Raw genomic sequence first — 144,179 nt, forward strand, 5'->3', positions numbered from 1 at the left:
GGAGGGGCATGGTGGGGGGTGCTAAAAACTGGAGTAGGGATAATTGAAGGTAAGTAAACAATTAAATCAATAAAACGAATTTTGTAGCGCACCCTGCATCGCATTTTGCAATGCAGGGCGTGCTACGAAATTCATTTTATTAATTAAATTGTTTACTTACCTTCAATTATCCATACTCCAGTTTTTAGCACCCACCACCCTGCCCGTCCCCCGCACCGCCTCTCCGCCTCACCGAAACTCCCTCCACGGGCCGTGGCTGGACAGGGGTGCCCCGGTTCTCCGCTATTGTTTGCGGTTTACATCGATCCCTTAATCAGGAAAATAGAGAAGAACCAAAAGATTCAGGCTATACATACTACTGGAGGAGACACCAAGACTTTAGCCTACACAGATGAATTGGCAATAGTTACAACTAAACCGCGAGTGGCCCTTATCGAGATAGAAAAGGAAGCAAGTAATTTTGGCAAGATCTTGGGGTATTCACCTTAATGAAAGTAAAACGTTAATCGTTAAGAATGGGAAAATAGACCTGGATGATGCTCAAGTAGTAAAGAATGCTAGATATTTAGGGGTCGAGATCAGTGCTAATATAGATGAAATTGTCAATATTAATTTGGAGCCTCTGATACAGAAATCTAAGGCAGATCTTGATAGGATGAACAATCTACATTTCACACTGTTAGGTAGGAGCAATGCAATTAAAATGCTACTTCTACCAAAAGTACTTTTTTTAAGAGCGATTCCAGTGGAAATAAATAAATAAATCGTGGTTCTTAGTGCTGAATCAACTGTCCTCTAGATTCCTGTGGGCTGGGCAATGCCCTTGAAGAGCTTTAAAATATATGACTCTGCCTAGAGATAGCGGGGTCTGGTCAGTTCCGAATTTTACAATATACTATAGGGCAACAGCATTACTACAGATGGTTGATCTATTAGGAACAGATAGCGGCGCAACAAGGGAAGTAGCAAATGTTTCCATATACAAGCTAAAATTTAGGGGCAGAGGCTAAAGGCTGTCTCATGCGACATATTGATTTTGCCTACTATAAGAGAGTTAAATTCAAGCTATTACTGGGAGCATTCAGAGTTTGGACTGCAGTCCGAAAAAAGCTGAACATTGGAAGAATCCATGGATATTCCCCTTTGGTCAATAATGATTTACTTCCAGCTATATTCCATGATTGATACATGAAAATTTGGGCTGAAAGTGGTGTGAGGCATATCAGAGATGTAATGGAAGACAAGGATATATTTTTGTTTGACACAATTAAGGGAACGTTTGGGAAAGGGAGCAATCACTTCTTTAAATACTTAGAATTAAGGGATTTCTAGACTAAGAAGGCAGCTAGCTGTAGTAAAATCCCTTTACTGGACACTGTGCTGGGGGCTTCTCCAACATTATCTACAACATATAAATTACTCAATAAAGAAATGAGGGACGATTTAACTAAACATACAAACCGCTGGCAGGACCTGTTACAAGCAGGGCTAGGGGAATGTGAGGATTCCCTTTTGTTAATACAGACAGCATTTATTTCGGCAAATCTCCAAATACAGTGTTTTAAAATCTGGGTCAATTCATATGTCACACCAGCACGGATTTTTAGATGGGGGGGGGGCTTCAGGTACACACTGCTCTCGCTGCGGAACTCTAGTCGCTGACAGCGTACATATGATTCCCACCTGCCCTAAACTTGTTCCTTTGGTAACCAAGATGGGTAATTACCTTAGAAATATGCTGGGATTTGAAGTGGATCTTACACCCCAAGTGATAGTTTTGGGGTTAAGCAATCAGGAAATGGCATGACTTACTTCTGGCTTCTGCTTTGCCCTGTTGGTTTCCTGTAGCTGTTGCAGCCTGAACAGTCCCAGGAGGGCCTGCACCGAAATCTCCGCCGCCACATCTGTACCCGTGACCACGGGAATGAGGACTACACTTCCCAGTGTCCTCCACCGTTCCTCCCTCGGCGCCTAACATTACGTCACCACCAAAGCACCAGGAGGTGCCTCAAAATCACTCGAGGGCTCCCGCAGCGCGGGTCCCTCGCTTACTTCTGGCTTCTGCTTTGCCCTGTTGGTTTCCTGTAGCTGTTGCGGCCTGAACAGTCCCACATCATAGATAATTGCCACTCGACACTGTAAGCACATACGTATTTAGTTATAACCATCCAGTGTATTGTTTGTTACCTGTCTAGTACAGTGGCTATTTAACTATGAGTAAATGAAAGATGGGGGAAGGGGTTGTGGGTACACTCAATGCTTTCCTAACTCTAGCAGAATCGGTGCTGATGCATGAAATCCGGATTACTGAGCGTAGACTCTCAATGGAGCCAGTGTCCACCCAGGGCAGTTGTATGCTTTTAGCACAGCCATCCCAAACATTTTCAGAAACTGTTCTTGATCCTGGTAGTCGTAGAACATCACCGCTTCCGGCATGCAATATGATAGTCCCCGCAACTCCTGGATCTACCCAAAACTTGGGAAGCCCATTAAGTCCCGTAATGGTAAAAACCAGGGGTATGAAAGTCACAGGGGACCCTCCATGTGCACCCCCCACCCCTCCTTCACCCAGGGGGCCCGCAACGGGCCCCGCAGTGAAGTTACACATACTTTTCCACAGCGGAAAACCCGCCGCAGAAAAGCATTTGAAACAGCCCGTCCTAATATGGCTGACGGTGTCTGAGAGACACTGTTCACCATATTAGAGCTTTTCCGCCGCGGTTGTAAGCCAACCGCGGCGGAAAAGCTGGAGACGGAAACCAGGACCCACCAGCCATCCTAATGTGGCGGTGGGTCTTTGGTGGGTCCGCTGCGATTTTTCCGCATCCTCTGGGCCAGCGGTGGCTTCCGCCGGCCCGGAGGATACGGAAAAACCGCAATCGTAAAAGGCCCCTTGGTCTGGCATTTGGCTTTGATGTTTTGTGTCCCAGATTGGATGCTACAAGTACTGTTCACATACTTGACTGTTTTTACTGCTTAGTATTTTGAACGCTTGGTATTTATGTAGTTCGAGTTCACATTCTTGTGGCGCATAGAAGTGCTTGTTCTTTTTCTTGAGCTCCATGCTCAACCAGTATATTAATTTTAAGGCAATAGGTTCCCGCTGGTTTGTGAGTTTGTCTCTCTTGAGGCAAAGTTGCTTGTGGTTTGCCATCTTTCTGCTTTCATCACTATTATCATTTACAGTCAGTTTCTTGTGTGAGTTGGTGATTACAGGTGCTGATATGCCTTAATTTGGTTTGAGAATATTTTCCTCTGCCACATGCCCTACTCTTCCGTTCTAGCACGCTTAAAGAGTCCTCTTTTATTTAGATGTTCATTTGTGCTGTATCTGTGCACTGTTATTTCCCAATTATCTTTATAGTTGGCGTTATAGCCATGAATTACCCTCCCTTTCATCCCAAGAATGTTTGAGATGATGGGCCCCCTCTGCAGCATGTAGTATTGTCTATTATTTGATACTAGTGTGTTACAAGCCAGTACTATTTTCATTAACCCTCTTGGGTGTGATAGCATTGTCAGGCTTTTATTGGTTTTCAGTTACTCAATACAGTTCAATTAGCCAATCATAATGAACATGCAATACCCTAGTCCATCCCCGTTGAGAGACTAAATTCATTCTGTAATGCTTACTTCAGATGTTCATGGAGTATTTAGACCCAGTTGTTTCGATCCCCATGCTCTTATTCTGAATCCACTTCTTGTTTTTGGGGGATGATGTCATAAATGATCTTAAATGTACATATACTAGGGGGCGTGATTAACAGACAAGCAAAATTACCGCTGCCTAGAGCCGCTCCGAACCCACACAGACATCCAAGCATATCCGTGCACTGATCCGTGACTCAATTACCCATGTAAGCAGTGAAATAGACGTCGGAAAGACCCTGTGTTGGACCTGGCCCTTTTTGGCAGGTTCACCTTGAAACTTTTTGCTTTTTCCTAGCCTGTTTCTGTGACCTGGTGTTGGTGATTTTAGGCCTCTGCGCACTTTTTCACTGTGGTACAGTGTAAAGTGCGTGAGCTCTCTGTGTGTGTGGTGAGAATGACCTGCCCTCCCATAGGAATGCATGGGGAATATGTGTGACCATGGTAGTTCCTGATGTGTGGGGAGTGCAGGGTCGAGTTTGGTATGTGTGAACTCGTGAGATTGAATGCTGCGCAATGATATATGCGGCATGATTGTGTCTAGTGTGGAAGTGCCACTTCTAGAAGTTGGCATATTTGTGTAATTTGTGTCCGGCGTGTGATTGGCTGAAGCTCGCTGGTGAGCCTGGCTCCAAGAGTCTGGGTGGGTCTGCCCCGGTGGTGAATGGAGTGATTAGCATGCTGATGTGAGGGGAGGGGTGCACCTGGGCCTGAATAGGGCTGGGCTTTCCCCACACAATGCTGGCTCCACCCCCTGTGGTGCGACTGATGTTCCTAGCCTGGCCAGTGAAAGGCGTTCCCTTTAACCAGTCGTAGCTGGTTCTCACATTGCCTGCACCCTGTCAGACAAAGGATTTTACTGTATAAAAAGGGGCTATGTCCCCTTACAAAATGTTCTTGTTTCTGATTTGAATCCTGCCAGGGAAAGGCTTGCCTCCCTGGGCCCTGCGCAGCCCCTGGATACCTGTTGGGCCTGGACTCCTGAAAGGGCTTTTTCTGACCTTTTAATGGACTTTTTGTTCTCTGTTTCGCTTGGGAGCACTCTGCCTTGGCCCTAGCGCTGGGAGAGCGTTTGCTTTCACCCCTAGTGCCTGGGAAGCGCTTTTTATTGTCCTTCAGCACTTGAGAGCGCTGTATTTTACTTATAGCTCTGGGAGCGCTTTATTTTACCCCCAAGCGCTTAGTAGCACTTTTATTTTTATTCTCGAGGGTGGCCACCCCTCATGTTGCCACTGTGAATTCACCACCGCAGCCCCGGATTGTGCGTAGCCCCCGCCAGGCCACCACGCTGCCTGCGGCGACCCAGAAGTGGTTGGCCATCCAGCAAATCACTGTGCTGCCTGGCCGGAAGTCCCGCCCGCCGCCGCCGAGAAGGGGAAGCTGCCCGGGTGAGGAAGTGCGGCCGGGAGAGAGAGCCCCGGGTCCCAGGAGGGGGCCCGGGTGAAGCAGGAAAAGTGTTGCGGTGATCTGCGGGGCTCCCATGTGCAAGGGAGAGCCCCGCCTTCTGCCCGCAGGTCCTGAATGGCTGACGCGGGGCTCTCATGAGGAGAGAGAGCTCCGCATGGAGGGCGCCGCTCCGGAGCCACGAGAAGCAGAGTGCTGCCTTTGCCCCAGCCGGTGAGTTGTGCGAGGGAACCCGGGTGGGGAGGAGCAGACTTAGAGCGGCCCCGTCTGGCCGCTCCAACGGTTCCTCATGTGTTGTTGGGCCCTCGAGGGGGTCCAAAGGCCCCATGTGCCCATATCGCCCCTGATGGGCATTGTTCTTCAGCTGCCCCACTCTGGCAGGGGTCAGCTGCAACGTAAGGGGGCATGTTCGAATTTCTAGAGCCTGTGTCTCTAACCTTAAGCCCCCTTTTGTCCTAAGGGCTATGGAAGCCCATGCTTGGTTATTGATGGGGCATGCTTCGTGTTCCAGAGCGCTAGTGCGCTCCCCCAGGGGCATAGTCGATTTCAGAGCCTGTGTGGCTCCAACGGGCGCAGAGTTCCAGAGCCTGTGTGGCTCCAACATGTGGCTCAGTTTTATTCCCAGAGGGTCATTGAGTGCCCTTGCCAGCTGTGGGCGCAGTTTGCTCCTAAGGGTCAGTGAGGGCCCTGTCGCAGTTATGTTGTCTCTCAGCTGCCCATCAATTAGTGGGCAGCTGCACCATTTAGGCGCAATGGAGAGAGTCCCTGTGTGGGACAGAGATGGCACAGAGGTGCAAGGCCTTCTACAGCTGCGCAGCACTTAGTGCCAGCTGCAACGTTTAGGCCTTGTGACTGTTCCTAGCTGCCCAGCAATTAGTGGGCAGCTGCAACGTTTAGGTTTGCGCCGGTAGCGCACCCCTGACTGGCGCTGCATTGGCAGCGCGCCCTGACATTCTGGACGCAGGGCTTTTTGAGTCCCCTTGTTGGATGGCCAGTTGGCCAGGGGGCTGGTATGTGATTTCTGCGCAATGTGATTTCTATGTTTTTGATAGTAATTGCTAAGGTGATGTTTGCACAATGTGATTATGAGGTTAGTTTACCTATGAGGTTTATGCTAGTGAGAGTTTATTTCACTATGTGATTTACGCCCCTAAATGTGAGTTATGATTAGGGGGAGAGTCTAATGTGTTTAGACTAGTGAGAGATTGCCTACTGTAGTTTTTACCGGTTAGGCCCAAATGTGAGTTATGCGTAATGTGCTATGCCATTATGCCTGTGACAACCGCTGAATTTTTTTATGCATCATGTGTTTTCCTGTGCTGCACCTCTGAATGTGTTTTGATGCGTCATATGTCTTTCCTACACCTCTGAATGTTCTATGCATCATGTGTGAAACTTCTGATTGTTCTATGATCTACAAAGTGCTATTTCTAACAGTATTTCTAGTTCTAAAAGTGTTGATTCTGACAGTGGCCCATGTGGCCTTGTCCTGTAAATAATCCCTTGTGAATATTGCCCGTGCCAGTTGGCACAATGTATATTGTGTGATTACTATCTGATGTGTTTTGACAATACAAAAGTTATTTTTATATAACCTTGTGTGGAGTGCCTAGGATGTTGCTGTTGTGTGCGTGCGCAAATGCTTTACACATTGCCTCCGGGATAAGCCTGTCTGCTCGTGCCAAGCTACCAAGGGGGTGAGCAGGGGTTATCTTGGCGTGTGACTCCCTTGCCCAGACTAAAATGGTGGTGTCTGCCTGGCTTTGGCGTCAGCCCTAGCCAGCCAGAAATAGCCAGTTCTAACACCCAGGAATGTGAAAAGCGACCCGCATTGTGAAACGAGCACCTATAAATGTGGACGCCTCAAGGAAGGTGATTGTGGCCTATGCACTGACGAAAATCCGGGACCTGGAGTGAACCTGAGACACGCAGCCTCGCTCATAGAAGGCCCTCCCCCTACAGCCGGAACAGTGGTAACTGGGAACTCTCCTGCAGTGCCGCAGTGTAGCAGGCCACAACACTACACAGGTGAGTCTGGCGGCTTAGACCAACGATCCCCCCTGACCTGAGCTGATCTGACTCGCGGCACTCCACATGGAAGTCACAGCCTCGGCGCAGAGAAATGGAACTACACAATGGCGATCTGACATGGACGGCCCGCAGGCACGGACGGCCATCTTACAACCATCTGAGGCAAGAGATGTGTCCCGAACCAGCACGACACAAGACGGGGATATTGCAGTCCCGCATTATTTTTCATGAGTCTGGCGGCTTACAACAATGGTTCCCCTGACCTAAGCTGATGTGATCCACGCTCCACACGGGAATCACAGCCTCGGCGCAGCGCACTGACCCCACACAATGCCGATCCAATACAAGAATGGCCCCGTAGGCATGGACTGCCATCTTACAACCATCTGAGGCAAGAGACGTGTCAAATCCCAGCACGACAAAGACAGGAGCTATTGCAGTCCAGCTTTATTTATGTATTTTGTGTGTTTTGTATAGCGCACAGCTACCTTAACGGGGTGTCCCGGCGCTTCTGTGTGCATACTGGGTCTCACTCATGGGGAATTTAGCAGAAGAGGAATGTTTTCAGTGCCTTGCGAAAGGGCAACTCCTCCTGAATCAACTTAATGGAGTTAGGGAGTTTATTCCATTGAGAGGAGGCACATACCTGGAAGGTTTTTCCCCCAGAGCGTGCTTTTTAAAATCTGGGGGTACACAGCAATTTTTTTGAGCTGGATTTGAGATGTCTCGCATTGCTGTAGGGGCGGAGGCAGGCAGAGAGATATGCAGAACCCTTTCCCTTGATTGCACGATGTGCCAAGGTGAGTGCTTTGAATTCTGCCCTTTTTGAACTGGCAACCAAAGAAGCCTTTGTCGATGTGGAGAGATGTGCTCTCGAAGGGAGATGCAACAGACTGCAGCCTTCTGGACTGTCTGTAACCGGTGTCAAAGGCCAGAAGCAAGTCCGATATAAAGACTGTTGGCATAGTCAAAATGGGAATTTATTAATGCCTAGACAATGGTTTTCCTGGTATTGCTAGGAAGGAAATTAATACATTTTTTGATCATCCTAATTTTTGAGAAGCATGCAGCAGTCACCGTCTGGACTTGGTTTTGGAAGGAGAGGCTAGAATCCCATCTAACCCCCAGGTTTTTAACTGATTTCTTGGGGGAAGGAGGCATGCTCAAGTCAAGAGGTCACCATGGAGAGGATTGGTGAAAAAAGAGGACCTCAGTTTTCGCAGCGTTTAGTCGAAGGAAGTTATTGTCCATCCAGCGGGCGATGTTGTGGAGACAATCTTTTAATGGGTCAAAAGTGATCTGAGTAGGAGTGTCGTAAGAAAATAAAAGCTGAATATCATCAGCATACGAGGTTGCCTTAATTCCTGACTGGGCAATGAGCTCAGCCAGGGGGGAAAAATAAACATTAAACAAAAGAGGGCTCAGTGAGGAGCCCTGTGGGACTCCCCATTTTAACGGACGACTATCGGAGGTGTAGGGGGGGTAAACACCGCCTGTGTCCGATTGGATAAGAACGAGGACAGCCAGTCCAAGGCTTTGCCTTGGATACCTTTAGCCCGGAGGCGGTTAAGTAGGACGGGGTGAGAGACGGTGTCGAAAGCTGCCGACAAATCAAGCAGTACCAACACTGCTCTCGAAACCCCGTCCAACTTCCAACGCACGGAATCAGCCATCTCTATTAAGGCTGACTCGGTGCTATGACCTGGTCTAAACCCGTGTTGTGAATCGTGGAGTAAACCATGGGTTTCAAAGAAGCCCGCTAGTTGCTGGTGCACTAGCTTTTCAAGGACCTTAGCTGGAGCGGGCAGTAAAGAGATGGGCCTGTAGTTAGCTGGTTCATCTGGGTCTGCATTGTTTTTTTTGAGAATAGGAACTAACTGGGCATGTTTCCATGCATCCGGGAATGTGCCTGTCTTAAGGGAGTCGTTCCAAATGCAGTTGAGTATGGGGTTTAGTAGAGGGGCCAGTACTTTGTATTGTTTGGCCGGCAAGGGGTCGATTGGCGAACCTGATCTGCATTTTAATAGTTCTGCCAGAGAACGTTCTAAGGTGATCTCCTCAAAGTCTGAGAAAACAGGAGCGGATTCTGGGTGATCTACGGGTTTACCATCAGTATTGGGGCTGCTATTGGGGCTGCTATTATAAGGGAAGGAGTCATAGATGGTGGCAATTTTTTCCATGAAATAGTCAGAGAGGCGAGTGCAGAGGGATTGTGATACCGGGGATTGGAGTTTGAGGGCCATAGGATTAGTGAAAGTTCTAACTGTGTTGAAGATTTCCCTGGTGGATCCTTGTGCTCTATTTATTTTCTCCTCCAGAGAGGTCTTTTTATGGTCGATTATCTTCTTCCGATAGTCTTTGAGAGCTATTTTATATTTCAATTTACTGTCTGGGAGTACGAATATCTCCAACGGTGCTCCAGGAGTTTACAAGCGGATTTACACTTATGAAGTTCGACGGAGTACCACGGTGACGAGGGGGCAGATCGAAAAGTTTTAATGGGCCTGATAGGAGCGATAGAGTCGATGGCGGCGAAAATCCAGTTGTTAAAATTAGTCAGCCTGGAGTCCAAGTCAGGGGCATCCATAGGGGCAGTTGTGGAAAGATGTGCAGCAAGGCTGTCTGGGGAGATCTTACTCCAGTTATGACCGACCAGCTTGGCCGGAACCCTAGGTTTGTCTTGGTGACTTAGGGGGAATAAAAAAATGGTCTGACCAGATCACTGGGTATTCCCCCCTCCCATCTCTATCTGCCACTTGGGAACTGGTGAGGCGGCACAATAGTCAGGCAGTGGAGCAGTGATTGAACATACGTCCAAGCTGCACGCAACCAAGTATTGCACAATGGTCGGGTGAAGGGGCCCAGACTGCATCCATGAACTGCCGACTGCGACGGGGCTCAGGGACTCCCACACCCGGGGGGAGGAAACTACGGCCAAGGAAATGCATTTGAAGGGTTTAAAATAATGCAGAACAGTCACTCCCACTAAAGAAAACACAAAATTACCCACACCTGCAATCAAGCCTCCCGAAAGGCCTGTGTGCGACATCCCTGCAATCCTCAGCCTACTGTGCACACACAACTGCGCCTCTTCCTAGTGGTAGGAAGCCCAAAAGGCCGCGTGTGATGGTGTGTTACACAGGCAGGCAGCAGTGAGTACCACCACCCAAGTATTTATCACAGTGCGACGTGGCTTGAGAAGCACGGTGATGGGAGGACGGGGCCAACGTGCGGCGCACCAGACAAAATTGGACAAGTACATTTGTGCCAAAACCCAACAAGAAATGGTCAGTCAACCTGCCACACACGCATCAGATGATGCCTCACCAGAAGGGTCAGAGGTTACATTGCAAGATATAATGTCTACCGTAAATAAGGTACACAGCCCTCGATTCACAGATTGGTACAATATCGGTGGAACTCTCACTGATCCGGGCCGACTTCAAGAAAATGAGTGCGAGAGTAGCAGAAGTAGAAACAACAACAGGGACTTTGTGCGACGGTACCACTGAACTCAAACGTCAAGTGCGCCAGCTAGAAACCGAAAGCAAAGCTATGGCTGCAAAATTGGATGATTATGGAGGCAGATCGAGGCGCAACAACGTCCAATATAGTTGGTGTGCCAGAGGGGTTGGGAGGAACTAAGCATGGGCGGAAAATCCGTTCCGCTCGCGGGTTTTGCAGATTTTCAGTAAATTCGCAATCCGCGAACTCTCGCGAATTTACCGAAAATCCGCAAATTTGCACGCAGCGGATTTTTTTTCTTGGTGATACAATATTGCGGCGTGCGGCGTTCACTTACCGTCATTCAGCGTTTGCCGAGTTGTTTTTCTCGATATTTTGCGAGTGCTGCGCCATTTTGGATCTTGCTGCGGGATCCCGCGGGAGTTTGGCGACGCATCGCGAGAGTTCGCAATTGCGAACATGTAGGTGTGGCGGGCAGCAACAATCTCGCACTCGCGAAATAACAAAATTTGCAATTCTGCACCAGAAATCCACTAGCAAGCAGCATAGACCTTCTGAAAATGATGATTTTTATCAGAATAACTCATCAGGTTGACATTTGCCTGCACTTTTTTGGATTTGAGGCCTTTTGACTTTCTTTGGATCACTTTTGGATTAGAAATCAACTTTCACAAGTAAGTTTGTTTGGGGCATTACAGTTGCTGTTCTGCAGAAAAACGAGTTTTGCAAAACTGAAAGCACTCAGCAGGTGCAAAAGTTCACTCATCATTAGTAACCATTCCCTGTATTACTTCCTGAGGGGCCCCTCCAGAGTTCAGTTGCCTATGTTTGTTTGGGGCATTACAGTTGCTGTTCTGCAGAAAAACGAGTTTTGCAAAACTGAAAGCACTCAGCAGGTGCAAAAGTTCAAACTCATCATCAGTAACCATTCCCTGTAGTGCTTCCTGACTGGGGCCCCTCCAGAGTTCAGTTGCTAGTTGCAACAATTCTATGACCCTGCTCTGACCCTCACAGCAGGCTCATAGAATAGCTACAAGTAGGCCACAAAGGTCCTGGAAAAAAAAATTGCACAGCAACAGAAAGCAAATTACAGATAAGGAAGCAGGTGCCAGACTGGAATTTTAAAACAGTGACACATTAATAAATCAACCCCAAATTAATTCATGTCAGTTGAAGCAGGGCAGGTGTGCTTCCTTTTCCCCCCCATAATCTACAGTGATGAACCAGAGGGTGGCATTGATTTACCAGAGGGTGGTATGGGTGAAACAGGGTGGCAGTGGTGAAACAGAGGGTGCTGTGAACCTGTGATGATGAACCAGACATAGAAACAACATAGTCGCGACCGTTGCGAGCCGACAAGTAAGTTCGCAATTGCGAACTGGTACAAAACCCTCGCGAACTGGCAGAAACCCTTGCGAACACAAAAAAAATACAAAATCCGCAAATTCGTGAGAATTCGACGATTTTGCGGATTGCGAGTTCGCAAATATGCAAATTCGCGAACGCCAGATTCGCAAAATTCGCCCATGCTTAGGAGGAACGGCAATGGACCTATTCGTAGAAGATCTTAAAAAGCAACATCTACAGCCTAGAGGCCTATTCCATCACTTCACAGTGGAAAGAGCACACCGTGTCCCAGGGTCGCAGGCCCTGACCAGGTGCCCCCACCCCAGACCCATTCTGGCTTGCATTTTTAACTTCCGAGATCGTGATATCATTCTACAAGCGGCTAGAGTGGCACCACCAGTGCGTTTTGAACACACCACTATAACTTTCTTTCCTGACTACACAGCAGGAGTGACAAAGCAGAGGCGCGGCTTCTTGGATGTCAAAAAAGAACTGAGGAATAGAGAATTGAAATTCTCCATGGTCTTCCCAGCTAAGTTGAGGGTAGAGGCGGAAGGGAAAGCATGGTTCTTTAATAGATCTGAGGAGGCCCAGGAGTGGCTCGAAAGCTGGCACCTAGTCGCTAAACCCGGGAAGGCGGGCCACAAACAGATTTGCCACCCGCCAAATATCACACAATTTGCACCGGAAGAAGCAACCTCCACCAACGGTGAATCGCTTGAGAAACGCTGAGAAAGGTAGAATGTTTGCCTTCCAAGAGACTAGAAGCTGCATTATTGACTCTCTAGTATACTAAATTGTGATGCGTGTGTGCTCCACAGGTTACACATCTAAGTAGAGATCTCTGTAGATATTAATGAGCATGTACTTGAAGGATAAGCTACACCTGTTACTGTTCCCATACAAACAAGAGACACCTAATGACTCTATGTCCGATGTCAAATAATTCACAGCCACTGTAAGCATGTTCACTTATGTACCATATTGAAAACTACTATTCATATACTACAATTACGTTCTGGTGGGGATACTGGAGGCAGATATTTATTTATTTATGTGAAGGTTTTATATAGCGCGGGTATCAGAGCGCTTTACAAGGAAGATGCTGGACACCAGTACATGCATAGAAAAATAGAATTATAGGTGAACCCCTGAAGCACCCCATGCATACTCCACAGTTACCACTCATCTCGTGGTATGTGAATAGATTAAGGGACAAGTTAAAGAGAGGGCTTGTGCTGCAATATCTTAAGCGTAGGGCACCAGTAGTAGCCATGATACAAGAAACACACTGGGTGAGATCAATGTACAAGGCCTTAGGCAGGTGGGGTTTCAAATAAGCGGTTCACTCAGAGTTCACATCTGGTTCCCGAGGTGTGGGGATTCGAATCAGTAAGCAATTCCTACTGATCATAACACACACCTACACGGATGACCAGGGTCGCTTTGCAGCCATCTCTTGCCAATGGGAGGGGCGCACACATAATTTAGTTATGGTGTATATTTTCCCCTGCACTCCACTCACTGGCCTTCCCAGCGTTGGGTGAATTCCTACTAACGCTCCGAGAGGGAGAATTATTAATAGGAGGCGATTTCAACACTACTCTTGACGATACTCTTGATCGAATGCCCCCGAGACAGCAACGCCGTACACAGTCTAACTTTGCAGACTTCCTGGAAGCCTTAGGCTTGATAGACGTTTGGCACTTCAAATCCTCACAGGCGTGCCAATACATATACCACTCTGGCACACACAATAGTCTCCAGAATCGACTACATGCTTGCATCAGCAGATAGTGTGGGAAGATTCCAAGAGGTGACCCACTTACCCAGAAGCATCTAAAGACCACTCCCGTGTTTCTGCTCAATATGCCTTATATGCCCGACACGCCGCCGCATATTCCCGATACATCCTGGATATTTACAGAGCCCCAAGATCTGGAACGGATTACTCACTACCACAAAACACTACTCTACAGAAAATGAACTCTCTGTATCCTCCTGATCCTATGGGAAGCATATAAACTAGTTCTTCGAGGACAGGCCATAAAAAGGAGAAAGGAAAAATAGTAGCAACTCTAGAACAAAAAGTGAGCCAACTGGAGCCACTACATTCCCAAGACCCAACTGACACAAACACACATCAATTGCGTGTAAAGCAACAAGAATACAAAGAGTATTTATGGGAAGACACCAGAACTAGACTCTGCCACAGAGTATACGAGGCTGGGGACAAGGCTGGCAAGCTACAGGCCTGGCTAGACGACCTAATACGAGTGGACAGATGGGTGAAAGAACTCCGACTAGACAATGGGGAAATCACGACAGACCTGCAAGAAATAGTGGACACACTAGTGCTTCACTACGAACGTGTTTATGCCCCGACAACCACAGTAGAGCTGCAGGATGCAACAGCGTTCCTTAGAGATATACACCTACCAACACTCACACAGGACGAGGCCCAACTATTAGAAACAGACCTAACAACAGACAAATTACTACTAGCCATTAAAAATATACAGTCAGGCAAAGCTTTGGGCCCCAATGGCATACCCATTGAACTCTACAACTGAGCAGCCTCCAAACTTGACCCCCACTTGCTAAAAATGTGCGAATCCAGTCTGGAGGAGGGAGAACTCCCCAAAGACCAGCACATAGCGACTATAGTAGCCATTCACAAACCTGGTAAACCGACCCAAGATAGTGCCTCCTACCGGCCCATCTCTTTGAATAATGCAGAGGACAAGATACTGACCAAAACACTAGCTAACAGACTAACACCCCATCTATTGAAGCTGGTTCATTCGGCTCAATCTGGATTCATGCCGGGTAGAAATACAGCGCTAAATCTCAGACGCCTGCATAACGTCCTGAGCCGTAAACACACCATCCAAGAAGAGGCTGTTATTTTGTCACTTGACGCACACATAGCCTTCAACTCGGTTGAATGGCCCTTCCTTTTTGCAGTCCTCAAACATCTGGGGTTAGGCAAAAATTCTGCTCCTGGGTTCAGCTACTATACACCAAACCACTAGCACATGTAGTAGCTAACGGGCATACCTCCAATGAATTTCCCCAGGGACGTGGAACATGGCAGGGTTGCCCCCTATCGCCACTCTTCTTTGCACAAATACTAGAGCCATTGGCAGCCTGGATAAGGAAAGACCCAATTATCCGAGGGCTTTGCTGGACAGAGGGATGGGAGGACCGCATATCTTTATGTGCATACAATATTCTGCTATACACGTCATCCCCAAAATGCTCTCTGCACAGACTTCTAAACATATGCGAAATATGCGGGAAGGGTTCTGGTTACACCATCAATTGGGGTAAATCGGTACTTTATATCCTGAACGGCCCCCCTCCAGCGCTACCTAGAGGTTGTGATGTGAAGATAGTAACAAACAGCTTCAAATACCTGGGGATTTACCTCACACCAGACCCGCACGAGTTTATGACCAAAATTCTTCTGGGACCTCTACAAAGACTGCGCCGGAAAGCCAAGCATTTGCAGTCACTGCCCCTCGCCCTGCTGGGAAGAGCAACGCTCTTCAAAATCATGACATTCCCCAGATTTCTCTATGCCCTCCATTACACCCCCTTCTTGGTTCCTGCATCAAATTTTAGAGCAATAGACTTGGAGGTGAATAATCTCCTTTGGGATGGCAACCTTGGTTCCTCTTTGTATCTCACTTGCTCTTGCGACACATGCAGCCTGCAGCCAGCGCATGTTTACCAGTGGTGGACCACTTCTTCAGGGCAGGGATGGCGTGAATGTTTGCTTTCCAGGGCAATGCCTGAGTCTCCATTCAGTGTCGGGCTGGTTCGCTGGTGGACCTCGCGCTGCTGGCCTCATGGAGGAACACAATTACCCATTTGATTCACTTGTATCATCCTAAAAGAGTTGGTGGACTGTGTTGGTAAAGGTGGATTTTTACGTGATCAGGAAATAACACAAGAATATTTGATTGGACATCACAGAAAGTCTTTATTTTTCAACATTGATCTGTCATAATGGAAGATCTCTGAGTGGATTACTTTCTTTGCAATTCCCTGGATAAACAATGTTTTATGCATGTACTTTTGTATAAACTATTGAAGATGTTAATAGTACGCTAACTAATAAAATTAGAAATATATAAAAAACAATTGACTCGTAAAATGAGTTTGGCACATTGGAAATCAACATTTTGTCACCACAAATCCTGTGATTTTGCGAATCACAGTTTGTGACTGCAAAATTGCTTGCTTCATCTCGTCCATAGTTACAACAGGCACAAAAAAAATCAAATTAAGAGCATCGCTCAATGCAAAAATCTGAATCAACAGCATTATACAATCAAAGGATTATGTCAGAAATATGAGGTTGCGTGTCCAACTAGACTTATAAAGAATCCAATAGAGGACATCCTACCTTGAAGCACTAGAAGAAGTTAGACCTCCAGCTGGTCGTTTCTACATGTCATAAATGTGCATTCAAAAAACCTGAACCTTGTCATAGTCTGGGTCAAGGTATGTAGAACTATTCAAGCACAGCACTAAAACGTTACTTTATGTTTGAAATGAATGAAACTATCCATTGTTCAAATTATATCACAACAGATAAAGGATATATGGGCACTCCCCTAACACACATTGCTATACTGAAGATTCATCCATCTTTAAATTAATGTCTTTTAGGAGACTATCTAAGACCATCTTCAAAAATGGACAAACAATCACTTGCTCTGAAAGCTCTGTTTTACTTACACGAGAGAAATAGGAGGAAGGGAAGACAGAAGGTGCCAGAAAGGCTCAGGATGCAAAACACATTCAACGTCTACATATCACAATAGAACAGCAATTATAGTTTCTTCAGTCTGTTTCAGTTAGTGTTTAGTCCTACAGTGTCACATTTTAGTACGTTCAAATCTTAACAAACCCTCTTCTTCCACAGTTAAGTAGGTAGAAAGCAAATGGTCATTGTATGTATTTTTGAGGGAAGAGTAACCTTTAACCACCTGCAAACGTAAAACAAGCATTTGCAATACAATAGGTCTCGCATTATTAAAGGTTGAGCTATTGGCATTGCTAAAGAATGCAACACCAATAGCTCAAACTTTAATAATGCGAGACATATTGCATGTTTTAGAAGGGGGGAGTGTAATACTTGTCCTGAGCTATCAGGGGCCAGTGTAATGGAGGGAAGCAGAGGCACTCCGTTTCTTATCACTTCAAGTGCTTAAGAGAAACTATGATTCGGAGGCTGGTTTTTTGATAGGCCTGGGAGAAATGTAATTACGCTGGAGTAATCGGACTGATTTTGGCAATTTTGCCTTACTCTTTTGATGCAGAATTACCGAAAATCACACAATTACGCCCATTCACATAATTATGAGTAATTTGGCACAAAAATCCTCCTGCAGGACCACAGGAGCAACAAAGTTAGTGAGCACGAGCAGCTGCTGGCTGTTTCTGTTCATGATCTGTTGCATTCAGCATTATTTTCTTTTAGCAAACTTCCTTTTTATGGATGCGTGGGTGCGTTTTGCTCTTAGAAAATAGCGCTAAATGCTGAGTAACGCTCCTCGTTTTATTTATCTGTAACTGCGTATTTAATCTACAGCAAATTGCGCTAGTTGCATTCCCCTCAAGTTTTGTACTTTTTTCAACTCCGGTGTGTGAGAGATATGCATGCACTGTAACAGTATAGATATATCTGTATGACTAATTACACTAGTTACAAACTAAATAGCACTCATGTTTATTTAATTGCTTTTATAGCGCTCCTTGTCCCAATGCAGTGTGTGAGTGCTTTTCATTGTACACACACATTATACGCAGACAGTGAATTATACAATTTGATAAATTAATGTACAAGACATGTTTAATCGAACAAAGGGAGGGTTACAAGGTGTTGGAGTCACATATCTTTGGGCATTGTGGCCTGCTAAATTGGGCGCAGTACGGACCCCCAGACGGTCTGTGAAAAATGTTGGTGTTGAAATGGACCCAGCTAAGAGAGAGCAGATTTTGGCTACGACTGGATTGTGCCATGCGCCTACTACGAAGAGTCTTTCCCTATCTTCCAATATCTGCCAGAAGAACGTTAGTCCAGGCCCTTGCAGACTGGATTAAGGCAACGGTCTACTGGCCGCAGCAAACAAGACGCTTATGACTAAATTGCAAGTGGTGCAAAACATTGCAGCCAGGCTTGTTCTCCACCTTCCATCAGGCGTGCCTTTGGCCTCTTCGCTGTAAGTTTTACATTGCCTGCCGGTAAGGCAGGGAAGTATTTTTAACCACATCGCTGCTGTGCATTTTCCCCCACTGTGCTGACTTTTCATTTACTCCATTGTTCATGACGAGCTCAGCTCGTCATCAGCACAGCTCCACTGTGCCTCATGACGATCTGAGCTCGTCATGAGCATCGAAGGGGTTAAAATCTGCTGCATCGCCTATAATGCCTTACAGGGCAAAAGCCCCAGATATCTCCAAAAGAAACTCAAATGCTACCTACCTAGTAGAAGCCTAACATACCGGGATACAGCCTGTATCCCTCTGTCCCCATGCGGCGGCAGAGCCTTTTCTTACCTGGCTTTGCTTTACTGGAACTTACCTCTTCACATTCGACTCTGTACTAATTACTGTCAATTTAGGAAACTGCTGAAAGCTTCCTTAATTTAAATGATGTTCTCCTGTGTGTGCTTGCTTGTAGCTTTAGGCAGTGCTGAGACACCCTTGGGTGAGTCATGTTCTATACTAAATTTAATTAACATAACATAACATTGTGTTAAGCGTGCATGGTCTGGAACACCAAGTCAGCATTTAAAATTAGCCCAGTGGTTGGGGGTTTGTGTACCGATATGACTTTATCACCATCCAATGGAGCTCATTTTAGCAACCTTAGAATGTTAAAAGATTGAGAAAAAAGTTTAATGAGCTGTTTGCATACAGCTCATAGATCACTGTGCTCCATTAGAAGTAATAACTTATGAATTACAAGTAAGAAAGGGATCTCTGCGACAAAAGCAGTAGCCCACTGAGCTATCTGCATAAAATACAAGTCTGTCATTTGCATATTACATGTTGTCCTTCACAGCAGGTACATTAGCCCGGTACGCTACTTCACTGAATCGAAATTGTGACCTGACAAGGCACAAATTTCTTTTAGCAAGTGGCAATCGCCACCCACCAGATCTATCCTCCCATTAATAATATCCTCTGGAAATATCTGGGCACCAGAAGATCTCGGCAGTATGTGCTTTAACCCAGTCAGCTATTTTAAGATGTAGCCTGTTGATAGCGAATTAAGAAGAGATTTAGTGTCAGTCACGTTTGTCCTCGTCGCCAATTTGTTTGCAGTAAGATGTTCAAAAGAATTAATGTAGAAGATACTTGTCAGACTTCGCTTTTCGAGGCTCAGCCCATCATGACTGCACCTCTTACCACGGCTTCCCATGGTCTCCCGATTTGTGGGTCCCTGGGGTCATTGTTTTCGAATTCTAGCACTGGGTCTTCAAGAATGCTGGTTAATTTACTAGTATTGTGTTTGACAATCCACATCCCTTAAGCAACCCCCTCCCCCACCGTGCCCTCCTGTCTTATAATCTATTCAAGTGTCATTGTTGGACTCTTACACCCCCCCAAAACAAAAATGTCAGTGACCAGGGCAGGCCTCTGGTTTGTGCTGTCATTGGTGCCCCTGAAATGCTCTTCTGACTGGGCCCTTGGCTCACTGAAGACCCCCTGCGCCCCCACCGTGCTCTTGCAGCCCTGGATGCCAGGGCCTGTCGGGCATGCGCTACACACCCGTGCCCCGCACGTCCTTTGTGACGTCGCCATCCGTCGTCGGGAGCGCGCCCCCTGAGGGAGCCACCGCCCTGCTGACCACCACCGCCGCTGGCATTGTGTCTGCGCAGCACGCTACACAGCAACTTAATTCCTTTTGTAATTAGTGGAGATAAAAGGCGGAGGAAAGAGCGGCCCTCGTCTTTCCAGGAACAGCCCCCGCGTCACGGGATGAAATGGGGTGACTCCTCCCCGCTGCCACCCTTAATGAGCCCCTGGGCTACGTGCTGGCATCCAGACAATATACTGAGCGCATGGCCTGATAATGCCACTGTCTGTGTCATCAACATAACAGAGAATGCTGTCTCTTGCCACTGCCGGTGGCACGTACGCCGGAAAGGGTGGCACGGGTGTGGGCGACCTAGAGCACTGGACGGGCTGGCGTTGTTGACGCTGGGCAATAAAAGGGGTGGTGTGGGCTACACAAGGCGCTAGGAGGAGTGACACTGGGGGCTTGCAACAGAGGGCCCTGGGAGGGGTTGTGTGGGCGAAACAGCACTGGGAGGGGTGGCATGGGTGTCGCTGGGCACTAGCAAGGTGGCACTGGTGTGGCCGACACAGGGCACTGGGAGGGGTGGCATGGGTGTCGTTAGGCACTGGGAAGAGTGGCACGGGTGTGGGCGATGCAGGGCACTAGGTGTGGTGTCATGGGTGAAGCTGGGCACTAGAAAGCATGGTGTGTGCGACGTAGGGCACTTAAAGGTGTGAGACTAGTATGGGCAAAGCAGGTCACTGGGCAAGTGGTATGGGCAACGTAAAGGCACTAGCAGGGCAGGAATGGGAGGCGGAGCATGGCCGACGCAGGACACTGGTGGAGCTGGCATGGACCATACATCTCAATGGTAAGGGTGCCCAAGGGCACTGGAGCGGTGGCACTGGTGGCAAGACCTAGGAAACTGGGAGGGGTGGAACTGGAGTGGGATATGCAGGGCACTCGGAGGGCTGGCACAGGTGGCATGCAAATTTTGTAGCTCAAACGGTTCAAAAGGTACTAAGATCACAGTAACGCATGTTCCCGCGCCCATTTCCAAAGTTTGACTGGTAATATTTCTGTTGCTTATTGCTTGTTAAACTGGCACTAACGAGGTGGATCATATGCCCAGACAATGTTAACAAGTGTAACAAGAATTGTTTACGCAAGGCAGACTACTGTAAAAAAAGACTTTCCAAAAAACACCGGCTGACACACAACGTGCCTTCCCCTCACCAACAATCAGAATAAAGCAGCAGCATGCCGACCACAGAAGTAAACAAGCCTGCGAGTGGTGCGTGCGTGCGCCACTATGAGCCATGGCCTAATTGTGTCTATTACGCGCACCAAACGCGTAATAGACACCAATAGGCCATAGGCAGAGCAATGCGCCCCCCCTTTGGCCAATAACGTGCAGTCTTTTATAAAAAGACGCATGCAAAGGCCAATCGCGTACCACAAAAGAAATCGCACACGCACAAGAGTGTGCGATTTCTTGGTCAACTCCAATACCCCGTTTTTCACCCACTAAATGTCTCGGCTGCGCGAACACTGCTGCGCAGTGCAATGCTAGGCAGGAGACCTAAACATAAAAGCAGCAACAATTCAATTTATATGTTTTATTGTGTAAAAGAAGGCGAGTAGTGTAGTGTGTTTTGATAATTATGCAAGCAACCAGGATAACCTAAAATCAATTCTAATGTCTAACATGATGAATTTGAAAACAGGCACCGGATTTACTCAGTGATTTGTAAAGCCGCACACCCCGTTTTACACCTTTGCATGGGTGGGTATTACAGATAGCATATTTTAACAGATTTTTCCTGAAGCACCCACAGAAACATAAAACATTTAGAGATTACCAGTAATCCTAGAAACGTTTTTCTAAATTTCTAATTACGTGTATGCGAATGCCTTTGCATAACTGCAGACACTCTATACGATCCACACAGGAAAATGCCACTAGGTTTTTGAAGTTGCATTTTTTTTCATCTCTTTTTTGTATCCGAAAGGAAAATATTTTTTGTCTGTGAAGAAGCCCCTTCCCTATACTCTGACAAACTTCGTGAGCGTTCTGTTGGTAGTTTAGCTGTGGAAAGGGATATAATCCTGTTCTGGACAATTGTAAATCTTTAACTGAGTATAGGGGTGGAATGAGTCAGAAACAAGTAATCGAATACACAGAAGCTCTCAAGTTGGAGGTTGGTGCCAAACTTTTCAAAGCATTCCAGCTCTATAGCAAGATTTAGCAAAATATAATATTCCTCCATTGTGGGCACTGGGCAGCATTGTTAGGCATGTGTAAATCAATACACCAGTGCAAGTTCACTTTCTGTCAGTTCCTTCCCATCAAAATGGCTTTGGGAAACGGTTCATGAAATTTAATTTAGATTGTTTCCTTGAGCATACACAAACAACTGGCATTCTCATGTACCATTGGCTTCCTTTTTCAAGCTCTCTAACTCGGAAACGGCACATGCCACTACACTGCAGTTTTGCAAATCGTCTTTATCCACGTGTGTTCCATATTCCACAGCCGTCATGTCTTTGCCATTCTTCATGCATATTTCGTGGTCTTTCAAAGAACTGACTTCTTCCTTTTCAATCATACGATAGTTGTAGTAATTCATGATGCAAAGAAATATCCCAGCAAGAAACATGGCAGCTCCACATTTATAGTACATGTACTTGTACTCGCCAAAGGTATCCACAAGGGCCCCTGTAAATTAAATATGCAACATTTAGTTTCAAAATGCAAGACTAGGTAAAGACAAAACAATCCGTGCACTGTTATGACTACAAGAGTCATGAGAAAAGATCATTTTTTACACCTGTGCTCAAATACATAGATATGCAATGGTAATTTATCAAGTTTCGTTCTTTTTTTCCTAAGTGTGTAAAAGGCACTTTCTGGAGCTACTGGGCTATCAAAGTGACTCCTAAAAAAAAATACTAATTTGTTCACAAGCTCAGCAGCAGCACACTGGAGTTGGACTCAGTTGATAGGCCAGATTTACAAGCGACCGGTGCCAATCATATTATCGACACTTCGGATCAACCCTTTTCTCCAACTAGAAATGGAACACAAGTTCCGGCTGTTCACAGTATTATTCAACTGAAAAAAGTCAAACATGGTGTTTGGTTTGTAGGGAAGTAATGCTAAAGTGTATGACATATGAGTACTGGGCAAAGCGCACAAGTTCACTATACACACACGCAAAATCTGCCTTGGGTTCCCAGACAAAGATTCCAGGGACGTGTGTATAAGGCACCATCGCGATAGTGATTCTTTTTTTTTCTATTAAGTTTGCAAACGGCTGAAGAACAGGGTGACAGACCCCTCCTCCCCTTCCAACCCTCCCATGGGAACCCGAGTCATTTAATTCCTAAGCCCTCGTGCACATGACTATTTGTTTAACACATTTGTTAAATATGCCTGACTCAACTAATTTACTAAACATATAGACATTGATATTAAGGTGATGATGCTGGGTCCATTCTCGTTCATGAAGCACGTGGTTTGCTGCCTTCTGTTGTGATTTATTTGTTTGCAGTCTCAGCAATCACTGAAATTTCGGTTTGTTACTGCACTTGCGGGGTCTGACTGTCCTATAGGGCAAACTGGCAGTGAGCTAAGGTCTGGACTGACAGGTAAGTGTTTTGGCTGTTGTTATTGGGCCAGCTTTATGGTCTGGTGGGTCGGTTTTTACAGTTTTTGTAAGATTATTAGTTTTTTAGTTACTAAAAACCATAAACATACACAGTACAAAAAAAACCGCCTTACATCATCAGTTTAATCAGAAAGCTAAAGCACTTTAAAATCAAAAAATCCCTGTTCTAGCCTGACTAAACACAAATAAATCCTACAAAAAGAGTATTGTGCAAGCATCAAAAGACATATTGTGCAAGGGAACCTAAACTATTTGAAATCATACACCATATTATATTGATGGAGCAGGGTTTCGCGAAAAATGAAACCTGCTCGAATCGAGTACCCCTATAATAAGTACTAACTATAAGTAGAAATAGTACACTAATGTGCACCACACACAAACATGAGGGAATTTGCTTTGTGCATGTCTACACTAATGTAGATTAATATTAACTCTGGGCGTAGTTCGCGAAGTAGCGCTACGCGTAGCTACGCGAAGTGCACTTTGCACTATGCGAGCTAAGCGTAGCACTACGCGAACTGTGTAGTACCCTATTCGCACTGTGCAAATTGCTGTTTTCAATTATTGAACAGTGCGGACAAACATCTGGCACTGTGTAATCATTAAAAAGGGCATCTTGCACAGTGCGAGCTGTAGTTTCCTGCAGCTCGAGTAGATTTTTACTCGAGCTGCAGCTTTCAGAACACGGAATGGTAGTTTCTCATCGCAAGCATACGCGGCCACTCGCAATGAGAAACCTGACCTCCCCGGGTTTAGAATCTCGCCGGGAGGTTTATTTTCCACGCTCCCGATCGGCAACTTGATGTTGCTGATCGCGAACGAGGAAAAAGTCTCGCCGGGATGTCATTTTGCTTGCTCTAGGTCGCCAACTTGACGTTGAGGACCGCGAGCAAGCAAAAATGACCGCTGCACTACGCTACGCTATGCGTGTTTGCACTGTGCTACGTGCAATTCGCATAGTGGAAAGTAGCAGAAACTTCACAAACTTTGCGATCGTAGCGTAGTGCTTTGCCCAGGGTTAATTAATATACAAAAGAACTAAACCCTATTTGCAGTCTGCTTTAAAAGAAACAAGAGATACAGCATGAATAGGCCGCATGGGCATTAGTAGTTGCATGCTGCATCTTGCTTTGAAACAATAAATAATGCAGCTTTTGTTCAATACTTATGCTAGGTAACACTAATGGGGAATCATATACAGGCGGATGGTAAACAGTGAGGGATGCAGTGTCATATAATTAATAAATGTCTACATTTCATTCGTTTTAGTGGAGTGGATGAAGAACCATATCTCACTAAGTTGGCATTTGTAAATGGAAGGCCCTGAATGGGAGTGAGACTGTCATGCCAAGGCAGTCAGAGGAGCTGAACACAGCAGAAGATGCCTAAAAGTTGAAGGTCATGATGCCGGTGTGTTTTACGTCAGCGGGCTACTGGACTGCAACATCCTTCCTATTGCTTTACCTTTGTTTCAATCACGGAACCCCACTTTAAAGCATAGGGGCCACAATTGCCAAAAAAGATTTAAAAAATCTGAAAAAAGTGTTAGCAATTCAATAGGTTTCGCCTTACTTAAAGTTAGAGCTATGGGCGTTACATTATTATTATCAAAGGCAATAGCTCAAACTTCACTATTGTTAGACCAATTTTGCATTGTAAATTTTTGTTCTTCATGCTGGCTGGTTGTTAGTTCGTCTTCAGTGTTCATTTATTTTTTGGCAGACTGGCCCCAACGCATGTTTTCTTATTGATAAGTCATCCTGTGAGGCTCCCCTCACTGATACTTCCGTGGGGGAGCCACAGGAGCAAGGAGGCTAAAACCAGTAGACACTCGGTAGGCATTTCTATATATTTCATAATCTATAAAAAATAGACATTATTTCCAATTTTATGCGATCCTCCCCCTACCCATTCAGTGACAAGGTATTGGAAAGTGGGGTTTATTTCCCCTCATTTCTCCGAGGGCATGGACAACTGGATGTGCTTATTTCCCCTGGTGTGAACATCCAGTGACAGAGAGTACTTCGAGCTGCAAGTTGCCACCGGTAGACAGCGTATACTGTAGTGGATTAGCTGTCCAGCTATCTGACATTGTAACTTGCAACCTGAGGACAGGCGCAGCCTCAGGTATAAATAAAGGGACTGCTTCTGCTCAGAACAGTGTCCACATGCTGTACTTAACATGTCTGTGTCTTCTGTATGACTGCACCATCCATCTAGCATCTTTAGTAACCCCCAAGGGCCTGTCACACCACACTGACGATGAGGAACTTACTCCCATGTCCCCTTGAGGTGCATGCTTGGTGCCCACTGGCAGTCTTCCCTCACTGGCCATCTAGGTGCCTACCTGCTGCATTTTGTGACAATGTTGGTCCTTGCGGTTACACCCCGCCTACACCACAGCTTCTGCTGGCCTCCTTTGCCTCCCACTGGGCCACCCCGGGCGGTGTGTGTGGCCCTCACAGCCCTAGCCCAGATGCAACTTAAGCCCACCCATGTGCTCTTTCCTGGCAGTGCCTCCTAAAACAGTGTCTTCAGCACATGGTCTGCAGTGCTGGAGCAGACCACAAGCATACCCAGGAAGGTGTTTTTTACCAATCAAGGAGTGCATGCTCCTCAGCTGCAATGGTCCTCTCTGGCTTGTCTCCACCACAGCCTGTGGTGAGTGTAGACGCCTGTTGGCACCTGCACCGTCAGCCGTTGCCTGCATCAGCGTGATACTCATCATGCCATTATGGACCCCTGTACTACCTCCATGTTTACAGATTAGCCCTGAATCATGTCACATGTTCAAGCAGATTGAGAAAAGGGGGTGGTGATGGACAGAGTATCTGAATTAAACAGAACACTCATACCCAGTCAACAGATCAGGGCTTGATCCATCACCGTTTTTTAGCTCACTGCACCATCCCAGCTCAGAACCTGGCTACATGCAAATTAGTCTGTCCCTGGCCCAGTGCATCATGGGAACAGGGCAGACCAAACTACCAAGCCAATTCTTATACTGGGAAGGAAACAAGCTTCCGGGGACCGGTTTCTGGCATTACAGCCGTCTTCGGCTTCGTGCAAGCTGGAGAGGAAGCATGCAAGACCCACACAAGTCACAACTTAGGCAACCAGCGAGGCACCATGGACATTAGTCAGTGATTTTTTGGGAAGCTTCCCCGACAGCAGGAAAGTCCCTGTCCTCATGGACGCCTTCTCGAAATTCCCGGTGGTAGAACTGGCGAGATTACCAACGTTAGAGCATTGCAGTCAACATTGTAGAAAACTTTTGCAGTATTTGGCCTCCCCAACACTATCAGAATGGGCAACGGACCTCCTTTCCAAGGGAGGGAATTTCAAGACTACCTGCAGGACATGAATATTGAACACTGGCGTATAATCCTCTCAATGGCCACAGGCCAACAGGGACTTTGAATGATTTGTGTGCACCATGACCAAGGCCCTCTGAGTCTGCACAGACAAACAGGACAATCCAGATAGGGGCCAGAACAACTTTCTACATGCCTACTGCTGCACATCCTACTGTGTCACCAGAGGCACACCGGCAGCACCAACATTTGGGAGAAGTCTCAGTGGAGTGTTCCCCACAGTGCCACTGTGGAGGCCGCGGAAGTTGGAAGCAAAGGAAAGTCATGAAAAGAGGTCCCAGAACAACCGCTGAGCCAAGCTATCAAGGAGAAAAATAAACTCCTTCCTCCCAACAGATGATTCGGAGATACTGAAGGACAGACATCCTGGTTCAAAGTTTAGAACACCCTAAGAACATGGCATATGGACAGTCATAAACAAACAAGGGACAACAATTACAGCCCACAACGGGAGGGAAGTAGTGACCAGGAACGTATCTTGATTCAAGAAAATACAGGTGTTGACCACAACTACGCCTGGATCAACCAATAACCCCAACAGGGAAGGATGGGGTTAGAAATAATGAGAGATGAGTGGAGGAACAACTGAAAATAACTAGAACATACATCAAAGGAAACCTCATTTAAACCATCCACGTTGGTGACAATCTGGTGAAAGACCCCCTCAACCCATGAAGTAGCACCAACCAAAAGCAACATGAGATCAAACCACCACTACCCTCCACACCCACATCCACCACCCAGTTCCCTCCTGAAAGGTTTTGTCAGTCGAGCATACGCTCTTCTAGTCAACAGCGTCAAAGAATTTAAGGTAGGTAGGGATGCAGCGGGTTAGCGGTCCAGCTATCTGATACTGTAATACACAACCTGAGGGCGAGCGTGGCCTTAGGTTCAGGTATAAATAAAGTGAAAGCGGTGTTCTAATACTGTACGTAGCATGACTGTGTCTTGCGTGTGCACGCCCGCCATTCAAAACCCACAGAAACCCCTGGGGAACTGTCACACAACAAAGACCAACAGTTAATTGGTAGACAATTACACTAGTGTCTGGGACGGTATAGTCAGGGGCGCTGGAGGAGGGGGTGTGGCAGGTGATGCGGCACCCACAAAAATAATCATGCAGCAATCTAGAGAATGTAGAGAATGTGGCACTTGTTGTCTGTTCAAAGACTGAGGTTAAATGTCAGTTAAAGTCACCTGGCAAACTGTTTATTATTATTACTTTACCATTGAGATTGGGGTTTACTTGGCAAACTGTTTATTATTATTACTTTACCATTGAGATTGGGGTTTACTTTTCTTTCACTAACTGTAAGAGGAGTGAGTTTCTTCCTGGTGCATATGGAGTGTAACGGAAAAAGTATAGGATGTTTGATATTTTCTATCACAACAAAGTTTAAATACTTGCAAATGAACTACACAAATATTTCAAAATATATCAGAAGCAAGGAAAGAAGGAATGAGACGTTGTTTTTTGGGGGTATTCCTAAATGCAATGCAAACAAAGATTGTAATACAATCAAACAAATCAAAACACTTGTGTGATGTACAAATGATAAATATGCACTGAAATCCAATTTGCACGTGCTATCAATTGTGGGCTATATTTGTTTAAGGAGTATACTGTATGTTTGATGGAAATTTTGTGGCCATTTCGATTAAAAATGTGCTCTTAGTAAGTGGAGATGCAGATCATACCATAATTTTGTCACAATATATTTGGAACAGCATGCTACAAAATGCACAACTGAACATATACTTTTACGCAGTCAGTCTCCAGCTGAATAAATATGGGTCATGTACTACACTTGTTCTTTGCTGATGCCTGAATTTTTCACTATCCTAGCGACTTCAGTGATGCAACGCTGATGGCCGCACTCCCACTCGGAAAACTGTTCCAGCACCATTGGTTATAGCCCTGTAAACAAGCAACCTTTGCCTTTATACTTTTTCAGTATGGCACGAAATTGGGTTATTGGTTGAGGGGGTGAAACCCTATTCAAGTAGCAACCACAAACAGTGTCGGGGTGAGGCACAATCAACCCCCAAATTAGCCTGTGTCCAACCCTCTGTTAACTTGGCAGAGCGTAGTCAGCCTCAACTTAGAGGCAAAGTGTAAAGTATTTATGGAGCCCTTTAAACAGTCATAAAGTGAAAACACAACACAAGAAAAAATCCCACATCAATTTAGAGAAAAAGAGCAAATTTTGATAAATAGATCAATAGCAAAACAACAAAGATCCAATCTGTAGAACCAGAGATATACAGTTTTAAATATTTCAGAGAACATAGAGCAAAAAAGCACAAAATGACGACTGTGGACATCTGGATGCACCGGACCAGGCCAAAATCACAAGTTCAGGCTGACTGCAATGGAGTGCAAACCAGCTACAGAAACCAAGTTAAACCCATTGAACAATAATACCTTAAGTCCTGATTGCAGAGCATAGCGAGGTCCTGCAACAAGGATGTGTCATGCAGCGGGGGTGATGAATTGGTCCTGGCAGCTGCAATACGAAGGCCTGCATCATCGTCGAGGATGCAGTGGATAAGGGCATGCAAAGCAAAGTCCAGCTTCAAGTGTACATTGCTCAGTCGAGGCAATGCATCAGTTCTGAAGAGCTGTGGTGCAAGGTCCTACGTTGTCGTCAAGGATCCAGTAAACGGGAGATTTGTGATGCATGGGCCTGTGTCGGTGAAGCTTTGCACAGCGGTTGTTCCGATGTAAGGTGCGAGATAGATGCGGAGTCCTTGCACTGAGTGAATCCTCACAGCAGAGGCAACGCATTGGTTCTGCTGGGGTTTGTGCTACATAGAAGAAACATCGGTTTAGCTAGAACCACAGATGGGCTGGAATAGCACCTTCAGGCCCACTTGCAAAGGTCGAGGACTGGGGTTACACCACTTGGCATGGCAGGAACCACAGATGGAGGAGTCCAGGAGCTGGGTTCAAGGGTGTCCCTGAGGCTCGAGTCAGGAGACCAGCCAACTAGCGCTTGGAGTCACTCTGGAATCCTGGGTTCAATAGATGTGGGCCTAGTCTTTCTCACCCAGGCAAGAAGGCATATGCAGCAGTCAGCACAGAAGGGCAGCAGTCCTTCAGAGCATCAGTCCAGCAGAGCCCTTTGGGCTGCCCATTGCCTGCCCTAGGGTTGACTTATATGTATAAAAAAGAAAGGTTTGGGCCTGGCAAAAGGTTTATTTTGCCAGGATAAAATGTCAGTTTAAACTGCACACAAAGGCACTGCAATGGCAGGCCTGAGACATGTTGAAAGGGCTATTTAACTGTGTAGCACAATCAATGCTGCACACCCACTAGTAGCATTTATTTACAGGCCCTTGGCACAAGTGGTGCCACTTTACTTGGGACTTACAATTATATTAAAAATGCCATCTGAGTATAAGCCAATACTACCATGTTTTACGGAGAGCACACAAGCACGTAAGCACTGGTTAACAGCGGTAAAGTGTGCACAGTCCTAAAGCTAGCAAAAATGCAATTAGTAAAATAAAAGGGTTAAAGGAAAAATGTTAGGGGAAACTCATACCAAGGATGCCAGGTCTAACAACTACCATTTGTTCAGTAGTGATAGTTTACAGAAAGCAGGATAAGTTATCTGCGCAACACTATGCAATAATGAACAGAGTCATCTTTAGGTGAACCATGAAGCACTGTGACGGATCTGAGCTGCCGTTGAACCTCCTCGGGAGCCCCTGTTGGGACACATTTCTAAAATTTCGTCTACTTTTTATGTATAGGGCTACAGGCTCCCCTTACTTCATAAATTCATTTAATACTGTTGTCTCACTACACAGACAACCAAGGACAGAGACCTTGAAAATATACACAGGTAATAGGTAAAATGATTTCAAATGCATGAAAAGAGGAGCAAGTGTGTGGCAATTAAAACAATTAGGTTTAGAATTTTTGTTTTCAATGTTGTGCTGCTGTTTTTCGCTTAGCAGTCAAAAAAAGGACTTGCTGTACAAATTATACCTCAATGTAATTTTTTTAATGCTTTTTTGGCCTTGGGGAACCCTCCGACAGGCTAGGAGGTCAGGGTGTTTCTACGCTGCCCCCTTTTCTTGTTTTTCACCTTTTTTGTACTGTTTTCTTGTGACTTGGTACCGAGTCACAAGATGGCTGCCAACACTTCCTGGTTTGGAGTGTTGGCAGCCAATCAGAATGAAAGTCGTGCTCGTAGGATTCGCGAATCCTCCTCAGTGCTCAGATATCGATATTTTATTTTTTTAATTTCTCAGCAGCTACTGAATGGATATACCATTTAAAATAAATAGAGTGCTTTCTAAACCAAGAGCTAACTTTTTGCCAAATTTGGTGTAATTAGTTATATAGGGAAGAATTGTGACTTGCATTACAGCATATAACATGGGGCAGTAGGATAGCCCACTTCAGCCACTGGCTAACTTCACTGCAAGTGATAGATTGAACACGTTCACATAGAGTGCACTCACACATAGTAGTTCGCTTCAGTACCAGGGGCTACTACGGAAAAATGTGCTGAGTTGGGCAAAAAAATAGTTCAGCTTTTAGGCAGTGTTTTCATATTGGTGAGGGCAAAGCAGACAATCAAAAATTAGGTTTTACAAAAACCATGTCAAAACAAAACAAGCATTGACAAAGCCAAAAGGCTGGCAGCCAATGCTGAACTACTAAGCTTTACCAATGCTTAACATGTTTTTATATTTACACAATAGAGAAGGCTTGGTTTTTTCCTGGTAAACGTTACCATTCTGAATTCTCAACCAGGGGTGCAGCTAAAACTGATCTGTTAATTACCATTTACTAGAAACTAGTTGGCCGTTAGATATGTCCATTTTGAATAACTGGTTATCTTTCCGCACAGGTATATCCAGGATGGCATTTTTATTTGCACCTACTCACTGGAAGTTCTCCTTTCCATTTCTGAACAGTGATATAGATCAGATCAAATTCCAGGAGTACTGGTGCGTTATCTTCCAATTTAATTCCTGAAATACTTAGCTTCTGTCTTGATCTTGATTCTATTCAGCAGTTCTTTGAATCGCTGCACGGGGAAACACTGCCATTCACCATCTCCTGCATCATTTTTAGCTCAGTGGGTGGAGGGTAACCAGTATCGTTTTAAAATCGTCTTTTGGTTTTTCAGCTGTTTTGCTCTAAACACCTCCCTGACTATATTGCTTGCTCTTTCGACCCGGTCAACCGCAGCCTTGTGGCTGATTGTTGTGGAGGGCAGAGAAGAGAGCGACGACCAGAAATCCTCAATTCCGGTAGCGCTTTGAGCCTAGTTGTTTTGCACCCCCTGTCACCTATTTTATATGCAAGAGCGCAGCGGAAGTGCGCAGCGGGCACGCCAAAGGCAAGCCCGTCTGCGCCAGTCCGTCGCCTCTCGCCATAAGTGCTGGCCGAAAATCGTCAGGAAATCGCACTTACTCTAGAGAGACCTTTCCAACTTAGAACTCTCTAACCTATCAATGCAACAATGCTCCATCACACCCCCTGCGTGGTCCTTTCAGCTGTGCGTGTGGCATGTTCTCACTTCCTAAACATTTGTCCATTCTTACCCCTTCTACCACGCCTCTCCAACGACGGCTAAAGATTATGCAGCTGAATGTGAGATCACTAGTCAAACACCATGCTGAAATAAATGACCTTATTTTTGACGAATCCCCAGATATATTTTTTCTGACCGAGACATGGGTTAATGATGACCTGGTAGCCGAGCCTAACCTGGCTCTACCCGCGGACTATTCTATCTGCATGATAAATAGAGAGACTAGGGGAGGCGGCATTGCGGTGATCACCAAATCCTGCTATTCTTGTCTCCTCGTCAAGATCACAATAGAGGGATGTGAATGTGCTCGCTTCAGCATCTCTGTGAGTACACATCTTGCCCTCTTTGGGTTACTAATTTATAGGCCACTGGGACAAGCTACTGGTTTAAAAAATTCTCTGTTTGAGACAGTCGGAACGCTGGCGATGGGGACCGCTAAGTTTAGCATTTTTGGCGATCTAAATCTCCATTTTGATCTTGTGCAGGACCTGATGATCTGCGGCTTGCTTGCAGACTTAGCTGCACTTCAGCTCCGTCAACTGGTCGCTAGCCCCACTCACAGAGGGGGACATCTGTTAGACCCTATTTTTACAAACATTGAGGCTGCCACGGTGGCTGCCCCAACCCCTGTGGCTTGGTCTGACCATTTGTTGGTCGAAATGACCTTCCCCATATCAGAACCACTATGTAAGAACGTCCAACGGTCTTTCTATAAACGACCTTGGCGAAAGCTTCGACTAGAAGATTTCCAGGCACTTTTAAGAGCAGACCCTTTGGGACCTTTCAACAACGTCGAGGCAGGCTACGAGATGTTCTGTGCTTGGATCACTCGGGCACTTGACTCCCTTATTCCGGCGACCTGGTTTAAGGGCCGCTCTCAGGAATCTAGCCCTTGGTATAATGACACCCTGACTATACTGAGGAAGGAGTGCAAAAGAAATGAGCGCAAATGGAGGAAAGATTATGACCCTGGAAAGAAAGCATATTATCTGGCTGAACTTAAGTCATATCATAGAGCCATTTGCAAGACGCGGGCGGCTTATTATGCCACCGAGATTAAACTTAGTCCTAACCCTGCCAAATTCATTTTCAAAGTCCTAAAAGATCTCAGTGCCAAGAAAACCTCCATGCCTATAACTATTTCAGAACTCCATTGTGAAGAACTCGCTTCCTTTTTTGTGGAGAAAGTGCGTGCAATCTACCGGTCCTTTCCTTCCATGACTACTTCCTGCACTTTTATTACCACCAGACCAGGGCTGGGCTCTAGCCTTGTGGTTATTCTGGAAATTTCTGATGAGGAACTGAGCAGGCTGAGAGTGAAAATTAAATCCGGCTCTCCGGCCAATCCACTTAAGCCTACTCAGCTCAGAGAACTCTCCTCGCTTTGTGCTGACGCCTCTGCACCAGATAATCAACTCCTCTTTTTCGTCCGCCACTGTGCCGGCAAAATAGAAACAGGCCTGGGTGTGTCCCATTCTAAAAAAAACTTCTTTGGACTCTACGAAGCCTGAGAATTTTAGGCCCATTATTCTCCTCCCCTGGGTGGCGAAGATTGCGGAAGCCCATGCTAACACCATACTTACCAACTTTCTGCTTTCCAATAACATTCTGGATGCTACGCAACACAGCTTCCGCGCCGGTCACAGTACAGAGACTGCACTTCTGGCCATGACGATACACCTGCGGACCATCCTCGACTCTGGTCAAACGGAGGCACTGATCCTGCTGGATCTTAGTGCCGCCTTTGACACGGTCTCGCATGAGATTCGGCTCTACCGTCTAGAAGAGGCAGGGATTTCTGACCTTGCCCTCAAGTGGTTTAGATCCTTCTTGACCGGAAGATCTTTCTGTGTCTCCACCCCTCCATTTTTATCCCAGGTACATCCTATTAATCAGGGTGTCCCCCAGGGCTCAGCACTAAGCCCCACATTGTTTAAGCTTTATGTTCAGCCATTAGCTCCAGTCGCCAGGCAGTGGGACCTTATGATGATCTCATATGCAGATGACACGCAGCTAGTGGTTGCTCTAACTGAAGGCTCGACTTTGAATGTCTCCATGTTTAAAAGTGGCCTCACGGCTGTGGCAGACTGGATGACGTCTAATTGTTTGCAATTAAATGCAAATAAAATGGAAGTTCTGCTAGTCGGCAAGCACATTGACATATAGAATTGAATTGAAAGAGAATTTGTAATGCGCAGACAGTAACCCGAAGGTATCAAGGCGCCTATCAGAAGATCAGAGAATGATCAGGACAGGACATAAAACCCTAAACATATGCTTGCTGAAATAAAAGGGTTTTTAAGGCAGTGCGGAAGTTCTGTAGGGACGGGAGAGATCTAAGATCCAGAGGAAGTTCATTCCACCACTTAGGAGCAAGGGTGGAGAAGGCTCTGCCGCCCCACTTGGCTCTTCGTACACGGGGGGCTGCCAGAAGCAGTTTTCCGGAGGAGCGCAAGTTCCTTCGGGGGACATAGTGGGAGATGATGGATCCTATTCCAGTGTCGCTCTTTTTGGCGATGGCTCTGTATAGGGTGGACATTGGTGGCCAAATGCTTTTGGAAAAGCCCCGGAACCCAAGAATGTAGTCAAAAACTTGGGAGTGTGGATGGACTCCTCTCTTAGCTTCTGCTTCCACACAAAAAAGGTTGTTGCCACATGTTTTGGTATTTTACAAGGTCTGAAACCTATTCTAAAAATGTTTGATGCATCTACTAGGCGACTGATTGTTCAGTCCACCATTCTTTCTCGCTTGGACTATGCCAGCTCCCTGCTTTTGGGGACCAATCAAGCCGAGATCACCCGGATGCAACGCATCCAAAATGCGGCTGCCAGAGCCTTAGTTGGTCTTCCCCGGTTTTGTTCTACTGCCGATACGGTCCGGAGGCTTCATTGGCTCTTTATGGCACAGCGGATCCAGTTTAAAACATTATGTCTATCTTTTAAAATTCTGAAACTCGCTACACCTAAACTGCTCTGTAACCTATTGACCCCGTATGTTCTTTCACGTGCATTACGCTCCACGGGACAGCACCTGGTTTTGGTGCCTCGGGTGAAACGCTGTCGAGCGGGAGGTCGCTCCTTCCACCATCTAACAGCAAAACTGTGGAACTCGTTATTGGTTCATATACGAGAACTGGATAACCTGCTGAATTTCAGGAAGGCAGTTAAAACTTACCTCTTTCCCCTAACATAATTTTTCTGGACATTGTCTTGCGGGGCTCCGCAGTAGCAGTCTGTTTCTTTAGCTGCTGGAAGCGCCGGGACGCCCCTTCGCTGGGGCAGCTGAGCGCTATACAAGTTGCTATAACATAACATAACATCTGCCCGATCTGACACGAAAGTCATCATCTGAAAAGTCCTAATTATTTTACGGTCTCTTAATTGTGAGAGCATCGACCTTCCTTCCTGCCTCTATATAACATGGCCACTTGAGGACTTAATAGAAAAGTGTGTGTTTGTAACGGTGGAAGTCTGGAAAATAATACTTTAGCAATTTGCCAAAAAGTCCATCAATGGAGGAATCTTACAAATAAAATGCATTGCAGAATATAAGATCACTGGGCTGGTGCTGGTACAGATGTGCTGCAGCATCATGGATGGGAGGCCCAGAAGGTGAGGTGAGGATAGGCAAGGCATGAAAGAAGAGGACATATTCCAGTGGGGTTGTGGACAGAACACTGAGACACTATGTGTTTTGAATTGGTGGACGGTACTGGGATTCACTGTATGAACAGACAATCATGCATTTTCAGAGACACGTAGAATGATGGCAGCCACCTTGAAATCAGGCTACCCATCCTGAGGTAATTACAAAAGTTATAACAAGATGGTTTGAGCGTCCTGGTGATATAAGGTGAATCACAGCTAACATGTAAAGATATGCAAACCTAATAGTTTAGTTAATTATCTACTTTTCAAAAGGTGGACAGTAACAACTAAAGTTCAGTGAGACACTGCAGAGGAATTATTTAATGCTCCGGCATAAATAAGCAAAAGTGTGCTCTACCCATTAACCATGAGCTCTGTGGGTCATTTATTCATGCTTTGCAGAACCATCACTCATCCTGCTCAATTGTTCCACCTGACAATCTGGAAGCGGACTGTCAGACCTGAAACAACGTAAGTGACTGTCGTAGGCAAGTTCGCCTCATATAGTAGTAGAGAAAGAATTTCATCCAAAACACATCTCCATCTTTTTCAGAGAAAATATGTCAAAGAGTTATGCCTATGGGAAGAAGGCAGTAAAGCAACATGTGAAAAATGTACATGACAAAGTGAAAAACAATAAGTCCTATGGTGCTCTCCTGCATAAAAGACGTCTACTAAGGAACAGTCACTTTTAAAATGGCTACTGAGGAAATTATCTTCTATCTTCCCTCAACAGAAAAATCATCATGAAAACACATACACAGAAAAACCACTCGTCGGAGGGGCAACTGAAACAGAAATGGGTTTTGTACTTGTTAGAAGGAAAGGATATTGAACATACAGAAGGAACAACAGGGAAGACAGCTGCTCAGATCTACGAGCTCAGGAAAGAAGCTGAAGAACTTCAGGTTAACATACTGAGGTTTAAAAACAGAAGCAGAGGAGACAATGCAGGCTTCTTTTAAATATCTGAGAAATAAGTAAGTGAGGACCTAGAACTTTTTTGTGGACAATGTCTGCAAGAAAAACTGAACATCAAGGTTATACTCAATCTCTAAATGTAGGGGCTAATGCGATTATTCGGAGAATAAGAGAAGAGTAAGAGCAAATTCACAAAACCAGTCCAAAAGGCATTTCAGAAAATATGTCCCCTTCAGAGTTAAAAAGGACAACATACATGTCATGAAAACAATAAAAATCAATAACACATGTATATCAGAATTGGACACTCACTTAGAGACAAGGAATAGGCTAGATATTTCTAGGGAAAGCAAGACGAGAGTCCAGTCACTGTTTCAGGAAAATGAACTGAATGTGGCCAGATCTAATAGTTAGGATTAATATAGCATACAAGTGAATTTAGTGTGCCAGAACACTGGGGATCCCTGGCAGACCATTCAGGAAGGGCAACAACAGATCCCAGCAGTTTTCCAAAGATGGGAATGTCAAGATGATGGCTTTCAAATTCCTAGCAGATGAGAGCAAACTGGTCAGCACCATTCTTCATATGAGGGAAACAAGTCGAAGCGGGGTGCCTTGGCCCTAGAAGGTTATGTTAAGCAATCCACCATCCAGCATAGCATAACATATTGTATTTGTAGCTAGAAGTGTTGGGTGACTGGACTTTTAAATAGACATTTATATTATGTAAGAGAAACCACAAGCCACAGGAGTTATATTTGATTTGTGGGAGGGGGTTGTAGCTTGTCGTTGTTTGATATTTTGTTTTTTACACATGAAAATGCAATGGGGAGTACTGGGTTAAACCAAAAAAAAAAGGAGAAGCGAAACACAAAGATGATGGCAAGAGGTGATAGGTACACAAATGGAACAGAAGAATAAGGTTCACAGATGAGCTACCATGCACCACAGTTATTTCACAGTAAAGACAGTAAGAATAATGAGGGCTAGATAACGAGAAGAGGAGTAATTTTGAGGGAAAAAATGGGATATCGGCCAAGGTGTGTTGAATAATGCTTCCAAGTAGAATTAGGTCACAAAGGAATTCCTACGACTGTGAAAAAAGAAAAAAGCTTGCAAAAATCACTCATTCGTGGGATTTACCCCCCATTATGGTCAGAAGTGTGGAGTGGTATAAAACACCTAGTTGCTCACAGTATGAGATGCTTCAGAAATCAATGCTCTTGTAAAAAAATCCATGCAGTGAGGTATTAACATTCTCACTGTGTCAGAGCTCTGATAATAGCCTCTCTCATGTTAAATAAGCATTTGGACTCAAGAGAGACTCTTATTTTCTTATCTTTCTGTAAATCTAAATTCAGGCCTGGAGGTAGATTAGAAGTGGTACTATCTGGGTTAGAATGTCATACGAGTACTTGCACAACCACATACTAACATGATTTAGGATATTTTCTGCCCACTCTGGAAAAGGTGGGACATTTACTCCTAAAAAGGCCAGGAATAAAACTTCTTCCAGGCTGCGAAAAAGGGGTTGTAGGGAAAGTGAATTTGCAAATAATTACTCTGCAGATTTTCGCTTCCGCAACTATACGTGTGTACATTTGCTTATGCAAGAATGGAATTCATAAAATAATTACTAAGAGTACTGTTTCCAGGTGTAACTCTGTAAATTATTTAATTCCCGAAGCCATAAATCTGCACCAATGCAAGGACAAGTGCTTGCTGGGGAATTTTAGCGACTTTTATTTTCGAATCAAAACTATCCCCTAGATTCATCATCGGCATGTTTTGCGAGTCTGTAATAGCGATTAATAAGGAATCGCTATTACAGACTCGCAAAACGGGATTCATGTAGGAATCACAATATTTTTTTTTCAGAAATCTAGCTTTCATGAACGGCATCCAATTGGCAAACATGAATGCAAAGAGCAGAGAAGATTAGGTATATTTTGCTTCTTTTGTTTGTGACTTGATTTGGCAATGTAGATTAGGTATGTTTTTTTCTGAATGTGACTTCTTGAATAAAATTGTAAAATGCATCCCCATCACGAAGATCAAGTGTGGGCATGATATCTCATATACTTTCAACACTGAGCAAAGGATGAGATAAGATAAGGGTGTGAGTCCATTAGCAGTTTACAATGGCGCTGGATGTTCTAAATCAAAAGTGGATGTCAAAATCAGGTTTGACCAGATGAAAGCAGGAGAAGAAAGTCCTAATGAGCACTATTGCTGTATACTCATCCCACCCAGATATAAAGAAAACTAGAAAAAATGTAAAACCCTATTTACAAATAAAGAATTGCACAGTCGTGCATGGGAAGGAGGAGCTTTCACTGAATCATTAATAGTCTCATTTTGAGATCTCTGCATGTGTGTCCACTGGGCCTGCTGCCTCCCACCCCAGATTTACTGATACCCAGTGTTGTGGTAACTCTGGGGGAACAATCAACACAAATTGCGCGTGGTATGTTATGTTATTGCGTATTTGTAAAGCGCGCAGCTACTCATTAGAGTGTCCTGGCGCTAGCAGAAACAGGACTTTTATGAAAAAAAAGGGACCAACTCACGGGGAAAAAAAAATACTGCTGGAATAGCCAGGTTTTTAGTTGTTTTCTGAAAAGCAAGATGTCAGACAGTTGTCAGATTGTGGTTGGAAGCTTGTTCCACATTTTTATTTTTATTTATTTTTAGAGTTTTCTATAGCGCGAACTTGAACCGATAAGGTTATCAGAGCGCTTTACATAGCACCAGTTCCGTTACATATTGTCACAGCAGTTTACATAGAATCAGTTACATTGCACATTTCAGGATCTTGACCCGTTTATGTAATCAGAGCGGTTTACATAAGACAGCATTCGATGTCCAGTGCCCTCCTCCGCCGTGTAGCGGGGGACCTCATCCAGCCCTCCGAAAGTCGTCGAGCTGTCGGGACTAGGCTCCAGGAATTTCAGCTGACCTAGGATCACCCGCGTTACAAAAGGTGCAAATGGAAAAGAAAAAAATTGCAAATGTACAAGAGATAGAATCACAAGAGGAGGAGATACAAATGGATATACTCTAGGCCCATACGAAAGGTGCAAATAGAAAGAGAAAAATTGCAAATGTACAAGAGGTAGAATCACAAGAGGGGGAGATACAAATGGATATACTCTAGGCCTATACTGGTCAGAGGCAATAAGAGAGACAGTAGGAAAGTCAGAAGGACAGTGAGAGGTCACTAAAATGGTGGACGAAAAACGTTGGTAGAAGAGGCACGTCCTATAGAGATAATGGCGGGGGAGCGTGAAGGTCCGAGTCCGAAGGTTCAGAGAGAGGGCTAGCATAGCCAGCAGGTCCAGGGGGGGGGACAGGCAGTCCGCAGCAAAGTCGCAGCCACATAGATCATGAGGAGCTGGGCAGGGGAGTTCAATCCGGAGACCAGAGGAGGGTCAGGGGAGAAAGACCCCTGGCGCCCAGGCAGAAATGGAAGGCAACAAAGTTAGGTTTAGGCAAAGGTTTCCCCTGGCATGCGTTCGTGTCCCTGGAGCCTGTGTCTCCTGTGTCCGCCGGTCATCGGGAGAGTGTCCCCCAGGGCGCCATCTTGGAGTCAGGCACCTTTTGCGCGAGGCAGCGTGGTCAGTGAGGGGGGGTGGGGAGGGGCACATTTCTGACCCCATTCTGACGTCTGTTGCGGGCGGAAACAGCGAGCAGCCAGCGATCCTACCACCCGGGATGTTGTCATCGGGTGGCCGATCGCAGAGGCAGATGTAGGCGAGGTTCACCGCCAAGGGATCCATGAAGAGGGCTCACCCCCGCAGGCAAGAGCCCCAGAGAGAGCATGCGGAGTCGCCCCAGGGAGTGGCAGCAAGCGCTGGGGCCAGATAGTCCAGCAAGCAGGCAAAGGCGCCGATCGTTGGCTGGGAGTCACATCGGGCCGCCATTTTAGAGTCAGGCAGGCGGGGGAAGGCAGATTCTAGCCGTGGCCACCCTCGGTGTTTTGCCGCTACAGAGGCCCCCGGAGACTATCTTGAGATAGAGGCAGCCCCTGCGTTCCTCAGATTGCGCCTGTCAGCCCATCAGCGTACCTCTCGTGGATAGTTGAGGTCCTCGGCGCTCCGGCCGCCATTTTTCCCGCGGCCGTCCTCCACTCGCGTCTCCTCCCGATCTAGCTGCCGCGGCGCCAGGGGCGATCGGAGCAGCCCCGAAGGTGTCCTGCACCTTCCGATTCCTGTGGGTGCCGAATACAGCCCCCGGGCCACTGGGGAACCGCCAATCCAGGCTCCCGGGCAGCGCCGGAGCCGGGAGCCGAGATGGAACACGACCGCCCGGCTCGGCTCCGCCCCCGATGTTTGCTACCTGAACTTGAAAGAAGCGATCTCCTCTGCGGGAGATAGCAAATTTAGGCACGCTCATCAGATGTTGATGGGATGATCTTAAAGCTCTACCAGGTGTGTAAAAGCTCACTCTTCTCCTGATGCAAAGCTTTAAAGGCCAATGTCAGGGCCTTAAACTGAATCTGGAATCTGAAACTGGAATCCCAAGGTTTCCATTAAACAGTGCAATTACCAAGGGAACCATCACCGGTCCCAGCATAATTACTCGTTTTGCCAGAGAAATTCACCCAGAACTTATGGCTGTTTTCAGCAGCAATCATAATCTCCAGTTTGCAGAAAAAAGGTCCGCTGTGTTCTGATATTGCCAACGGGGCCTGTAATTGGCATTAATTTTGCCATTGAAAGTAAGTGGCATTGCATAATGAGGGTTTAAGTATTGGAAGAATCTATCTGCAAGACTGATTCAAGATTTTATGGAACTGTTGAAAGACATCGCAGGCCTGTGGAATAATATTAAAGCAGAATCATGAAGATGGGATGTTCAGGGTTTATCGCTCTGTGGACGAACACAGGTTATCAAAATGATGGTTGTGCTCATGGTAGATTGCTGTGGTGGTTTGGTCAAACCTACTAAGTAAAATAAGAGTAGGGAGCAAACAACATGTTTGGAGCAAATTCTGGAGCACTCTAAACATGGGACAGACTATTTAGAGGCCGTATGATAAGAGGGCTGCGGCTGCCAAGTATTAGCTGCATGTTATGAAGGAGTAGGCAGTAAAGTAAAACAGCTCTCACTTTGAACAATATGGCTCTACTAACCCCTTCTCGGCACGTGCACTGGAATTGTGCCCGCAAGGAAAGTTTCTTCCTCCCTTTTGCTTCCTTTTTATCCTTTCCATCTTTCTCCCCTTCTTTGTGTGCGTTGCATCCACCTTTGTATCCTGTTTTTGACTTCTTTCGCACTTCCAACCCATTTGCATCTTACTTATTTTCTTTCCGTTGCATTTTTTAATCACTTCTCTTTCTCCTACCATGTTTCTTTGCATTGCCACAACTTGCTCCTCCCCACATCTTCTTTCTGCAGTGTTATTTATTTGCATTTGCTTCTGTCTTTTGACCTGCGAGTCACAGTTCAAGGATCAGAAGGGTCACTAACGACCGCTTAATCTGTCTAGACATGGGACCCCCCTATCTCAACCCTGCTGAAGGTTTCACTAAACCCTTGCTCAGCAGCTATCATAGCAGGCATTCCAATTTCCCACAATGCTGAGACATCAGCTTAGAGCTTTTGGAACAAACACGAGAGGCTGCAACGACCATATTATTAAATATCTGAAATGAAAAAATATCCCCACTACCACAAAACACAAGTAGACAGTAGACTACACAGTCTCAGTATGAGGTCATAAATGTAGCAGATTAGGGACCATAGGTAGACTTTACAATCTTGGTTTTGAATGAGGACCTCACCAACATGACACAGCAAACTCATTACTTAAGGGCAAGTTTAACTCCAATAGAACCCCACTGCAAATAAAGAATGCTATATCTTCCTTTGCTATGACAGATCTATTAATTAAAATATAATACCATAGTCGTTTGGGTTGGGAAACGTCTAGGTAATATGGGATGTCGGAAGCTCTGTAAGGAAAGTAATAGGAGCCAACCGAACTTGCAAATTCTAGAAATTCTACGTTTATTTTTGGAAACCTTTCACATAGCCATTACTAGCCTATCCATAGTTTGCCAAAAAAGTTAAAATAGGAGATAATAGGTGGAGAACGAGCGATTTGTTCCTGTAACTACAGCAGAAACTAAACGTCATTACTACTAGGGATTTTCCTTCATTTCTTTTGAATGCAAGTAGTAATCCAAACTTAAGCAGGCAGATCAATTTGATGACTGCTCATATGCTTCAATATTAGGTATTCCAAAGTGCTAATTATTAAAGCTAGTACTCGTTTTACACCATCAAAATAAAATCCTTATTTAAAAAAAAATATATTCTAGTGAAAACATATGTGCATATCTTTTGCTTACAATTAATGACGTGAAATACAAATAATTTACTACATTATTGTGAGCATTGTTTGGAAATATTCTTATGTTTACAGCAGAATTTGTGAAAATAGTTGGCATTCATTTCAAATTTTTTGATAAGGTGTGCTTCCAGTGTTTTAACTTTTTGGTCGTAAGTGTTGGGGGCGATATTCACATCTGTTGTATAAAACGTTAGTGTTAGACTGGTCAGCCTTAGTGTGGTCTTTCCCCAAACCACTCTCTCCTTTTTTTGCTAAGATTGGTTTTTGTTGACCGTAGGACTCTGTGGCCTTTACCACTACTAGTCAGTACTAAAGTGCCTGTGCTCACTACCTAAAACATGGTTACGTTCGCTTATCCTGATTGGCATATTTAATTTACTTTTAAGTCCCTGGTAAAGTGGCATATCATATTCCCACGGCCTGTAAATTAAATGCTACTAGAAGGCTGGCAGCACTTATCGTGCCGTCACTTAAGTAGTGCTTTAAAGCATGACCCAAGTCTGCCACTGCAGCCTACATGCAGTTTTAAATTGCCAATTCGACTTGCCAATATAGCCCCCTTGCCAGGCCTTTAACTCTCCTATATGGCATCTGTCACCCCTAAGGTAGGCCTGAGGTAGCCCATAAGACAGGGCTCATTGTAATTACAAGGTTGGGCATGAACGTTTAAGCTTCACTTGTACGAAGTAAAAAAAACTAAACTCATTTTTCACTACTGTGAGGCCTACCTCGCCCATAGGATAATATTGGGTTGCCTTATTACATTTAACAATAATGCTGACTTTTAATTGGAAACATGTAAACATTTCATGTTTGACGTCGGATAAATTAAAAAGCAAAACCCCCTTTAATGGTAAAGTTGGATTTTAAGTTACAATTTTAAAAAGTTTCACTTTTAGAAATGTGATAAGTACTTGTTGAGAGAATGTACTCCTTCCCTTAAATCATTTATCCTTTTATCCAACTCGATATGTGAAATGCGCGCAAACAGAAACGGCATTTGAAACTGTTAAATAAAGAATCATAGCGTAAACATGCTGGCTCCGTGGTGGTGAAGTATACAGGAAGATGTATGACACAAGGATTTGGATTATGATTGACAAACTATGAAAAATCACGCAACTTTGGAGGAAGTGGTTCACCCAGGAACGATTGCCCTTTCAGCAGTGCGACAGTTTGGTGCAGGGGGAAAGTGCCCTTTGGGAGATACTTTTAGAAAGTTGGCATTTCTTTCCCTAACTATATGGTGTCTGCAGCCTGTTCCTGGTTTACATGACTCAGTGTAGTTTGCAGTTGGACTTTGTTTATTCCACCCAAACAGCCACAAAATAGTGGGATTATGTGTGCCTGGATGGGGCTGTATGGGGGGGGGTTGGAGCTGAGCACAGCCCTACTTGCTACTGAATTGACTGTGCTCTGCATTCCCACAAAGGACGAGCCACCACTGCATTGTTCATGCAGCCATTCAGGAGCAAGGGCAGGGGAAGCAAGTAACTTCAAGCACTTCAAGGGAAATTCTCTAGAAACTTCACCAGGTCTAAAAACAGGACTATCAGACGCCTCCTAAGTTCACTTTTTGGATCTTTAAAAGGACTCTCGGGATTGCCTGCTGTTGTGGCCTAACATGTACTTTTCAAGACTGCTTTGCAGCACCTGGAAGGACTTCTTTGCTGCCTGGAGCCTGCCTTGAACCATCAGAAGCCTGCCTTGCTGCCTGAGCCCTGTTCCACTGCTTTAACCCAGGACTACCAGAATGACTCCAAGGGGTAGATGGCAGGCTCATCAGAGCCTCAGGGACAGAAAAGGCTCCAACCATTTTGAACCCGCACCTGGACCCAGCCTGAGTGAGTCCTAAATGCACAAGTGATGGTGGTACTAAAGGTGCCTAGAGAGCCAAAATCCAAAACTTGGGACTCTGAACATTTTTGGCTAAAAACTGCTCTGAGAACAAAGAGAAGACCAGGATCAACCTGCTCGCCTATCCACCCAAGGTGCATCTCCAGTCCGTCTGACTTTGATCCAGCTCCTACTATGTTCTCTGCAACAGCAAATCCTGTTAAGAGGTCCTTTGCCAAAGGGGTATCCAGCCTCCTAGAACTCTCGTCAGCTACAATCTCCAGCTTTGTCCCTCTTGAGAATTTCGACTTTCAGGAAAGAGACCGAATGTAGAAATCTTCACTGTGACTTTGTCCATCCAGCAGCTCCCTGCACTCCATCATGGTGGAAATATTCACTGCGATTTTGTCCATCCAGCATCTCCCTGCACTCCATCATGGTCGGCTATATTTTATGACTTTGACCTAGTCTCACATGACTAGATGTCGGAGGGTGGCACTGCGATCATTTAGGCACCTATATATACCTTAAACTTTAAACATTTGTGACTCCCATTCTCCTGACTGGATTTATTAGGTTTTACCTAACAAATGCGTACGAAGTACGCATGCGCTAGGAAAACCTTATGTTTTTCTCTGTGGGGTCGGGTATCCACCCCCTCCTCCCATTGGCTAGCTCCATAAATGGAGGCTAGCCATTGGGAGAGGGCTCTGTCCGTCAAACCCGGACCAGATTCGGGGGCGTGCCTGAGAATTTTTCACTTTTGGCGACGTCACGCTACGTCAGCCAAACGCCCTCGGGAACGCCCCCGAATCTGGTCCGGCATTGACGGCACCCGGAAGAAGTCCAGGTGAGTGCTTGCTTTTTTTTTTGCTTGCTTTTTTTTTTTTGCCCGTTCCCACCCCCTCTCCCGCTCTCTGTGTCTCCGGACCCCGTTCCAGCCCCCTACCGCTGCCTCGCTCTCCGTGTCTCTGGCCCCGTTCCCGCCCCCCTCCCGCTGGTGCCCGTGCATTTTTTTATGCATGTTCGGCTCGTCTTCCGGCCCCGTTCCCGGGGGCATTATTGCAATAGAAATGCAACTTGTTTGTTTAATGTAACGCACACGTCCTAACTTTGCGGACACCCACAAACATCCAGCAAAGCTCAGCTCACACTCTGGTAAGCAGCTAAATTACTCCCAGGTCAATCAGGAACAGGCACTCTCCCCCCGGGTGCCAGGCTGCCCCCCCTGACCACCCCCATCCTCTCGCGCAGGTTCTCCGCCACAGTTCAGCAGGTTCCGCGCGGCGTTAGTACCGCCGGCCATCATGGCTCCGGTGTTAGTGAAGGCAGACTAAAGGATAAACACTGCCGCCTGACAGGGCTTAATTTCTAACGAAAGAAGTGCCGGTGCCCAGGCGTGGCACCGCGCGCTCTCCCCCCGGGTGCCAGGCTGCCCCCCCTCGGCCCCCCCATCCTCTCGCGCAGGATCTCAGCCACCGTTCAGCAGGTTCTGCGCGGCGTTAGTACCGCCGGCCGTCATAGCTCCGGTGTTAGTGAAGGCAGACTAAAGGATAAATACTGCCGCCTGACAGGGCTTAATTTGTAACGAAAGAAGTGCCGGTGCCCAAAGTGTTCTTGAGGGGCAGGCCGTTCTCGATCTCGTATTGATTCAGTTCCTTGCCTCATTCACTCACTGGCATACTCTCCTTGCCGTTTTAATTCACTTTGGCACGTTCATTTTCATCCTTGCTTTCCTCATTTGGCACCGTTTCTCCCTCTCTTCCTCCTCCTTTCCTATGTTGATGCTTTTCTCTACTTTCAAAAACATATATTTTCTTTCTCGTTTGTGTCAATGTACGATAATAAAAGAAATAAGTCTCAGTCCCCGTAAATGAGCCGCCCGGCTCAAACTAAGCACTGATTCCAGCAGGTTCTAATGGTGAAGTGCCTTGGTGGCAAAACGCTCCTCTGGAGTTGTAAATCTGCTTGCCCGTTTGACCAGATTGTGTGATCCTGGGCATCCAGTCTCAACTTAAAGTGCCCCAGCTCTGTTCTCTTCCCATACCAGCTCTTAGGAGCACACTAAGCCTCAGTATCAACATCTACAGAAATCAACATAGAGGACTGTTGATGAGCAGTGCCCGCGTCAAACTGTAAGTGGAGACACAAGACGCGACTGGAAAGTCTTGCTGAGAAAATAGAGAATTTTTACAGTTCTAAACCTGCAGAAGCCCTCACACATGTTCATACTTATATCCTGAGTGCGACTGCTTTGACAACTTATTTCTGAGCCCCCCAACGTCTCCCCTCCCACATCATAATCGGTTCTCGACAGATGGTACCTGGCACCGATTGTGAAAAAACACCTATGCAGCCTCAGCACCATCTGGACTTGCCATCATTTGGGTCAGGCATCATTAGGTTTCAGGCCAGCCAATGGAAATGCAGCTGCCCTCCAAAGGGGTCATTCAAGTGCCAGCCAGGAAGTAAATTGAACCACTGTTGATATGGTTGGAGGCTGGAAGGGAGCAAGTGGAGGCGGATGATGCGCTTTGAGCAGGTGGAGTGGTGTTTACGTATGTGACTGTGTTTCTACTTGGCGTTTATCAAACCAGCGAGTGCATTCTGGGTGCTGTAGTCATGGTTTAGTTTAGTTGGAACAGCTATCTTTGAAACAATTATATGCCGAAGGAAAATGCTATTGGAAAACGTGTGTCCTTGGCGACTGCCATCTGGTAACCTCAGGGAAGAGTGGCTCATCAGTGTCCGTTCTCTCTATGTTCTTTCTTTGCTTTTTAGTATTTGTAATCGATACATGGATTTCCTAACATATGTATGTTGCTTTTTATTAATGTTAATCGGAGGAACCTGAGTAAGTAATGTAGATGCTGCAGAAATCATTGTGCACCCCAGGATCGAAAGCTGATAATATTTAAATACTTCAATTCTGACATCTCCGCCCAAGATTTGAGAATGATGGCCTTCGGGATGCTTTGAATGGCATGAAGGAAATGAAGCAAGTGGGGATCCATGTCACCTCATACTGTGTTCATGCCACTAAGAGCTTGTGAGGGACTAGTTTCAGATACCCAATCTAGTCCCTTTTTATGTATTTAAATATAACGTTCCTTACTTGTGTGGTATATTCAAAATATGTCCAGTGAATTTTCATCCAACTAATTTGTATGTCCAGATGCTCTTCTGTCGCTTCTTTGATCACCTTGTCCCGCCTGCATGCCCAGTCTAAACATCAGATTGCCAAAATTCTACAATAACTTCCACGTCACATTCTGCATTTGTCAATTGAGTGGTCTTTAAGGCGTTCAGAGATTACAGATTTGCTAGTCCACCTCAATCAAATTTGAATCCAATATTTGACTTTCCATTTTTTTTATTTTTTTTTATTTATTTATTGCAAGCAGGTCAGGATAGGTTCGTGCCGACCACCCCTCCAGCCACCTACGAATGCACCATGAATAATGGTGTTTGTGTATACACTTTTGAGCGTACGAATACATGTGTGTACATACTTATGTGTGTATGTATTATGTGTATGCGCCTGTGTGTTTGTGCGCATGTCTGTGCGGGTTTCTTCATGTGTGTACGTCTGTCTGCGCATTGTGTGGCTGAGTGAGTGTGCCTGTGCGTGTCAGCTCGTCCGTCTGCATGTCTCTCAGTCTCTGCATATGTGTCTACGTGTTGAGTATCAGTGTGAGAGTGTGTATTGTGTGTGTGTGTCCGCCTGAGTTGAAAAAATTTGCGTGCAGTGGGGCGGGCACACATTGCACAAGGGCTGTCATGACACCGTCGTGCCCCGAGAGGAGTGCACTATCCCAGGACACATTCTGTGTGTGTGGGGCTCGCAGTGTGTGGGGCTCGCAGTGTGTGGGGCTCGCAGTGTGTGGGGGGGCTCGCAGTGTGTGGGGGGCTCTGTGTGGGTGTGTGGGGGGGGGCTCTGTGTGGGGGGGGCTCTGTGTGGCTGTGTGTGTGGGGGGCTCTGTGTGGGTGTGTCTGTGGAGGGCTCTGGGTGTGTGTGGGGGGGGCTCTCTGTGGGTGTTTGTGTGTGGCATTTGCGAGAGATTAAGCTATTGGCATTGTAAATGACAATGCCATTTATTTATGTTAAAAAAACATAAATAAAAATAATGTCAAGAGCAATGCCAATAGCTCTAACTTTAACAAAGGCAAAACCATTGCATTGTAAATGCTTGTTTTTGTTTTGGGGTCAAATTAGTTATTCAAATTCACTTTATTTTTCTATATTGGTTTGGGGGTTTTCTTTTGTTGTGTTTTTAGTCCATTAATATTTGTTTGCTGAATAAATACTTTCAAATTGCCTCCAAGTTAAGCCTGACCGCTTTTGTGCAAAGATTCCCAGGGTTAAGCACAGGTTAATTTAGTGACTTTTGCGGTTCACCTAACTCAACCAACAACCCAGTTTCTCACAGCTAGTGATTGAAAAACTGGCAAAAATGAAAAATACTTCTGCAATATGGTGCTAGCACTACATAACTGTAGCACTTACATATTCGAATATCGCAGAAGCAAATCAACTTTAGTAACTGGCTACCACTACTGACAGAAAACTGTTGGTGGTTGTGACACATTAGTTTAATCTACACTAAGTTTGCATAGGGACTTAGTGTACACTAAACTAATCAGGGTAATATAAAGAACATCCGCCTCCACACAACATGACAATAACCAACTTTTATCAGAGGTCATTAAAAATCCACTAGAACCAATTTACATGAGAATTATTTACACCTTCATTCTAACATAATATTTCACATCATATCAGTTAATGTTTGTCAAAAACAAATGTAAACAGCATTGAACAATGTATGAAACTTACCGCCTAGAGGTGGTCCAAGGAGAATAGGAATGCACTCTACAATCGTCACAAGTCCGACAGCACTTGAAAAACGTGGTGCTCCAACGAGGTCCACTAAGGTTTCGAACAGCATTGCACAAACCATACCGAATGCCAACCCCAAAAATATGGAGTATATTATTAAACCTGTATAGTCTGTGGCAAAAGGACACATTAGATGACAAAAGCCATTAAATGCAATTGAAAAACCAAAGAAATATTGGATTCTCGGTCTAACCCATTTACTGTTTGCAATGATGCCAGTACTCGGCCTTGCAATCATGTCCACGATTCCCATGATGGAGAGTAGGAATGCGGATGAATATTCATCAATACCGATATGTCTGGCATAGGGTGCCAAAAAAACTATGGGGGCAAAAAATCCAAAGAACATTATCACATTCCCAACGAGGTAAATGAGAAATCCTCTATGCCTAAAAAGTGTTAAATCCAAAAACGTGTTGAAATGTTCAAAGCAGGATTGTTTCTTCTTATTTTCACTGGTTGCCAACAAACTAACAGGTAGTTGGTGGTCTTGGTCAGCTTTACTGATGTGCTGTTTTTCAGGTGTTCTACTTTTGCTGGGGTTCTGGTTTTCATGATGGCCTACCACTGGCCCAATAGGTCTGAAGAGAGCTCCAGCCACACAACAGTTCAACAAGACGGCACCCAATATTAAAAAGCTACCTCTCCAGCCAAAGGCATCAGATAAAAACTGGTTAAAAGGAGCAAGTGTGCAAAGTAAAACCGGACTCCCAGCCATAGCAATGCCGTTAGCAATTGGCCTCCTTTTGGAAAAGTATTTGCCAATAACTATGACAGATGGTTGAAGGTTTAGTGCAAGTCCAAATCCTGAAAAGCAAAGGCAGTTTACTTTAGTGCATGTCTTATAAATAGAAACAACAAAACATTTATGAATAAGTTGTTCCAATACCTTATCCATATGCTGCAATTCACAAGATTTAAATGATGGGCCTAGGCATACGATTTATGGGTATGTTCCAGTGGGTCATTCATTCATACACGCGTTCTTGCCTTACAGTCACCATACATAAACAAGAGGTTATAACGTTTAACGCTATCGTGTAATAGTGATGAGAGTTAATTAAAAAACAAATGATTGCACGTTCTAATAAACAATCAAAGTCAACACTGTGGAATCAAGCATACATATTATTTCATTTCAAAATTATTTATCATTAATGCAAATGTTATAAAACTTTTTTTTATAAAAGAAAATACATACAAAGCAGCCAATTACAATATATTCATTTTTCACATTCATATAGTTTTATAAAAACATTTATAATTATGTTGTTAACAAGAACATTACTACTATTCATTAAAACTCCCATTCCAGTTATTTCGTCCTCCATCTCACAAAAAGAAATGATCTTCTAAACTCCAGCCTTAGCATGAAAATGCAGGGGAAACGAAAGTGGGCCATATACTCACAAGAGCAATGGTACAATCTGCAGCTCATGCATTTTGGGTTTGTGCAGTTCTACAATCTCAACATCCCAACAAATTTTAATGTGACCATTCTGAAACCAGGTGAACATTGCTCTAACTGCTGGACCTTCAAGTGTGTTCAGATGGTAATAGGAAACAATTCTAAGCATACAATATTTTAAGACTTAAGGAATATGGATCAGCAATATTGGATTATTCCCATATGGGTGTCTTGCTTGGCTGTTGCCTTTGCTGGGCCTTCAAAAAAACTGCAGCCTGTATTACTATCATAAAATGCCTTCATCAGACTCAGAGCATCTATCCAGTAAATACAACAGATACTAATTTCGAGGGACGATGCAAGAGAAAATTAATTATTTATTTAATTTAACTTTGTCATGGGCCGTCGAAATCCCACGGCCCCACCACTCTTACATGCATGACACCGGCTGCCAGCCCCAATACCTTTTTTGCATATTTAGTATGCTTAGATCGAGTGACCAGGTTCAGTAGACGTAGTTCAATTGTTGGCAGCAGTGGTAACTCATTTAACCCCCCAGGTGCCCGGATTACCTTGTTTCAATAGGCCCACACACCCTGGCATGACCACCACATATGAATATAGGTCCCAGTGGTCGACCGGCATCTGGGACAGTGCTCTTGTTTAATCAGGTCTAACATGTTTAGCCACTGCGGTGTGATGTAATCCCTGTGCACACACTTGTAATCAATTAACTTCAAACGTGCATTACGAGTCACTCTTTTGTAATTGCCTAACAGAGTCCCATTCATGCTCATTCAGCTCTTCACCCACATCGCCTTCCCATTGGGTTTTCAATGCAGTAATACGGCCAGCTGTGCTTAGAAAGAGCAAGGCATAGAGACGCGAGATGAGTTTGAGCTTTCCCCCATGTCTGGTAATGTCCTAGTTCAAGACATGCATCTCCGGTTCCAGCAGTAAACCCTCCTATGCCTTCCGGATGGCCACTGCCAGACCTGCATACGCGAGTAAACAATTACCTGCGATATCCCATCTAGTGCAGAAGTCCACATAACCCACCATCCTACCATCTGCAAAGGAGTCCCCCAGGCATCATGGGGCATCTACCACCGCTGTACGCCAGTTAAACATGGGCATTTGGAGCCAGTAACCCTCCTCTGTCTCAGGGTAGCGTCAGGACCTCCAAATTGATTTGTGCACTTCCATGTCCCCAGTACAACAGCCTAAGGATCTCATCTAGTTTGTGAAAGCATGATTCTGGAATACTCATTGGCATGTGCTGTAGAAGATATTATGCTCAAGGTAACATGATCGTTTTGCTTATGGCTATATGTCCCATGGAGGACATCAGATAGCTTTATGGCCCGCTGCTGAGAGCTATACCGGTTGCCAAAGCTCTGAACCGTAGTAATAGGCTTGATTGTCCAGCGTGCGAGAATGTAGAGGAAACTGAAATGCATGTACGTTTTTTCTGCCCTGTTTACAGGAGGTCATGGTCTTGCTGGCTATTACAGTTGTGTAAGAACCTGGGGTCTGAACACTGTTATGAGGTTTTTAGGCTACTCAATCAAGTATGACACAGATATGCCCACTGTGTTTTTCATTTCACATTTCTTGTATTCTATGTGGTGTACTCGTAGAGCCATACTTAAGAAGAGCTCATAGGCCAACATTATCTATCAGGCCTTCTTGGATTCGTACTTTCTCTTTTTAAATTGAATTAATTTAACCATACGCCCCTGGTATACTACTATTTTGAAAACAAGTAGCCTCTTATAGGAATAAAAAAATAAATATATATTTTTATCCCCATATTTTATTCTGATATTGTTGCTGTTTTTCTAAATTAAATTGCCAATTTTACTTTACATTTGAATATTCTGCTATTCAATGAACTATCTACGTGTCTTCGGAGGATATCATATCTGAATGAAATTGATTTCTCGTCTAAAATTAGCCTGTTGTTTATGCATATGCACTTTATTGTCCTTTACCCTGTGGCTAATGTAAAAGCCATTGCATGTATATTGCATAACCCTTTCTCTGAGGAAGCCTGAGAGTTGCCTTTGCTAATTTAAGATCTCAAATAGGAATGTACATTTCCCCAAATAAGTGCTATCCAACTATATATACCCTAAAGAATGCTGCTAAACTTTGTAGATAATGTACTGTTTTTGACTGCCCTGACTGCAAGGTTGGTTTCTCACTTCCATGGAGAATGTGTTGTATGGATATATATATATACACACACACATTTTTTTCCATGAATAACTTCCCTCTCTACTGCAGGTGGACCGGCTGCTTCATATACACATGATGGGACCCATTAGGCAGCCCCCAGGTGTAGGGGGTTAGTTCTGCATCTCTGGGTCTAACAAAAGTGGAATTCCAATTACCAGTGGCATGTGCAGAAGCAACAGGGAACTGAGGTTCTACTGACAAAATTCCCTTATTAATGAGAAATTGCAGGGGCATTGGTAATCCCAGGTCATACTTCTTAGGTCGTTTTTATTTCCCCCACATGTTCCTCAGAGATTTTGGCTACTTTCAAAGAAGTCCGCAGGGGAAACATCAGAGGTCTTGGTAACTCGGCATACTTCCTAGTTCTCAAAGGGGCTGGGCCCAATTTCAGGCTGACCGCAATGGATCACAGGTTGGATACACCAACCAGGTTCATCCTGTTCAATGACTTTACCTTCTGCCCATCTGTTAAGTTCAGACTTTTCAAAGAATATGGAGAAACTCCTAAGGTTCCTGGGGATCCTCTTAGGTAACAGACAGCGGGCCCAGTCCTCTTTGGGTCGTCTGCAAGTCCAGAAAGTGCTTATGAGATGGGGCCTGTGAATGCCATATTTATGCTTTGCACTAGCTAGTGCATCAGGGTGACTCCTGGCTCTTCCCTAACCAATGGCATAAGAGTTCCCAGAGGTAACCATACCCCCTTTTGCAGCATCCTGAAAGCTCAAAAAACCTGACTTCACCAATTGGATTTCAATAACTATTAAAAATAGTTTTTCTTTTTTTTGAATTTTTTTTATTGGAAAACCTCAAACATACCATTACAGGAGATTAAAAGCACGGACCATTGATGATCGACAACAGCATACAAGAACATAAAGCCTCGCAGAGCGAGGGAAAACATTACAGCAGTGGTCAACGCAGTTTTATGTTAAGGATCAATAAATGGAAATGTCCACAATGTTCCAGGAGTTGGGAGGATTTCCTTTTCTAATAGGATTCGAGGATATTATAGCGTGCAATTTTATAAAACAAGAGAAGAGAATTGGAGCTAATCGCGGAACAGGAGAGCAGTCATCATTAAAGGAGCACATAGCGGGAAGCATGATAAAAGGAGGCATGCGCCGAAACGCAGTGTCCCACCAACAAGAAACTAGGACCAACAGCTACGTCACATAGAGACACAATACAGTAAAATCCCCAATAACACTGGACCCCGATCCCAAATTAAGCAAAAAGGTATAGAAGAACAAAAAAGAGACAGAGTAAGAGAAGAAAAAGAAAGAGGGCCATAGAAACAAAGAAGAATCACAAAACACATCCCATCCCCCAACCCCCCACCCTGCATACCAGCGGAAGGCCACGGCCCACCCCCCCATAGGCATGCCTGTCGCCCCAAGAAGACCCCAAAGCGGGAAATAACGGAGGAGGGCCGTAGCTCCAGCCCCAGACTCACCCCCAGCCTCCCCACCCCCAAAAAGCGGAAGTCCACTAAGAAGGAGCGTGGGCAACAGTGTATGGTCATCCCAGCCGTACAAAGTCTCCAGTTCAAACAACGTTCCGTTTCAGCACCGAGGTCACTCAGGAGATGTCAAAGCAGCGGTCAGCCCTGACCAGTCCGGAAAAAAAGTCAGCATGCCACCCTATCCGTGCGCAGTGAGACGCATTATACCAAAAGTACCAGTTGATGCCACACAAATCCACAACAAAGACCACAATAGTAGCAAAGGAACATCTCTCCAGGGCATCCCAACAGTCCGCGGTGGTGCATGGCGCCCATGATCGGGAAACAAATGAGCCGGTAGAGGATCTAAGAGGGTAGCAGGCGCACCATCCCAGATATAATGTTCCCCAGTCTCTTCATCCAGCGGCACACACTCCTGGAAGTCAACTACTACGGTAGCCGGGGATAAGGTGGGCAGACACTCTTTGCTGCATGCATCTGCGACCAGGTGCGCCACAACAGGAGAAGGTATCAGCTGCGCGGGGCGCACAGCCGACCCCAGATCTTTCAAGGCAGTGTGCAGGTCAGTGATAGCCAACAAAACATCTCTCACCGTAGGCGCCATTACCCCCTAGGCAGTTGGCCGGGACCTCGGGACTCAAGGAACAAAGAAAGAGCCGCCTCAGTAGCAGTTCAGCTTAAACAAAGAACGTGCAGTTCGTAGAGGAGTCGCAGAGAGTCACATTCGAGCCCCGTTCAGCCACAGCGGCACGCAACTCTTACCGCATTTCGGTTGTAAGCTGGCCCGGACAATAGATTCTGCCTCGCAGCGTGCCGTCACCAAAGTCAGGAATACCAACCAAAAAGCTTTAGTATGCAGATAGTAGGTCCGGCGCTGCGAGCGCACTCGAGGTCTGCGGCAAGGCGGTTTCGGTTTCACCTCCGGGGCTCCGGACTATCATGGCCGATCGGGGCCGTTGTTTATCTCCTGTGAGGCGGCCATGCTGCAACCCGAGGTCCCGGCTTATCCGGACTGAGGGCCGAAGACTTCAGGACGACGTTTCCAAGCCATCCGGGGCGGTGCGCGGGCCGGAGTTACACGGTCGGGCTCCGCTACTGCTTCTCTGCACGAAGCCGCGGCTGGGGTGCAGGATCACAGGCAGGATCTCATGGGAGACGAGGGTGAGCGGCGGAGCTGGGCATCCGCGCGGCCATCTTGGCCGCCGTCCTGGCTCCTCCCTCTAAAAATAGTTTTTTAATTATTTTTCTAGCTTGCTCTCTTTCCCAGTTAGCATTATTATAATCTGCACTCTGATTTCCCACATAAGACAGCTAGGCCTGCTAAAGTGAAAATCGAGATAGGCTAAGCTAGGTCCGCTCTGAACTGCAACACAAGAAAACCAAGACTGGTTTTGAGCTAACTGGGCCTAATAGTCAGACATAGCTTGCTTACAGTGACACAGTGAGCATTGGACCCACATCTGGGCACACCCTTGTAACCGAAGGTGGATATCAAACACACAAAAGAAAAGCTACAATCAGGACAAAACCGGTCTTGCATTGCTTGTGTTTCTGTTCAGGAAGGACCTGGACTGGCAGTTCAAGCTCTACTTTTCCTATTGGAGCAGGGTCAAGACTGATTTGCTTATGGCTGGGTCCAAACTGAACTAGCATGGTTGGTAAAAGAATAATAGATTAAATGCCACAAGCAATACTCCAGTGGTGAGAGTTATTTAAAGCATTCCTACCAACACCTTTTTTGTGTTTGATGTGCCGCCCTAAGTGGCAAGGAGATGCACAGACGTGAAACCCGTGCTCAATGCGGTGGTCCTTTTGGATCTTTCCCTTGCATTTGATATGATCAGTCATACTGTTTTGTTAGAGCACCTGACAGAACATGGAATTACTGATTCAACACATGATATACTCTCTTTGAAAGATAGGGAGCAGTCTGTGGCGCTTGGAGAGTTTAACTCTAAATTGTTTTCCCTTCCTTGTGGTGTCCCCCTGGTGTCATCACTTAGCCCCATGCTTTATAACATTTATCTGGTGCACTTGTCTAAGCTGATCCACTCTAATAGGTTCGCCACAGTAGCCTATGCAGATGATACGCGGATTATGGTATCGATCTCAGGCAACGTGGAGGATGTTGCCAACAGATTTAACAAATGTATGAATGCCATTGCCAACTGGATGAAAATGAATGGTCTCAAGTTAAATTCAGACATAACATAGGTTCTCATTTTTGGGAAGGAAACCAGCTTTCGGAATCATTCATGGTGGCCGCAGGTCATTCCCTCTCTCGCTGAGTCAGTCTCCGAGGTAAGAATTCTTGCGAGTAGTTTTTGATACAGAGCTCTCTTTTAGGGAACAAATAAATAAATTGACATCTTCTTGAAGCTGATGTCTCTGAGGAAGGTGTTGCCTTTCACTCCATTGCAGCTCCACAAATTGGTGGTTATCGCTCTCATCCTATCCAGAAACGATAATTGTAATGCCCTCAATAGGGGCATTAATCAATTGATACACAAAAAGCTTCAAATCCTTCAGAATGCTGGTGCCCGCTTTCTTAAACAACTTCCTAAACACAAGTAGCTGTCTAATTCCCTAGGGAAGCTGCATTAACTTCCTGTGAAGAAACGAGTTGCATTTAAGGCACTTTGCTTGGCACATAATGCCTTGAACGTGGTGGAGGACCTGACTATATTGCAATCATATTTAAATGGTATCAACCAAATAGAAGTTTGAGATCTGCTGCCTTATATTCAGTCCCACTCTCCAGGATAAAGACTGTTTCTTGGGGTGGCCACAGCTTTGTATATACCACCTGTCTGCTATGGAATAATCTGCCACTGCATCTTAAAAGCCAGTCGAATCTTTCCAGTTTCTTTTAACAGCTGAAATCCTGGCTGTTCTCCTCATCATTTTAACCTCATACGTTTTTGGTAAAATGCATTTATTCACTGCGCCACTGGAGCCAAGCGTCAACCAACTGATGAGTCCAAAGTAGGGCGAAATCAATCTTAGCTTGCTTGTGTTTTGATTCGGAGAGGGACAGGCAGCTCGGACTGAACTGTTCCTCGTGGAGTAGGGTCGAGATTGATTTGCATTTTGCTAGTACCAAACTGTGGTGCCATGGTGGGGAAAAGAACGAGGGGTTTGAATGTTACCGGGAATGACTGCCAGTGGTTAGACTTATTGCAAGTATTCCTCCAATCACCTTTTGTATGTTTGATATTCCTTGTAAAACATTATGCATGTGTTCATTAGAAATCATAATATAAGTAATAAATATAAATATTTAGTCAGGATGTTTTGATGCCCACGGCACCTGGAAATCTTGCAATGCAATATTTTAGTACATGCTTGCATTGCAAAATAATTTACACAGTAGGTGAGTGATTTGCAACCACTATTCACTACCTGTCTGTTAGTTCATCGATTGTGCAATTGCAGGACAGCTATGACACATTTGATTCCCAAAGGTTTATCTTGTAAGAAATGACAGTCAACTGCCTCCTTACACATAACAATGAGTTCATCTTGACATACAGCCATACATACTAACTTATTTTTTTGCTGCCAGAATGAGTCCATTAACAGAAAATCTATGAGATTATCCACATCATTAGCAGCACAGCTTTGACTACATTAAGCTTTTTTGAGTGCCTTGGATCTTGGTTAGATGATAAAAAGGTAAAGTGGAAATTGCAGAGGAAACTCTAGAAAAATGTCACTGTAATTGGTTAATGAATGTTAAATATCGTTATCTTACCTAGTTTGTAGTTTTAAAGTACAACAGTGTAACAGTTATGCATATTAGACAATGAATTATTCCTGAATACACATTTAGGAAGACCCTCAGATTGTTTCTCCAGCCTTGATAAAATGGATGTCTGCGAAACATGTATTGGCTGGGTGGAAGCAATACAGATTGGAGACTGAAAGCAGACCATTAGTGGGCCAAACAATATGATCCAAAGCGAACTTTGTATATGAAGTGATTGAGGTGTCCCAGCTGATTATTGAAGCTGGAATATCAAGGTACAAGAATATCGAGAACAAAATATTGAATCCAAAATATCGAAGTGAAGTATAGATTTTCTATACCTAACTCCACATATATGTACCGCAGCGATGTATATAACTTCAAGGTACGTAGTAGATCTAGAGTTAGGAATAGTAAATCTATATGAAGTAGCACCCGAAGGTTATGTGCGATATCTAATAGAGTGCAGAAAGTCACAGATAAAGGAACTTCAGATAGCCCCAGAGGATCACTTTTTGAAACCAAAATAAAATTGATCCATTGCGGAGATTCACAGCAAAATAGTAGAGATGGCATTCAATATAGCCTTTTTCGTTACAAAATTTCAACATTTGCACAAAGGTGATAGAAAATACAATTCATGCGGATTCTTAAAATAGAATAACTGATTAGATGAAATTATTTACTACCTCCAATTATTCCAACACAGATATAGAGCTGCAGAATATTTGCACAGAAGGATGCGGATACCATCCCCGTTCCACAAAGGAGTCCTCCAAGAATAACAACAGGCCTGCTACCGTAACGATTCACTAAAATACTGCTAATGGGACCTAATGAAATACAAAAAGATACATGTTTTAGTTTGATGCATGCATTTTGTGAATCAGTCAATACTTTATTTTCACAGTAAGCAATTGGTGGTGGCAGATGTAAAAACGGTAATGCAACTCAAAAAGTTATAAATGGCATCATTACATGACAAATATGTCAAATGAAACGGCATCGCAAATGAAATGGAACCAGTGGTCCGACTGTCGTATTACAACTATGGCGGTCGTACCTCATTAGGACCGCCACAACAGCCAGGGATCCACGATCCCTGGTGTGGCGGTCTGAGGCCACAATATGCTTGATGGTGCCTCTGTGGCACCGCCAAGCAAATTACAAGTTAGCTGTCAGCCACCCTTTATGGTGGTGAGACAGCCATTACAAGCTTGGCGATGAGTCAATAATTGTGGTCCGACAGGGCTCCATGTTGCCTCAGGGCCTTTGGGATGCATGAAGGGGGCATAGCTGCATGCACTCCCTGTTCCAGCACGACTTAGGCTTTACAGTCCATGCTGTGCTGGAACGTGCTGCAGCTGTCCGATGGCGCCGCCTTTCTAAGGCTCTCCTATGAGCTTTTGAAAGTCAGCGCACTAGGAGAACTGCCGCAGGACGGCCCGCACGAATTTAGACTTGTAATCCGGCAGGCAGTTGGCAGGGGAGTTTGGCGGAGTGGGAGCGGGGCGGTGGTGTGCCATCCTGCTTCCACACCAACATACACAGAATTAGTTCCTAAGTGTGCAGCCCAGATGGAGGTTCTTGCAGGAATATAAATAGTTTTAGGGGGATAGTTTTGCTGAAACACTAGAACAGTTATAAAAGGTATAAAGGTATAAAGTAGTTTTGATTGGATTTGCAAATTTATGTAGCGTACGATTGCCCTAAGCAAGAAGTTTAATTAGAGAACCACCAGGTTTTTTGTGATTTTCTGAAGGCACTTCGAACGTGAGGTTTATTTGTCAATGCAGATACAGACATCATAATTAGATAGATTGTGTCAAGTGGAAAGATATTTATTGAGGACCTGGAGTGCTACCTTGAAAATGTGGAATTCCTATGCGAATTGGGTCAGGTAACTACTTCTTTCAGGTATTACCATTACCTTAAGGCACTCCCAGGGGAAAACTCATAGTTCCAAAATATCCCTCCTTTCAGGAGTAACAAATACATGTGACATCAGTATTTACACACAATTTAGAACGTGGGTCATAGAGTTAAGTAATGCCCTCCTCACTGATCTTTCAGTATTTCTATAACCTCTTTGGAAGCATTCCGTAATGCCACTCGTGGTTTCTGCATTTAGGCACCTCACTCCACACTATAAATGCCAACCTGACTCCCCTTCCAACCAGGATTAAATTCAAATTTCTCTGCATTAGGGAAAAATATGTGGTCACATGAAATCACAAAGAAAGTGATGACATATTGGGGAAACCTCCATATAAGCAGCACTCACACTGGTCATGGGAACATTCAGAACACAAAATATTTTCAATAAATCCTCTTATTTAAGTGTAATAAGATTTTTGAACCATCTCTCCCTCCAAGGCCGCACACTTAAGAATTAAAAACCCAATCTATTCTCGTTCCACTTTCCAACAGGTTAATTTATCTTGTAGTTTTGCAAACTATAGTTGTAACTCTGCGCTAACTTGATGCCCTGCACTGGCAAAACAAAAAGCATCCAGGCGGTGGCCTACTCCAGGTTTGAAAATTACCAATTTTCATCCATGTCTCTTGTTACTCAGAAAAAATGGATTACCGCATATGATTTCTGGAAGACTCCGGTTTTAAAAAGTTTATTGAATCAAAAGTAATTTTGTTTCGACCTGGCTTGTAAATTCACAGTATTTTGATGGTTGGGGTGTCATGTATTGCTAAAGGAGCAATAACAGTGCTTCTGTTTGATTTTAGGGGGATAGGCAGATGATATGCAAATAGGTGGAATAAAGTTTATTGGTTAGGTTGTAATGTTCAGTCAGCAGAATTAAATATGCTAGGTCATAATAATGTTCAGTCAGCAGAGTTAAATATGTAGGCTTTTTTGACAATGCACAGTGGCTCACATTTGATCCAGAATATTTTGAAAGCTCGCTTGGCATGGCCATTTACTTGCAATTTGAGACACACCTAGGAGGTTTTATTTTGGAATCTCTGAAATCTGCTAAATAGTTTCTTTAGGAGGTCTGCAAAGATAACTTTGCATTCGTCTAGGTGACCTTCAATACCATGAACCACAGCTTTGATGTGGTGGCAAATGAAATGTCTACACTGAAAACTTTCCCATTGTTTTAGCTTTCACAGTGGCTAATGTTGTTACCTACCACAGTTTACCATTAACATATGGAATTTCTTGCAATGTATTGACTAGTTTGTTTTATGGTACTGATCATTTGCATTACTATTATTCAAATGAAGATATGATCTTTTCGGCACTTCCTGTACTAAATAACTAAATAATCCACATCCTGAAGCTTCACTAACTGAGACTATGGGCTATCTATTTTGACCAACTCAATATGTGGGCATGGCTTATGCACATAGAAATAATCTAACATGAATACTAGGGAGAACTGAAAAGAAATTCATAGATTTAGTATAAAGTAGACTAGGTAATACTACAATTAAAACTAATGCACTTCCTAAACTAACTCTTTGGAAATTACTGGTAGAAAAAAATAAAATAGCAGAAGGAATAGCTATATGAGCTTTAGATTGGCAACATAAAGGAAAGCTTTGTATTTATAGAAAAGGTCCAATATTAACACAAACTTTGTAGGTTATAGTGAATGTGATAACAAATCTAATTTCTAAGAGAACTGGGGAAGATATTTAGAAGGAGTCGATCTTATCTTTCCTGGAGTGTATTATATTAGTGGAAAGAATGCTTTTTACAAATTGCCAAAGGCATGGTATGGAAGTTATAACCTGGGAATTGTCTTTCCAAAAATATACCATGTGAAACAAATTGAAAGAATTAAAAGAACAGAACGGGGGAATAAAGAAAGGTGCTAGTACAAATGAGATAGTGAGGGATATTTTTGAGGCTTTAATACCTTTTGTAGGAGTAGCATTCAACTCACATAAAATTAGAAAACTTTATACTATAGTTGACAAATTAGCCACTAGTACAGCTGAAGGATTTTCTGTTGTAGATGTTGAAATGATTTCAATAAGGTCGATGGTGATGCAAAATCGACTAGTCCCACACATCCTTCTCAAGAAGGAAGGTGGAGTCTGTCAGTTGTTAAAGGTCCAGAAATGTTGCATCTACATGCTGGATAAAAGCAGAGATTTAGAAAACGACATAAAAAACATTACTGACAAAGACTTGATAGGAAAATGAGAGGAAAATATTTGTCAACTGTTCGCAACTGGTTGGGTAACTCAGATAATGGACTAGTGACCTCTATCTTGAAACCATTAATTGCAATCTCTTTGAGCATAATGCTGATGATGTTGATTTAATTTTTTTTAGGTATCAAAAGAATATACAGGGAATGAAAAGAGCAAGATCTCATCTTGAACTAGAAGATAAGCAATGTAAATACTTTGATGAAATAAAAATGCTGGAAGAGTCCAGAAGAAAGAGGCATTAGGCAACAAAACTGTAATTAGTGATGATCTAATGTGGATAAAGTGCAATGGCTTGATTTACCCTCAGAGGGGGGCTTGATGCAGTGTAAAAGCTCATCATTCTTTGACATAAAAACCAATTATGACAACAGAACTCTATTGTGCACTTTGCACACGTCGAGAAAAATACCACTGAAACTGAGAAAAGTTTAAGTACCAGTACATTAAAAGTGTGCTTGGATTTATAGAAGTAGAAGATTATTAGAATAATGAGTTGAACATGTTTATTTACTCATTACCTTATTACTTTAACAACGGCGTTATAAAAGATTGATGAAAAATGTTCTATGAGCCAAACTAACACAAATTATTAATATGAAGCAGTATATCTATGTAACAAATGAGTCTTACAGAACATTGTGCAAATATTAATGATGAAACTTAGCGTCTCTATTACTTTCATTGTAATGCACCTTAGCAAATGAAAAATGGAGGCTTTGTATTCATGTTACATAATACATGCCAAACTTTCAGCATAAATGCTTGACATTATCAGAGTCTTATATTTCCTAAAACGATTTTGTTATAAAGGTTTTTATCATAATGGTTTTTAAGAATAAATTACATGCATGTAGTTTAAAAATGGTGGTACTAGGCCATAATTAGTGTTAAACACTTCTATGCAATAATCACTGACTAATGTTACAATTATTCCATTCACATGATATGCTTGATTTATTTCATTATGCTTAAACTTAATTATGAGTTTATTTTACTGAACAAGTAGAGCTGACTTCCTTAGGCTGCATAACACCCTAGCCTGCTGAAAGAGTTTTCTTACGTTTCCTCAAATGTTGCTTTATCTGTTTTTTTTATTTTTAAAATCAATAGACACTTTTTCCAGTTCTTTGTTGTGTGTGAGTTGACAGGAACAGGACTCTTCGGACTAATACATGAATAGGAACGAGGTAAATAAGCTATATGTCACTAACCAGTGTGGACGGAATGGACAGTCGTTTCTCATGAGCAACTTCAGAAAATATGTTGGAGTATCAATTTTGTACCTGATGAGCAGAAGAAGATCTCATGACAATCAGACCATTGTATGGTGACAACTGATGTTACGAATGGACAATTAGAGAAAGTGACTTTCCAAGGAGGAACCAGTGCCTTTTTTCCCGGAATCCTCCAGAGCCTCCAGGTCTGCGCCTTTTCCTAATTTTTCTCCATCTTCCATTGCTGACTGACTGCCTGTTTACCTGTTCACCCCTTTGCCTTTTTCCCCTTGCTGATGAACTTGCCTGATGGATGCTTTGGAGCTGTCTGGTGACAGACAATGCTTGAAATTTCCAGATTATAGCTCCTTTCCCATTTCCAATGCACTTTTCCTTAGTGGACTTGCACTTCATCCCTTTGTTAATGATATTGGAATTGTATTGAATTATCTTCCTACCTTTGTTGGTGGTAGGAAACTCAAACCTGAACCATCCTCTTTTTATGGTTTCCTTTGTTTAGCAATACATTTACTTTGACTAAATGTATGTTTTTATACTAGGTGCAGAAAGACTCCTGACTGAACTGCTTAAAATGTTATTTGTATGCAATGATTTTAGATCTTTAATCCAATAACCAAATTATCTAAAATGAGTCTGTTTTTTTGTTATGTGTCATAATGTTCTTTCTATAGAAACCGTGGAACCAATTATTGGTCTAGTTCGATGCTCTGATTTCTCACCCATCAATGCGAAGAAGCATGGTCCATTGGAGGACCAATGCATCTGTGGATGAATTATAGAATCGGAGTAAAGTGTCTAAGTTAGTGGAGGCAGTATATGGACCCAGAGAAATGACCCAAAAAAAATTCCACTGCAACAGTAGTGTTCTGAGGCTGGTATACAGGGGTGCCATTTTTATGCCAGGCAAGAGTTTGCGAGTGGGGACGACTCCCTAACCAGTAAGGATAAACTTCCAATAGGCAACTTCCACACTCTTGCATCAGTTCCTTGGGGACTGTCACTAATCAATCCACAGTGCATCTATATCAGAATCTTTGCTTGACTTGGTCGGAGAACTGAGCAAACGTCTGGAAAAACAGCTCAGCTACAGGTTTTCCCTGTCGGGGAGAGATGCAAGCCTGTCTACCTAGACAAAGAAGAGGGCAGGCTACAGAGTGACTCATTTGCCTGTGACAGGGGATGACCCTTTGAAGCTGGGCTATCTACATGCAGAACCCTCTGGCCATTCTGTGAGGAGAAAGTCAAAGCCTCCTCCAGGCCTTCACAAATCTACTCCTGCAAGTAAAATTGTATCAGGTCAAGCTAATTTTAGCACCTACTAGTCCCATCTAGGAGTAAACTTACACTGGAAAGGAACAGGTGTTCTGTTCATTCGGAAAGTGAATGAGCAATAAAGATGCCAATAAATTGTGTTTTTATCTTGACACATTTGCGTCTGCTCAATGAAAGAGGTCAATTGTCAGTTTGACTTTGAACTAATCGCTTTTTGGAAAATTAGGTTTATTTTCTCTCTCTTACTAGAGTTAGAGGTTTTTGTCAAGTGAGCTGTCTGAAGATGTTAGTTATTTTTATCTAACAGTTGGCCGTATCTTTTCCATGCTCTTGGGTGGTTTGGTTTTGGCCCTAAATGTATCTCCCTAGTTTCATTGTTGTATTCTCATCCACAGGCTGCAGTTTATGCGAATGGTCAGATCTCCTCCTATTTTGACCTCGGTAGAGGTGTTCGTCAAGGCTGCCCCTTTTACCTTTCCTTTTTAATCTCGCCTTAGAGCTCTTTTTGTCCAAGCTCCGCCAAAATCCCGATATTCATGGCTTTCAGGCCGCGGAGTCTCCCATTAAACTTGCTGCTTATGCAGATGATATTTTACTTTTTATTTCTAATCCCACTGACTCCATCCCCGCTTTCATGGAAGAAGTGCAGCACTACTCCTCGATCTCTGGTTATAAGCTCAATCATGACAAGTGTGAGATCTTGCCCCTAACGAAATTCACTTTTAAACCTGACTTCAATGCTTCCAACTTCACCTGGAGTCCCTCATACAATAAATATTTAGGTTTACACATCACTCCCTCCATCTCAGACACCGTCTCCCTATGTATGACTAAGTGCACTCAAAAAATATCGGATCTTACCGCTAGGTGGCACCCTCTTTCCTTGTCTTGTTGGGGTCGTCTTGACACCATTAAAATGATGTTATCCCCTATCAGTCTTTATACAATTTCTAATATCCCTGTCTCCATCCCAGCTAAATGGTTTAAGAAAATTAATTTGGTTCTATCCTCCTTTTTATGGCACAATAAGAAACCTAGAATGTCCCTTACCAGACTCATTCGCCCAGCGTCAGAAGGTGGTGTCAATTTTGCAGACTTCCCAGCCTATCAAAAGGCCTTTTTGTTACGTCAAGCTTCTTTTTGGCTATAGGACCCCATCTCCCCCTGCCCTCTGTGGACTAAGGTTCAGCGCCTATTCCTTTCCCCGTTTTCCTTTGCTGAATATCTCTCTTTTTCACGCAAATCTTCTTTGATCCCCACTCCTATTCATAAATTTACTGTCAAACTCCTTTTTTCTTATACTCCCTCCCCCCCTGCAACTGTTACTGATTTTCTCTCACCCACCATTTGGTATAATAAGCACCTCTTAATTCGCCATAAGCCCTTTTATTGAAAATCCTGGAGAGCTAGGGGATTGATCTGGATTTCGCAGTTATTCTCACATTCCACTTTCATGCCCTTTCATACTCTCCGTTTCTCCTTCGATTTACCCTTGTCCTCTGCTCCCAAATATCTTCTACTTAAAGCAGCGGTCATGGAGGTTTACACACGACTCTCACATGCACCACCTCCTCCTGTTTCTCCTGACCCAGCTCTCCAACTTCACTCTATTCTGCGCACTACTCCTAAAGCATCCTTTCTCTACAAGCACCTTCATGTCCATGTATCTCTTAGGCCTAAATCTAAGGTGGAGGAGCAGTGGGAACAAGACCTTGCCACGGCATGGCCAGTATCCTTGTGGGACAAGATATGGACAAAGGTTCGTAAAACATCTAGAGCGGCATCCTTGACACAATCCTTGTTTTTCATATACAACAGACTGCTCCACACTCCTTTTACCCTTAACAAAGTTTTCTGCTACTCCAGACGCTTGTTGGTCTTGCTCCTTGCCACATGCTACCTTGTTTCATATGTTGTTTCATTGCAAACATGTACATGACTTTTAATTGCAGGTCTGGGCTCAAATCAATGTAATTTTCCACACTTGCATCCCCTTATCTTTCACGCATCTCTTTTTAGGGAGTTTATCTACCTGTTGGGAGGGGGTTGATATGCAGGTTCGTATTGTTGATTTACTGTTGGCTGTTGCATTCCAGCAGATTACCATTAATTGGAAGAACTCTTCTAATATTTCTTTTAAAGCATGGTGGAATGTTTGTCATAATCACAGGCTCGATACTGCTTTTGTTTTTCCTGCCCAAATGGCAGCCAAACGTGCAGACTTGTGGCTCCCAGTTACGATGTACTTAGACAATTGTACTACTCGCTCATTCTGCCCACAGCCCGCCCAGCAAGAGGTTCCCAAGCCCCCCTAATACCCTTTACACTTCCTTGGCTTTTCTACAGTATTACTTGCTATGTCCTCATTCGTACTTGCTTTTGATGTATACCCAACGTACCCTTTACTTTTAACTCTAATACCCATGATAAATGTTTCTCCTCGTTTTATTCCGATTGTATAATTTACCCTGGTTTTCTCATTCTTTGTTCCCCCTTCCTTTCCCCTTCTCCCCACAATTCTTTATTTGAACTATGTATTGATGCCTTATTTTTATCATTAATAAAGCTTTATTGAACTAAAAGGAATTACAACAGCACATTTTGTTGTAATTACGAAGTGTGATGCAAACAGAGTTAAATAGGATCAAAACAAATCAGAACTCTTTACTTGGTGATTTGCAAATGACATATATTTGCATAAACTCGATTTTCAAACATTGTTTGTAAACTATATAGTTTTATCAGTAAAGCTGCATGTCAGTGGGGAGGTTTGTGGCCATTTCAATGTACAATCAGCTGATTTCAGTGTGCTACACTTCATGCTTTAGTTATGCATTTATTAAAAGTGAGTTTTTAAATAAGATTTGAGAAACATTCCTGCCCCTGTCCTGATGACAATTCTGTTAATGAGTGAAAAAGCAAGTCAGGGGTAATGTAAATTCTATATGTGGCGAGATTTGTATTATATATGGGGAAAAATGTTTAGTCTAGTAAATCAGACAAAATAGTTTTTTGTACAGCAGACATGCTGATCTCACACATTTGAAGGTGCTCTCGTATGTGAGAATGAAGAAAACTGTGGCTCAATGAATTAACATATTTTCCCAAGATCACATGACTCGAAACCAATTTATGGGTCAAGAGCGTTACAAATACGTGGAGAAGATTATTTAAGTCACTAGAACTGCAGGTCTAGTAGTATTTTTATGATTTTTCAAGGCCTGCTCCTCACATAACAAGCTTTTTCTTCCCTTTTCCTGGGAGCAATTCACACTGCCTGGCAGGAGGGCAGCAGGCTGTCTCAGGTAACACCTGCTGGAATGAAACAATAACTGCTCCCTGAATCTTTGGGTAAGTAAGAAGTGACTTTCTAAAAATCACTTTTATGTTAACAGTTAAAAACGACTTTAGCGAAGTTGCTAATTTAATGTAACATTTGGTTTGCTATGTTGAAGTACCACTTTAAATATTCCCACACTGAAGTTAGCACTCTGTAAATGTAAACGTACAGCCTCAAGTTAGTCAATGGGAATGCCAGCCATCCTACAGTGAAATGACAATGTAATGTTTTACTGTCCAGGCATGTAAAGCATAAAATAAACAAGTCCTTATTTTTCATATTCTGCACTCTGCCTTTTGGGCTTTTAAGACCTACCGTAAGGTTGACTTAAACATTTTAAAAAGGAAAGTTTGGTCTTGCTAAAAGGATTATTTTGCCAAGTTGAATTGGCAGTTTAAAGGCGGCCTGAGTAGGCTGCAGTGGAAGGCCTAGAGTCAGGGTTTCACTCTGTCACTGTAGTGGTGAGGAAATGAATACTGCAGTCTACAACTAACATGTGACATACTGGCCCTGGGTGCATCGTATACCATATACTAGGGACTTATAGGTCAGTTAGAGATGCCAATCCAGTATTCGCCAAGTTGAAAAACCTGGAGCATCAGTCCAAAATTTAGATGATGATCATACAAAAAGAGGCATTTCTGTGAAATTATATTTATGTAATTATTACTGAAATAGGTGTGCCTTTACACATATTTAGAACATGCGCTGCAAATATGGAGTACATTTACTATTGCAATTTCCACAAGTAAATTCTCATGTGTTTATGGAGCTCTACTAACAACAGAAGAGAGCAAGATGCAAGAAAGATGTGCTGTTTTGCATTGCTTGTGATGACTGGTTCAATCTTGTTGGAGAGGAGAGCAGCAGGTAGATGGCTTTAGCCACATCATTGGCCAATGTGAGATCCCTCCCCTTAGCTGGTAGTGCATTCATGTGACTGGGGTAGGTCTCGATAGCAGAGAAACTTGTTGCCTCTTTTGCTTTTGACCATGTTCGTCATTTTTGTACTCAACTTCCCTGCAAATGCTATCAGCCCATGAGACTCTCAAAGCCCCTCCAGTGAACATTTGCTCTTAATGGCAGCCGTAGCCACTCCCTCAACATCTTCAAAACCCTTCAAACATCCACATATTTCCACTCCTATTCTATCACAGAGGTACCTAATTTTATAAAATACATCTCAGAAAATATGGCATACACTAGTCTCTGACGCTCTATGACTGCACATTTCCCCACAAACGGAAAGAACTTTGAATTAGAAAAGCAGAATATGGTATTTGTGGTGACACACTGCTTTTGTGACTGCAATCATGAGGGTTTTTGCTCATGCACCCGTTTCTTTCCATTTAAAATTTTTTGAATATAGATCACTGTTGCAACAAGGTCAATCATTAACAGAGTTGGGCAAAACATACATTTTGTATGTTCAGTGCAAAAGAAACAAAAATAGATTCTAGCGATGAACAACAGTCTAAGCTTCCCACGTTCACCAACTATGCCTGTCCTACCTCCCATTTACAACTTCCTTCTACAGTTCTTGAGTGGGACACCCTGGAAAGGAAATGGAGCTGCAGAAGGCTGAACCATACCAGGAGCACCGATATATGGTGGACATGGGAGCTGTGAAAGAGCAGAGAGAAAATCAGCAAGGGTGAAGGTAAGCATGGTCGGAGGTCCTTATTCCAATGTTCTGGGTCCAGGGTTGTTTCCAGGTTAGATCCAGCATCCATTGCACGAAGGATGTAAACTCGGGGATCTGTTTCTTTCGCTTACATGGTTTGGGAATCACACATCACTACAAGGATGTTAACAATTCTGGTATTGTCATATGTCAGTGGGGGTTGCAGAGCAGAGATACTACTTTTGAGAAGGTGTCATAATAACCTCTACCCCCTTATAAACCTAACATCTTATCTGGACACTAAGCATATGGGTCTACCTGGTCCAGGAAGGGATTCGTCCATGCTTCAACTTTGGAAACCCCACCTAGGGAAGAATGTCAGGAACTGTCCTCAAGCAACTGCAGTTGATCCAAAGCAAATAAGTCACAATCGCCGTTTATATTTACTTGTATGAGAACTTGTTAATTATGCAAATCTGCACACCTAAGCTGAACTTGAGGACACAAATGGCTTTGTGAATCAAGCGAAATGTCTGCAGTATGTATCACTAGGTGACTGTACAACGTACTCTATGTTATGGTAATATACCTGTCACGTGGCGACCATTTTTTTTTTAATGACTGCAAAGAACCAACCAAACTTGTTCTTGTCATCTCACTCATGCCTTAATACATTGTGTTGTAAACTGCTACCCCCTTTGCCTGTTATTCTATGACAAAGCCTAGTCATCAGTAGAACACAGACAGCTCGAATAATGGACTTTTATGCATAGAAGCTCAGACAAAATATCTAAATTAAGCATTAACTGCTAGCATTATTTTCAATTTTACAAACAAACTTTATTTCACTTACCAGCACCATACATAGTGGCTAGCATAATGGAGGACACCCATGCAATTTCACTATACGATGTGCCAAAAAACTCCTGGATTTCCTTGAAGTAGATGGTTATAGCCTTTGGAAAGGCATATGAGAATCCAATGGAAATGAAAGCTCCGAAGACCACCACCCAACCCCATCCACCATCTGGAGGTGTGTAACCCAAGTCTTTGCTGGGTGATGGAGCCATGTTGTTTCAGGAGCTACAAGAGAGAAAATCCATACACCTATCAGTCTTGACAGTAATCCTTAGTGTTTCCATTAAATATTTGCTATTAGGATAGTAAATGGTTTTGGCGGACAATTACATTAAAAGCCTTCTTGAAAGAAACACTTTGGTTTATAAAACATTAACACCGATGACAAGTTGTAATACACATCTTTAGTTCTTAAGATTTTTCGTTTGCATCATTATGACACACTTTGCAAATATTGTACAAGGCCCATAATTTATGCATTTAGGATTGTCTAATAAAACACATTCCCACGACTCGCACATCCTTAGTATTGATAAATCACTGGGTTTAAAACACAACGAGTAATATCAGTTTCCTGGGATATAGACCAAACACCCACTGTGTATCGTCAACAGGCTTCAGGGAGCCAAAAACTTGAATCTTCAAACCTGTTCTGTGGCTGTCTTAAGGCAGGTCGCTGCCCCACGCTGCACAGCTCCACCAGTGAGAAAGCGGCCTTTGCTGCCTGACACCGCCGCTGCCGCAGGTTTGAGGCCCCTCTGCCTCGGTAGTCCGTTACTGCTGCATTTTATTTGTATTGCTACCTGTTTGTTTTGCTGCCTGTTGTGTAATTTTTTTCTCCTTCATTTTTCCTCTGTTTCTCTGTGCCCCCTAGTTTTAGCCTCTGCCACCTTGATGCCCTTGCCATCGCCCGTTTTTCCGCCGCTGCGTCCCCGCCCCCCTGCAAGCCCATTCATTGCCCACTCCCACCTACCAGCTGCTCCTCCCTCCCACCTCCCCTATATGGCGACAGCGCGCAGCGGGCGCACCTAAGGCAAGCCAGTCTGCGCCTGTCCACGCCTGACGCCAGACACCCTGGTCCCTGCGACCGGCACAACGACGACCAACACCACTACGACGCCAACCCCCTCCACTCTCTCAACACCAGATGATCCTACACCTGCTTAAAGGCCACTCCAAAGCACTCCCAGGGACCCTTCTCCTGCCGGAGCTGCAGATTCACCAGCCTCCAAACCACCAACCCGCCCACTGAGACAGGACACAACCACCTCAGATGCCTACTACTCAACACCCGCTCTGCACGCAAACACGCCATTGAACTCTGGGACCTGCTCGACTCATCCTCTCCGGACCTCGCCTTCCTGACAGAGATCTGTATGAACGCCTCCTCGGGCCGGACATCGCCATAACCATCCCGGATGGCTACAAGATCACCCGCAGGGACCGCGCCAACAGAGCTGGAGGAAGAATCACCATCATCTACAGGAACACGCTCAGACTTTTGACCAGCACCGATGACACCCTCAGCACTGCCGAACACCTGCACTTCCAGATCCACACTGACCCCAACACCACCCTCAGAGGGACACTTGTCTACAGACCCCCCGGACCCCGGCCACAGTTCAGCGACTCCTTCGCCGACTTCATCAACGCGCACACCCTCGCCTCCACAGACTACATTCTCCTCGGAGACCTGAACTTCCACCCTCGAGAACAACAACGACAGCAACTTCACCGCCCTGATCAACAACCTCGGACTCAGACAGCTCGTCACAACACCCACCCACTCCGCCAGCCACACGCTCAACCCCATCTTCTCCACAAGCTTTCACGTCGCCTTCAGTCTCACCACCGAACTCGACTGGACCGACCATCGATGCATCCACTTCACCTTCCGGAAACCCACCACACACCACCGCACTCAACAGATCCCCCGCCGCAGCCGAAGCAAAGTCACCGTAGACCAGCTCAACACCACCCGCTCCCGAAGCCCGGCCACCGACCCCGCCGACACCGCCGCCTGCAACCTCACGCGATGGATCGTCAACTGTGCCAACACCCTCGCTCGCCCCGATCAAGAAACCCTCCAACAGACACACGGACAGGATAGCCAGCTGGTTCACCGCGGACCTCCAGGCCTCCAAGCGAAACTGCAGAAAACTCGAGAAGTATTGGCACTGTGAACAAACACCGGACAGCTATGCAGCCCACAATAACACCATCCGCAGACACCATCACCTCATCTGATCCGCCAAAAGAGCCTCCTTCAAAGACCGCTTCAACAACAAAACATACAACAGCAAAGAGCTCTTCAACATTGTGAAAGAACTCTTCCACCCCAGCTCCAAAACCACCGACATTCCACCATCGCAAGACCTGTGCAATTCCCTAGCCACCTTCTTCCACCACAAGATCGGAGACATCCACGACAGCTTCAACAACTAAACCGCCCTGACAGCCACGGACACCTCAGACCCTCCAGCCAACACCCACATCAACCCCCTGCTCGCTTGGACCAACGTGGACGACACCATCAGAATTGTGAGCACCATCCACTCATTCTCCCTGTCAGACCCTTGCCCGCACCACATCTTCAACAAAGCAAGCGCCTCCATCGCACCCCATCTCCGCAAGGTCATCAACACCTCCTTCGAGAATGCAACCTTCCCAGAGAGCTGGAAGCACACCAAGATCAACACCCTACTCAAGAAACTCAAAGCGGATCAGAGAGACCTCAAGAACTTCCGGCCCATTTTCCTGCTCCCGTTCCCGGCACAGGTCATCGAGAAGATTGTCAATGGACAACTGACCCACCACCTCGAGGAGAACAACATCCTGGACCCATCCCAGTCCGGATTCCGCAGCAACCACAGTACCGAAACCGCCCTCATCGCCGCCAGCGACAACGTCAGAGCCCTGCTGGACAGCGGTGACACTGCGGCCCTCATCCTCCTGGACCTCTCAGCCCCCTTCGACACAGTTTGGCACCGCACCCGCCTCCACAACGCAGGGATCCGAAACAAGGCTCTGGAATGGACCACCTTCTTCCTCTCTGACAGAACCCAGAGTGTCCGCCTCCCTCCTTTCAGATCCAAAGCCTCTGAGATCATCTGTAGCTTACCCCAAGGACCTTCCCTCAGCCCGACACTGTTCAACGTCTACATGGCACTTCTGGCCCAAGTAGCCCGACTGCACAATCTCAACATCATCTCCTATGCCGACGAAATCCAGCTGATCCTCTCCCTCACCAAGGACCCTGTTTCCACCAAAACCAACCTCCACAAAGGAATGAAGGCCATCGCCGAATGGATGAAGAATAGCCGTCTGAAACTGAACTCTGACAAGATGGATATCCTCATCCTCGGCTCCACCCCTCGGCCTGGGACGACTCCTGGTGGCCGACCTCTCTGGGAGCAGCACCAACACCCACCGACCACGCACACAACCTGGGGTTCACCCTCGACTCCACTCTCTCCATGACTAAGCAAGTCAGCGCTGTCTCCTCCTCCTGTTTCAACACCCTCTGCATGCTCCGCAAGATCTACAGCTGGATCCCCATCGAAACAAGAAGAACGGTTACCCAAGCCCTCGTCAGCAGCAGACTGGACTACGGAAACGCCCGCTATGCAGGAACCTCAGCCAAACTCCTCAAACGACTACAACGCATACAGAACGCCTCTGCACACCTGATCCTCGATATCCCTCGCCACAGCCACATCACACCCCACCTAAGAAACCCGCACTGGCTCCCCGCCAACAAAAAGATCCCTTCAAGCTCCTCACCCGCGCACACAAGGCACTCCAAAACAGCAGACCGGCATACCTCAACAGACGACTAACCTTCTACACCCCAAACCGCCAACTCTGCTCAACCGACCTCGCACTCGCCACCGTTCCCCGCATCCGAAGAGTGACCACCGGTGGTAGATTGTTCTCCTACCTCGCAGCAAAGACCTGGAACACATTCCCCTTCCACCTGCGGCAGACCAAGGACCTACTTAACTTCAGGAGGCTACTCAAGAACTGGCTGTTCGAGCAGTAGCAGCACCCTACCCCCAGCGCCTTGAGACCCTCAGGGGTGAGTAGTGTGCTTTATAAATGATTGATTGATTATTGAAATAGAGGAGGGTCAGCCAGAGCTGGCAGATATTATTAAGTCACCTGTGAGATCTGAGCCAGATCCGAGATTATAGCAACATCTGAGATCCAAGACAACAAGAGTGAAAATGCTGAATGTTTCCCACTGTAATTTTCCAAAACTCAGACACATTAAGCGGCACCCCTCCCCATCCCCCATTTGTTTGCTTTATGTCTAGAGTAACAACCTGCAGGGGGTGAGAGAGGTCGCTTGTTTTCAATTCCAGGCAGGAACAACATATACGCCTCACTTAAAGGGCCATCAGCACTCTTTTTGTTTGACTTTCATCTTGGGAGGGATAAACTACAAATAGCTTGTCACTTACCAACTGCTTAAAAGCTAAACTATGATACAAACGCAATTCCTTTAACTTTTCCAACCTCAGTGTGTAGAAGATATGCATTCACTGCACGAATGCCAGCTGTATCAGTAATTACACTCATTAGTGTTTATTTAAAGGGCTGGATTTAGCACTGGTGGCCACTCACACCAGTGTAGCTGCCAGAGCACTTTGCATCACACACACACACACACACACTCACACACACTGAATGAATCATAGGTGTGTTAATCAGTGTGTAGGAAATGTTATATAAGCCAGAGGACTACAAGGTGTAGGAGTCACATATCATCCATGCTGGTAGGCGGGATAGTTTGAGAGTGCTTGGTCAGGAGATGTACAAAGCTAGGGTTAGGAGTTCTCTTAATAAGAATCGATTTCTACCCAAATTAACCTTTTTTGCAACATCGGGATAATGAAGGAATGGGAAAAAATGATAGCGCCCTAATCCATACCTTGCAGTATGCATACAGTTTTTTTATGACAGTTCATAAATCATTGTTCTATATTAGCATGTTAATTTTTAACTGCAAGTAACATAATTAACTCTCAGACAAAAGCAGTAACCCACTGGCCTATTTACATTATATGCACTTTGCGATCCGCATGGTACACGCTCTTTGCTGCAGGCATATTAACCCTCCACTTTACTTTATGATGAGTCAAAACTTCCACTAGACTAAACTCTAATCTCTCTCCAGGAAGAACATTAATCACCAGAGTTATCTTGATATTTTATTGTTGCCTGAATACACAGAATGGCAGCAGGTGCTTTGAAAACCATAATAAACATGCAAACACAGCGCCACATGACCCCCCACCCCCTCTCTGAAGTCAACGACTAAAGTGGTTGCACCGCTCGCACTGCCCTTGAGCCAGCCCTGTTTATTGCTACCCTACGGACACGGCATAGCTCCGTTGATGCTGATGACGGAACCGCTCGGTCATCAGCCGCGGTAGCGCTGTGCTGATGATGGAGCAGTTCCGTCATGGCCCGCTCGCCGCGCCTATGCGGCGCAGATTCCGCGCCTGCGCTGGGCGTTCCATTGAGCGGGCGGGGCCATGACGGAACCGCTCCGTCATGAGCACAGCTCAACCGAGGCTGGTGACGGAGTGGTTCGTCACCAGCATGGCCGCGCCGCGCGGCCACCCCACCCCCTTAGCGCTGCGGCGGAATAGCCACCGCAGCGAAGGTGTTACCAGCTTTAGAATAACAAAAGATTGTGATGAAACCTCAAGATTCTAAGCACATACCCCTCTAAGTTACGCAACAAAGAATTACAAGGTGTTACCTACAGATAATACAAGGATCCCTGCAACTAAAGCAGCAATACATATCTTCGACATGCAAGTTATATGTTGTTAAATTATCTATTCTATGCTGTCTTGGTTGAAGCTTGTGGCCAGGCTATACACAGATCTCTAGGGCAAGTGCATTAGCCACTTAATTTATCTTATTACTAGTATACTCTGAAACAGGCTTGAGTACACAAAGACCTCTGCAGCAGGTGCCCTGACCCCATAAGATACTTTAAAATGCAGTCTGCTTGTGACCCATCAAGTAAGCCAGTACAGATGTATTATCTATTGTACCTTTGTTGAAAATGTGGTTGGAAGAAGAGTTTTTAAACAAAGAATAAGTATACGTTGACTGTCTCTCTCTGTCCTGTTTTATTCCACCTCTTTTGATTGCACCCCATTTCTGCTGACAATTTATGAAATTCCAGAGTTTTTTTTCCATTTCTAGAACTGACTCTACTCCAGTAAATGAGTATGAGTGTTCTCTTGTTATATTGCAGTCCTGCTGACACATTTTGCACACTTTATCTATTACATCAATGCAGATTTCTAGCACACATTCTTGAGAACTGATGCAGTTTGTTGTTTGTGATTAGGTGTACGGTCCATTTTGCCTCATTTTGCTTAATTGAAACTCCTCAGGCGCTATATTTTGATCAGTTTGGGACGACAGCCTATTAGCCTGCTTTACCACTCCTTAATGTGCTGATGTATTGCATTTTAAGCATAACATTTTAAAAACTTTGTTAGGTTATCGTGATTTTCGGTGGCCTTTTTTCATTAAGGAAATGCGCCTGAAAAACAGGCACTGTTAATACCAGCACCACAGAAAACAGCTCTAAAACAGTACAAATTTCACCAGAGAATTGAAATGGCATAAATCACATGAAGAAATAGTAAATACTTCTAGGGGCTTATGTTTGGAGAACCCTGCATCACTTTTGCACCATGTAATGTGGCACATAAAGATTGGGCGAAGCACTACGTTACACTCGCGTAGTTTGCGAAGTTTGCGCAACTTTGCACTACGCGAGCTGCACGTAGCACAGTGCGAACAAGCGCAGTGTATCATAGTGCAGCGGTCATTTTTTGCTTGCTCGCGGTCCTCAACCTCATGTTCGCGACGGCGAGCAAGCAAAATGACATCCCCGTGAGATTCTCAACGCGGGGAGGTCAGATTTCTCATTGCGAGTGGTCGCGCATGCTCGCGACCGCTCGCGATGAGAAACTACCAGTCCGCGTTGAGAAAGCTGCAGCTCGAGTAAAAATCTACTCGAGCAGCAGAAAACTACAGCTCGCACTATGCAAGATGCAGTTTTCAATGATTGCACAGTGCCAGATGCTTGTCCGCTCTGTGCAATCATTGAAAACCCATCTTGCACAGTGTGAACATGCTACTACTCAGTTCGCCTAGTGCTACGTGAAGTTTGTGTAGTGCGAAGTGCACTTCGCGTAGCGCTACTTCGCGAACTACGCCCATCCTTAAACTAAAAATGTATGAAGCCACGCAAAGCCACCCTGCGTGGATTTGAGGGCCTCATAAATCCTGAGTAAAGCATTGCAGTGCAAACAGCTGCATAGCCTTGCTCTGCGCCCAGACGGCGGTCTATGTGCATTGCATTGGGTTTTCCGCACGCAAAACCCATAGAATTTGACGCTGCCCCAGGTTTACAAAGGTATGTACACCTGAGGAAGCGTCAAACATGTACGTGTGTTTATTTATTGCTCCTCATTTTTTAATCTTTCCATGTGTGCTTCATTTTGCAGCACACATAGAAAGAGGAAAATGCATCATAGGCATGTTTTTGTGCAGGGAGGTGCCCCTGCTTGCATAAAAACAATCCTGCCTGCTACACAGGTACCCCATGGTGCAAGGGTGCCTGCGTTGGCTCTAGGTTGCCAAAATGGCACCAGCTCAGGCAGAAAGGACAGGTATGCACTGTATTACTTAAATACAGTGCATTCCTGCCCCTTTCACTTTGGCATAGCGCAGCAAGGGCCCCACGTCAAAATACCATAAATGAGGCCGCTGGTGGCTTATTTATAAGAGGTTTGAGCCGATGGAGTGTCACTTTTTTTTACCCTTCCTGCACAAAAACAACCCTGCCTGCAATGGAGGCATGCTTTACACCTATGTTGGCGCTAGACAGCAAATTGTGCGCCTGTGCAGGGGAAAGGACAGAAATGCACCCTTTTTCATAAATAGGGTGCATTCCTGCCGTTTCACAGTGGCGTAAGGCAGTGCAGCAAGAACACCTGTGGCGCTGCCTTACACCAATTCCCTATAAACAAAAAGAACGGTGTATAAAGACGAATCCCATTTTAGTCAGGCAGGCTCTGTAAAGTGCTTGCTATTCATGCTTTCGTTTTTTTTGCCTATAACTATATATATATAGATAAAATAGATCACAATGCTTACAGTCATAACATTGTAACTTATTTTCTATACGTATTTCCTGTCGAGTTGGGAGAAAGAAAACAATATATTAGGATGTTTTTGACCTAGTCATTTAAAAACGTAGAATTGCATTTTATTTATACGCAGTGCTTTAAACGGGCCGGTACTGTTTTTCATTGTTTTGAGCCTGTCTGGGTTTGGTCCCCTAAGGATACTCGCCTGACAAAATGTGCCTACGAGAACCATGAACAGTTTGAAAGGTCAAATGTCATTTCTTGATTGCATTTCCCAAGCTTGGGCGGAGCTCCTAGACCCTGTTTCGCCTGAGTGATTTAATGATGCAGTGTGTGGGGTCAGGGACACGGATTGCATCACCCCCCTGTGACTTCAAATATCTACACAGAAATAAAATACGAATAACTCCCTGAACTCCAGGGTAAACACACAGTTCTGACATATGCTTCAAGTTTAGGACAAAGAACTTGATTCACTGTGAGAACGGTTTTACTGTAAAGAAGTCTCTTCTGCAAAGTTTAAAACTCTCCGTTTGTTAATGGCTGGAAAACATGATGCACGTGTCCAGATAGATTATAAAAATCCCCTGAAGTGGATTTCCGCGTGCTACAAAGGAGACGGGCTCCTTTCAAATTTGTTGCATACTGAAGCTTCTACACGGGGCTAAAGTTGTTTTTATTTAACTAGTCTTAGGAACAGGGCAGACCGCACGCATACTCGAGGCACGAGGAACCACGAAGCGAGGCAGAAAGAAGAGCTTTGGGACAGTTCCCCGCTTCTTCCAACCAAACCCCTCCGAAAGCCTACCCTGCCCTCTGACCCCGAAATAGAAAGACGGTCCCATCAGGGCAACTCACCCACGCCGCGCGGGATGCCAGCTCCTCGCTCAAAGATTGTGCCGGGTGGCGGATGTAGAGGAGCCCCGCACTCATGGGGCCCCGCCCTTGTCTTTGGCGGCGGGGGCGGAGCTAGCTGCAGGGCGGAGACTGGGGCGACCATCCCGGGAAGGAATCGCTCCCGACTCTAGCGCCAAGGTTGTCAATGGATGGCGTGTTCAACTCTTATCAACTGTAACCGGGCTCTGCTTTGAGACAAAAGTAAGTTATGTTAACATAGACCTGCGGAAAATCATAGTGGGTACAGGTTCTAACCCCATGGATGAAACGATGGATACTGTGCCCTGCGCTTTTTGCCAAAACATCCCGAGGGTACACACACCTGGACACCGATTCTGTTCTAGTCGGGGCTTTAAGTGCGATGAACACAGTTGCCACTTCTCAGTGTGATTTTGTGTGACATTTCTATTTCTGCAATGTGTGACATTTGCGTACTTCAAGTGTGACACTTTGAGTGACTATCGCAAGGTGAGTGATTAACAGACTAGAGGGTGCAGTGCAGGTGTGTTCTTGTGTATTAAATACCATGTAATGAGGGCAGTGCTGGCAAATCAGCTTAGCAAGGACCCGTATCTCATTCTCAATATGTTCCCGTACCCAAATCCTAGGTATCCAGTGACCACCTCACATGCTAGAATAACGACATTTTGAAAAACCAAAACCTGTGACATTCGACAACCAGAAGTAGAAGTACAATTTTACATCAACCAAGGTGCACAGAATCAATTGACATCGTTCACCAACATAGTAAACAAAGAGGCAGAACGTGTAATTAAAAGCAACTTTTAACCCATCCGTGTTAATTACTTTCCTTTCTGAAATGGGTTGATACCCGATCCTATGCTGGAACAAATACAAAGTTGTTAACTCTGGTGTTCAGTTTATCCTCGAAAACAGAAACGTGTTGATTTTGTTTAAAAAAAAATGCAATTTCAGGTGGGAAAAAAACTTGGACTGTTCCAGAAACTCGGGAACACCTGTCAAACCACTCGGTGGCAGCGTGAACCATCCTGACAGCCCTGAGGAGAAGTGCTGCGCTGCGCACCTTTGGAAACAAACACAGGGATAGGAATGTAGGGAAATTGTGCCCGATATAATGTAATACTATATAGTGCTGGAAGGGTTGAAGTGAATGAACTCTGAACCTTTGAGGTCTAATTACCTTATCTTTCGTGTGGAGACATCACCCTTTCCTTATCAGGGAGAAATCAGAAAGCATGTTTGCGTGTAACCAAACTCGAATTAGGCACAGATAAACCAAAAAGCATGTTTATCTGTAACCAAACTCGATTTAGACGCAATTCATTTAGCTAGCAACACTTTACCGTACGTGGTATTGCACTGTATTGCATTGGCGCCTCTTCAGGGATAGTACGAGCTATATACATGAAATTACAAATCACTTACAATAAATAAAAAACAATTGAATTATTCGCATCTGTGTTTGAGCGAATGAGCTTTGGGGGAGGGTAAGCGGCTGGTTTCCTAGACGGGGTGGGGCGGCAAGGGATGCACGGGAATTAACTAGTAGGTTTTGCGTTTTTATCTTATGCACCATTCTTTACTGTAAATAGATCACTAAACATTTACAATGAATTCAGGGACATCTTAAGGATACAGAGGACCCTGAGCCAAACGTATTTGGTGGCCCCTTTTCGGAACAGTTTTGCATTTATGATCCAGTTTCAGCTTTTTCAATACCTCTTTGGCCAGGTCACTGACAGGCACACTGGTCCAAATTCTAACAGTTTATACATCTAATATGATGAGAATGCTTGGGCGGGGCCTCATAATAAACACCCAATTGTACTGTATAACATGCAGGTTTCACTTTTTAACAAAGGGAATTTTTATTGTGCTAGGTTTTATCTAATGTTCTTCATTTTCCTTTTTTTCTTTTAACTAAAAGTAATGTATAATTGTATAAAATGTATTCTTTTATGGTGAAATTTTTTACCGAATAAAGATTTATACTACTAGTACATCTAATATTATGGGATAGTGATGTGTTTTTATTACTGTAACACAACAGCAGCTCACTAATAGTACTGCAAACAATCTCTGTGACATTTGAATATGCGAGGTCTTGTTTTGATCTAAAAGAAAATTTTATATGGATGTTGCATGAAACATAAACACAGCAATTCTCTGTAAAATGTCTGTATTAGACTCGCTCATTAAACATAAATCAAATATAAATGGTATTTGAAACAATCTGTTTAACAATTAATCAAGGTCATCAGGGCAAGAATATCTGCAGAACAGAGGTGGTTCTATAAGGGGCCCTCTGAAAGAGCACACTTTGTCCATGCCTTTAAACGTCCCTGAATGGATTGAATGTACAGGTGCTCCAGAAAACAGGCTCCCATCTGTCACCCAGAGGACTGCAGACAGAACAGAGCCCCGACCACCCGCTGTGCTCCAAGGGCTGACAGAGCAGCCCGTTTTACTGTTTGTGGACAGTGCAGGAATCAGGGCCATCGTCAAACAGGATGGGATTGGGTTTGTGCCTACAGAGCGAGGTCTTTCTGGCATTTGTAGGGTTTGGTGGGGGCGCTAGGCCCTCATTCTGTGCATAAGTAAATGAGACCCAGACACAGTAGCTGGGGGATAGGTAATGGGCCCAGAGCACGTGTGCTCGGCCCCTTTATTGGCCAGTGTCACATGACCTGTGACGCCTGGTGGTGGGTGGGTGTTAGGTGTATTGTTACACTAGAACTGAGACACTAGACCGTGTCTTACGTTACTACATCCCTCCCAACCCTAGTTAATAAAATTACACTAACTAAAGTCCAACCTGTGGGAAGGAAATACAGTTCACACAAACTCATAACTTAAAATCACGACGACTCCCACGTGGTCTTCTCCACTGCTGGTCACGTTGATTGCTGGCAATGTTGTCTCTTCTTGCCTTGGCCGACTTTCAGCTTGTAAGTGGGCTTTACAGTCTTTCTCGCTCTGTTCCGCATCCTGTGAACGTGCAGAAGTATAGATATATATTAAGTCCCAAGTGTGTTACGTTTCGCGGGACCGTCCTGGTCAAAGTGCTTGGTTCAAACTGGTCTGTTCCTGACGGGACCTTCAGCTGCAGGTTATCCCTCTCACGGATACCCCTCTCTTGTGGGTGTCCCCTCTCACTGGACGACCCGGAGGCCCTTCTGCCAGGCTTCCACTGGACCGGTGTGCATGCCGCCTTGCCTCTACAAACATGTTGAAGGACGTCGCTATGGGTCATCTTCTCCATGTCCGAGTTCCACCTGAAAGGGTGTTGTTGGCACTGGTTCAGTCGTGTGCGACCTTCGGTCTTCCAGGATCTTCAGCGTGAGCTTCAACAGTCCATTTCTTGTTGTGGGACCCGCTGCCACCGGTGTCCCTGAGGCCTCTGCCCCTGGATTTCCGCGGCCCTTATGTCCGTTCCATCCCAGAGGTGGGTGTTTCCAACAGACCGGCATGCTTGCTTCTGTCCTTCCTGGATGACTGTCGGGTTCGCACGCGGATGCTTGCTTCCAGTGGTGTTACTTGTATCCCGGTCGTGCGTGTGGACTGTCATGCACCTCTCACGTTCTCCTCGGTGTTTCCCCTTTTGAGTGTCGTAGCGTCTTGGTCCACACTCCTCTTTGCTCTCTTCTATCCTCTTATCTTCCTGTCGCCGTGCTGATTAGACTTCTCCTTTTCTCTTTGGTGGTGGCAGACGTGCCAACCAGACCTCTTCTCCTTTCTTCTTCTTTGGTGGCGTCGTGTCACTCAGACCTCCTCTCCTTTTCACAACGCGGTCTGGTCACCTTGCTGTCTTACTCTTCCTGGCCAGACTTCTCCAGGCAGCGTGCACTCCGCCTGCTTCCATCCGGTCTTGTCCTGGTTCACGGACACGGTCTCTTCTCATCTGTGACTGGACCGGGCGTTGCGATCTTCTCTCTCTCTCTCTAGACGTTACATGTTGACTTGTGGTTGGTGAAGTTCGTTTGTCGCTGTTCGTGGACTGTGTCTTGGTGTTCGAACTTCTTGGACCTCTGGCCGGTCCACTCTGCCGATGCTGGCAGGCTATCTTCGGTCCTCTTGCGGGATACATGCTATGTTACGGTTTGTTGTAGCATTGGCGCGCTTTTCTCCGCGCTCCTCTTGTGCTTCTTTGGGTGTAGAGGGTTACGTCACCGCTCCGGGCTTCTTCGTGTTCAAGTTGCACCCGTTACTTCACAGGGTGTGCTTGCTTTCTTCTCGGGACCCTGGAGCAGTGTTGGCGATCGCCGCGCTTCCTCCCTGTGTCGCACTTGCCTGGTGGGGAGTCTTGGGACCTCTGTCTCTTCCCGTGGTGGTGGTGCTGCAGTTCCTTCCCTGCGGTTGCAACGACAACCTGTGGCCATCAGGTGCCGCTCCGCTGGCAGTTGGTCTCTGCTTGTCCCCTGTGCGTCAGGTTATCTGCGCCTCTGTTCTGTCTCCAGCTCCTGGTCACTGCTCGTGAGCGTCAGTCCTTGCGCTCTCCTTCATGCGTGGAGTTACTTCACTCCTTGCGCCTTTGTGTGCCATATCACGCCTTCCGCCGGGCTTGTTGGCGGCTTGACGCGTTATTGCACAGAGACTTGATCACCTAAAGGTCTGTGATGATTTGGCGCCTCCCTTACGCGTCCTTGCGCTGTCCTTTGCTGCCTGCCGTTCGCGAGGCTAGTGCCTGTTACTCTGTCCTAGTAGGCCTCTCCTGAGACCCTGTGTTGTCATAGGCATCCCCTTGACACTTCTTTTGGCTGCTGTGACCTAAGCACTTCCTTCCTGTGTCTCCATCGTGCTGTATGCTAGCGTCCTTTCACCTTGACTTGCTAGGGCTTGTTTATTCAGTGTTCTGGCAGTTCGGGGAACTGGCCACTAGGTGGCAGTGCTGTACGAACTTGCTACCTGCAGCCTGCACCTCCCGGTCTTTACTCCGGATACCGCTGGCCTTGTGCAGCCTCAACTCCCAGGAGGGCTTCTCATCAAACACCGGTAAGTCACTAATTTGTACCGGCAGGCGATATCTCCTCTTAATGCGGGTGGGCGCCTCTTAGTTCGCTTAGCGCCTGGCAGCTCTCTACACGCTGTGGGCGCTTCCTTGGGTCTCTTTCACTGTCTCGGTGTACACCCCGCCCGCAGCGGCCTCTCAGTACACACGCTACGCGGGGCGGGGGGGGGGAAAGACACAGACACTGTGGCTCCTACTTATTTCTCGGCTCTCTCGCCCCTCTCCCGCCGGCAGCCTTACAGTTCCCCCGAGGCGCAGGGAGGGCCAGGAGCTGCTGCCGGGGATTGTGTGTGTGTGTAGCTGCGGGTGGGCTCTGCTGGATCCTGCAACACTGGGGCAGTCGCACTGAGGTGGGCACCCGCTCTGTTTATTCACGCCCGCAGCTCTCCACACGCTGCGGGCTCTGCACACAATTTCTCCGGGCCACTCACTGCTTTCTCGTGTTGCCCCCCACACGCGGCAGGGTACTTGCCCTGTGCTGCGCGGGGGGGGTGTATATGTGCTTCGAATTGGGGCACTTGTGCTGATCACGGGTGGGCTCCGCTTCAGTGTGTCTCCACCCGGCAGCCCTTCCACACGCTGCTGGCCAGGCATTCACTTTCTGTTCACTCCCCCCACCGCTGCAGCCTCACCTCACACACGCTGCGCGGCGGGGGCAGGGGATGCTGTATGCAGGCCGCGGGTGGGCTCCGCTGGCCCTGCATTACTTAGTGTTCATTGTATGCCGCAAGGCGCCATGATCATGCGGGTGGGCTCCGCTTATTACAGTTCGGGGGGGGGGGGTCGCTCCATGCTTGCGCGGCCCTCCAGGCACCTCTCCACACCCGGGCTCACCTCCGGCCTGGGGGCCTCGTCCTCACTGCGGCCGTGGCGGGTGGGCTCCGTCCGGCCAGCACTCCACTCCGATGGGGTCCCTGCTGCCGCGGCCGACTCGGTTGGGCTCCGGTCGATCCGCTTCGTGCTGGGGCACACTTTCGGCCGGCGGGCCTGTTCTACCACGTAGGTGGGCACTGCTGTGGTCGCCTCTCAGCTGGGCCAGTCACAGCCGACGCAGTTGGGCTCCGGTCAGTCCGCTGTTCGTCCTGCAGGCTTGAAGTGCGATGTGGGCTCTCGGTCACCTTGTCCGGCATCCAGGCCCGGGGCACGGCACACGCCCTTCGGGCCTCACTGCAGGCCGGCGCCGATCCTGTGGGGGAGGGGGGGCGCGCGACGTCGCCTCTCAGCTCTCTCCTCTTCTCCCACGATGTTTTCTTTTCAGCTGGCACGCATGGCATTGCGTTACCGCCTCATCGCCATTGTAGGGTTTGGTGGGGGCGCTAGGCCCTCATTCTGTGCATAAGTAAATGAGACGCAGACACAGTAGCTGGGGGATAGGTAATGGGCCCAGAGCACGTGCGCTCGGCCCCTTTATTGGCCAGTGTCACATGACCTGTGACGCCTGGTGGTGGGTGGGTGTTAGGTGTATTGTTACACTAGAACTGAGACACTAGACCGTGTCTTACGTTACTACAGCATTAATGGCGTTTCCCAGTTTGAGACAAGTGCCGCTGTCAGATTTCCAAACAGATCGAGGGCTGGTGGAATGCACTCGGTCTTGTAAGGAGAAAGGTAAAAATCAAAGGGCAAGAGAGTGAATCAAGGGACCGGAGAGGGCACAGATAGACAATAGAATAGGAAAGAGGGAAAAGAACAAAGGAAGGCGGAGGAGAGAAAGAGTGAAGAGAGGAGGAAAGAAAGTTCAAGGAGAGGAAAAATAGGCAGCCAGCCTTTCAGTGAAGGTGGCAGTGCGAGACATAGAAAATGTCCATCAAAGGAAGATAGAAGTGGTGTAGGCAGTTTACCATGAGACCTAATCGTAGGCACTAGGCTTACCCACACAAGCGAGGTACCTTTTTTCTCTGAAGACTTTGGGGAATGCAGGGTGGGAGGACTTTGTGGATCCATGCAGATTCCAGAACTTTCCATCACAGAAATGTGAGGAAAATGTGTTGTTTTTTTTACAAAGTTTGAGGTTTGCAAAGGATTCTAGGTAAGAGAACCTGGTTAGAGCTGGACAAGTCACACCATCCTGGATTCCCTCGGGTGTGTAGATTTAAAAAATGTCTAGGTTTGCTTAGGTACCGACAGAGCGAAGGTTCAAAATCTACAGCTAGGCACTTTGCAAAAAAAGGGTCCGTTTTCACTGTAAAAATGGAATATATGACGTTACAACGCATGCAATTACAACACATGCTTTTACAACGCAGTCTTTACATCGTAACTACCATTACATTGCATGATTTTACAATATATGCCATTACAACACATTTTTGTAAACTACCATTACAAATCATTCCATTACTACACATACCATTACAACGCATATCATTACAATGCATAATACTTTTAGGGCAACAGTAGTGTAAGTGTTGGATAGTGTAGGGGTAAAAATTACTATTCCCACTCCAGTGAGTGCTACAGTAGGGAACGTGTTGGATAGTGTAGGGGTAACAATTACTATTTCCATGTACCCCAAAACCCATAACCACTCTAATACTAAAAATATCTCCATTACTTACCATATAATGCGTTGTAATGGCATGCGTTGTAATGGCATGTGTCGTAGTGACATGTTTTGTAATGGCATGCATTCTAATGTCATGCGATGTAAAGGTAATTGTGTTGGAACAGTTGCGTTGTAAAGGTAGGTCTTTGTAATGACTGCGTTGTAATGGGTGTTTTCTGTATAAATGGGGTGTGTCCATGTTGCATTTTGCACCGTTTCCTGTCAAAGGCACAAGGCCTACCCACACAAGTGAGGTACCTTTTTTTTCTCTGAAGACTTTGGGGAATGCAGGGTGGGAGGAATTGTGTGGACCCATGCAGATTCTAGAACTTTTCCATCACAGAAATGTGAGGAAAATGTTTTATTATTTACAAAGTCTGAGGTTTGCAAGGGATTCTGGGTAAGAGAACCTGGTGAGAGCCACACAAGTCACCCCATCCTGGATTCTCCTAGGTGTCTAGTTTTAAAAAATATATAGGTTTTTTTAATAAAGACTGTTGCTATTTTTTGGGGGATGGGGACATTGGGATGCCCCTTTTGGGCAGCCCCCACCATTACGTATAACAAAACCAGCATAATCACTTGTGCCTAGTGGGCTTTCTGCCCCCCCAGGCTGATAGATCAGGGGCTACTGCCCCCATTTGCCTCCTGGGGGCAGAAAGACTGTGGTATAATTGTTTTTAGGGGTAGGGCATACCCATTCTGGGCAGCCCCACCTCTGTATTTTGAAACAAATGTACCCCTGGTGCCTATTGGGCTTTATGCCCCGAGGGGGCAGATAAGGGGCTATTGCCCCCATCTGCCTCCCGGGGATGCAGAAAGACTGTGGCAATTTTTTGGGGCTGAGGGTATTGGCATGCCCATTCTGGGCAGTCCCCACTCCTAACAATAAAGAAAAAGCCTGGTGCCTAGTGGGCTTTCTGCCCCCGGTCAGATCAGGGGTTACTGCCCCTATCTGCCTCCTGGGGGGGCAGAAAGACTGGGGCAATTTTTGGGGGTTGGTGGCATTGGCATGCCCATTCTGGGCAGCCCCCAACCCCGGCCTATACAAAAATTATCCCTGGCGTCCATAGTGCTTTCTGGCCCCGCCCTGGGTGGCAGATGGTGACTATTGCCCCATCTGCCCCCAGGGCGTGCAGAAAGACTGTCTGTAGCAATATTTTACAGGGAGAAAAAGCCCTTGCCCAAGGGGCCACTCCTCCCTCCCTGGTGACCACTGGGTGGATCCCTGCTTGGGAATCGCCTTCCCGAGGTGAGCCCCAAGCAAGGATCCACTAGGGAAGGGTACCATTGGAAAGGGAAGATTCTTCCCTTTCCCGTGATACCTCACCCGTCTTTCGGTGCTTGGGGGTTAAGATAGCCCACGAGTACCGAAACATTGAAACTAAAATTGAGTTTCAGTTTTGTTTTCAATATAATGACGACAGCGCACCCCAGAGACCCCAGGAAAAAAAAGAAAATCCCTCTGCTGTTTGCAGCAGAGGGATTTAGTTTGCCTGTGCACATGACGGAAGGGCTCCGTCATGAGCACAGGAGCACTGGTGCTCATGATGGAACCATTTCGTCATGAGCACAGAAAGGGTTAAATACAAAAATAGTACCCTTCATTGTAAAAAGGGAGAAAGTGTTCTCCATCTAGAAGATGAATTGCGCAATATGAAAAAAGAAAACCTGGGATCAATTCTGGCTTCCCAACTTGATCAAATTGTGTGACCATTGACAAATATTTAACCAAGCCCGCTTTTTCTTCATAATTACATATAGGAGCACCTTCAAGTATATGAGTTCCCAATGTGCGCTTTGCAGAAACCTTTTGTGTTTGATTTATTAGACCATATTTTTACATGACAACTGATATGCCTCTTTGTTTAGTAGTAGTATTGTCATCAGGGCGGATGGCATGAATAGCTCTAGGATTATGCTTAAAAATGATCACGTTTAAAAAATGCCTCTGTATGCAGAGATATTATCCAATTTACAAACGTAAACACTATTGCATGTTACAAAACTACTCTTTTCCAAATATAAGAGGAGGCGTTATCATATTTGAATATGATATTTGTTGCATGATTTGTGTGCCAAACATTTTCAGGGATCGGCTCATGCACAGGTTCTAAAAGCCAAGACATTCTCTTGGCTTGGTATGTCTCGGCTCTCCCTTTCTGTGCTCGCTCTTGTCTACTGGGGAGTAAAGAAAAGGAAAGAAACAATAAGGACATGGTGATCAAGAGGGGAAAGACATCAAATGCCAGAAAGAAAGATCACAGCAATGTTTGGTCCTGAGAACCTCAGAGAGCGAAAATCGGAGAGCACCTGCAAGGACTAGAGAGAGCTAAAGGAGGGAAGAAAGGATTCGAAGAGTGTTATGTACTAGCAATAGACAAGAAATGAGAAAGTACAAGTGGAAGAGCCAAAAAGAGATCAGACAAAGAAAAGGAGAGAATGAAAAAATACACACACAAAGCAGAAAAAGAGAATAAATAAGGTAGTGTGGAAAAGTTATCTGAGAGAGAGAGTCAAATGGAGAGGACGTGTTATGATGGATTCCCACTGTGTGCAGCCTTGCCCCTTCGGACCACAGACTGAGCCAGTTAGCATGAAACATGTCTTTTTTTCTTACTTTAATTGTGTGCTTCGGTTGCTTGGATGGTTTCATTTGGTATCCAAGACTAACTCATCATTGGTCGGCAGGTAGGCTGAGCAGCCGAGGTGTGTTCAGCTTTGGCTCGGTCGAACAGAGACAGCTCTTCCTTTACATAATACAACTCTCTGTTTTGAGGTCCCATACATACTTCACAGTGCTCGAGGAGTCAGGTTAGCTGTCCTTGAGAGTGGGTTTAAACTGCTGGCCAATGAACGTTAGTGCCTCTCCCACTGTGAGCCACGCGACTCTCTGTCACAGAACCGCCATTAATGATACTAAGGTAAATGTTATGAGTGGATGAATATTAGGGGTGGGTGTAACTCGTTCAATTCTGAGTAGTGTACTCATGCAGCATTACCTAAAAATTCTCCAAGATTTTGCTAAATCACAGAAGAAGAGTAATTCTGCATTTAGTGCTATTTTTCTAGCACAAAAATGCTCCCTAGAGTCCAAAACAAAGGCAAGGATGTATTTTGTGCTAAGAAATTGCACTAAATGCAACAAGTCAAGTCAAGTCAATAATCTTTATTCGGATATTTCGTTATCCATAAAAGTACACACATAATCACGTACATGGTCAAGATAATAAAAAATTACATTAAAAGTAAGATAAAAACGTTGTTATGTTTTCCATTTCATCGACAGCAGCATCAATACTTGCATGACAAAGTGCAAAAGTGCATTATTTCCCAGGGCATCACCAGCTTTCAGGTATATTTCTAAAGCAGCATCCGAGTAAAGTGCCCATGTGCGGAGATCACCTTTAAGATAGCAGCAATATATACATAGTGCACAAATTCTCATAGCATCAGCTACAGAGCAGTTTACTAGAGCAATTAGCAGCATTGTCTAAAGTGCTAGTTTTGTACAGTGCATACTGTATTTTCTGGCGTATAAGACGACCCGGCGTATAAGACGACCCCCTACTTTTCGTGATAAAATGTAGGTTTCGTGCTATACTCGCCGTATAAGACTACCCCCACTTCCAATGCAGTCCTGCATAGCCATTTCTTCAAAAAGCTCACCGCAAGTGTCAATATTCATTCACTTGTTGCACAGGTGATGCAGTGACTGCCGGTCTGTTTCTGTTACAGGCACTTAGCAGCATTGAATGCCCATGTGAGCCAGGCGGTGGCTGTGAGAGGACACAAGAGGGAGTTGATGCCAATGCTAGTGAGTGAGTGCTGTGTAAGTCAGCACCTGTGAGAAGCAGTCAGTGGCTGTAGGAGTCTGCCGGTTTGGGGAGTAGTATACAATACGCCCACAGCTCGAGAGCCAACTGCTGTGCAGGCAATCTGAGGCTGTGAGAACAATTTGCGGCCAATGTGAGGCAAGGGGTTTTCAGTGTATGTGAAAGCCACTAAGCAGTTCTGGCACATGTGAAAAGCACATTAGAAAGAACCAAGGGGCCCTGCCACACTGTATGGAGGCGGCGCAGTGGGAGAGGTTTTAGGCAGTTTAAACAGTTTTTGTCCTTGTGAAGTCCTGCTGTACCAAAGTCTAGAACAGAGCGGGGATAGACCAGCACTAAGTCCTCTTCTTGCACACACGTCACTTTTTCCTCCTGTAAAGCACCATTTCCTATTGTGAAGCGGTCTGACACCTTCGGGTAAAGTCCGCGCTATATAAAAGCGCATGAATAAATACCCTAAAATTTGGCACCCGGCGTATAAGACGACCCCCGACTTTCCAGAACATTTTATGGGGTCAAAAAGTCGTCTTACATGCCGGAAAATACGGTAGTTCCTGTTTAAAAAAACGTTAGATTAAGGTGCGAAATACAAGATTTCCTGTGGAACATCCAAGAAGCAGATTACTGTAGCTCATATAATTAACAAATAGCATTAAATAAAGTGCGACTGTGCAAAGTGCAAATATACGACACCTATAAATACATGTAATACATCTTTGCCCAATGGACATTAATTCATAGAGAGACGAGAACAAATAGCCATTTTTAAAAAGGTGCACACACAATATATAATGTCATCTTCTCTGAGCTGGAAAACAATTTTATAGGCCACTTTCAAATCCTTTATACCTTTAGCTCTGAAGAACGGTATCAACAAGAGCTTACTATATTTTTGATAAAAGGAGCAAAAGAACAAAAAGTGCAATATAGATTGTTTCCCTGAATTTTGACATGGGCAAGCCAAGTTCTCAATGTTAGGTTGATAGCCTATAGGGAAACACAATAAGTATTGTATAGATCCTGCTCTTAATCGAAAAAGAAGACTGCGCTCCCAACACGTAATATCTTTGAGGAGTTAACTAATGGGTAAACACGAAATGGACTCAATATCACATTTCATTTGAATGTACTGTTTCACAGAGGTTTTGACAGATTCTTGTTTATATCTGAACTCCCCATAGTGTTTATATAGGGTGTTCCGAATAGTCTTCCCGTCAATCCCATCTAAGTCGTCAGGTTTATCAAAAATATATTCGAGATTGACTGCTGTCAGGCTCGCCCATACTTGAGCCAGCCAGGGAATTCTAATGCCCTGGTCGCATTTTAAGCAGTCAGCCAGGATTTCCCTGGTCAGGAGGGCTTCAGGGTTTTTCCAAACCTTTAGCCAAAACAAGACAGAACGTGACCTGATATAGTCCTCCAAATAAGACAGTTTTAGTTCAGTATTGCTTACATAAATAGGCAATGATATTGGTATTCCCAGGAGCCTTCTGCAGAATCTATTTTCCTCACCTGTACATTTTTTAAATTTGTGTATCCCCAAATGTCAGCCCTGTAAGTCATATTTGGTACGCATTGTGTCCTATAGATTTTTAATAATGACAGTACCACCTCTAATCTTTTTGGCTTAGGGAGGTTCAGTACTGAGTTTATAGCTTTATTGAACTTAGACCTTCCATAAGCCAAATGTGGGGTCCATGAGCCGCTATCTGAGAATTGTATGCCTAGGTAGGGAAAAGTGCGCGTGCATAACAGAGAGTCTTGGTCCAAGGTGATCCTATTAATGTGGAGTTTATTAGGGCCACAACACATTACAAATGATTTTTTTAAATTAGTACAAAGATCAGGACTATGCATAAAATCTACAAATCCCCTAACTAATATCCTCAGAGCATTCGGTGTGTGACCCATTAAAACAGCATCATCTGCATAGAGTAAGGAGGGGAGTTTAGTGCCATTTATTATTGGGACGTCTGGAGTTTAATTAGATAAATCATTGTGGAGTTCATTAATATATAAAATAAATAAAAGAGGGGCAAGAAGGCACCCTTGTCTAACACCTCTACCGACCGTTATGTCTCCTGACACTGCCCCATCCATACTAATCCTTTTTTTTAATTTTATTTTTTATCCTCATTCGCCGACGCGCAACCCATATCTTCTAACTAGTCCACCACTGGTCTTTTTATCTCATAAGCTGGATAAAGAGAGGAGGCATAAACTCCACCTATTTTTTCAGTCTGGCCTCCAAACAATCGGTCCTTCTTGACCATCTGACTCACCAGGTGTGTTAACCTCTTACTCTATTTCCGACCTGGAGTCCCACATAATAACTACCAGCGAGATAGGCGGAGGCTTAATCATCGGATGTCATGTTAAATAGTATTTACCCAAAACATAAAAGAAAGGGTGCCCAAAATCCTCGATTTCTCTTAGTGTGATCTGAAATATCAAGCTTAGCCGTGTACCTCATAGTCAATATCCAGTCCATTAATTTAGGGCTAAGTGGTGAGATCCACAACTTACATATCTCTCTACGAGCCAGTAAGATGGCGTAAAAAGTAAGTTTTACATTATCATTCATGCATTTATCCTCTAAATCAAATCTCCCCGTTATTAATAATCCGGGGCTTACCTCCATTCGCAGATTCAGGACTTGAAATAGACAGTTACTTACATCCAGCCAGAATTGTCTTATATTTGGGCAAAAGACAAACATGTGTAGATCATCCACATTAGGGGTCTTGCATTTCGGACACCCCACTACGCCACCAACTTTGAATTTTGACAATCTTTGAGGGGACCAATATGCCCTATGGATGGTAAACAAAAGATTTTGCCTTAAATTTGCAGGTTTAACAATACTGTAAAGCATAGCCATTGTTACTTGCCTTTGGTTCTCTGTCGCGATCTTCGGCAAGCATTCTTTCCACAAAGCCTCCGGAAGCAGGAAAGGGCCATCTTCCAATTCCAATATCATCCAATACCATGTGGCCACCTCCTTCTTGAAGGTCCCTTCTGTTCCAAGCTTTAACTCAAAGTCATTTTGGCTCCCAATTACATTTCCTGAATCGTTTGCCCAACTCTGAATCTTTAAATATTTATATCTTGAAAAGACCTGTCCCCACAGTTGCTGGCATAGGCCCCAAGTTACCAATTTACCCTCCTGAAACAAATCTTTCCATCTCTGCAAAGCGTCCTCTTTTTTTTAGCGGAAGAGCCAAAGCATCCTTTGTCCAAAGTGGAGCTCCAGGAGAATCCCATATTGGGCCATATAACTAAAATACGGCAATTTTAATAGTCTTCTTATTTTATACCAAACCTCCGCCAAATCCCGAAGGATCTTAAGTCTAACCTTTTTGAAAAATGTAGGGTCTGCAAACTTATACAAAAAAACAAAATCATTATATCCACAGCTTTTCAGCATCACACCAAATATTTCTCCGATCGTTGATATAGTTAGAGTACCCAACAGCATCCTACAATTCTTTAAACAAAAAGCCCATGCATACATTTGCAAATCCGGAGCCGCCAGGCCACCTTTATTACTTCTCCTCCTTAGCTTTTTCCATGAAAGTCGTGATCCCTTTGATGCCCAAATAAATGACACTATCTCACTCTGTAATTTAGCCATCCATTCCTTTCTGAACCCAAGAGGAATAGTTTCAAACAAAAATGTAACTTTTGGCACAATCACCATCTTCACTAGATTGGTCCGGCCATATAATGACAACGGAAGATTCATCCATCCCTTAAGAGTGGCTGAGACTTCTTTCTTTATCTTAAAAAAATTAGCTTTAGTAAGGTCCGCGATATTTTGAGTTATCCTAACCCCCAAATACCTCATTTCTGTTTTACTAGTTAGGACCAGGGGGACCTGGGTTGACACTGACCTGGGAGGTCTTCATCTGGGCTCCTCGACCACCGCAGCCTCAGCGCTGCACTGCTGCAACACTTACCAGGCTCTCAACTTCCCTGCTGCCTGCCGCTTCCCAACAATCGCGGCGAGGTGGCAGATCGGGGACTACATCCCCCAGCACCGCTAGCGCCTAGGAAGGCGTGTTTCCTGTCCCGCCCCCGGAGGTGCGCTTAAGGTCAGCGCGAGCCCCGGGGGAGCGGGGGACCTGGGCTGACACTGACCTGGGAGGTCTTCATCTGGGCTCCTCGACCACCGCAGCCTCAGCGCTGCACTGCTGCAACACTTACCAGGCTCTCAACTTCCCTGCTGCCTGCCGCTTCCCAACAATCGCGGCGAGGCGGCAGATCGGGGAATACATCCCCCAGCACCGCTAGCGCCTAGGAAGGCGTGTTTCCTGTCCCGCCCCCGGAGGTGCGCTTAAGGTCAGCGCGAGCCCCGGGGAGCGGGGGAACTGAGCTGACACTGACCTGGGAGGTCTTCATCTGGGCTCCTCAACCACCGCAGCCTCAGCGCTGCACTGCTGCAACACTTACCAGGCTCTCAACTTCCCTGCTGCCTGCCGCTTCCCAACAATCGCGGCGAGGCGGCAGATCCGGGACTACATCCCCCAGCACCGCTAGCGCCTAGGAAGGCGTGTTTCCTGTCCCGCCCCGGGAGGTGCGGTTAAGGTCAGCGCGAGCCCCCGAGTCGTGGGATCGCGGCGGGTCGGTGCCCGGGGCTAAGCCCGGGCAAAGGGCGGGCCCTCTGAGGCCCTCAGAGGCACGAGGAGGGCGGGTCGGGCCACCTCATTTGTTGCTATCACAGGAGGAGGTAATGTGATGCTTCATTTCTATCGACTGTCTGGCGAATACATTACTATTTTAAAACAATATGTCCATTTGGGAAGAGCTCAACGCCCTGTGTGGCACAAAGTATGTCCCTGATACAATAACCTCCCCTACTGTGGGCACTTATTGTGTTATCTCAAATGGCTCCCCACGGGACCTTGCTCCTCCCGTAAATAAAGACCATAGTCAAGTAAACGCTTCGCCCCTGGGTCCCAACATTAGAGGGAAGCACGACAGCGAAATTGACAATGGGAACTATGCAAGTACACAAATTCTGTGCACCAGCGCAATATTTTCTCCCCCTAACCCAACAGCATTAATGGAGGACCCGGCTGTGGACAAATTAGATGACCCTGTCTTGTCTCCCCAATTGACTTTATTGGCCCAAATTGAGCAACTGTTGTTAGCTGTCATCTCACCCCTGGTTATAAAAATCAACGATTTGGGGGAAAGGCTGATCAGCATCGAGGAAGTAATCAGAAAGCATCCTCCTCCAACTAATACAATGGCTACATCGTCTGCCCTAACCCTCCCATCGTCCCCGAAAAGCATAAGTCTGGTATCTATAAGAACGGTGTAACTCAAATACAGCCTCCCTGTATACCTACCCCAACAGGCCCCAAAGTAATCTTAAAACCCGCGTCAAAAACTCATAAAGTGGCTAGACCTGCTCTGGTAAGAATGCCACGTATCAACCTACCTCCTGAAGCCGCCCCATATGTGTCTGTCCTCTCTGGGGTCCCTGCCCTCAGCCAGGGAACACACGAATCCCAGCAGGACCTGCTAAATAAGGTCATTTTCTGGCTACAAAACAATAGACCTTTGCCACCTGAGTTAGATGGTGGTATCCTGAGTGTCAGGAGGGTGGGATGGTTAGGCACGCTGCCCAAAGACATCGCTGGGGACTTGGTACTAATTAAATTCAAAAACAGGAATGTTGTCCCCTATTTACGATTTTGCCCCCCCAAAGAAAGACATGGCACCATTCGCATTTGGGATCTGTACGATTTTTACCCGAGCTCTCCGCATATTACATAGAACCAATTTTTTAGCCTGTAAAGGTTTTGAACTTTTGTCCAAAATTTTTTATTTTTAAGACCCCACTACTAAGAGGCCACTCATAAGTTTGAGCTAAACTGACAGGGTAGGATGTAACTGTTAAGTATATTGTTTTAGAGTTGTTTCACTGATAATGAAACCCTTGCACATTGATTAGCTGATTCGTTATACTTATTTAATCTTGTTTTATTAATTTTGTAATGATCTGTTACGGTGTTTATGAAATGTTATGGTTTTTAATCATGTATTGTTGATGCTTTTATGATTTTTAAACTAAAATCGAATAAAGCTTATCTGAATGAGCTTATCTGAATAGTTAACCTTTCCGTATTTAAATTCCAGACCATTATCTCAGTTTTGTCTTGATTTATCTGGTAGCCTGAGACAGTTCCAAATTCCTTAGTTATTCTCACCAAATTTTCCAAAGACTGATGCAATTTATAAGAAAAGATGATAATGTCATCTGCATACAGACCCGTTTTTTAGGTCTCGTAGCGAAAACACAGCGCATCAGCGCTGTGTCTCGCTAGAGATCTATTGTTAGCGACTGTGCTTCCCAGGAGACAGTCCCGGCCGCGCGCATCGCCTTGGAGCGGATTTGAAACTGGAACGCGCGCTGTGGCCAGGCGCTGTCTCCTGGGAAGCTCAAGCACCACACACGCATGCGCATACACACACACACAAGCTCCCATGCACGCACGCACATACATACATACAGAGACACCCCCCCTGACACATACACACACACGCGCGCGCACACACACACACACGTGCACCGAGGCCCCCCATCCCCAGCCGTCACCGTCGCACACATACATACACACACGAGCATACACGCACACACACACACACACAAGTGCACCAAGCCCCCCCAGCCTTTGGAACTTACCTGGCCAATGTCGGGGACTCTTCTCTCAGCACGCGGCGCCCAACCTCCTGCTAGGGCGGCCCCGGGGCTCCACACCGCTCACAGGAGCCCCGGGCCGCGAGACGCATTGACTTAGCCTGCCTCCGCCTGCCTCCTCTTCCGGTCTGGACGTGGCCCCGCCCCCGTCACAGGCGACCGTGCCTGACTTCCGGGGCGAGAAAGGCTCATTCTATTCTATTAATAAATATATAGCTATATAGAGCGTTTAAGTAGAATGTTCTTTACGGCAAATATGTGTTCAGGCACTTAAGAACCAATCTAAGCTGGTACTGGGTTCTCTATCAAATCTTTGGAAATGTGTCGACGAAAAATTCTTCGGAGGCAAAACTTTAAAATTCGGTGCGGGTAAATAACGCATGCATGCGGTAAATACTCACGAGACTTGCTCAATTTGCAATTAGGAAATATGAAGGACTCTGTCCGAGTATCCTCACCACACAATGAGTTAGGCGAGGTTATTACAAGAACTAGTTTTTTTTTACAATTCCCAATGTGCACGTTTTTTGGAAAATCGTTCTTTCGAAGATCCCACGTCATTAGTAGTTTTGTTCCTCACCCCTTTTTTCCCCTTCACATTTCAGCTATTTTAGGAATGTGTTGTTCCACCAGCCTGCTGCCTGTCTCAGCCCCCCCCCCTCTCTAGGAACGCTGCCCTCTGGAGCCCAGTGACGCGCCATTCCTTTCAGAATTGATTATTACTCATGTCATTAGCATTATTTTCCTTTCATAATACATACATCGTTTTGATTGGTTGATTGATCACAGTGTATGCAATTCTGGCACTCGTGATGTTCTCTCGTTTGTGCCTTTTACTTTTATTCTTATTCCTTATATCCCCCCCCCCCCCACCCCGAGAGGGGAGGAGGGGGCCGGAATGTCTCAAGTACCTGTCATCACTGCAATACATACTACGTTTGGCTAACCCTGTGACAGAAATGCTAATGGATCTGTTTATAAAAAACTAATAAAATATTTTGTGAAAAAAAATATAGAAGGCTCGGCCTCCTTGCCGAGATCTTTTGATTGTGGGTGCCAAAGCGAGGTCAAGATTACTTCAGCACAGAGATCGACTGGGTCTATAAGAAGACATAAGTGTGCTGCCCAAGTGCTGTGATGGGGCTATAGTAAGCTTTATAATCGAGCCAGTACCCTGACTTACCCTACCACCGTCTCTCACCCCGACTCTCCACTCTCCACCCCGTACCCCCTAGGTCTTCACCCGGTACCCCTTATCTCTGCACCACGTACCCCCTATCTTTCCACAGAACGGTACTTTACAGACCGGTTCTCGGTGTGGGGCGCTAACCCACTGAGCTGCATACTGAAAGATTTGCATTGAGCCGGATAGCGGGGTTTCTGTGGTGTCTGCACATTGATTCTGAGGGCAGGAGCTCGTGGGTGGTTGGTGTGCCCTGCGAGCCGGAGGTGTTCAGGAACTGGCTGCCCCTTACCTTTTTGTTTTATTCCAAATTAATATTGCTGTCCACTTCATTCCTCCACGCAGTTGTTTACCCTTCTCTTTCCACCACGTTGATGCTTCCAGCATTCCTCGCAAGGCAGATGAGAAAAGATTCATACGCCAAAGCAACTTGAAGCCGCTTTTTAACCATGGCATGTCAGCGCTACACGAACCGCCTCAATTAATCTGCCCTATAGCTAGCGGCTTCTAATAAAGGCCAAGAAACAAGCCCCTCGTTGGCTGCCGTGCAGCAGAAGCAGCAAGTTTATGTTACCTTCCGGTATCTTTTCTTAATTCAGCTTATTTTTCACCCGTTTTCTCCTTTTAGCGCTGCTGACCACGCCCCCTGCATCGGATATGCTCATCCAATATTCCTCAGTGATTGACACGTTTGCATTCTCATTCTTGACCTATTGTCTCCTGTGCCCACTGTGGTGGGGGTTGAGAGCTTGATGGGGCAGTGCCACTCGGGTGGACTAGAAGGGGTTGTGGGTGGGCTTGTCCAAGATGGGTAAGACACAAGGTTTTGGGTGCGGCCCGTGGAGGGAGTTCGGTGGGGCAGGGAGGCGGGGAGGGGCAGGGTGGGGGGTCGTAAACAACGGAATATGGATAATTGGAGGTAAGTAAACAATTTAATCAATCAAACGAATTCCGTACCGCGCGCTGCATTGCATTTTGCGATGCAGGGTGCACTACGAAATTCGTTTTATTTATTAAATTGTTTACTTACCTCCAATTATCCATATTCCGTTGTTTACCACCCCCCTGCCCCTCCCCCGCACCGCCTCCCTGCCCCACCGAACTCCCTCCACGGACACGGCTGGTTTGTAATGCTCATTGGACTTTTAAAAATATATTTATTGATAAAAAAAGAATAAGAATAGAGTGCATACTCTGGTTTACATTGCTGCTCATTCGACTTTTGAACTCTAGCACAGTCACAGGCATGCATGATTGATAAACTCGTAGTGCTGTAAAGAAGTAGAATCAGTCATGCACAAAACTAATTCTTTCAGGAAAAGAAAACTGTTTAAATCAGTCATGTAGCCAAAAGTGTAGCAATTCACATAGGAAGTGGGAAACATTTTCAAAGAAATTTAGTTCTGAGCTGCTGCAGCTGCTCCATGAACTAGCACTGAAGGGAGACAACCAAGAACACACCCTCATGGAGTGCCTCACAAAAAAGAAAACAAATTCCTGGATACCACATGCTCGTGGAAGAATACAGGAAACTAGTCAGAAATGTGGTGAAGAGGCTATGCTCCATTGGAGGGATGAAGACATACTGGATGGCCTAAAACTATTTAAGCCAGTAAATAGAAAGCAATCAAATATGAGTTACAAAACACGAAGCCAGTGGTAAACAATAGGCAGAATTCGTCCCTCAGTAAGTCTGCCCCAATATGTATTTGCAACAAGGCAGCTCTGCTGTCTGGGAGGGTTGGACCTAAAAAGACATCAGGAAACAATTTCAGATGAGGCTGTCTACATTAACAAGGCTCCAAGACGTTGTCATGGCACCATAGAGAACAGAAAATCTAACAAACTTCCAAGTGGCAATCAAAACTAATATGAAATTTCACAGAGAAATATTCTTAATCGACATGCAACTAATGTCTCAATGAAATGTAAATGCAATAACAACAGTTGATGGACAGAATGCAGAACAATGTCATACATTGACCTAGATGCAACATAACCCGGTGGCAGTGGGTTTGAGCAAGCTGTGGTCGCAGGCTGTGGTTCGCCTTTGTTTTTTTAAGCTAACATTTTAAATTGTATATGTTTGCAACTTTAATTGAGCTGCACGCTCTCACCATCCTCACGTGGCCCAAGTACTCCGTTGAGCTGAAGGCGGGATTGCGCCAAGCCGATTTAGATGTTCCTGTTGTGCTGGCGGCGGAGTGCTGACTGGGTGAGGCATCGGTGGTGTGGAGACAGGTAAGTACAATTTATTTTACCCATATATGTTGTCAAGTTGTCAATATGTATATGTAGGGACTGTCTACTGAACATATTTTTAGGTCTCGTGGCGCAACAGCGCGTTAGCGCTGTGTCCGCCAGGAGATCTTTTGTTACTGGGTCTGCTTCACAGGAGACAGCACCTGGCCGCGCGCATCTCGCAAAAGGCGATCGGTGCAGGCCACGCGCGTGCGAACGCGCTCGCCGTGGCTGTCTCCTGGGAAGCGCAAACATACACAGGCACACCTCCCCCTGCACGCATGCGCACACACATACACAAGCGCACATACACGCAAGCACGCACACACACATACAAAGACCCCTCCCCCGCCGCCACTGCATACATACATACAAGCGCACTCCCCCCCACTAAGCCCCACTTACCGCCATTGTAAACTTCTGCAGCCTTCGCGGGGCTCTCCCTCGGGCATGGGAGCCCCGCGTCACCAGCACTGCTTCTCTCCGTGGGCGCGTGCGCAGGCTTTCGAAGGCGGAAGTCCCGCCCCACGGAAGGTTTCGGTTTTGCTCACGTCGCCCTGCCGGACTAACCATGCAGGCACTGTCATATTGCGCTGTAGCCTGACCAGACCCAGATCAGCCCCGAGGATTAAAGGGGTGCCTTTCGGATGCTGGCCGACGACGCAGCGCCTTGTGAGCTGGCACCAGGCTGGGCCCGAGAGTAAATATAAAAATACATTGTAAATCATACGTTCTTATATAGCGCCTTTCACCGTAAGGTCTCAACGCGCTTGCTTTGGGAACCCGTCCTGGCTTTCCCTTGCGAGATAACCCCTACTGGGCATCCCCAAGGTGAAAGCCAGGCATCCCATCGCGGTGGGGCCGTAGTGGAGATTAAGCAAGCTATTGCCCAGAGTTACAGAGGGTGAACCCATGATTCGAGTAGGCACTGAGGCGAGAATTATCGAGTCCGTGGACATTTTGAGCTCAAGACCCTGCCGCGTCGGGGATTGAACCCTGGTCCCGGGTCTGACCTCTGCCTCCGGGTCTGCCTCCTCTAACCGGTGAGCCACACTTCTCCACTTCTCCACGGAGTCGGAGGTCATCCGGTGAGAAACAGAGTAAACTGGTTATTTTACTTATGGTTCCTCGACCGATAGACTTTAACTTTTACATTTTGTCAGGTTCTTTGGTGCCAGGTTCATTTAGTGTGACCTATAAACTGTTCATCATACATCTCTGCCTGTTAGACTGACACCCACACAACAAAGCATGCATCACGAAAATGTCTCCTGTCAGAACTGACCTTTAACTTTCTAATCAACAACAGCAGGAAATGAGTCATGGCCTGGTGCTTGCATAGACAGTGGAGAGAGACAAAAAAATATGACCTGTGGTCGGTTTTAGCATTTTCATACAACTTCCATTCCGGTCCATTTTTTCCGTAGGTCACTCCCCCGACATCATATGTGTCAAGTAACATATTCAACTCTTTTCACATGTAAATTATAGCTTGAAATTATTTTTTCATCTTCTAACTTTTGTGGCAATTATTAAAGTTAACAATTACCATCAAGGATTTTTTTTTTCTATCATAATTGAATTACTCACCAATTCAAAGTTTGCTAAAAATGTAATGCAACGCATTGTCATACACAATGCCAATAACTCAAAGCTTAATGCTGCGAGACCTATTGCATTGTAAATGCTTGTTTTTCACAGTCGCCAACTACAAACTGGGGTATCTTCTCAGAGCTTCTAATTCTACAAGCTAGTGGCTCTATATATAAATTAAACAACAAGGGTGACAAAGGGCACCCTTGTCTTGTTCCATGCATTACTTTAACAGGCTGGGTTAATATACCATTAACCAGAACACGTGATGTCAGGGAGCAATACAAAGAGAGAAGGGATTCAGCGAAATTTTTCCTAGGTTAAGATGCTGCAAAAGTGCTTTTAAATAAGCAAAGTTAACTCGATCAAAAGCCTTGGCGGCGTCTAAAGCAATCACCGCCAAGGGAAGTTCATGCGTGGAAGCCATATCTATGATTCCAATAAGAGTAAAAGTTAATTCTTTCAGGTATCTCCCTTTAACCCTTTCTATGTGGATGACGGAACCGCTCCGTCATCAGCTTCGGTGGCGCTGTGCTGATGACAGAGCGGTTCCGTCATGGCCCTGCCGCCACGCCTGCGCGGCGCTGATCTCGCGCCTGCACGGCGCGTTCTATTGAGCGGGCGGGGCCATGACAGAACCGCTCCGTCATGAGCACAGCCCAACCGCGGCTGATGACGGAGCGGTTCCGGCATCAGCATGCGGCCGCCGAGCGGCCGCCCCGGCCACTTAGCATGATGTCATTCTGATGTAATTTCTTTCACTAGAAACAGGACAACCCAATAGTCCCCAAGGAACTGGGTAACATAAGTTAAATAGAAGAAGGCTCCTTGAGGAATTATTCCCAATATCTCAACAATTTCTATTAAGTCTTATACAAGTACTTCACTTCAAAAGAAAACATAGGAAACATGGTATCTCCAAATTCTTATATATTGTTTAGAAAATGATCCTTTTAGTTTTACTCAAAATTCTAGAAGTCCAAATGATAGGCAACAAAAACAACACTACAATTTCCTGTACATTTTCTGTAGTGTGATACACCGTTGGTATAATATGTAATATACAAATATATACATAAGGTGCTCCTGTACATCTAGTCAGCTAATCCATCGATCTAATATATACAAATCCTTGCTTGGATGATTATGAACCAAACGGTGTATGTGCGTCGACGTTTCGGTCTCTACTGTATGCTTTTCACCGAGACCATCCTCAGGACTAAGCGTTGCACATGGTATTAGACAGGATGTCTTCTAAAGTCTCAATCCACCACTACTTCTCAGGGATAACGACACCACTCCTCCACCGTAATTTCACTTGACTCTCTTTTGTAGCCCTTGAATCACGTGTACACGGGCAAATATCGGCTCTTGAATAGCCTGCAAACCATATAAATTGGAAAGCTCTGTCCACAGACGTGACCGTATCACTCAAGTCTCCGTCGCCGACGGTGAAAAGCATACAGTAGAGACCAAAACGTCGACGCACATACATCGATGGATTAGCTGACTACATGTACAGGAGCACCTTATGTATATATTTGTATATTACATATTATACCAACGGTGTATCACACTACAGAAAATGTACAGGAAATTGTAGTGTTGTTTTTGTTGCCTATCATTTGGACTTCTAGAATTTTGAGTAAAACTAAAAGGATCATTTTCTAAACAGTATATAAGAATTTGGAGATACCATGTTTCCTATGTTTTCTTTTGAAGTGAAGTACTTGTATAAGACTTAATAGAAATTGTTGAGATATTGGGAATAATTCCTCAAGGAGCCTTCTTCTATTTAAATTCTGATGTAATGACATTCTGTATGTTAACACGTTCTACTTCTTGCATCCTCGAGGAGAGTGTATCTTCAAACATGTTTATGTTTGAAGATGAGTCTCTCGAGGATGTCCTTGCAGTTTAAGCTTCAGCTGTTATTTGATTCATTGGGCTGTTGGTATTTTGAAGAGCCGGTTGCACTCCCGTGTTGATGCTGGAATAAATCTTAATTTGGATTTCACCCGGACCTGTTTATTCTCATTTCTGCTTAACAACCTCTACTTTACATTTGGTGACGAGGATGGGATTTTGGTAAAAATCAATCATTTCTGGCATCTTCACTAATTTCTCAGAAGGCTACACTGCTTCGTAACCGGATCTATGACAGAATTTCGACAGACAGAATTTCGACCTACACAAATATCGGCGTAATTATATCGATTGCAAAAATATCGACGCCCTATGTACAACATGGTAAGTACCAAAATATCGAAAAAATAATATCGATGTTAAAAATATCGTTGTCAAATATATCGGTTTTTTGGGTTTAAAATAACATAAAAAATACTGTAAATAATACTTATAAATTACTTAAACATATTTAAATATATTTAATAATGGTAAAAAAATAATAATACATATTTAATAAAAAGAAAAATATTTACAAATCATATATAATATATACTTACTTAACAATAATTACTATTCCCACTCCAGTGGGTGCAACAGTAGGGAAAACTGACCCTGAACCCAAAAAATATCCCTTTACCCAAGAACTGAAAACTGACCCTGAACCCTAAAAATACCCCTTTACCCAAAAACCCCAAACTGACCCTGAACCCTAAAAATACCCCTTCACCCAAAAACTGAAAACTGACCCTGAACCCAAAAAATACCCCTTTACCCAAGAACTGAAAACTGACCCTGAACCCTAAAAATACCCCTTTACCCAAAAACTGAAAACTGACCCTGAACCCTAAAAATACCCCTTTACCCAAAAACTGAAAACTGACCCTGAACCCAAAAAATACCCCTTTACCCAAGAACTGAAAACTGACCCTGAACCCGAAAAATACCCCTTTACCCAAAAACTGAAAACTGACCCTGAACCCTAAAAATACCCCTTTACCCAAAAACTGAAAACTGACCCTGAACCCTAAAAATACCCCTTTACCCAAAAAACCAAAACTGACCCTGAACCCTAAAAATACCCCTTTACCCAAAAACTGAAAACTGACCCTGAACCCTAAAAATACCCCTTTACCCAAAAAACCAAAACTGACCCTGAACCCTAAAAATACCCCTTTACCCAAAAACCCAAAACTGACCCTGAACCCTAAAAATACTCCTTTACCCAAAATTAATTAATATTACAATTAAATTACTTTCCACCCTATTCCCCTATAAACCCACAACCCGCTCCAGTAGTAAAACATATAATTTAGTTAAAAATATACATAAATTATCAATTAATTATTCAATTAATCAATTAAAATAATTAATTGCCAATTAATATTTAATTGCAAAATAAATTAATCATTAAAAAATAATTATTTAATTACAAATAAATTACTTCCCACCCTATTCCCCTATAAACCCACAACCCGCTCCAGTAGTAAAACATATAATTTACTTAAAAATATACATAAATTATCAATTAATTAATCAATTAAAATAATTCATTGCCAATTAATATGTAATTGCAAAATAAATTAATCATTAAAAAATAATTATTTAATTACAAATAAATTACTTCCCACCCTATTCCCCTAAAAACCCACAACCCGCTCTGGTAGTAAAACATATTATTTACTTTTATATATTTTTTATTTATAAAAACATATTAAGCACATATTATAACAATTAATTTAAATACTTAACAAAAATTTCTAACACATATTAGTAAATCGAAATAACTTACATCGATATATATGCTATCGATATAAGTAATGTCGATATTACTTACATCGATATATATGCTATTGATATAAGTAATTTCGATATTACTTACCTTAGGGTCGATATTCTGGCCATCGATATTCTGGACATCGATATTCTGTCCCTTCGATATTAGCAACTCGATATAAGTGTAAGTCGAAATTAAAGATTCGATATTTTGACTGTGTACCCTTCGTAACCACCGTCTTCTGGGAATATATTTGTTGCACTGTGCTGATTTTAAAGTGAAACGTGAGCTTTTCACCTTCCTGCTACTTCGGATCTCATACGAGGAGTTTTCAGCAGGATACACATTTAAAAGTTAATTAGTGATTTCAGACGGAACCAAGCAGCCTTCAAATAACGCGAGAGGAGTACGTGGTGACGTCATCGTAAAACGGAGGAAGTCATTTTCTAATACAAATGTCATGAGTTTAACGCAATGCGCACAACTTATTTAAGGAGAAGTAAATATTTCAGTTGAAAGTCGTTATGTTTGCGCTGAATTGATATTGGGGTCGTTTAAAGATTTCAGAAGAAACTGAATGCCATGTGCAAGTTTTCATTTACATTTATCGAGTGATGTTCATTCATGGTAAGCTGTTTAACAGTATTTCTTGGCACATTTTAAAGACTGTGGAGATTTGAAAGAGTTAAACGGAAATCTTTTAAGAGCTTCAGTTCTTTGATAGATCTTCACAATGGTATGTGCAAGTTTATAATTGTCATTTCACGAGTGATTTTGGAGTTTTTCAACATTTAAAAAAAAAAAACTTTGGAGTTTTAAAAGACTGCTTTTATGTAAATTTTAAGAAACATCTCTTTAAAGACATTTGACTGAAACATCTTCTGGGGCATTTTAAAAGCATTCAGCATTTTAAAGACGTTTAACATTTTAAAGACATTCAGCATTTTAAAGACGTTTTACATTTTAAAGACATTCAGCATTTTAAAGACATTCAGCATTTTTAAAGACATTTAACATTCAAAAGCTAAAAGAAAGGAAGAGTACAAAAGTTGCATATTTACAAACTATATTATTTTCAAGGGAAATGTATTTATTTATTTATTTATATATAAAAAAAATGGCTAATAATCAACAGGTGATTATTCTGAACAAATTCTTACCTGTTAATGGAAAACCTGTGGAACCGTGGAAAACCTGGTTTAGAAGCTTCGAGAATTATTTAGTGGCAATTGATGCAGAGGAATATGCTCCTAAAAGGAAGCTTGCTATTCTTTATAGTCATTTGGGAAGAGCTGGTAGAGAAGTTTACGATAACTTACCCCTTTCATTTCCACCTTCAGGAAGAGGCGAAGGCTGGAATGTTTACCAAGATGCAGTCCTAAGACTTAATAGGAAATTTTTGGAACTTCCGAATGTCATTCTGGAGCGTTTTAATTTTAGAAAGAGAAAGCAAAACTTGGAGAGAAAGCGTAGAAGATTTCATTTAATTTTTTAAGGAACATGTCAGCTGATTGCAACTTTGGGGCTGATTTAGACATTTACATCAGGGATCAATTTGTTTATGGTTGTTGCCATAAAAAAATTCAAGAACGAACCTTAAGTTTCGGGGATCCAACATTGGCTGAGGTGTTTGATATGGCTAAAAGTATCGAAAGGAGCATTGTTTCTTCAAAAAGTATTATGGTTGAAAATGTTTCTCCTGTTAACTTTGTGCAGAATTATGTTTCTGTTAATGCAGTGTCATTTAAGAATAGTTTTAGTAAACCTCGGCAGAGAGTTAATAACACATTTTGTTTCAGGTGTGGATCGAGAACACATCTCAGTAACAGTCCCATGTGTAATGCTCTAGGGAAGAAGTGCACGAACTGTCTGAAGTTCGGTCATTTTTAATAGTGTGTGCAGGGCCAGGCCTGTACACGTTAATTCTGTGTCAACACGTGAGAATGTTGATCAGCATGATCAACATGATGTTTTTTCAGGGTTTGATGTGGTTCCCTTAGAATCTGATATGCAACATGTTAATATTAACACCTTAGAATTACCTTCAGTTTCAAATGAGTCTCTTCAGGGAGAAATTGTTCAACTATAGAAACTTTAGTTTCTTTGGGGGTGTTTGAGAAACCTAAGGGTTTAAATTGGACCACACACTTTGTCTTATGGGGTTTTCCACAAAAAATGTATGTAAAGGTTTGGCAAGAACTTTTCATTGTAAGTTATATTTTGATGTATGGAGATTAAGGGATCCCACCTTTTTCTTTCCACATAGCATCTGTGGGATGGGTGCATGAAGTTTACTTGGGCTTTGGTAGGCTTTAAGTGCTTTATTTCTTCTGATTTTCTTCATATTATTATTTTTTTATGAAGGACTATGTAGACTTCAAAATGTCCGCTTTTTATTGAAAAGAAGGGGTGGTGGTGTAAAGGGTTTTTCATGGTTATAGCTAAAAGAATTCTTTGTTATTAATCTGATTCTCCCCTTGATGTATGTTCACATTTTTCTTTAGTTACACTATCTGTCTATCTTTGGTCTTTTCTTCTGTGTTTCTCCTTTCATCACGCCTTCTGCTATGTTGCGGTATAGTGAAATGTATGAATTTATTAGGTCACATTGGAAAAGTTCTATGCTCTCAAAGTTTAAGGATTTTTATGTGTCTTGCTTTATTTTATTGTTTAAAGTTTTGTTTATATAGGAAGGGAGATGATGTAAGGTTTAGTCTTTCTTCCTTTTTATTGTGTTCATGATGTCATTCTGATGTAATGACATTCTGTATGTTAACACGTTCTACTTCTTGCATCCTCGAGGAGAGTGTATCTTCAAACATGCTTATGTTTGAAAATGAGTCTCTCGAGGATGTCCTTGCAGTTTAAGCTACAGCTGTTATTTGATTCATTGGGCTGTTGGTATTTTGAAGAGCCGGTTGCACTCCCGTGTTGATGCTGGAATAAATCTTAATTTGGATTTCACCCGGACCTGTTTATTCTCATTTCTGCTTAACAACCTCTACTTTACACCGCCGCAGCGATGTGGTTAACAAAACCTTTTTGGTCCTCGTGAATCAGTTTATGGATAACCCAACTAAGTCTATCTGCCAATATTTTTGAAAAAAACTTATAACCACAGTTCAAAAGTGATATAGGTCTATATGAGTCCAAACTACTAGGTGGTTTTCCTGGTTTGGGTATCAGGTAGATTGTTGCCTCATTCCAAGAACTAGGTATGGTTACTTCCCCCCTAAAAATTTGATTAAACAATTGACACAATGTGGGAGCAATCAATTCTACTAGCGCTCTATATACTTCAGCCGGGAGGCCATCCGGGCCTGGTGTTTTCCCCCTTATACTTTCTTTGATCACCTTAACCACTTCGGCTCGAGATATTTCCCTATTTAGTGCCCCCTTCCAATCCCCAGAAAGAGGTTCCAAATGCTGCAGCCACTTATGCATTTCAGCTTGTCTTGGGCAAAGGTCTTCCGTATAAACTTTTACAAAGTAGTCATGGAAAGCTTCTGCAATTCTTTTACTATCTGTTATAGTTAGTAAAAGATCCATACTAATCCTTACTCGAGCTTTCAAATCTCTATGAAGGTAGGCTAAAAAGTATACCAAATTGATGTTCAGACCGTAATGCTGGAGGCGTTGCCAAAGCATTGATCTGTTAACAAAATCTAAATGCAACAGAAAATTAACAGCAGCGTACACAGACATTCACACTTGCTAAATGTGCACTTAGGGAAGGATTTTCCACCAATTTACTCCTTGAATTTAGCCCTAGTTTCTTAGTGCAAAATAAATACTTCCATCCAAAATGGACGCGAAGATTCATATTGCACTAAGAAAATAGCACTAAATGCAACATAACGCGAACAGCAACGCGAGCACCAGCATGCTAAATGTGCTCTCACAGTAGGATTTTTTCCTTCAAATTATTCATAATTACATTAGCGGGCGTAATCATGGTATTATCTGTCTTTCCGTGTCAAAGAGTAAAACGAAAATACGGAAATTAATCCGACGTAATTAAAATTACTCCCACGCCTAATAAATATTAATATGTTAGATTGGAAACCGCACCAGCATTAAAAAACACAAACTGAAAATATTGCTCACCGTAATTGCATGACAACATCGGCTGTTTGCAGTAATGCAGTGAAAATTATAATAGGAAATGTATCAATACCGAAAATATAAAACTGTGAATTAAGTATTACTGAGGTCTATTTAAAGGGTAGTGCCCTTCAGAATGCTGCAACCACTCCAGTTCCCCCTTCACACTGCTTTCCTCCCTCCTGTCTGTGTGGAAACGCCCTTTTTGCTGCACATGTTTCTAAAACCCTCCATCTGCATATTTCACATCTCATCTCTTTCCTCGTCTGCACCCTCATTTCTCTATCTCCTGCATACATTACCTTTGCTTCTCCTTCCCTTCACCATCCCTCCACAGACTGTAAATAATTTGACAGCTGTGTAACTTTTACAAACTTTTGCTTGAGATCATAATTATAAATGGCATGTATGGCCTTTGCTCAGCACGATCTGCAGAGAGGCCAATGACTGCATGAACACTTATTATAAACACTGTAAACCCCACTTACAGGCACGGTGAGAGGAAACTGCCTGGCTTTTGTCTCGCATCTAAAGCTCTCAAGCGTCGCCAGACAATTCATGGCAATCGTGTAACCATTCACAAAAAAAATTGTAACACTTCATAGAAAAATGTAACCCTTGGTGGCACGGAGTAAAATCTTGAAGTAAGATCGACATGTTTGTCTTATCTTTCCAATTTAACAGGCTGTAGTATTGGTAAAATGTACAAAAAGAGCACTGCTTTATAATAACCCACCCACTCACGACCTGACTTAATCAGTCACTTACAGGTGACCAAGTTCACAGCACTATTAAAGAGGAATATGTTCCATGGCGCAGCACCCGGTGTAAAAGTCTCGGGTAACCACTTAGCGACAGTTGTGCTTAATTCATTGTCGGAGGAGTCAATTGCATCGCGAGGGTGCAATGGGCCCTTTATGATACAAGGAGAATAGTCCCCCATTTTACAGTTTGAAAAATTAAAAAAAATCTCTTATTAGGCTGCAGAAAGCTGGTCCCGGATCCCACTGCACCTGCTTTCCGATTGCAGTTTGACGTGCCCGCATGCATCATGGCAAACGCACACGCATGGACAGCAATCTCGCAGTGGGTTTTGTTCCAAAGAAAACCCATTCCAAGATGACCGCCGATGCATGCCGGTACGTCAAAAGCATACACTAATATGAGTCAAAAGGAGTTATTATTACGCAGGAGTGAACACGAGTAGTGATGCATTGCGGTTTTTTGTTCTTTATAATTTACTATTCTAACATGGCTGACATCCACAGTAGAAAGTTAAATGAATAAAGAAAGTGTCCTACAGCACTACTATCTAGAAGCAAGTAGCCCGTTAGTACAAGTCACCTACCTGGCTCTCGTACAAACATAAACAAATACAAATAAAACAGTAACAAATGCAGCAGGATGGAAAGTGGAGGGGGGAACTTCAGGGAGGGGATTTAGTTAAACACATTTAGGAGGCGAGGAACAAGGGGGGAAGACTGCAAGAAAACACTTTCACTCCCATCAGCTGCGGAATAAAAAAACAAGCATTTACAATGCAACGGTCTCACCTTTGCAAAAGTTAGAGCTATTGGCGTTGTAAATGACAATTTTTTTTATTAATGTGTTGGATTTGAAAACAGATAAATAAATGGCATTGTCATTTACAATGCCAATAGCTTTAGGAATACGGACCTAGCTGCGGGGGCAGTTCATATCCCGTGTCACTAAGGAATTAGACACAATGGGTCCGTTCTGTGTAACTGGTGAAGATATTTGAGCCAAAAAGAATTTTTAAAAGCTAAGCTGTATACAGCGATGACGTGCTGTGCTTCTGTTATAAGCGGGTTGTGTGATACAAATCTGCTGAACTAATGCAGGACAAATGATTAAAGTACAAATCCAAACAAACATTAGTCACGAATACTTATTAAAATAACGGCGGGATAAAGTCAAGCGGGATTAGGGTTAAAAGAAAATGGGAGCCTACACACAATTAGTGGCTCTCACCAGATATGGTTAGGAGCAGGTAAACAAGGAGTGCAATCCATATTGTGAATTTTAATCACCTTCCCCCTCCCGCCTTGCTCTGGCCTGAGGCCTACCACATTTCAACTTTCCATATGCCATCTTACATTTAGCAGCTACACAACATGGATTCAGGAATAATCACGCTTAATAAAATTGTATTAGTTCCACTTCTATTTAAACTTCTATATTAACTACACATTTCAGAATATAACTATGGATACTATCAGCACTCATGGCATTTCTCTTCATGATTTGTGCTTACTACGTGTAAGTGTGATGTATTTCTACATTTTGGTCAGTTTGCGCTCTCTCACTTTACATGGCTAATGCAGACAGCGGATTGGTACACAGTCCACCATCTGAGCCCAGGAGTCGGGTTGATGGGAGTTTCCTAGTTCCAAGTAGCATTTTGCAAACAAAGTGAGCCAGTGTACTGAAGTCTGAAGAAATTCGGTCCAACCAGTCTGCTAGATGAGACACGAGTTCAGAAGATTAACAAATGACTGAGGCGAGTGCATTGCCAACTCAAATTATTAATGAATCCTCGTTCTGCAGAAGTCCTCTACAAAATTCAAAGTATTCTCATCAGAAATGAGGCCAACTTGCATCTGACTAGTAACCCTTCAATAAACAACTGTTTGCTGATATCTGGGTTCTAACATCATTAAGTAGGGGTTAGGCAGCACCACACAAATTAGCAGTTATGCAAAATGGATGTTAACTAGACTCCGGATGCATGTGTGTTTAATGGAGTGGAGTATCACCAGACTCCGTACTTTTGACAAATCTACGAGCTTAGTCCAATTATAATACTAAATTGCTCATGTTTGAGAAAACAGGGCTTTGGTCCAACAAGAGCACATCGTGCCTGCAGTAGAGCGCCAGATATATCATATAAAAGCTCACTGCACTTTGTTGAAGAACTAATTTCTATGGGCCTGGTCAAAGAGGCAATGTCTTTCAATCCATCTTCCTTGCACGAATGTACGTTTCAGAATAATATATATATATATATATATATATATATATATATATAGCACACTCCTCCGTTTTTGGCGAAAGAATTGGGCGCACACTCGCTGCCTTCCACAATTGTTTTATTCAATCTTTAACAGCTTGGAAACAAACAAAGATCTTTGTTTGTTTCCAAGCTGTTAAAGATTGAATAAAACAATTGTGGAAGGCAGCGAGTGTGCGCCCAATTCTTTCGCCAAAAACGGAGGAGTGTGCTATATTGAACGGCGAGGTTCCGCCGTAGGGTAACGCACCCACATCGAGCGCTCGAAGTGGCTGGGAAAGCAGGAACCAGCGTGTGAAGATATATATATATATATATATATATATATATATATATATATATATATATATATATATATATATATATATATATATATATATATATATATATATGTTTTAACACTGCACTTGCAATAATGGTGCATGTAATTTCATAGTTCTGTAACTAGTGACGCTACAACCCAACTCATTCATTCACCCCAGTAAGCGGCCAGTCTGCCCCGACAAACACTAGTCAATAGGTCCCATACGAGTCTAGTTAGGTGGCGGGAAACGCAGCATGGCCGAGATTCGTTATTTTCATGCATACCTGTACTAACATGCCTGCTTGAATACACATCCCAGAGTGCCACAGGAGGCCTTTATAAGCACCCAGACTTATATCCCCTCTGATGGCGAGGGGGTGGGGCTGTCTCGAGCGCGGGGATTACTTCAATGCGCTAATCTTGGCTGCTTGATTTCAGTTATACAAAACGCTTTGCAGAACGTAAAATCTGGCCGAAGCTTTTGAGATTTGATGGCTGCGATCGAAGGCGGGACGTAGTCACAACACCAAGGGAGGGTGGGAGGGATTCGAGGGTATGGAGAAAAGGCAAAACAGAGAGGGGAGGAAACATTTGAGGATCCTCAAGGGGGAAAAGAGTAAAAGACGAGGGAATGGACAGGATGAAGGGTCGGGGACCAGAGAAAAAAAACGACCAAGAACAGCAGCAAAATGGCGGGCAGGACAAAGGGAAAAGTAAAGAAGTCCATGATGCATTTCGGGGATCGCAGTTTTGCTTCTAACATTGCATGTATGGACTCACATACCCATAGTGCTCTTGGTGTCCGTCACCCATCACCTAGGGCCACTTGACAGCTGTTGGTCTGTCTCGGATCTCAGGGATATTCTCATGGAAAGATTTGGGGTCGATTCTAGGGCTACCCAGTGTCATCTTAAGGACTTTGGAGGGAAGGCCACAAAATATATCTGAATAACTTTGAATTTTACTATGCATCTTCTGCAAATTCAAGCGCCATGGATGTTGCCAAGCATTATTGAATTACATGTTAAAGGATGAGATGGAGAAATAGAATTAGAACAGAGTTAAAGTTCGCTTTCCCAGAGGCCACTTCGAAGATGGGGGTCCTGAGCTTAAAATATCTCTGGGGCTAGTCTTGACCACATATTTTTTTCCTAATGTTGCCACAGTCTGCGCTTTGATTGTGACTTTCTCATGTGCACATATTCATGATCAACTTCTGAGTGAATGCCAGATTGAGGTATGTTGCAGGCAAGCAGAGTGGTGCTGTTTTCAACTCTAAGAATGTTCGGGCCACAAGATTCAGCGTCTGTGATGGGCCGGTCTGCCTGAAATCCCATGGTGCTTAAAATGTACTACTTCAACACACACTAGTAATCTCACTCCTGCTTTTGGCCCTGCAAGGTCACTGACTAGCAGAACTTGAACTGAAAGGGTCAAAATAAATGCCATTTTAAATAGTTACTTCAGAGACGAGCACTTACACACGTTGACCTTCCAGGCACCCGGATCTCATATTTTACCATTGGCCACCACTGTGTACTTAATATATTTGATCCCATAGTTGGAAAAACATGTAGTTGTGATAACTTTTGCACCTTTGAGTAAAACCCCACTGAGCTACATTACCAACTTAGAGAGCTAAGAGGCAAAGTTCTACTTGAGAGGCTCCGAGGCTGCGTGAACTCTGCTTGCACAACGACCCTTCCTATTAATTCGGCTCACGGAAAGGCAAGCCCTGAAATAATTATTAGGAGTTATTGTTTTTTGTTTTTTTACCCCCAATAATAGAGGTCTTCATTGGCCATACAAAACAACTTTGTATCTCCCAAATCACGCATTAAAGTACTAGACATCGCATATGGGATCAGTGTGAGGGAGGAGTTAATGGGAGGGTACTGGCACTCTTTTAGGAGCAAACAGATATTACGGTAGTGCTTACCAGCACGTCTGTATTTCCATTTAAAAGCACAGGGTGGTGATTACAAGCAGTGCCCTTGGGCGAATCTCCTCTTTTATTGGACCAACCCTATTATCTGAGGACTCGAGCTGTTTTCCACATTCTGCTGTAAAGTGTCTGTCCATTTCCAGACAGAGGGACCAAGCCCTGGTGCGATGCACCCCCACAGGCAGGAGGCTGGTGTTTGTGTGCACCCGCTCGTACAGGAGACTTCCTGATTTCCGATGTGACCCTTATCAGGGAGCTCCTGGCGCAGCCCCGAGAAGCTTCAGGCCGGCGGGAGACAGGGCAAGTCGCCACCCGAGCACAACCTCGGACCATTAGCATCCCCAGTGAGATTCAGCATCCCCCGTGAGATTCAGCATCCCTCTTTTCACCCCGTACCTTGCTGAACACCTCCAGGTCATCATCCTCGTCAAAGTCCAACGCATCAGTGAACAGGGGCAACGTGGCAGGTAGGGCTCCCGGGGGCTGGGCTGGGACGTGGCGGCGCGAGGGAGATTGGGGCGCTCCCCCAGTAGGTTCAACTCGCTGGACTCGTGCGGGATTTCAAGTTTCATTTCACGGGAAATGGCAGCGCGAGGGGGGGCAGGAACAAAGACACGGACAGCGGGAGGGGGATGGACAGCGGGAGGGGGGCGGACAGCGGGAGGGGGGCAGGATATAACCACGCGGGACCGGGACGAGGTTAGCAATGAGGAAAAACATCAGTGTAAAAAAAAAAAAAGTAAACGCCCACAACTTTATGATGGAAAAAGGGGCGGGGCTTAAAAAAAAGACAGGAACGCCCACAAATCTGCTCCGAGATTTATTGACATTACTCTCTTCCAATGGCTAGCCTCCATTTATGGAGCTAGCCAATGGAAGAGAGAGGCAGGTTCAACTCCAGTACTAGGAGACATAAGATCTCCCCTGCGGGACTGCGCAAGCGCAGCCTTTGCAGGCTTCGACCTAAAAAGTATCCTCTCAAATGAGCAGTGGAAGCATACCACTTGTTCCGTCTAAATACTGTGAGATCAAAATGCACCTGGGCGGGACAAACATAAGCATAGGAAAGTAAGCCATCAAAAGAAGAGCAGACGCATGAGATAGCAATGCCATCCTATCAAGAGCAAGGAGCTAACCCAAAGCCTACTCTAACTATATGCTCTTTTTGGAACCCAATGGGTATGTCAACACACCAATAAAGCTCTCTGTAGCTGAGACTTTACAAAGAGGGAGGAAAATTGTTAGAGGGCATACACTACAGACATGGACAGGAAAGTATGTGCTTCAAGCACCAAGTAGAAGTCACATTAGATGCTAGTAGCAAGCAGTTATCTCGCTGAGCCTGCCTACCTAAGCACCAAAGAGCATTATTTGGTGTGCAAAGACTGATAGATATCCATACTGTTTCTTCAGGAGCTACCAGGTGTGCAGTTGCTTCAGATAGGGACACAGCTTTGACGTATCAACTTAAATTAGACCAAATGTCAATCTCACAAGGAGTTAAACCTTCTCTAACAACCTCCATCAAGTTTGGAAGTAGTATAACCAGGGCCACTGGAATTATGTGATTCTGCAGCCACAGCTTTCTTCAGATACCTATTGATTTGGCACATTCGCCACATGAAAGCCTTTGCTTCTGTTTTACATTAAATGCCTCTCTCTCCTTCAAGGGAGCATTGATTTACTGTCCACCTGGCCCGAGTGCCACCTTTTTAGACTCGCTAGGTGAAACCCGTAGTCATTTCCTGCTCAGATATGCACATTTTACCATCTTAGGAGATTTGAACCTCCACTTGGAATGCAGGAATGAACCAGGGGTCTGTACCTTTTTTGAAATCATGTATTCTCTTGGGCTGCACCAATTAGTCAAGGCCCCAACACACCGGGCTGGGCACACATTGGATGGGGTCTGCACCAATTTCACCTTCCTTTATGCAGACCCACTCTCCAGCTCACACGGGTAACACTACAGAGGACTCTCACCTCTTTCATGCATGGATGACATCTATGAGTGATGAGCTACTTTCATCTAAGGACCCTCAGAAAACAGTAAAATTGAAGTCACACAAAGTTCCCTGGTTTACGTCCGATTTAGCTAAACATCATCTCCACTGCAAGCAATTAGGACACCAGTGGAGAAGGGCCTATGATCCGAGGGTGCAAAAAGCTTTTAAAATAGGTAAGAGGCATTATCACACCTGTATCAAATTAGCAAAAAAGACTATTACTCAGATAAAATAGTGGAGGCTAACCATGACCAAAAATCGATCTTCTTAATAATAAAGTCCTTTACCGACCCAAAAGCAACGCTTAGAGAAATTCCCCCGTCTCAGACCCTCTGTGAGGAAATCTCGATCCTTTTTGATGATAAGATCAAGAATATCCTAAAAGATTTTGTAATGCCCAGCACACGTGAATTTGACAGTAATCAGAAGTGGGACCTCAATAGAAGTAGCCCTTCCCTTCAGTTCCTTGAGCCAGTCACACTGGAACATACACAGGCAGCTATTGTGGCCGGTAAATCGGGCTTCTCACTAGATGCTTGCCCTCGTTTGATCCTTAATCAAATTAGAAGGTATTGTCAATACAGTGAACAACGGCATAGTTAACTCTTCAATACTCACTGGTACGGTCCCAAATGAATGGAAGCTGGCCATAGTAAGACCATTGAAGAAAAAGCAAAATGTGGACACATCGAACCTTTCAAACTTCCTTCCTATATAACTACTACCAATTTTGGGAAAAATTACTGAAAAACTAGTTAATAAAGAGCTTTCAAAATTCCTGGAATCAGCTAGGATCCTTCATCCCCGGCAGTAATGCTTCCGCCCGAACACTCTACAGAATCAGCCTTACTAGAAATTACGGATACATTAAAATCCATAGAAAACAAAGGTAGGAGGTCAGTGCTAATCTTGTTAGATTTGTCTGCCGCATTCGATACCATCTCGCATGGCATTCTTCTGGCAAGGTTGGAATCAAGTGGCATCTCTAACACGTTCCTGGCCTGAATTAAGTCTTTTTTTGACTAATCGTAGGCAAGCTGTTACTCTTGGTACGTTTCTCTGAACCATTGCAGAAGCAAACTTCAAATTCTGCCTATCGGGGGTCTTTGAATGGATGAAGGACAAGCATCTCAGGTGTAATTCTGATAAAACTGAGATCCTTCTGATGGGGAAAGACAACCCTTTTCAACCTAGCACTTGGTGGCCGGAAGATGATACAGCCCCCCTTCTACCGTTGAAGTAGCAAAAAATCTGGGAGTGCAGTTTGATACCTCACTCTCCTTTCGACCACATGCCTTGACGGTGGCAGGGACTTGTTTTAGTCTAATCAAAACCTGAAAAAAAAAGTGATCTTATTCCTCTTGCTGCTAGGAAGACTGTCGCTGTGGCATTGATCCTCTTGCGCCTAGACAATTGTAACAGTCTTTTGGTAGGGGTCAATAAATCCAAACTTAAGAAACTTCTGATGGTCCAACATGCGGCAGCCCGCTTAGTTTTGAAGCTCCCTCATAGGTCATCGGAATCTGAAGCACGAAAAACCCTACATTGGCTGCCTCTACAATAGAGAATTTTATTTAAAATCCACCTAATCACTTTTAGAGCAGCCGCAAAAATTGACCCAGTGTATCTTTCAGATTGATTTTCCCCATATGTTACAACAAGGACCCTCAGATCTTCCGCGGCAAACCTCCTTAAGCCTCCCTATTTTAGACTCAAATCCAAGGTAGGGAAATCGGTAGCCTCCCTAGGAGTTAAAGCATTGAATCTCATGCCAGCTCAACTGAGGCTCCTGAAAACAGAAACTCTGTTTAGGAAGGCACTAAAGACTTGGATCTATGGAGCATCGGATGACTTTTGCCGATCACTCATATAGGGATTCACTACTCTCTGCTTGGTTTGATCTTAACCCGCTTAACGCCGAGATCAGTGCTTAATATTTGCTGGTGCTTTTCGGTGCTTAGCACTGGCACTTACTTTTCCTGGCCGGGTCTACACACGTCTGCACGTCACATTTGACATGATGTTATAATTACCTGACTGACTCTGCGCATAGTGTTGTTCTCGTCTCCCGAGTACTGGTGAGTGCTGTGGCCAGTACTGACTGCGGTTTACTGTGAATGAGAGCTGGAGCACAGATTACTGCATTCATATGATATGTGATGGCATCATGGCGGCCCTGAGTTCAGTGTTGCCAGTGGGCAGTACACTGATTGGGCTGGACTGGATTTGCTTCTGCACGCAGATTGTTTTCCAATTGCCATGCCCCAGCACACCTGTACGCCACGAGTCATCAGCCCAACTACGTTGAGGGGAGCCCAGCAATAGCAGCACCAGGGAGGCCTATATCAGTTAATAAAGGCAGTGCCCGCAGCCCCGGCCGACCACAAATGTAACCGTAACCGTAAGTACTAAGTAGTCATCATGCCATGCTCATTGCCAACCCAACGCTGCATTTTTGTTTGCGTGGTGGCATGTCGGGCACCGCGATAGCTCCGGCTCCATCCACAGGATTCGATGACGCACTGTGCCTGGTGGCCTAGTAGCGGCCGCCGGCCCACGGTACACATTACCTCCTCGTCCGTCTTCCTCGCCACAGTAATTACTAATGAGCATTCTGCTCCTACAGAAACTCCAAGCAAAAGTTAACCTACTAGTCTCCCTATCCCTCTAATATGGCCCCCAGTGGCAACCACCAATCACATAAAAGGATACAAGATCCCCACCACGACCTGTTTTTTTGTTTCTGCACTGCTCCGAGTGCTGTTCATGTTCGTGTTCTACAGGTAAGTTGGGGGCGGCGGTCCTTCTTTAGCGGACTCTTGTGCCCCGTTTTGGGGAGGGGGATGCAATATTGTTTTGCTCTGTTTTTATTCCCCCTTTGTTGGGCACTTTCTTCATATTCCCCTTCCTGCTTTAGCGGACTCGCAGGGTCTTACCTTCCGTGCCTGTGTTGGTTTCTACTGCAGACACAGAGTCCTGCCTTAGCAGCCTCGGCGTCTTGTCTGGGTGCCGGACTTTGTTTAATCATGTTGCCAAGTCCTGCCTTAGCGGACTCGGCGTCTTGTCTGAATGCCTGTGTTTTTTTCTCATGTGATAGGGTCCTGCCTTGGCGGGCTAGACGTTTTGTTTGGGTGCCTTATTGTTTGCACATGTTGCAGAGTCCTGCTTTAGCAGACTCGGCGTGTTACTTGGTGCCTCCCCTGAGGAAAGCTGTTATGCTTGGAGCAGACCCGGCGTGTTTTCTGGGTCCGCTGTGCATTTCTCTTCACGCCTTCCTGCTTGTGGCCACGGCGTTTGGTTTCCTGCTGGCGGTCATGTATATGACATGGCGAGTGGGGGCTGCTTTCACTCATGGTTCCTGTCCGCTTCTGCTGCAGAGTGTGTTCCCGGTCATGCTACCACATATGGGTTCTTGCCTCGAAGTGGGATCACCGTGAGTTGCTGCATGGTTCGTCTGACGGGTCCGAGCTGTTCAGCGTGCCAGTGTTTGTGTTGTTGAAATGCGGATGTGACGCTTTTTCCGTGCTTTGTTGGGTTTTCACCACTTGCGCTTATGCGGACTCTGGTTGTGTTTTTTTACTTCCCTCCCGGTCACTGGCGGGTTGCATACAAGTTTGCTTCTCCCGCATGCCCCTCTCATTTTGCTTGATGCTGAGTCCTGCTTTAGCGGACTCGCCGTACCTTGTTTTCGGGCCTCCCTGTTTTGCATGCCAGTTCCCTCCGCTTCATGGTGGGGCGTGGCTTCTTGCTGTCATCTGTGGAGGTCGGTGCTTGCTATATTGCGCTTCTTCTGGGGTTCATGCTGTGTCATGCTTGCTTTGGGCCTGCCGCTCCAGGACTGGGGCTATTTTCTCTGATTTCCATGGTGTTGGTACACTTTTGTGTGCTCCTACTTACTGTAGTGATATTACTGGTTATTCTTTGTACTAGTTCTCAGGACTCAGTCCCTTTCCTTGCATTGCTGCAGCTGTTGTTGATTACTGCTGTGGCGGCTGCCTTTCATTTTCGGGACTCGCTTCCTCCTCCCAAATGGGCCAGATGTGTTCCAGGTCCTTCCCTTGAGTATGAGGGGGTGGAAGGTGTGGTCCTATATGGTTGTTTTGTGCAGGGATCGGGTCTTACGGATCTCCTTTGATGCATCCGTTCTGTCCGGTTGTTTCAAGAGTCCATGGTGGATGTGGAGGTCTCTCTTGTTTTACACTACACCGACGTCGGGAGCCAGTTTTGTTGCCTCTCTGCTCACCTGTTTTGGGGGTGTTGGTGGCTTCATGGAGTGATGTTGGGGGCGGTTTCTTTCTTTCGTTTGACTCCTGGGGCCTTTGTCCTTTCTGACCTATGCCACACCTGTTCTCGATTGCTCTCTGTAGTTACAGGTCGCGCCTGGTTAGTGCCTGGTTTGGTGACCGCCTGGTGATACCAGGTGCTGTGGGCTGTCGCCTGTTGTGGTTCCAGTCTTAGAGAGCCGATGCTGTGATGGGTGTTTTGTTCCTGTGCGTTTCTCTTTCTGGGGTTAGCCTTTTGGTGCTCACTAGGTGGTTCTGATGTGTGATTCTGCACTTGCTCCTGCTCGTTGTGGGCGGGATCCTCCAACCTTTTTCGTGGTCTTGGGTGTGGCCGGTGTGCTTCTTCCTCTGCCTTATCCCGCTTTCCTGCCGCCTCTTCCTCCTCTTCTGCGACTGCGGGTTGCTCTAGGTGTGGATCCTGTGGGACGTCGACTGTCTCACTTTATGGTCGGCTGGATGCGGACTGTGTCGGTCCACTGGGCTCTCCTGGTGGGGTTGACCGTTTTTCTCCTTGTTTTCCTACTGTCTCCCCCAGACAGTTTTGGGTCTCCCCTTCACCCTGGGTCACTCCATGATTGAAGGCACTGTTGGGTGCGTACGCTGCCTTATAGGATTGGCACTATTTTTCCGATGCCTGTGGTTCAGTGGGGGCCGGGTGTTCTCTTCCTGGGGGGATGTCTCATGGAGCAATGCTCCTTGTCCGTGTGAGTTGCGTGGTGCTCGTGGGCCGCTCGTGGGTCGCGGATTCTCATGGTTCCCGGTTCCTTCTCTGGTTCGGATGTACATTGGGGCTCTCTTGGGACGCTGTTGGGTTTGGTGCTCAGGCCTCATGCAGGGTCATTGCCTCTAACGTCTGTTTTCAGTCCCTGGTGTTGGGGACTTGCCATCCAATGTGACTTTGGTTGGGGGTCCGGGTATATTGTCCGCCTACTTGTTGGTGGTGCCTTGGGCTCCTCTCCCTTATGGTGAGTTACATTGTTTTTCTCATTGGCACCCCTATGGTCTGGATTTCGATTTGGGGTTCATGTGTCTGCCCTGGTGAGGGTAGTTCTTGGTTGATGGCTGGGAGTCGGTCATCTGTTCAGATGTCGTCCGTTTCTGTTTGTTCCCTCTCGGATGTTCACTGCAAGTGCCTGTCTGTTTCCCGGGGGGGGCTACTTTGGACGACTCTTGAATGCGAGGCTGGTGGTCGGTGGCTCTGCTTTCTTGTTTCTCTGTTTGCAGGGAGCTGATGGCTGTTAAATTGAGTCGCTTGACATTCACTGCCTTGTTGGTGGTTCTCCGTGTTGGTGTTCGGACGAAAACTCATGTTGTCCTGTTCTGTTTCTCTGTTTGGGGGGATTTCGATGTTCGTTCCCTCAGTTTCCTCTGTTGACTCCGTTGTTCCTGGACTGGGTCGTGGTTGGACTCCCTGTCTGCGATTTCTCTCCCGCGCTGGAGGATTGTGATGACGGACTGTCTGTACAGGATCTTTCTCTCCTTGGGGTCTTTTTCTCTGTTCTGGATGATATTCCAGCTGTTGCAGTGGTGTTTTGGGTGTCCGATGGTGGACTTGTTTGTGTCTTCGGTCCGTGCCACGTTCCGTTGTTTTTACGCATTTATGCCTTTTCCATGGGCTTGGCGGATGGATGCGATGTCCTTCCGGTGGCCGAGGGGCCTGCTGTATGCATGCCTCTGGTTCCCCTGATTCCGGTGATTGTGCTGTGGTTTGGGTGTGATGGGGCATTGGTTCCTCTGGTGGTCCCGGGTTGGCTTCACCCTGTGGTTTCCTCTGTTGTTGGTGGTGGCGTTGCGTCCGGGTTGGACGTTGCTGTTCCTTTCTTTCCTTTTGTTGGGCCCTCTGGTTCCTCAACCGGTGTTCCGGTCCTTGGTCCTTCTGGGGTGGCTCTTCTGCAGTGTTCCCTGTTCCTGAATGATTGTTCATTTGGAGTTGCGGGTCTTTGTCCGCTGTGGGGGCACCCCTCTGCTTTTGATGTCTTTCACTACGCATTGGGTCTCCTTTGCTATTTGGGGTCTGCACTGTGGTTTGGCTCCTGATCGGGTCCTGGATGGTTTTTAGGGGCTCGGTGTTGTTTGGGCTTTGCCCTTTCTTCCCTCCTTGTTCAGGGGGGCTTCCTTTGAAGCTTTTTCTTGGTCTCCCTTATGTGTCTGTGGGGCTTTTGGTAACTCATCTTTTCACGTCTCTGGCACATCTGCGCCCTTGTCCTGAGTTCTCTCCTCCCTGTGGCACCTTCCGTTGGTGTTGACTGCGTTGCACAGGGTTCCTTTTGGTCATTTGGGGTTGGGGGCCTTGCTGGTTTTGACGTTTTGAAGGTTTGGGTGCTCTTGCTTGCTCTTCCTTCTTTTGTGCCTGCTTGTGCTCTTATGTAGTCGGTTGGCGGTGGTCTTGCTGCCTGTTGACTCCTTTGCACATTTTTGGTTGTGTAGCATGCCTTGGTGTGTTATTTGTCTCGCATGGCTGCTCTTTCTGTGCTGGTCTGTTGTTTGTCATTCTGGCTGCTCCGTCGAGGACTGCCGCCATCTCATCCGCTCTCTATCGGTGGGTTTGGCGGCTCTCCTTTTGGTGTCTGTTCCAGTCGATGGTTCCCTCTCGTCTGATTCGGGGGCATCCTACTCATTTTGTTAGGGTTTCTTGGACCGCCTTTGAGGTTGTTTCCATGGGTGTTTTGTGGGACGGCCACTTGGTCTTCCCTTCAAGCCTTCTTTTCTCATTACCATCTTGAGGTTGGTGCTTCTGTTGCCTTTACCTCTTTGGTTCTGTACTCAGTGGCTTCTTGGGGTGTGTCTCTCTCCGTTGTTATTACTGACATTTTTTGGTTGTACTGCCTTCCATGTGTGGGCTGTGTTTCCTATCCATGAAGCTGATATTGCTTTGGTATCCGCTCATTAGTAATTACTGTGGCGAGGATGACGGACGAGGAGGTAATGCCCCGGTTACATACCGGTAATCTTCATTACTCCGAGTCCTAATCTTCCTCGCCACAGTATAGTTTCCCTTCCCTCCCGGCCCTTTGTTGTGGCTTCATGTATACAGCTTTGGTTTACAGGTCGTGGTGGGGATCTTGTATCCTTTTATGTGATTGGTGGTTGCCACTGGGGGCCATATTGGAGGGATAGGGAGACTAGTAGGTTAACTTTTGCTTGGAGTTTCTGTAGGAGCAGAATGCTCATTAGTAATTACTGTGGCGAGGAAGACTAGGACTCGGAGTAATGAAGATTACCAGTAAGTAACCGGGGCATTATATCACAATAGGGCAGGCCGTCCGGGGTTAAGTTGTTAAAGGCCCTGCACTTAAAATATCCGTAAACATTCAATGATGCTTGCACTGTGTCTGGAAGCGGCCGGCGTACACATTATATCACAAACAATAAGGCTGACCGCGGTTAAAGTTAAAGGCCCTGCCTGGCCCCTGTCCTTAGTATCCTCCCTTAAACAGTTTACTGCTTAAGAGTGGCTAAATGCCATCAAAAGCAAGATGTTGTTTGGGCTGTGCGACAGGCAGCACGTGCAGATTGTTTTCCGATTGACACACTCTGTCACACCCGCAACCCACGAGCCATCAGCCTGATGACATTGAGGGCAGGCAGCACCAGCAGCAACAGGCAGGCCGAGCTATATCAGGTAATAACTAAAGGTACTGTCCCGTAGCCCCGGGCTCCCGGCCGACAAGTGTAACTGTAATTGTAAGTACTAAGCAGGTCATGCCATGCCCACTGACAAACCAATGCTGCTTCGATGATGCACTGTGCCTGCCCTGGCCTATTAGCGGCCTCTGGCCCACGTACACATTTATTATATCACAATAGGGCCGTCCGGGGTTAAAGAAGTTAAAGGCCCTGCATTTGAAGTATCCTCCATTCCTTCCCTAAATCGTTCCTCTTAAGAGTGGCTAAACCAAATGCCATCAAAAGCTGAAAGCAGGATGTTAAATAAACTTGTTGATTGCCTTATTTTTTTATCAGTATGTAGTTGGGCACACCTAATAAATGAGCCCGTATACGTGCCTTAGTGTGTATTACAGAACACGATGTAAAAAAACAACTGACAGGAGTAGGTCTGTCAGCCCAAAATGTCTGCCATTAATTTAATGTGAAGCCGGTTATAAGGCACGACATAGCCGCTTCCAGCCCTGGTTGCAGGAAGGGGTGTGGGCGTGGGGGGTATGCTGGGGGCCTAATGAAGACCGCACACCACCTGAGCATAATAGCATTTGATTAAATAGGTGGCCCCTTGGATAGTGGACTCTTTGTGCCCCTGACTTTCTTGAGTGACTCGTGCAGATTTATTTTTCTTAAGAATTCATTGGCAGAGGCCAGCAGAGCTACTACGGAAATACCTGGTGCTTAATGACGTTTATTTATGCCTCTACTTTCTTCACTTTAGTATTACTACCAGACTGGTAGTAATAATAAAGTGAAGAAAGAGTACCAGCTGCAGAATCATGGTAGTAGCAAGAGGGAGGTTGGAGGTGAAGGATAACTTAGAAGAGGGTAGGGAGTAGGGTAGGAAACAGAGAGAGACAGGTAAAGAGGGGTGAGGTTAGATACAGAGAGAGAGATGATGGAGCAAGAGGTGGGTGAGGAGAGAAGGAAAGATATATAGAAAGGGTGTTCAGGGAGGGATAGGTAGAGAATGACAATCAGAGTTAGAGGTAGACGGGTGGGGGTGAGAGCTTTAGAGAGAAAAATAGAAGCAAATGAGTAAGAGATAGAATAACGGGGATGGCCTTGGGAGGTGGGTCCAGATTAATTGCCTACTTTGCCTTGCCTTAAAGAATGTCTGGGTGAGAAACCCCCCCAATTGCTCATACAAAATTGTAATCCTCACCCCCTTTTTGAATACAAATGCTCTCCAGCCCAGCTGATGAAACTTAAACCATGGTGGCATCAGCCATGCTTGAGTGCAATTGTAGTCTGTCAAGATAAGACTGCTGTGTTGTTCAGTGCTCTGCCGCAGTATTTATGTACAAACTTGTATGAAATGTGCATTATTAATTTGTAACTTTTAAAAGTTTGCAAGCGCATGTAATGCACATAAGGTGATGGCAGCACATGGCAGTGGTGGCCACAGCTTGTGATTCACACTTGGGAATCTTGCACTGCTGTCACCTTACTATGAGCAAGGCTCCCTTGCTGAAATTCAGATCGGGTATTACATCTGACTTTTAACTGTGCCAGTGGAGGATGTGGGTGGAGGTGGAGCCAATGGAGTAAGTGGGTGGGGCCAGTCATGGAAGTGGGTGGAGCTGGAGAAAAGTAGGCGTGATCGCCGACAAACATTTGAGCACATGCACTTCATATTTTACACATTAAGCACTGGCCAGGATGCTCCTTTCGGAGTGAAAGTTGCGCTTTATAAGTACCCAATTCATTCATTCATTCATAATCCAGATGATCTGCTGCATAATCTGCAGATTTTGACAAAAGCAAATTATGTTTCTAGCTCAAACATATCAAAAGTTAATAAAGACGTGGCAACTTGGTTTCACTTGGAGTTAAAGTCCCTTTGCAAAGGTAACTGGTCATCTTTCATTATTTGGCTGTTAAATTGGTACTATTGAGGTGAATTCTTTGCTCGGACAGTATTACCATGTATAAAAATTACACAATAATGAAGCAATCGTATCAAAACTTATGCTGCATTATGCCACATAATTGCCTTTTCTTGCCGCATAAGTTAGTCAACTTTTCGGCATAATTATGGTGCTCCCCTTTCTGCATAAGTTCAGTGACCCTAAGTACAACCACCATACCTATGTAGCACCCAATACTACCTGAACCGCTAGTAAGAGGTGCCCCATTTATCCAAAAAGAGTTATCAAATGGTGTCGTCACTTTGACACTTTCCAGCTTTTAGTATCACTATTGCATTGTATTGGTTAAATGTCTTATGTTGGAAACTGGTAGTTCATCTTTTCAAAGCTGATTGTACTGGTACTCGGTGCACGAGCCAGGAGGAGGTTTAAAGGACAGCTCCTGGCCACTGTGCACTTTGCCACCTACCATAGCAGCTGTGCTCCAGACAGTACTGGTGGAAGCACAAAATGATTCACTTTTTTTTCTGAGTCATACATAGCGCAAAATTGCCCCGAAGGTATCTTTACATGATCACCAGTTTAGTTACACAAAGACACATTCATTTTTTGTTGGGCACAGGGAGATTAAGTGATTTGCCCAGAATCACATGATGTTGGGCGTCATTGCCGAGACTCAAACCCGGTTCCCCAGATATAAAAGCGACCGCCTTAGCTTCATCTGAGCATTTCGATCGTGCACTGCCGTTCTCTTTCATTCATGCTCTGTCCCTCCCCTCTCTCCTGCTCATGCTCTTTCTTATTTTTTCTGTCTTGCTCATTATGTCACTCTCGCCCCTCTTCTCTCTAGTTGTGGCTCATTCTTCTTTCCCGTTCTCCGTGTTCTCTTATTCTCTGTTGCTCTCCCCCTTTACAACTATCACTCATTCTTTTTTCCTTCTCACTCTCCCTTGCTATTGCGTTCATGCTGTCTCCCCCAATGGTTCTCTCTCTTTCTTTCCCCCTCTCTTGTTCTCTCTTGCTCTTGTTCCCTCTCTCGCTCAGGTCCTCGCTCTCTCTCGGTCGATCTCACCTTTCCCTGTCTCTTGTTCGGTCTCCAGCTCGTATTCTCTATCACTGTTTTACCCCCTCAGTCAATATGTCTCGCTCTCTCTCTTTCCCTCTATCTTATTTGTCCCCGTCGCTCGCTCTCTTTCTCTCTCTCTCTTTGTCTGTCCTCCTCTCTGCCTCTAGGGTGACCAACTGGCATTGGTGCAAATTCAGGACGGTGAGTGTAAAAATTCAGGACAAAGGGTCAAAATTCAGGACACAAATTCAGGACAGGAGGTCAAAATTCAGGACAAAACTTCAGGACAATTGGATAAGTTTTACAGACACATCAGAGGTCGCGCAATAGTATATAAGTAAGCCCAGCCATATCCAAACATATTCAACCATTTGCAAACCTATCCATCATGTATCCTTCCATCTATCCTTTCACTCATCCATCCCTTCATCCATCCTTTATCCACCCATCCACCCTTTCACCCTAGCCATCTGTACACTCATCCATCCACTCTTCTACCCATCCATTCACTCATCCATCCAGCCATTTACCCTTTCACCCATCCAGCCATCCTTTCACTTACTCATCCATCCACCCATTCACCCTTTCAGTCATTCATCCTCCTCCCTTTCTCTCTCCATCGTCCCTTTCACTTAGCAATCCTTCCTTCCATCCATCATTCCACCTATCCATCTACTCATCCACTCATGAATCCATCCATTGACCCTATCACTCATCCATTTATCCGTTCACTCCTTCACTCATCTATTCACCCTTTAGTCCATCTACCATCCCTTTCACTCACTCATCCATCCTTACATCCACCCTTTCACTCATCTGTCCATCCATTCACCCTTGCACTTATCAATTCATCAATCATCCATCATTTCACTCATCCATCCACCCACCCACTCACTCATCCACCTTTTTACTCATCCATCCTTTCACTCATCCATCCACCCTTTTACCCATCCAGCTACCCTTCCACCCATACATCCAGCTATTTACCCTTTCTCCCTCCCATCCTTCCACCACTCACTCATCAATCCACCCATCCTCTTTTATTATCCATCTATTCAATATTGTATTCATCCATTCACCATTTCACTAATTCATCCAGCCATCCACCCATCCCTTCACTTACTCACTCGCCCACCTTTTCATATTAATTTTGAGCTGAGCCTTTTTGAGCTGCTGGAGCCATTCCTGGACTGGGACAGAAGCCACCCAGGGCAGAGACAGGATCCACCACAGGTGGGCGGCCGAGGGACAAGAGCCTTCAATGGGGGGAGGGTGGGCAGGAGGGGGACCAGGAGGGGCACCAGGATCCACCAGGGTAGGCACAGGGGTGGGCATGCGGTATTCTACTATCATCTTGGTCTCTTCCAGGGTGGGGTAGGACTCCTCACCCCCTCCTGGACAAGACAATGAGAAGTCAGTCTCTCTTTCCAAAGTGTTACTTTTGCCATCCCCCACTGTGATGTACAGTACTTAAAGGAGATACTCCAAGAGAACGGATCTAACCGATTGTCCTCCATACTTTGTTAATCAGTGTGGGTGCGATTGTGCCATGTTTTAATTTTATTACATTAAAGACTTCATGTTTAAAGAATCGAGGTTTGTTTACAATTTAGTGACAGTAATTAAGCTCTGTGCTGTGAAGAGAACCACGTGCAGATTAGGTGTAATCCAGACCGGTTGTAGGATGTTTGGGGCCCTGGGTAGAAAGGGAATGTCCCACACAAATTGCAGAGACATGACGAATTCAGGCTGTTTGCATCTGAATAGATGCCCCCTGCTCCTGAAGCTGCACCCCCTCCCTCTCAGTCACCATTAAGCACCTCTTAACAGCTCATCAAGGGCTGGAGGTGTGAGGGGTGGGGCTGCAGCTTCAAGAGCAGGGGCATCTATTCAGATGCAAACAGCCCTGAATGCGTCAAGTCAAGAAGGGAGGTGGGTGAAAGCTGTACGGCTTTAGGGAGGTGTGACCGGTGCCCGGTTAAAATTACGCACAAATGGCGTCCGTTAAAGAAGCCTTCACGGACAACGGACAGATGGCCGAAATTACGGACTGTCCGTGAAATTTACGGACGGTTGGTCACCCTATCTGCCTCTGCTTCCCCTTTTGTTTACATCTCACTTTCTGGCTTGATTTTGATGCACAGGGAGAGAAGCGGATGAGCACCAGCAGGCCTTGGTCTATTCCAGGATTGCACCTCTACTGTATATTTTTGAATGTGTGTGGTAGCTGCAGAGCTGGACGATGGGGCACTCTGGCTATCATGGTGATAGGGAGTGAAGAGAACCGAAGAAGCATGTAGGAGCCCTCTCCTCGGATTTCAAAACTTTCATTATTGGAAGTAGGGAAAGGGCCCAGTTCAGAGCCCTCTGTATACAACTCTGTTTATTTCATGTCTTCCCTCTTTAAGTGCAAATCATTAGGATCACACCAGTTCGGTTTCTTATACAGTCATCCTACCAACTACTTAAAAGCACATTTCCATTTCTGGCGAGAGGTAAAAGATAGAGTCCTACCTATGCGAAATCCTAGCAGTGCCGTATTTGTTCGGGTGTTTGCTAGTACTTAGCACCAGCACTTGTTTTTAAATACCAGCACTTATTTATGACAGTCCACCACATGGTGGCACTATCTAATTCAGAACAGAACTCATAAACAACAAAAGGTGTTCAATATAATTAAGAAAATAATAACACTGCAGGAGGAGAAGCTGGCCTTACAGCGAGAGGTGACCTGGTAATACCTCGGGCCTTGGCACTTATAATTTTAGCAGATAAGCATGGCTCCAATTGGACAATATTCTGAGATAGAACACTTTAGCTCACACTGTAAGTCACAACAAAGGTGCTTTAAAAGAGTTGTGCCAGGAATGATGTGTGTTGTGTTATGTGTCACTATCACCAGTGAGGGCATCCTGGGGCAGTGCAGGTGTGTGCCTAGCCCTCCCTATGACAGGTTAGTTAATTGAAGGTCCAGGTCTCCAGCCTCTTGTGGAATTCAAGAAGAGAGGAGCAAGCTCTCATGTAGGGTGGGAGGCCGTTCCACGTTTTTAGGAGTGATGTAGGAGAAGGCCCATCCTCCTGATCCGGTTCTGTGCAGGCATGGGATGTGTGCGAGTGGGAGTCCTGCAGAGCGGTGTGGGGCATTGACTGGGCATGATCCAAATCAGGATAAAGCTACTGGATGTCTCAGTAGTGTGGTACCAGGGTGAAGGCTCATATTTGGGTGCTCTGTGGCTGTCTCAGTTCTGTTTTTACAAATGCTTCCTTCAGCTCATGATACCTGTACTAAGAACCAACGTTGGATGTCAGTGCATGACGTAAATTAGCCACCAAGAGGGCATATTTGCATTGCAAGATGGCAACTTGAGAAGGGACATGATTCTCAGCGCACAACCTATCATGGGACTTAAAAATGCAGATCATGTCATAAAGACCCAATACCAACTTTATGGGCTGCTGGTCCAGGATAGGATTCATTTAAAACTAACTCTCTCTACATACAACTATTCCTGTCTCCTCCAGAGCCAACCCCACAGCCTATTTGTTTGAAGTAAATTTACCTCTACTGGCAGGCAGCCAGACTTCTTCTGTCCCAGGGCCTTCCCTTTCGAACTCCCTCCCAATCCCTATTAGCCAAGCAGCTTGCAGAATTCACCTCTTTTAGGTTCCTGATAACTGATGCCTAGAGACCCCATGGGTAAGGGATTTTAGATAGATAGACAGACAGACAGGCAGGCAGGCGGGTGGGCGGGCAGGCGTGCATGAGGATGGATAGAGGGATGGATAGTTAGATAACTGTATTTCGCTATACATTCTATGATGTGCACTTTTGTGCAGGAAAATGCGGTGTCGATGAATACTAATGTCTGGGATGGGAATATTTAGTAGCGCTTGAAAATCTGCATTGAGGTTGGGTGACAAACAGCAGTCAAGGGGAAACGTGTGATGGAGTGCCTCTGTGCTAAAAAGAGGGGATAACTGGCATAGACATGAGGGATGCTGGACTTTGAAGTCTCTGTGCTAAGCAGGAAAATAGCATTACATTGATCTATTTACATGTGAACATTTATAGGCAGCAGAAATGAGTATGCTTTTCGAAAAAATCTGGATATTCAAGTTAGAGGACCTGGTTCTGAGAAGGGATGAGGGACCTTCATGTAATTTTCTTTTGCACAATTTCGCAAAATGTCAGGAAAATTACATGAAATTACATATAATCACAAGAAATCCAAATTCATCATCTAGCACAATATAGTAGAACAAAAACTGTTCGGAGGTCCATGTTGGACGTGAGGATAGATTTCAAGCTAAAAAAAAATTGCCCCAAAAACACAAATGCTTCAAACACGAGGTGCTATGTTCCTGCTGTGTTCCTATGCTCCCACACTATAATTTTGCTGCGCACACAGCGTGATTATACAATGTGCCTTGATGCCATAACTTCAGGAATTTCGTGTAACTGTAACCTGGGCCTAAATGTTCTTCTTCTTATCTTCCACTCAGGTTGAAAAGCAGCCACCGATCACTTAACAGACATTCTAAAGCATGTGGGCAATTGACCAGGGCCCCAACCTTCGTATGGGGCACCTGGGAAAATGAATTTTCTCTCCATCTCCCAACTGTCAATTTCGCCATCTCAACTTTTAGCACATTTGTATTGTCTGGCTTGACAGTGTAGCTGTTGCCAGACAATTATATGAGCAACACTGTAGAGGGGCTTTGGCTCCCAACAGATGTTAGTAGCCAGGAGCAGGTGCGCAATGCCCATTGGGCTAAAAGGGCTTCATCCCCCCATCGTCTGTGTCAGACCAGGCTGAGACAGCTTCCCAGGCACAATCACAGACAGTTTTTGAGCTGCTGTAGGCGGTCTGGTCTCGCGTCCATCTTATTGCAGCCGCACCGAGTACTTCACAGGTCTGTAAAAGACTATTCACATGTTAACGAAGCTTTGTTGTTTTTTCACCCCTTCTTAGAGCCCCTGCTCTAAGAAGGGGCTCTGCCTATTGCTGGAAGAATTAACCCAACAATTTTTTTAGCCCCCCTCCCAAAATTTGGCTCTAGTTGCGCCTCTGGCTAGGAGTTCATGTTTTAATTGGGCAGAAGTAGTGTGCTTCTCAAAACAAGCATTGAAATGCAATAGGTCTCGCCTTTGATTAAGTTAACACAATTTGTTTTGCTTTGGGTATTGTATAGGAAAGCAAATGGCTTTAACTTAATAAAAGGCGAGACCTGTTGCATTTTCAATGCTTTTTTTTTGTTTCCCCCATCTATATGCAGATGTCTTAATTTGCGGTCTAAGTAACGCGGTCTAATGTAACCCATTCCGAGATGTCCGCCTGGAGCAGACCACTACCCCCTTCCCCTTCCAAGATGCCCATATTTTAGATCTTGAAGGATAACATTTTTTTCCAGCAATGTAGCACCACGGGCAAAGTGCTGCATATATTCTGCCAATATTTTTTGTTCACATTTTGAGCAGTTGAGGCAGGACCCAGTACCTCGCACTTTTTGATACATTAGTTCTGCTCTTGTGCCAGGCACATCTGATGTTGTAGCTGTAATAATTGGAAGCTCCACTCTGACAGTCTTTCTTGTCTTCCGTCTGGGTTTGTATTTCCATACCCTCTCTTTCTCTAGTGCTCTATGATCCTTCTAGTGTTGCGCATGCGTGTTCTAGACTTTGAAGTTTGGTGTCTTGTCTCTTCATATTTGGAGGCAGGCAAGAAGCAGTGGGAGCAATGGCTGAGAGGGGGCTCAGGGAGAATGGGCGAGGGTACATGCGAAACTGGACTGTGAGTAAACACGTGCAAAGCACTGGGGCTGCGGGTCATAAAGGGGAGCTGGATAAGTGCATGGGTGAGAGATCAGGTATCAAGGTGAAAGGAATAAGATTGGGAATGGGCGAAACAAGGAAAGCCCGTCTCCAGCGCATCACACAACGGAATGCGCAGGGGATAGGCCAGGTAGGGGAAGGGGAGGAGTTAGGGGGTGGGTACTTAAGCGCGGGGGAGGAAGGGATCTTCCTCTTTTCTGCGCCTGGCACCATCGGGAGGGAGCTCAAAAGAAGTTAGTTAGTGCTTAGTTTGAGGCCTAGTGCTAATTCTGGGTACTTTTGCTCGGAGCTGTACCACTGCAGCTGGGGTTTTTAGCTTCTCCTCTTGTTAGTGTTCTTTCTTGGGTAGGATGTCTGGTGTGTCTGCGGAACAGGTCCGGGAGGCCTTGTTGCTGCTTGCTAGGGCCGGCCGCGACGATCTTATCAGGCCTGGGGTTATGGATCAAGCCTGGGTGGGGGCCACCAGGGGCACGAGGGCTGCCTCGGCCGGGGTTCAGGCGGCGGTGTTCGCCTGTTTGGAGGACGAGCCGGACCAGGAGGGGGGTCTGGGGTCAGGAGGGGGGGGGTGTTCCCAAGGATACGGCGCAGGGCGGGAAGCACAGGACAACCTCCGCGCGGCCCTTCCCCCCGCTGGATTTTTTGCCTGGGGCCTCGGGTGCGGCCGTGATGGCCACCCCTTCCGCGCTCCCGCTCCGCGGGCCTCTGATGATGCCGGCCGGCGCCGTGCAGGGGGAGGGGCAGGCTGGCGCCCAGGTCGGGCCTGCTGTGGTCCTGGTGGGGTCGCCGGGTGGCAGTGGGGCTCTGGGCCTTTGGTCCGCCTGGAGAGTGACTCTTTTCAGGGAGATGGGTCTGGGCTTGTGCTTCAGGAGACGGGCGAGGTGTCGGGGGAGGCCCCCATTGATTTGTCCAGGGGTTCCAGGTCGGGCTCCCCGGCCGCTGTCCGGCCGTTGGCGCCTGGGTTTTCGGGGGGCCGGAGCGCTCCGCCCGCTCTGATCCCCATTGGCGGCCCGGGTTGGGTGCAGGGTTTTCAGCAGGTGGGGTTTTTTCCCCGGGGGGGTGATTTCTTTGGCTACGGCTCGCCCCCTCCGCCGCCTATTTGGGGTTCTGTTTCCTGGGAGGAGAGGTCGCGTGGGGAGCGGATTCTGGAGCAGATACAGGAGGTCAGGTGGGCTGAGGAGACGAGGGCAAGAGTGGGCGCAGTTTGGGGCCCTGACATTAAGGGTCCTCCCACCCCCACCTCTGAGGAGGAGAGGGAAGCGGAGAGGCAGGAGGAGGAGGCTAGGAAGGCCAGGTTGAGGAAGTCAGGGCCGGCCGCCCTCCCTCCTGGGGGCGCGGCCGGGGTAGGGACGGCCTGCACGGCTTTGAGGCCTGATGGTGCTGGGGCCCCACCAGGTTCGAGCGACCTGGGGGGCGGGAGGGGTTCCAAGTCGGCGGTTGTCGGCAGAGCAAAGGGGGGCCTAGCGGGGCGCACCACGGCTCCGAGACGCAGGCCGGAAGAAGTAGGGCAGTCCGCGGCGGCTGTCCCTCCTCCGCGGGATCGGGCGACTTCGGCACGTGGCGCCACCGGATTGCGTGGCCGCGGATGTGCGCAGAAGGGTGTGAAGCGTGCTGTGAAAGATGTGGCCTGCGATGTGATGAATCTGGATCCGGTGCTTGAGCTGGACTACAGTGATGAGAGTGAGGAGTTGGAAGAAGGGGAGGTGCGGGATGACTTGGAAGGCGTAGGCCGCGCAGCGGGAGACAACGACCTTGGTGTGTTGCAGGTCGAGCCCAGAACGAGGAAGAGGACGGGACCTGTGGTGGTCCGTGGAAAGAAGTCTGGAGGAAGGCCCCGGGAGCGGACAGAGGCACTGACAGGTGAGGGTGCATGGTGGGCGGCTTGGGATGATGCTCCTCGGGGTGGGGGTGGCCGTAAGCGCACCTGCCGGTCTGTGGGTGTGGGGGATGGGTCTGTGAGGGATGGGGGGCGCCGTCAGGCGATCCACCTGAGGATGGTAAGAAGGTGGATGGTAAGTCGGTGACGTTGGGGGTGCAGACAGACAAAGGTGATGGCAAGGAGGAAAAAGGGGTGAAGGTCCCTAAGAAAATGCCTTACATGGGGTTGGCGATGCCATTGGGGTCGCACTTGTCGGAAAAAATGAGGGACAAGATATGGAAACACGAATTTGTGGATGTTTTTAAATTGCTGCATCGGGAGGTGCAGGCTAAGGAGGGCTCCAAGGAGGAGGAGTGGGAGTTGACGAGGCGGCCTAGGGTGCCGATCACTATGGAGAACTGGACGTCGGCCTTTTTGATTTTTGCAAGCGTGTATTGCCAGAAGTATCTGGACCGGGCGATTGCGCTGTTCAAGTATATGGACATCATTCGCAAGGCCCAGATGCAGTTTGGTGGGTTTGCATGGTTGAGCTATGACGAGGAGTTTCGAGCCCGGGTCAGCGCTGATCCGGAGAAGAGTTGGGGGGAGATGGACCAAGAGCTTTGGATGCAGTGGATGGCGTCTTCGCACTCGTCGGCCTCTACACACACGGCCAGTGGTTTACCGGTTTTATATCGGTCTTTTCTGACGCGTCCCGCCCAGGGCGGGGCGGGCGGCGGTACTGTACCCAACACCATTGTCTCCGGTCAGCCGTCCAAACCCGGAGGGCCCGCTACGGGGGTGTGTTGGAGTTACAGTCGGGGTTTCTGCTCTCGGTACCCATGTAAGTTCAAGCACGAGTGCTCAAAGTGTGGCGGAAAACACCCCCTTCTGCAGTGCCTCTCACTCACCACCCCCTCCGAGCAGTGGCGGAACGCGAGGGGTCGGGGCCAGCCTGGCCCAAATGGTGCCTACTCCGGTTAGGGTGGAGGCGATGGCCCCGTGGCTCGCGCGCTATCCTGATCGCGAGGCCGCGGCACTGCTCTTCTGGGGTTTCACTGAGGGCTTTCGGGTTGGTTACCAGGGTCCCAGGGAGCGTCGTTGGGCCGAGAATTTGAGATCGGCGAGGGAACTGCCGGGGGTGGTGGCTCCGAAGTTGGACAAGGAGGTGACGGAAGGGAGAGTGGCGGGCCCGTTTGATGACTGGCCTTTGCCGGATCTGATCATCTCTCCTTTGGGGGTGGTGCCCAAGAAGGAGGAAGGGGAGTTCAGGATGATTCACCACTTGTCGTGGCCGGAGGGGCGGTCGGTGAATGACTTCATTGCAGAAGAAGACTCGAGGGTGCTGTATGCGTCGGTGGACGATGCGGTTCGGATGGTGCGTTTGTGTGGTCCCGGTACGGAGCTGGCGAAGTGTGACATTAAGTCGGCTTTCCGGCTCCTGCCTATTCACCCGGCTGATTTTGCGCTTTTGGGCATGCAGTTCGGGGGAGCCATCTATGTGGACAAGGTCCTGCCCATGGGTTGTGCTATCTCCTGTGCGCTGTTTGAGCTTTTTAGCACTTTTCTGCAGTGGGTCATGGTGCGGGTGAGTGGGTGCCGTGAAGTCATTCACTACTTGGACGACTTCCTCTTCCTGGGCAGGGCGGGGTCGGGGGATTGCGGCAGGGCCCTGTCGCGTTTCCAGGCCTTGGCCGTGCAGTTTGGGGTCCCTTTGGCGCCCGAGAAGACGGCTGGTCCCAGCTGTTGCCTCACGTTTCTGGGGATTGAACTGGATTCGGTGGAATGGTTGGCGCGACTACCGGCAGCGAAGGTGAAGGAGATTCTTGCGTGTCTGGAGTGGGCTGTGGGGGAAAGGCGGATCCCTTTGCGGGCGGTTCAGAAGCTTCTGGGTTTCCTTAACTTTGCGTGCAGGGTGGTGCGGGCAGGGCGGACGTTCTGCAGGCGGCTCGGCATGGCCATGTCGGGGGCAGTGCTGCCACATCACAGAGTGAGGGTTTCCCTGGGGGTGAGGATGGATTTGAGGACTTGGATTACGTTCCTGCAGGAGTTCAACGGGGTGCCTTTGGATTTTGATGAGGAGAGGGCGGTCTGGCAATGCCAAATTTTCTCTGACGCGGCTGGGTCAGCGGGGTTTGGTGTTTTCTGGGATGGTCGGTGGTGTGCGGAGAGCTGGCCGGCCTCCTGGATCAAGCAAGGCAGGAGCATTGCCTTTTTGGAGTTTTTCCCGTTGCTGGTGGCTCTGGTGGTGTGGGGTGAGGACTTTCGGCACAGGACTGTGCTTTTTCACGTTGACAACATGACGGTGGTGGACCTTGTAAATCACCAATGGGCGAGGGACCTGCGCGTGCTGCGACTGTTGCGTAGATTCATGTTGGCGTGCCTGAGGTTGAATGTGGTGTTTCGTGCGAAGCATGTGCCTGGGGCGAATAATGACATTGCGGATGCTTTGTCTCGTTCGCAGTGGCAGCGGTTCCGGCACCTGGCACCGGGAGCGGACGCCTGCAAGACCGAGCTGCCGGCCGGCATCTGGGCCTTGGGGGAGTGAGGATGATTGATCTAGTGGAGGGTTCGTTGGCCCCGTCCACAAGGAGGACTTATCGTCTGGCATGGTCTGAATTTAGTACTTTTATGGGCTGGACGGTGGACGGTGTCGTGAGTGGGGAGTCGGCTGTGCTGGGGGTCTGAGGGGCTATGTGTTGTCCTGTATGGACCGGGGCCTGACTGCGGCTACGATTTCTGGGAGGTTGGCTGGAATTTCCTTTTACTGTGTTTTGTTTTTGGGTTTTGACCCCACCAGGGATGTGGTGCTGGCTCGCATGTTGCGGGGGTGGGGCCGGGAAAAGGGGGCCGGGGGGGGTCGTCTGCGGGAGGCAGTGACGTTTGATTTGTTGGTCCGACTGGTAGGGGTGTTGCCGGAGTGCTGTTATGACCGGTTTGAAGTGGGCCTGTTTCGGCTGTGCATGGTGTGGATGTTCTTTGGGGCGTTTCGGGTGTCTGAACTGTTGGGCACGAGACGGGGGGGCGGGTAGGTTGTTTGAGGATGTGCGGGTGGATGCGGGGCGTCTGGGCATCTGGCTGGGTCGATCGAAGACGGATCAGGTTGGTAGGGGCAAGTGGGTGCGGTTGAATGAGTCCGGTGGGGCGGTTTGCCCGGTTCTGGAGTGGAGTTCTTTCCTGAGGGCGGCTGGGGCCCGGGCTGGTGAGATTTTCTGCCATGCTTCTGGTGCGAGAGTGTCGGCTGGCCAGTTGTTGGCGGTGTTGCGTATGGCGTTGGGACGATTGGGGATCGATGGAGCTGGTTATGGTACTCATTCCTTTCGCATTGGGGCTGCGACTGCGGCGGCTCGCCTGGGTTGGTCCTGGGACAAGATTAAGGGGATTGGGCGTTGGAAGTCGCGCTGTTGCGAGAGATATGTGAGGAAGTAGTTGGGTCCCAGGCAGTTTGCTGGTGTTTGTCCTGTTTTTGTTTGCCTGTTCTAACATCTTTTTCTTCGTAGGTTGCGTGGGTGGCCTGGGCGGTAGGATGGTGACTTGGATCGTTGGGCACTCATTCGTGCACTGGGCTTCCAAATATGCTGATCAGCAGGTTTACGGCCGTAACCTGGGCCTGAAAGGACAATTGCACGAGGTGAAATGGTGGGGAAAGAGCGGAATGCGATGGGGGGCACTATTGCCCTGGCTCGCGAATATGGTCCCACAGAGGGGATGCCCGGATTTGTTGATCATTCATTTGGGAGAGAACGACCTGGTGCAACTGTCGGGATTGGCATTGTTACAACTTATGCACAGGGACTTGGAAGTGCTAAAATCAAGGATGGCGGGGGCCTGCATTGCCTGGACGGAGCTGGTCCCCAGGAAAGTATGGAGGGGTGCTATGAAACATGGGGCCATTGAGAAGGCCCGGAGGAAACTGAATCGGGCAATGAGACTGTACTGTGCGGACAGGGACGTTAAGGTCATTTCGCATCCTGGGATTCGACTGGAGGAGCCTTTAGCTTTTAGGGAGGACGGTGTGCACTTGTCTCGGCTGGGTAATGCGTGGTACATGATGGAGGTGCGGGATGTGGTGAGCAAGTTGACACAGCCGAAACAGCGAGGCACAGTGAGCAGAGCCGCGTACCGCGGTGATTGATTCCCGTCGGGACGTCTGGACAGCCACTAGCACCGGATCCATACCGGCCCGTATTTACTAATTAACCCCAATATCCGAACAAAAGGAATATTATTGATAAATGTGGCAATTCTTCATAATTAGACCAACCTCACCCAGAATTTATTTCTCGAGCTTGTCCAAGAACACGCATAGCAGTTGGACTTACTCACAACAGCCGTTATTTGACCTTTAATCCCTGATGAAAACAACTCCATCACCTCGCGAAGAAAGCTCACGTCCTGATGATGATCTAGAATTGTTTAGATCGAAACGCCGTGGACCCATTCAAGGAAACTCCCCTACCCTATTGTACAAATTTTTTTGGGGAATACCCTTGTTTGTGACACCTTGTATATAGTTGTTTTAATAAATGTTCACTCAGTCACTATAAGCACCTTGTCACATGTGTGAGCACCTGAAAAACATAATGTCGTACACCAGCATAAACGCAACTTTTCAAAATCCATATTTTATGTCTACATATTACAGAACAAGCAGTTGTGTCTATGAGAGAGACAGAGGGAAGGGTCTTCTCGGGGAAGAGAGAGACAAAGGGAAGGGGAAACAAACAGTGCTTCCCTAGTAATTAAAGGCCATAGTCTGATGCCGCTGGTAAAAGATCCAATCCCGGTGGGTGGGGCCAAAAGGGGACAGGGTGGCAACAAGGAGGGATTGAAATGCCCCCAGTGCAATCATTGCACTGCCTTTTGCATAATTTGTGGCGCCAAACGACGCGCATGAATGAAAACTGAAGGCAGAGCTGTGACATGGCTTCGAAATCCATATTGATTCAAGAAGCCCTCTGCATGGCGAGAGCAGCGCATTCGCTGCTTTGCCCGGCCGAGACCTAAAAAGGCTAGCCCACAACCAACTGTGAGCCTTTTATTTATTCATCCAGCTGGCTTAGCATGAACTTTCAGGGGCACACACATGACACTGTAATGTGAAAATGTCTTGGGTAGCTGTATACTTTATGGTGTTTGTTTCTCTCTGGTAGCAGCAGAGATGGGAGGAAGACGATCATTAACTTACATAGATTTTTAGCTCTGAATTCACAGTGTCACTGTCATCTGACCTTTTAACCTGCACCAATATAATTCTACAGTATTCATGCCCATGCAATGTACTAGTATTGCTTCTGATCCAACGCTGCTCTAAACCAAACCTCCAAACCATCACTTTATATCCTAGGAGCTATCACACTTTACTCGTCGGTGGGGCCCATAACACCGCGAGTCACTCATTCACACAAAACACCCTGCTCCCTAGATCAGTGAAAACCAGAGGATGAGATGCTGGAATAGTGGAGTGTCCTACTTCATCTATTTAATCTAAAATCTATACATTATATACATCTGCAGTTTATTAGATCTTACCATGGTTTTAATTCTCGAGAAAACATTAAGACACCCCACTGTTTGGTCAATGGATCAGCTAGTAAAAGTTAACTAATGGACAACAAGACCAGCTCAATTCTCCATTTATTTAATTTTTATTAAAAGATTTAATCTCCTAGCATGACCTTATTTTATTAAACCTTTTAATTCGAATACCATTAAACATTTTATAAATTCACCTAAGGAAAAAGAAGATTAAATTCAAACAGTTTACATTTATTAGCAGAATAGTTCAGAAAAATAAGTCAAAGACATATTACCAATCTTCTCGGCAATAGAAATCAGGGTTAAAGCAGAAGAGTTCCCAAAAACAGCCTCTCTATTCTTTCTCGATGTTCACCTCCCATCAGGACTCCGTCCCCATCAAAAGTTAAAGTCAGGAAAAATGTCAAAGTCTTTGCACCAAGGAAAAATCAATCAGTCCGACAGCATGTCGTGGTGCAAAAAGTAATTCAAAAGCACGCTTTTTTCTCTCTTCCAAACGACCTCTTGTATACCCTTTTTCCGTAACTATCTAAAATTTGATCCTTTTAGGGTCCACATTCAATTCTCATTGGTCTGTTCAAGGGGTGGATGAGAATAACCTCATCTCCTCATTGTCCATATTTCCGCCTAGTCATAGCTCCAAACACAATAAGGTTCTGATTGTTCACTATTACATTCTTTCACCCTTGTCCTTTAACTTGTCACTTTCATGTACTTTCCCAGGCTCACAACACGGCATCTTTAACTTGGCACCATTCTGCTCTTCCAGCCATCCTGACCTTGACACCAGCCGCACTGGCACAGGCCGCTTGCACATCTCTTGAGCACAGTTGCGCATGCGTGGAAAGATATTCTTTTGGAGTCTCGTAAACCCTCCATGTTTTACTTGGCCGCATGGGCCATAACGGGAACTATTATAGAAGCAAACACAATTAAACGTTAGATTTTGAAGTAAAACCCTTCTGTTTACCTCCCCCCAATCAAAGTTCACCCTGTTAGTGGTTACCTAGCTTCAGGCCACACATATGCGTCGTTTTCTTACCATTCTCCATAATTTCTGCCACAATTATACATTTAGAAAGCATTCATGCATAGCCTTTCATTAGATTATAGCATTTCCGCACTATATTAGCAAGACAGTTTCACATAATTAATGGATTACGGTTTGCAACACAAGCTTATTAGTATCCCACGTGTATTTGTGTGTCTGCTTTCTATTCTACATTGGTTAATTTTAAAACCACACGATTAATATATATTACAGTTATGTGAAGGCGACTTCATGAGGGGTATACAAAAATGTTTTGTTTTCACCCTTGCTCCATCAACTCTCCCCTTTGGTGATTTATCACCAAATAACACCCACAATTTTCATAAAATTTTCAAAAACATGTTTCACATTATTTTCAATTAGTATGGGTTATACTCTAGTATCTTCTATTTACTTTCTGTCTTGATAAAGTTTTCTCTTTGAACT

The 144,179-nt window shown here is 45.6% G+C and overlaps 1 protein-coding gene across 1 annotated transcript; it reads right to left on the reverse strand.

Annotated features, from left to right (window-relative positions):
- Positions 1-21,302: 21,302 nt before the first annotated feature.
- Positions 21,303-80,416, reverse strand: LOC147692820 (monocarboxylate transporter 2-like). Its single transcript, XM_086939040.1, has 5 exons — positions 80,386-80,416; positions 71,334-71,563; positions 59,514-59,657; positions 49,903-50,772; positions 21,303-22,415 (listed from the first exon to the last, which is right to left on the reverse strand). The coding sequence occupies exons 2-5, from the start codon at positions 71,548-71,550 to the stop codon at positions 22,123-22,125; spliced, it is 1,524 nt and encodes a 507-aa protein (XP_086795166.1). The 5' UTR covers positions 71,551-71,563; positions 80,386-80,416; the 3' UTR covers positions 21,303-22,122.
- Between the last annotated feature and the right edge of the window lie 63,763 nt (positions 80,417-144,179).

Source organism: Lissotriton vulgaris, chromosome 9 (genome assembly GCF_964263255.1).
Source record: "Lissotriton vulgaris chromosome 9, aLisVul1.2, whole genome shotgun sequence".
In the NCBI taxonomy this organism is placed as follows: Eukaryota; Metazoa; Chordata; class Amphibia; order Caudata; family Salamandridae; genus Lissotriton; species Lissotriton vulgaris.

Bases quoted from the DNA above. Each gene is read 5' to 3' on its own strand.
- LOC147692820 (XM_086939040.1), bottom strand. From the start codon at position 71,550: ATGGCTCCATCACCCAGCAAAGACTTGGGTTACACACCTCCAGATGGT. The intron at 59,658-71,333 runs GTAAGTGAAATA...GTATTTCATTAG, and splicing joins AGCCACTATGTATGGTGCTG to GTCCCATTAGCAGTATTTTA. The intron at 22,416-49,902 runs GTAAGTTTCATA...TTTAATTTACAG, and splicing joins CCTTGGACCACCTCTAGGCG to GGGCCCTTGTGGATACCTTT.